The sequence below is a fragment of the Leptidea sinapis genome, chromosome 45 (genome assembly GCF_905404315.1).
Source record: "Leptidea sinapis chromosome 45, ilLepSina1.1, whole genome shotgun sequence".
Classification (NCBI taxonomy): domain Eukaryota; kingdom Metazoa; phylum Arthropoda; class Insecta; order Lepidoptera; family Pieridae; genus Leptidea; species Leptidea sinapis.
The window spans coordinates 2,703,101-2,847,279 of NC_066309.1; the positions used below are offsets into that span (position 1 = coordinate 2,703,101).

Genomic DNA, 144,179 nt, shown 5'->3' on the forward strand with positions numbered 1-144,179 from the left:
CAACTGCCAGGCCTTCCCCCTTGCTTCCAATAGCCGCCGCCCATCTGTGTGTTAGGTATACCAGAAGATCGCCAGTCGACCGACCATGGCGAAAGCCGTACTGCCGGTCGTTGATCAACTGGTGACCCTCAAGGTATACCAAGAGCTGGCGGTTAATTATGCTCTCCATAATTTTGGAGAGTAGGGAGGTAATAGCAATAGGCCTGTAGTTTGCCGGATCCGAACTGTCTCCTTTTTTTGGGATCGGATGGACAAGGGCTGACTTCCATGAATCAGGGACTACGCCTTTTGAATAAGAGTGCCGGAATAAACGCGTTAGCACCGGCGTCAACTCAGGGGCACACGTTCTAAGCACGATTGGAGAAATGCCATCCGGCCCGCTCGACTTCCTGACGTCCAACGAAAACAGAGCTCGCCTAACAGTTTTCTGTCGGAACTGTACTTCAGGCATGGAGCTCTGACACCGCGGGATGGTCGGCGGTGTTTTTCCGTTGTCGTCAAGAGTCGAGTTGGAGGAAAAAAGAGTGCACAGGAGATCGGCTTTCTCTTTTGCCGTATGGGCCAGGGTGTCATTTCTCATGTGCAACGGCGGCATGGACGGCTGGTTGAAGTTACCAAGAGGAGCTTTCGACAACGACCAGAACTTGCGTGTTCCGGTCGGATAACTGGAAAGCTGCTCGCCAATTTTGACGACGTGCTTCGATTTCGCACGGGCGATTTGCCGCTTAAAAAATCTGGAGGCACGGTTATATTTCCTCTTCAGAACTTTGTAGTTCGGATCCTTTGAGCCCAGCGCCGCAACCCAAGTTCGATACGCCTGTTTTTTGCAGTCAGATGCTGCTTTAACTGACGCATCGAACCAGGGCTGTGATCTGCCACCGATCGGTACTACAGAGCTTGGTATAAAAATATCCATGCCCTGCAGTATCACATCGGCTACTGCAACGGCGCAGGCACTAGGATCATCTGAAAGGAAACAAACCCTGCCCCAAGGGTAGGATGCAAAAAAGGAACGCATCCTATCCCAATCTGCTGACTTGTAGTGCCAAACGCGGCGGGTCGCTGGTGGTCTGCGACGTTGGCGTCGGATAGGCACTACACTCCTGACCAGGCAATGGTCGGACGTTCCGAGAGGGGCGTCGACAGAGACCTGGTAACCATCGGGATGTGAAGTCAGCAGAAGATCTAATAAGGACGGCATGTGGCTATCCACATCCGGGAGCCGCGTCGGCGACTCAACCAATTGGGACAGACCATACGCCAATGCAAAATTATGCACAGATCGCCCTGCGTAGTCTGTGGTACGTGATCCAAGCCATTCGGCATTGTGCCCGTTGAAATCACCCAAGACTACGATTTCAGCGGAGGGGATCTGAGCAAGCACGTCATCAAATGCCGCTTGAACGCAGCCCATGAGGTGATCCGTTTCTGCGTTACCACTATGGGACCTGTTGACACACGCATAGATGCGGACGCGGTCCTCTAAATCTACGCGGAGCCAGAGAGTAGACAGGCCCCTACCCTCAAAATTGCCGAGACGGCGACAGCAGATATCCTCCCTAACGTACACACATACCCCGGCATGAGGCATGAAATTATGCTCAATTTTGTACCCGGGGTACGTTAAATATGACGTATCGCTAGGTCGAGATATCTGCGTCTCCGTAAGGAAACACAAGGCCGGCTGCGCCGTCTCAAGGTGGTGGTGGACGGCGTTTAAGTTGGAGTGAATTCCCCGGATGTTACAAAAGTCCACATTAAGCGTGGAGCGGGGTGCCGTGGTGTTGCTGCCCTGTTTGTCCTGTGACATACGCGGTACTGTGCCCTCCCCAGAATACGAGTGGCAGCCCGAGCGCGAATGCTCGGGGAGGGATTCTCCGGCTCTACAAGAGCCGGTACCCACCTGGGGTAATTTATTTTTTAGGACCGCTCTCATATTTTGTTGGGGGGGGGGGGGAGGACGGGGGGGAATGGCCTCCGGTCCTCGTCACTAACCTATGCGAAACATAGCGGCACTAGGCCGCTACTTCACGCCGGTATTCTGTGCGAGTGTGGTAAGTAACCCGGACGATTTGAGATTTGCCATCGTCTGTGACAGTTCAGTTTGCGTCGCAATAAACTATTTTAAAAATGCCGTCGTGCGTTGTGAAAAATTTTAAAAACAATACTATGAAAGTATTTGTGGATATATGATTATTAAAGGGAGAATAAACTGTGTAACTGGTATACCCCGTAACCGCACACACACTAGCATAAAGGTGCTTCACTTGCTAATATCACGGCGCGGAGTCCTTCTTTTTTACTAGTCCGTGTACTAATATTGTAAGATGGTAAAGTTTGTGAGGTTGTGGGGGTAATCTCTGAATATACTGATCCAATTTTGAAAATTCTGTTAACAATAGAAAGCCATAAAAGCGGGTATACCCGAAAAACGTTACGTGCGTTGTTATATATGTCACTGTCTACCAAAATACGTGTCGAAGCCATGTTTAAATTTTTTTTAATAACACCGAAAAAGTTTTGAATTTGGAATAACTTCTCTTCTTAATAATTAATAAATTGATTAGATTATTTATAAAATTGAGTTAATAAATTAATAACAGTCATTTTTAGATTAATATAATTGGAATTAACGCGGACACAGTGATTCAAACAATAATTAAAATTCTTATAACAGAACATACCATGAAAAATAAGTATCTAATATGACAAAACATATCCGTAATAGCTTCGCAGTACTTTATACATAAATTATTTAATCAGATCACTTCTTGAGCGTTTGAGTTACGGATCTTTAGATTGGTACATTGACTATTGGCCAAGCGGATACTTATTAAATTAGTAACGAGGTCACCAACTTACGATCAATCTTTATCAATGATAACGTTATGTATGTAAGTAAGTTGTTTCAATAAATCTGCTTGTGATTATATATGGATGAAACCATTACAGCTATTTGAAAAATCCAGATAATGATTTTTATGACAATAAGGGATGAATCGAGCAGGACGTTCAGCTGATGATAATTGATACGTCTACAGATAACAATGAATCCTGAGCGGAACCTCAGGATTCTAGATAAACAAAGACCCAAATATTCAGAGCGGCACTACAATTGCGCTAGTCAAGGAATAACTGAAAAGTTACTTAATAAAAAAATAACTTTATTCAATAAACCCGGATGCAATGTTTACGGAGCTAAGACTAAACACAGAATACTTTAGTTTTACGGAAACTTACTATTAGCTTTTAGCTTTACTTAAAGCTATATGCATATTCTAACAAAGAGAGTAAATTGGTACATCAGCAATATTGTTTCCAAAATTCTTGGAATTTTATACTTCAATAATAGATAAAATACATAAAAATATGGCTATATAACTCAGTTATGACAAAACTTATTGATATATTTTGTTTCGAGAAAATTACGAACTTTTAAACGTCGGATCGCAGTAAAACTTTGCACACTTATCTACTCGTACCAGCGAGGAATACTTTATGCCTTACTTTTATTACCTTGGCATGTGTGCCTGTTTGTATGTAATAAAATCTTTAATCCCCTGAGATTTTAGAACCCACAAAAGATCGGATTTATTTAAGAATTTGCATACTTAGTATCTGATGAAAATTCTGTCCCATTTTCTTATCAGAAACTTCTTGATTAGCGTTTTTTTATATTGTGTTGGACATAAAAGCCATGCTAGCTGATACATGTGTACACCAAAAAGTCGATTAATCTTTGCTACATAATTATCAACATATAGTGATAAAAAAATAAAAAAAAGTATAGTTAAAACCTAAAAACAGGCTTTTAAAGACATCTGAACTAAAAGGTACAAATAATTAAATAATTTTTAATTAGGATTAGGTTGTTTGATTTTAAGATAGTACATTGATTTTTTGAGAGCCATTCTCCAACGAAGAACCAGCAGCCAGCAACTTTCAATTTCTAAGCAAAGGGGACGCCATTTTAGCAAAACCATCAAAAGGGGTCCCGGCAAAAAGCCATTATTTGTTCAACATCGAAATTCGAAACGAATACTAATCACTAATTATATACAATTTCGGATGATACAAAAGCAATCAAAATGATGCCGAACCAGAAGAGTTTCATCTCAACCAAATTCCATGAAGAAAAAGATGAGATCATTTACATAAGCGCAATCTCAAACAATTAACTGTCATTTTCAAAACTTCGCTTCGTCGAATAAAATTAAGCTATAAAATTTAACGATAGCATCGTACCGAACCAACATCGGCTTCGCATATATTACCATTAAAATTATGTGGTGCAAAAGAAAAGTTGTCGCAAAATCGCGATAGTGACTAAATAAGCATTTACGTTTTCGTACAACCTGTTGGTCTCATTGTGACTGTAATGATTATTATTTTCGACTTTAATTTCGGCACAGCGGCAGCCTGTCTGACCTTTTCACTCAAGCGATATTTTTTATTTCAGATGTATTTATCATCGAAGTTTGATCTGGTAAAGCGGTGGCGTTCTATCGAGGCTGCTACATCCGTTCGCTAAGGTCTCTAGTGACCACGCCCTGCTATATAATACCTACACTACAAAGTAATGACTACTGCGCAATTGAACAAGATTCATTCTAAACTACTCCACAAGGTTTTAACGATACACCTCGATATGTCGTGAGATTTTTTACGATTGCCCTTATATGTGTTTGATGTATCAAAAAACGTGTGTAGAAAATGTATAGCAAGTCGCCGTTTAAAGATTATTGCTTGTTGAGTCACGTACCTAATTATATCAGTAATTATATAATATACAGTAGCAAAAACTAATCATGTTTTGTACATTTCGTTGGCAGAATAGTTATGTTATCATAAATTGATATCTTATACAATCGCGTCTGGAATTCCAAAAACTATGCCCATATAAGTTCAGGACTCTGTTTCATGATTTATATTGCATTAAATTACTTAAATTTTGCAACTATTGTCTATGTGACTGCCTCCTTTATGAAGGCTGGTTATTCTGTCTTATAAACGCGAAGTAAATTTATTCCTAGTTTAAAACTTTTTGTTCTTATCTGACCTTTGTTAGTACAGAATTATATGACAGGGAGAAGTAATTTTAAGCTTGGAATAACTTTACTTCGCGTTTATAAGTAATAGTATATATTTAGTATCTACAATAGTACAATTTGTTCCTCTGTACATCGAGTAAAATTTTGAATAAAGCTGTTTATTTTTTCTCAATGCCAGCGCATTAAGAATTAGTATTCATTGACTCTCCGACAAAAATCTTGCGTTTGAGCAATAGCCTACGACAAACTGTGACGAAACTAAGTTTGTATAAAATAATAAAATTGGTGTACTTCAACAAAAAGGGCGTAATTTTTAGACTCTTAAACAATAGACGGAGCAACAATTTCTTTTAATGAAAAAATTACAGATTCTTTGTATATGCAAGAGCTCCGGGAGCCTACGACCAAGGTCATTGGCATGTATTAACGCCTTAGCTTGTTGCACGTATTTTTTAAGTTACTCTTGTAATTCTGACCCGAATACACCACAGACAAAAATTAATTACGATTTAAATATGTAAATGTTTTAATCACCATTACTATGGCAATAATATTGCCTATCTATCAAAATTATATATTATTAAACTGTCACCAAAAACACTAGTTTAATTCTTTAGTTATAAGTAAAACAATGCATATAACTTTATTGAATATATGTCGTAAAAACCATCACTACTTGGTTGATTGATTGATACCATACTTAATATTGAATCATCATTATTTAATAAGTAAGGTATTATGGTGATACAGAAAAGCAGTACTCAAATAAATTTACTCAAAAAACCGACTTCGAAAACGGAAAAGTATGAATGAACTAAAAATTTAATTTAATAAACCTCTTATGCAAACCTGTACCTTTAATATTAATTAAATACTATTATTAATATTTTCTACCTATTGATAGGTTTTAAGTCGATGCCAAGCCCTAAACAAACTTAATATTATAAACAGCTTACGTACTGTAATTATAAAGGTTGTCTGGCCACGCGTGTCTGTCCGCTTGGGTTGTTTTGTTCTAGACGAAGCTATCCCGTTCAAAGTCACGCGTGGCGAGTGTAGGTACCTACTATTACATTTGGTTTGGGACCGACTTCACAGCTATCAATATGTAGCACATACAAATAATATTATTTTATTAATATTATATGTAAAGATTTGCATAAGAGGTGTATTAAATTAAATTCTTAGTTATTTCATACTTTTCCGTTTTTGAAGTCGGTTGTTTTAAACGTAGTTTTTTTTAATTTTTAGTGACAAAAGTAAGATTAAGACAAACATTTTAAACTTTGAGTAACTTTACGCTGCGTTTATTAAAAAGACAGTATATGTTTAACGGTAGATTTTACTTATGGTAACAATATTATTTAACTGTTAAGTTGTTAACCTAGCTATTGATGTCGTCTCTACATATTTTCATTATAAACCTTGTTGAAGATATTTCATTAAAGAAACAAATCGATTTTTTGTAAGCCCTCCGACCAACCATTTGATTGACAGCTTGTTTAAGTTTAGATGCCACGTCTTTGTAAAATAAAACAAATATTAAATGTGTCAGTATTTGACCTACTAGTTCTGTTTTTGTTTGCGTAGGTAATAGATAGGTTGATATAATGGATTCATTATCATTAGTTTTCAACATAATATTTTCGAATTAAAGGTAATTTAAAAAAAGGCATACATTTGTGTCTTTTATCTAAGCTTATTGGAATAAAGCTTATGTAAGTTTGAATTTGGTACTTAAAAACTTTTTTATATTTCAGTTATTTATTTATGAATAGCTTATCAAATATAATTTTACATTCCTTCTAATATAGGTCCACCTTGTAAGGGTTCACAAATATATATTAATATAACTCTTAGATAATTAGATAGAGCTACTAAAACGTTTAGATAGAGCCTCTTGATGCTAACCAACCGATGAAAACAGATTTATTACTTTGTGTGCGTGTGCGTGCATTGCTCAAAATAGAGGATAACTGTCAACCTCAATTTTTTTTAAACATTTTCACACTCGTCACTGTCTATCTAGGCATATAATTAATGATCTTAAATATAACTATTTATTAAAAAAAAAAAACAATATTGATTCAAGATGGATGGGTGAACCTGAAATAGAGCTTAATTGTGAAATATCAAATCAACCTGTCGATAAAAATGCGGTGTTGATGAAATTAATATATTAACCTTGATTACAGGGAATAACAAATACGATTTAAGGCTAAAACTTGTGATCGGTTCCACACGGCCTCTAGATTTGTGAATGGTGACTCATTGGCTCTATGGAATTTTGTTTATAAAATAACTTGTATAATAAAAATGTGTAAAAAAAGGTGTGTACTTACTTATATATGCACGCGAGAAGTTATTCGTCTTTGGCTAAATAAAACAAAAATGCTTAAAAAATGTTATTCCTCTTCCTAATTTACGTTTGTAGAAAAAACAATATTGTAATTAAGAAGGTATTAAATAAAACTAATCAAAATATTATTATACTGCATAATGTAGAGAAATAGCGTGTCATTTATTTGATTCTCGTTCGTTGGTTGTGGTTCAGTAGACATATGAGTTACAAGAGGCTTGGTAGCTGAAGTATGATACAAATCGTCTAGTTGACAAGCTAACGTCAGGGTGTCGAAGATGCGTGACGGTGTGCGCGCGCATCGTAAAAATTCACTGTGATATTTTTTCCCTAACACGCGAAAATAAATTTAAAAATATGTGGTGTTTCTTACGAAACTTGTACCTACAACATAGTTTTTCAATTGGTTTGTTTGTTTTCGAATTTCGAACTCATATGTATTTTTTATGAGGTTAACTACGCTTTTGCTATATGGGCCACAGAGATCATTAACCATCAAGTGACATATATGTATGCTCTTACATCCTGCTCTTCCTGAAAAAGTTGATAGGCAAATACATATGCTTTGCGACTAACGCGTTTGTCTAACAGAAAGGATGGAAAATGATGCCTTTAAAAACATTTTTTAATAATTTAATGTTTCACCAGTGGGAGGCTACTTTGCACAGGATGCCCGCTAGATTATGGGTACCACAATGGCGCCTATTGCTGCCGTGAAGAAGTAATGTGTAAGCATTATTATGTTTCGGTCTGAAGGGCGCTGTAGCTAGTGTAATTACTGGGCAAATGAGACTTAACATGTTATGTATCAAGGTGACGAGCTATTTGACGAGCAAGGTGACAGATATTTATTGTAGTGCAACTCTATTGAGGTTTTTTTAAGAATCCTGCGCAGCACCGCAAATAAAATATTTGTAATTATTATTCAATTTCCACGCCGTTGTTTTCTTTAGTACAACAAACCAAAAATAAAACCACTAGTGATGCATTAGTTCGGTTGGCATCATATATCTAAAATTGACGAGTGCATTTGTGATTCTCTGAGTTCAATCAAGAATCTTGAGCGGCATTACATTGTCATGGCTAGGGCGTATCACTATAATTAAAATAGTCATTCAAATGCCTAATAAATGTGTGAGTAAATGAAATGATGGTACCGGTTGATTACGGCTTACAAAAATAAGATCATATACTCGTAGCCCAGTAGTTAGTGACCCTGCCCACTGAGCTTGGGGTTCCGGGTTTGAATCCTTTTTATTATGATTATGGATGTTTGCTTTGGAATCATGGATGTTTATGTATGTTTAAGCAAATATATTGCATTAAATATATCGTTGTCTTGCACCCATAGTACAGGCTATGCCTAGTTTGGGGCAAGATAAGTTTCTGTAAAAGTATGTAAGTAATTTAAAAGAACTATTTATAATGATGATTCAACAGCGCTTAGTATAAGCCTAATTGAATAAAGTTTATTTGACTTCGACTTTGACTTTAAGTTAGTGTCAATATTATTATTATTATTTTACAGATACAAGTGAGTTATATTTATGTAACTCAGTTGTAATAGTTAAATTACATGGATGCCTCACTTTATATTAATTTGAGATTTTATTCAATTGTGTTTTTGAATGACAACAAAAAAAAACATACTAAAAATATATATTATATTTAAATAAGGTGTGTAATTTATATCTTGTCAAGAGTACTATATATGATAATCGGGGATTGAATGTTATCATAAGAATTGGCAAATATATAATAGGTTTAATAAAATACTATTTAAAGGATAAAGGAAAACGCCTGTAACTGTAGTTTTACCTGAGATATTTACGTGAGAGTCATTTATTTTTACATTATGTTTATTTAATTACAGTCCCCCTAATAAATTATTTAAATTAATTTTTACTTTATTTAAATGTTACTTAGATCAATCAAAGAAAATACTTTATATAAATAGGTTATTAAATAAAGAATCAATTATGTCACTTCACAAATGGGGAATATACAAACACCAAAAACCTTACGTAAACCCTTCTCATTTTAATAGCACGTTCTAAAACGCTATTGAAGAATATTTATTTATCAAATACCTAACACAATATTGCCTTAAGTTATGTTAGTTTTATTTGTTAATTGATGCTCATAACAAAACTGCTCAATCGATGATAAATATATTAATAGAAAATTTGATTTAATAACATATTTCGTAAGAACGTGTCTAAAGTACTTTATATTAAAATACGTTATAAAATCTGTGTCTACGCTTTTGAAAAAGAGTATAGATAATGTTGAAAAAATTTCAACATTGAAAATCTTAAAGACTTTTTTAAAAAGATAAGAAAACTCATTACTTATTATATTAGTCCAATTTTAAAGCTGACTTCTCTATGCGGCTTTCCACTCCCGTGTTATTTTCAAAGAAATGTCATCGACGTACCTAAAACTAAAGATTGGTGATAGCTACCTACGAAATAACAGTGTATCTACCTTAAGTCTGGCAGTACTCATGTGATTCCTATGCTTAGGCAGCAAGAGAAACTGTGATCGCCTACATATAGTAATTGTAAAGTTACCCTTACGCTTTGATTGATGACTGTTTTGAATCACAAAAAGCTTTGGTATACTGTGTTACAATCGCGAACATATTGTATGTAATGTTTGTAATAAAATCTGTAAGGTGTAGCCTGCGACGCGAGCTACAGCCTCGACCGTTGTCAGAATATATAACAATTTCGTAACCGTCACCTCACGATTAACTCGGACAGGATTTAATTATAAGTGGCTACTTGACGGATATTATCTGTAACGTAGGCCGTTGTGAAACCAGCCGCGATACAAAAGACATCAACGAAGGGACTGCGTGCAGAAAGTAATTGATAAGGATTTTGTAAGCGATTATATAACGGCATAAAAATTGCTCTATTTTATGAATAACATCGTGCAAACTGAACGGAATTTGTGTCATAGTACCGATAATAATTGGAAATCATGAGTGTTGGTTTTAGATGAAATTGTTAAGGACGCAAGTGGCATGAGAATACAATTTTTTGTTGTCTGACAGGCGCACAGGGCGGTGTCGCGATTGCGACTAGCGCTATCGTTCAAACGAGTACCGTTAGAGTGAGAGAGCGAAACGACATAGTTGGCGCGAGCGAGACAGCCGACCGCGCCCCGTCCGAGCCATCCGGAAGGCTTGCTGAAACTGGACCGTTTTCTTTTCTTGTTATTATTGAGATCGGTTCTCAAGTTCTGTTGTTGTCGCGCGGCGCGCCGCTCGCGCTGATAACGCGATGCAATGCCGGCCTGCGCACGCGCATAGCTTTAAGCTCGCTCGCTCCTTCACCCCCAGTGGATTCTAGAGTGCTACTGACTCGGATATTGTGATTGATAAAGTTTCAACGTGATAGCGAAAGTGAAAACAGTTGTGTTATAACTATACCTATATAATTATCGGATTCTTTCGTACTTTATTTGTGTGATTTTTATACATTCAAAAAAGGATAATTCACAATCATCCGTACTAAAGGTATTTTTTATTATTTATTTTTTATTCTACTGTCATTTATTTACTAAAGTGTATCATAATTTCAATCGTTATATTAGTTAATTGTTTATTTATCCCCAGTGATTAAAATACACATAATTCACATGCCGATCACCGCATTGACAGCAGTTTTACATAATAAAAGTATAATTTACTCATTATTTTTCGCGGGATCGTAAACCTGTCTAGCTAAAACGATTTTAATGCATATCTTCACAGCTTCTGTTTTTTTAATATCAAACTAATTAAATAAATATACATAATGACACTTCTTATACTTTATTTACAACAAAATCCGAATTTAATTTAAAACTGTTTTAACTTTGTGAATTTTATCTAGCTCATTATGAGATATAAACAAGATTTATATAAAATTATTGTACCGATACTTACAATAAACATTCTTAAGCGCCTTACGAATAAACAAATTAACGTGAATTGTTCAAATAAACAGCGCACTTAATAAAAAAATAAATAATAAATAAATCTATACACAAGAATATTTCAAAAACTACATTCATAAAAAGATGTCGATACAGCGTATAAGAACAATTCTCTTAAAATTTATTGATGCATTGAGTAAACGTACTATTTCCTCCAATATCATATTATTGTTTGATATTTTATGTTTTTCTAGAATTTCAACATGATAAATGGATTCAATTTTATAAATTGTAATAAGGAAACATAACTAAAAATATTTTTATTAACAGCTTGCATTTAACGACTGCGTGTATTTTCCGCAAAGTCATTGCAACAGAAAATACAACATAAAACGGAAACATAAATAACTCGTGACTTTAAATATAAGTGAACAAAGTTTCACTACGATTTTCATTGTTCACGCGGAGAATAATATAAAAAAAAATAACCTAAACAAGATTATTCGACCCAGTAAACCAGAAAGCCTTGCGTTCGAGACGACGCGAGCCTTTTTACTTTTTATACGTTTACCTAGAATTTTGTAGCAATCAATTTATTTATTATTTTTGAACCAAAGCATATCTATTAGTGTATTTCATTGAATATAATTTCAAGACAGTACATTTAAGGTAGTACAAAAATATTTTATTAATATAATTAACTAATTAAAAAGAGACTTATATGAAAATTTACTACTGAAGATTTTTAGAAAATTTTATGCTCAAACATAAACAAAAATGTTTTCAATTGTTTTAAATACTTAAACATTAAATTAAAAGTGAAACGAAGGCAAATTGATTGAAACAAAATATTCTGTTTGATGATTTTCTTAAATAAAATATATTATATTAATAAGTGACCAATTCGTGTCGAACGGAATATAAGTCAAAGTCAAATAAATATAGTAAAATAAAATATTTAATCGTAATAATTCGTAATTATGACGTTCGTATTATTTTACGAAAATACATTGGAATTATCAGTAATATTTTTAACAATACAGATGAATCGGAAAGCTTATATTCAGGAGAATCAAAGTCAAAGTTAAATAAACATTAATGAATAAGGCTTCTGAAAAATCACTACAAATATTTCTTTTAAAATGCTAAATTAACCATTTCATCGGTAAAAGTAAATCCCGTAAGAAGAACATACAAGAAACTCAACGGTCACTCTTTGAAATCAATAAGTATATTACAATAACAGATGAGTTAATAACTAAATTAAAAAAATAGCAATTTCATGGTTAAATATTTTGATTATCGAATGTTTATTATATTTTATTACGCCAGCACAAAGCTTAAGAGAGAAGAAGAATACCAATCAAGTATTTAAAAGAGATCTTAAAAATGTTCTCGTTTCAAAATGCTTCTACGATTTACACGAATTTTTTAATTACACTAAGTGTGAGAATTAGTTTTAACATAGAAATAAATAGTTATAATAATAGATGTACTATCTGTATTTTTATTATCTGTTTTCTTATGTATAAAACTTATTTATTTTATATAAAACAATATTTTGATTTGATTTGATTTCAGTATTAGGCTTATCTATTCATATATCTATATATATAGTTGTATAATAATAAAGTTTCATAGAATCGGTCGGTCAATTTTTAAAGTTGCAACGTCGACATTCAATAGAAAGCGAATTAACTTGTATTACGTAACTATCATTACGGGTCTAATAGGAGTATTCTTATCAACCATCTCATTTGGACCAATTTAAGTCTGCCAACTTTTTATCAAACAACGTTATCATTTAGCGCCAGCCAATCTTATTTTCAATCATTTCTCACTGGCCGCATGAACATTGCATTCTTCATGATTAAAAAAAAAAGAAAACAGAAGAATCGCTGTGTCATCTTTGTTATTAAAAAATAAAATAAATAATTTTGCTTTCACTGTGCGTAGCATTAGGTAACTCAGTGCAGATCATTTAATTTCGATTTTGTCAGTAACTTTACCGCAGGGGGTATTCTACGCTTCACTGGGCACTTTTCGTATTATGCGTATGCCTTTCAAATTTGACGAATATTGTAGCAACAATAGAAATATTGTGTTATGTGATATACTTATGACGAAAGAATAGTCAATTCAAAAATTCAATTCAAAATATTTTTATTTTCGAAAAAAACGATAGGTAATTAATATCTGTGCTACAATTCACCGAGCCTCTAAAGCACATGGTTTTAATGATAGAAATGATATACAAAAATATATTATAATAAATTTTAATTAAATAAATAAAACTTAATTATATAAAGAAAGTAATTGGTGTTAGTGTGGGTGATGGTAATGTGTATGTATGCGTGTGTGTGGACTTGGTGTATGTGTTGTAGAAAATTTTTACCTTATAATATTATGTAAGTTTTCAGTATCAGTGTAGTCCAAGTGTTTCAGCCATTCAAATAGCAGTTTTTTACTTTTTTGATAGTTAGCTAGTAAGTTTAATTTTAGAACTTTATTTATCTTACTAAACGTTTTTCTCTGAGAAAAACTGCATTTTAAAGAACCCCTCACACAACGACATAACGGAATTTTCAACCCGTCATTTTATTACACAGACCAGTAGTGTTGCCATTATATTTATTATAAAAATAACTTATGCCTTTTTAAAGGAGGATTTTAATTTATTTAGCATAGGGTTGACGATGAAAGCATTTTCCAAATAAATACTGATGGTAAAGATTATTTAAAAAATATAAAGCTTTTCTTACGAATCCCATATAACTTGCCAATGACAGGATATACTATTGAAAAGCTTATTATTAGATATTCATGTAAAATTTATTTTTTAGCAACACACATTCTTTTAAATGTTTTTTTTATAAAATAAACTAAATCTTTCGCTTTTAAATAAATACTTACTGTATAAGTTGAGTTGCAAGTAAGTTATAGTTACTAGAATTAACTTTTATATCTTCAATAACTGCGGATTTGAAAGTTTTGACTGTTTTTATTGAACACAATTTATTACCGCGACCATCGCCTCAATAATAACTCAATTGTAGTTCTCAAACTTTTATTTATGTATTTTGCTTTAAAATTTGCTGTCATGGTTTTTATTGGTCACTTCTATATCATTGAGTGCTGGTAAAAAATGTTATACAGAATTTTATACTGAAACTATCAATTATGAATGATAATGATAGTTTTATTTGATTATAATAGAGCTCAGTAAACAGTAGTTACTATCTAGCACAAGCTATATGCAACGAAGAGTTTACCATTGACAAAATCTTCGTATTTTTTTTTTAATTTGTGTCACTAATTTAGCTTTTGAGTCACTGTGTAAAAGCGGAACCCTGATGACCAGTAATACAGGTATTTTATTAAGTACCACTGGTACCAGCTATCAACACCCAAAACTTTTGTGTCCCTGTATTTTTTATTTAAAAAGAAAAAACAAATTTATCATATCAAACCTTCTGATAGACCGTAGACGTTGGTGTTATTCGTAGACGGAGGTGATCAGGAGCATCAGAAAACACGAAAGGCAAAAAAAAATATTATTGATAATCTTACTCTGTACATACATGTTTTCAAACAGAGAGTCGTTTTATTGTCTTTCTTTTATATCTTGACGTTATTTTATGTGTTGTTTAGGATCTTAACATTACTAATTGTATGAGCTACGCTCGGAAACAAATCTATTACCTATTAAAAGAATTCTATAAAAAAGGACTAAATAAACACAAAATTATTTCGGCCATAACTTTGACTAATTCAAGTTACATTCATGCAGATATTTTTATACATTTCAGCTTTATTTAATCAATCACTTTATTACTGTAGTATTTTTATAAAATGACGTATTGTAAGAAAATTTAAGTTACAAGTCACAAGTTAGAATACGATGTAGTTTTAGGAATAACTTAATGCTGTAAAGGTTTTCACAATCCAAAATCTTCAATCAAGTTGGAACTTCCCGACTTAGTGAGCCGATGACTTTTAGGTGCTTTAACTAAATTTTGTCTCTGATTTCAATCGGTAAGACTAATGTAGTGAACATAAGAAGACCTAAGGCTTCGTCACTGCGTAGGATTACATCGTATTGCCGCGAATGTTTACGTATTAGTGCTGTTTTAATTAAACAAGATTTACGTATTTTTAATTAGAACTTGTTTAAGACAAGCAGTATGCAAGGAGGGAATTTATTGCGCATTACGTAATGATTAAGTATTGCAGCAAGCGATGTCGGTCCATAAAATTAAACTTAAAATTAATGTTTGTATGCATTGTGAAGAAAGCTTTAGTCTTGATAACTGATTAGTGTTTGTTAGTGTTATACGTACTGGGAACTTTTCATATTCTAAGCTATGCGAACAGCTGGGGCTCCAATCGTCGTAAATAAATTTCGAGGGTGCATCGAATCATCGTTCACAATGACTTGTGCCTACTTTCCAACTACTGTCTAACGCAGAGCTGCTCAAAATGTCGGGTATCCACTGCTCTGTGAATGGGTAGATCACTTAGCGTTGCGGAGGGACGTCATTGTGTATTTTCTATCGCATTTATCACCTTCGAATTCTACCTTCGCACGACACGTCACAAATTAGGATATCATCCCCACCATCTGGATGTATGGCGTTTCTCCACAGTGCGGTATTCATGAAACTTTCTTCCAAGTACAACCAAGTATCAATAACGTGTGTCCAGCACAATACGCTATGGGTACCTTCAAAAAAAGCGCAAACACCTTTCCTAAAGGCCAGCAACGCTCCTGTGAATCCTCTGGTGTTGCAGGATATGTGGGCGGTGGTGATCACTTAAGATCCGTACGCTCATTTGTCCTTCTGTTCGAAAAAAAATCTTTCTACGTCGAACTATGAATAGAATTGCCTCAAGTGGTGTTTTCAAGATTTCCTTCATTCATCCGTAGCTTCAGCATTCTGCTTCTAAAAATAAGGTATTCAGTTAGTGTTTTTTACATGAACTGCGTTAACAATGAGGTGCTGATTGAACGATTCTCAAAGAGTCAAAACTCTGAACGGCACCTCGCTTCACTCGTCAGCTAGAGACATGAGATGCTAAGACTTTGTAGCCCCGTTATTTCACTAGATACAGAGACTGCTTACACTCAACTGCTTGTCGATATCGGTGGTATCTTGTTTAATAGAGCCTTCCTCAAGTGTTACAAGTAATCAGACCTACTTTGTTGTAAACAAAACTAGCAAGGCTTACAATCATCATTGTTTTAGCCGGAAGATGTCCACTGCTGAAGAAAGGCCTCCCCAAAGATCTCCACGATGATCCGTCATGCGCTGCCCTCATCCAATCTATTCCGGTGATCTTGACAAAACCATAGGTCAATCTTATGGGGAACCTGCAAACACTGCATCTTCTAGTACGTGGTCGCCATTCGTGAACTTTATTGCCCCAATAGCAATCTGTCCATCGAGCTATGTGCCTTGCCCACTGCCACTTCAGTTTCACAATCATCTGTGCTATGTCGGTGACTTTGGTTCTTCTACGGATCTCCTCATTTCTGATTCTATCTCGCAGGGAAACTTAGCATAGCCCTCTGCATTGCTTAGCAGAGCCATCTCAGAGTGACTATGAGCTTTCTCATCAGGCCCATAGGCTCTTTAGCAGCGTAAGTAAGCTTAAAATGTGTGTTCATAAGTGCTAATAATTGTGACTACAACATGTCTCAAATTAAACGGCATTATCCCAAATAGGTGGGACGTGTTATGGCGAAACAATCTTGCAAACATTTGCATATAAGTGTAACAGACATCTAATTATACATAGATTTAAATACTAACCATCCAGCTTCGGCGCTTATAGTTGTTGCTACACGCCACTTAAGTTTGTCTGTCAACTTTTGTAACCATAAACTTGTGTATAAAAATAAATCTTTACATTTATTTGCTCTTATTAACGCCCTACCGCTTCGTTCACTAAAAAATTATAAGTATTAAAGTCAAAATAATATATTGATTATAAATAGCACTTGAAGTGTATATCAATATATTTAGCTGCTAAGCAAATCATTTTATTATCATAAAAGCGTATATTCAAAACTAAATTTAGGATATTGGTTTTAAAATATGTTTCTTATATAGCGCTATTATAAAACAAAATCACGGTGACTGATGAAAATTACTTCCAAATAATATTTTATTTAAAAAAATATTATATAATTAAAACACAATTACTAACACAAAGTGTCATACAAATCGTGGGTGTAAGAGCTTGACACGCATACTAAACTAATATTCCTGGCCTGTTTTTACCGATTGTCGTATAATTTATCTAAGTGGTAAAGGGTACGTGAACACTTTTTTTGGCCAAATTCATGCCAATAAAGATACTATAAAAGAAATGAATGATTAAAAAACAATGCTATAAAACAATCCTATACTTAATACTCAAACAATATCCACTGATATTGCCACAGGCCCATTCAAATTACTTAAAACATGGAAACAGTAAAGGCTGTGCATTAATTTCACCTGAATCTAGTTATAAGACAACATTACAATTAGATATTCATTCATGATAAATTGCGATCGGTTCTATTACATCTCAGAATTCAATAACTCAATATCTTTTACTAACAATAGACTAAGAGTCCAACTCTAAACAAGATTGATGACCGGGCTACAGGTGTACTCCTTAGTACAAGTATTTGAAGGTAATAAATATAGCATGCTTAATTGGATCTGTACTCTCTCATTGTTGATATGGAGTTACAGCATTCGATTATGGTGTTTCATTGAGTTATATTTACCAGTGTGAGGCTCCTTTGCACAGGATGCCGGCTAGATTATGGGTAACACAACGGCGCCTATTTCTGTCGTGAAGCAGTAATGTGTTAACAATACTGTGTTTCGTTCTGAAGGGCGCCGTAGCTAGTGAAATTACTGGGCAAATGAGACTTAACATCTTATGTCTCAGGGTGACGAGCGCAATTGTAGTGCCACTCAGAATTTTTGGGTTTTTCAAGAATGGCAGGGCGTATCAATAACCATCAGCTGAACGTACTGCTCGTCATGTCCCTTATTTTCATAAAAAAAACTAGTCAAGTGCAAGTTGTATTGACTCACAAAGGATTCCGTACCGTCGTACACAGGACGGAATGTATGTACCTATTAAAAATGGAATGTGTTAAATTTTTACTGGTAGGTTTTGAGACGATAATTTGAATAAAAGCATTTGAATTTGATATTGAATTAACTAGTAAATTGGCAATTGTATAATACACATTCGTTTACATTTTCGGATATTTACCATGCTAGTACGGCTTATGAGAGACAGACAGACGGATGAACAGACCGACCACGGAGCCTTGGTCAAAAATTCGTTGGTGACGGTTACAAAACTCTAACAATGTAGCATTTATTACTTTCCATAATAGTAGAAATTTAATTAAAAATAACACAATAATTCATCTAAAACCACAAGCAAATACGCAAAATTGTGTTTTTGAACTCTGTTTGGGTTAAATTAAATAAGGCTTTGCTTGAAGTACGGTTACCAAAATAGATAAGATGGCTTTCAATTTTTTAATATTTTCTAGAGTTCGTTAACTTGGTGGAATGAAGCATTTTGGCATGTTTTGATCACTAAAGCCCATACATATTATGGTAACCAACACGCAATTTTCGAAACCATAAGTAACAAATCTCTTTAATTTATCTCTATCCTCAATTAAATAATATTTCAAATATTTATTAATGATAAACTATTTTATAACAAATCTTTCAAACGCTTGAAATAATTTAATTCAATAGAACCCGCGCTAAACTTAATTTAATATCACTTAGAGAAAGTAAGATCATAGCAAGATCAGATAAACATAGTTAGAACCGTTTCAGTACATGGAATTAGGACCGATTCAGTGCAGCTAGTAGGCACAATGCCGGTGATTGTATCACTCCCGATACTAAGTACAATTTACCTATTCCAGATGATATTATCGCGAGGAGCTTTACAGTTATTGCTTGTAAAGGATGAAATAGTTTTATGCGGATTACTTTTGTGATAATTAGTGCGAAAATACGAGCACTTTACCATCTTTATTACTGACTAGAATTGTTCACAAATCTGTTAATACAGAATATTTTGGAAATAAATTAAAATCTATAGAATTGGGCATTATTTTTCGGAAATCCATAATTATCCAAATGTTATAAGTTATTTTGAGAGTTAATACCGCTAAGATTTTTTTTAGGCCACGAGGCATCCTCAGGAGATGACTTATAGAGAAGTCATAGCATTTGGAAATAACCTAATAAATTTGATTTTAAAGAAATACTATCTATCAGTTCTACAAATCAATGATTCTTCCTATTTGGATTGACTTCAGACACAGAAATTTTTAAATAGTTCATCGTGGGGCAGAGTTCCGTTGTGTCTCTGTCAATTTTTCGATGATTCAAAAATACTTTATGTTTTCTTTTTTTATGGAAGAAGAGAACAATAACGGGCGTATGAATTACGTGATGCTAAGTAATCACCGCCGCTCACTTTCTCTCGCAACATCACATGAATCACAGGAGCGTTCCCGGCCTTTTAAAAAGGTGTACGCGTTTTGAAGATACCCTTGTCGTAACGTCCAGAAAACACCGCACAAGGAAGCTCATACCACAGCAACGCCATAGGTGGGGGTGATATCTTCATTTGTGGCGTGTCGTGCGAAGGTGGAATTCGGCGGCAGGAATCAGTTGAAACAGCTCTTTGGAACACTCCCCATGTTCATTGTCATTTATTCTAGGTTGTTATATTTTGTCTAGGTGATTATAAATTAAGTAAATACTTTACACTATATAATCGTTACATAAGTTTACATTTTCAGGTTTGTTTTCCGATGAATATGAAAACTTCTTAATAATTTTCAGGCATGGTATTGTTAAAAGAATGACTGAACAGTATAAGTGCAATTATCTGACGAATTCTTGATTAGGTAAAAAATTACAGTAAATTACTATTATTATTGATATTTAAATATATTTAAAAAAGACACAGAAGATAAAACAAGTAATAAATGAAATGTCTCTGTACTCGTATAATATTAAGGTATATATTCGCGAATAGATCACATTATTCGTGCAACAGACACATGAATCAATATGACTGCATCGCATTTTTATTCACTGGGGATGAATTCGCATACCATTAACTTGAAAATACAATCACACGAATGTAATCCTAAAAGACTTGAGTCTGCGCAGTTTCCAAGTCGAAAATCCTCCGCACATCTAACATCTGGTATCGTATTTACTGAAGACTCTTGGACATAGACGGAGACCTCTGATAAAAATTCAAGGAAATTTGAAATATTCTGCACTCAAGTACATTACTCAGATTGTAAAAAATGCACAGACGCTTTAAAACGAGACGAATAATTTTTAGATTCATTTTCATAATGTGCAGTCAAACGGTGAGGTCAGACTTAAACATGTACCTATACGAAACATTTCAGTACATTACTAAAACGAGAAGCTACTTTACTTGGCTTGACTTTCAATTAGATTACTAGAAAGGTCTTTAAGATTAATTATATTAATTGTCAATTTATATGTGCCAATCACAGATTAGTAAAAAAATAAGGACTCCGTGTCACCTTACATAACAGTGTAGCACCAAAGCAAGCCGTTTAACGTGTAAATACATAGCCCCACGCACACACTTACACTACTACAGGCCGATAGGCAGCCATTATGAGTGTTGGTCTGTGACAGATCAGTTTGCGTATCAATAAAATATTTTAAAAATGCCGTTGTGCGTTGTGATATAGTGTAAAAACAATACTATATACTTATTTGTGGCCATATATGATTATTTATGGGAGAAAAAATTGTCTACATAGCTTGCTAATATACCCTACCCTTGCTAATACCACGGCGCGGAGACCTTCTTGTTTTACTCGTCCGTGGTGCCAATATAAAAACTTTTTCATTCATATTGTATTTAATAACATGTAATAACATAACATGTAATTTGGAATAACATTTAAGTAGATTCCATTTTTTTCATGTCTGAAATAATGTTTTCTGGTATCGCTATTAATGTGATGTTGATAATACTATCGTAAAATAATTGAACGTTTATAGTAGTCTTAGTGGTAAGTCGTCACTTTCCTTTTTATTTTTGTATGCGGTACAAAAGATAAATTCAGATTGATAACCTTTTTTAAATAGGTACCAAATATTGGCTGGAATTCATACTGTGTCATTTTGCTGCTAAAGCTGACGTTTCTGGTAGGAATTCTTCATTAATAATTTTCGTCGTGGCATTTGATGGGCGGCGGTAATCACTTTAATTAAATTAGGTATTATAAAATTAAAACTATAATTACGGAGAAGTAAACCAAGAATGTTGAGGTTGATTCGTTCACCGAAATAGCTGCCAGAGCTTGGGTTTTCAGTAGCCCTATCCAAGCGCGCGACGCTGGGCCCCACGGGCCAAGCGTGTCGAAACCAAACCACATAAAGATGTAAGACTAACTGAAATCAATATATTTGCGACGCTTGCTGTCTTCGGCAGTCGAAGCAGCAGCCCCAGCACCAACTGACGTAACTTGGACATGAGAAGGAGCCAGAGTGGCGACGCAAGTCGCGTACCCACACCAGCGCTCTTTCCGTACCCAAACCGCCATCATTCCATCAAGACACTTGCCATCGTATTAAATTATTAAGTTAAATATATCAATACAAAATACTATACATATCAAACAAATAAGAATAAATAACAAAATTTAGACATAAATATCATTGAATGACCCAGTGTAATATATAGTATTAGTGAGGAGCAGTACATACATTAATATGTGGCCTTTACAAATTTGGAGATGAGAACTACAGATTAAGATAGAGAAACGACTGTGCTTGCTCCGAGCGAAGTAGATGAAATGATAACGATATCGTTTCAAACATATTATTTATTACCGAAATATTTAAAACACTCACATAAATTATATAACTCATATCACATTTAGATTTTATAGGTCATAAAAAGCGGGCCTTTGTAATGAAAATTTTATTTGTTATTTGTGTGAGCATTTAAATTAAATAAATTTTTAGTATTCAACTTATAATTACTACCAGCTACAAAACTATTTTGAAGAAAAACTCTGCAACTTCGTAGGTTTGTACTAACTCTGACGTCTTAATAATGATAATATGTATTGATACACTTTTTACACAAAGTATCTTACCCCAAGCTAGACACAGTCTGAGCTATGGGTGCAAGACAATGATATATTTAATACGAAATAATTACTTAAATATACATAAATAGATATAAACATCCATAACTCGGACACGAACATCTATATTCATCATAAAAATGTTTGCACCGGGGTTCGATCCCGGGACCTCTAGCTCAGTAGGCAAGGTCACTAAGCACTTGACTATGTGGATCGTCAAGGTTCCCATAGTTCCTTTTTATGCATGGACAGTGTTAAATCTTGAATACAGATTCACTTTACCCTTTACTAGCGGCAGATGCAATCCACTCTCATCATGATATTTTGACTACAATTATTCTGTTATATCGTATTTTTTCTAGTTCAAACATTTAAATAGCTTCTCTGTCAACATCGTTTCAGTCAACATTATTGTAAAGAATCATGATAAAATTGTACCTTGTGGCGTCCCGATTTATAAAATGTTAACAATTAAACCGTTAACCGTTATATTATATTTTAAGATTGAGCCACAGCAAGCTATTACTCTGCTTATCCACAATATATATGTATAGGGAGTATTTCTAGAATCCTAAATTGTGCCGATTAAATTAAAATGGTACAACGAAACAGAGACGTAAAAAAGAGCAAGTTTTTTGTAAACTCAATCGACTAACGACCGTTATCAATAAAGTATCTCTAGTAACAGTTAGATTCCTATCACTGTTAAATAACAAGATCTTATCTATGCATAGTTATGTCCAATATAGTATGTTATTAGTTATAGTCCAATGCTATCTGTCGATAGGTTATTTAAATGTAAGTAAGCGTAAAAGGATAGATTTGTTTACCTCTAGTAAGTTAAACTAAGGATAGATAGGTTATTGAAAACGGCTGATAGTCATGATTTGACCTTACAAAGATGATTCACCCATAAACCCAATTCCATGTTAAATTCACTTTCATTACTACGCGTGTAATATCATAGTGGCGTAACATCGGCAATCGTATGGGAATCCAATTGTTCACGCAAATCTGGTTCACACATATGAATGCTGGCATTAAGCCTGTATTGCACGCACCTTGCGGTTAACTCGCAGCGTAAAAAATGTTCACACTCATTTCTTTAATTAATTGTTTGACATGAGTTTAACTAGTTCGCCAATTTATCACTAGAGATGTTAAACCATCTATGCTTACAAAGTAATTCGTTTTCTGCCATTTTTTGTAAATGATAATATTTACAATCACAAGAGTAAAGCGTCTCAATATCTGTCACAATTATGATTTGTTATGTTTTAAGGCCCTCACTTCTGGGATTAATTACACAAATACAACAAAAAACAAAATTGTATGAACGATGCTGGACTCGAACCCGTGACCTCTCGCGTTCTGTGCGAGCGCTCTTTCCTTTGCCAATCGTTCGAGTGACGTATGGTCATAAAATGTGTGTTGAACAAAGCATACAAGATTTTATAACGATACCTACATTATTAAATTAAACAATGATTTGACATAATGCTTTCTTATGATCTTCGTGAGTTGTTTTGTCCACTAAAGTAAGTAGTGATTCGGTAAACATTTTCTTGACCCACATACCACAAAGCATAATAACCGTAATAGTAACATCTATTATTTCAACGCGATTGTCCAAAAATTATAACGTTATGAAAGGCACGCCTCCAATATCATAATAGTAAAAATTGCAAAAAGTTGATTGAATAAAAAACCACTCTCGATTTCGTTTCAATGAAATCGTTTCGCTATAGGTATTACCGTGATTTTTAACAATAAACCCGAAAATCTCCCACCGGCGTGCGAAATTGATAAAAATTACTGTTGCATCATCTACAACCGTATAATTGGCGTTGTTTATTGTCGAAAATGTGATCATTTATGGTCATTTTGTAACCTGTCCCTTCTTGTTTTAATTAACTTAGATTTATCAATTTACAAGATGTCATATTTTGTGTGCATGCCTTGTTGTTAATGAAAATTACTGGTCTACTAAGCCTTAACAACTTCAGCAACTTATTTGCTAAAAATATGCATTAAATTAATTTGTATTTTTAGATGTTTTAAAATTAATTTAACATGAATTGTTAATCAACTTCCCAATCGATGTTAGGTAATATATGTAAGTAGTACGTTGATAAATATATATTTATTTGCTAAGATTAACTTCGATCTCTATAAAGTGAAATATTATGCCCATAATAAATTTTATGTTTACAATAAACGTTTAGGGTAATTAAAAACAAAATAAGTAATTGAGTTTTATAATTAACAGGCTGGATATTAACGTTAATAAATTATATTATTTTCAATATATATTCAATGCAGAATTAATTTTAAACGTAGTTGACAATCTATGAGCAAGTCCCAGATTAGTACATAAATTTGCTAATTGAAGTATTACGAGTCGTGCGAACGGAAAGAGCAAAAAGATTTTAATTAGTGATTGGTCAATTATGCCTTTATAGCAATTTCATGCACCATTTCTCAGCTAAATGACAGTTGCGATAATCCAGTGAAGATCTGTTTTTTTTTATGGAATACGAGGACAAACGAGCGTACGGGTCACCTGGTGTTAAGTGATCACCGCCGCCTACATTCCCTTGCAACACCAGAGGAATCACAAGAGCGTTGCCGGCCTTTAAGGAAGGTGTACGCGCTTTTTTTGAAGGTACCCATGTCGTATCGTCCTGGAAACACCGCACAAGGAAGCTCATTCCACAGCTTAGTAGTACGAGGAAGAAAGCTCCTTGAAAACCGCACTGTGGAGGACCGCCACACATCCAGATGGTGGGGATGATATCCTAATTTGTGACGTGTCGTGGTGGTGAATCTGTGATTATATTATGTTCTTAAATCATGTTCCTGAACCATATAGGCAAGGGCGTCTTTGGTATCACTATTTTAAGTAATTGAAATTGGTTCCATTAAAAAGTGTTTACACAAAAAAAAATTACGAATTACCTATTAAATTTGTTTATCTTGGAGTATATTAATTACATGTTTTATACGCAGTTATTCCGAAAATTTATGATCCTTCATAAAGTATCCCTCAGCTAAAAGTACATAGTTGCTTAATGATAACTACTTCAAAGAAATCCGTGAAGCAGTAATGTGTAAGCATTATTGTGTTTCAGTCTGAAGGGTTATGTATCTAGTGAAATTACTGGGCAAATGGGACGTAACATCTTATATCTCAATGTGACGGGTGCAATTGTAGTGCCGCTCAGAATTTTTCGGTTTGTCTAGACAAACAATTCTAAGCACACTGCATTGGTGGGCAGGGCGTATCAATTACTATCAGCTGAACATCCTGCTCGTCACATAATGATCATAAAAAATATATATAACAGGGTTTTTGTTGTCTTAATAAGTCCAAACTTTCAACACTGCATTTTTCGTAGTTACTCTCCATTCGTAACGAATTTAATAGTTTTAACTTACTTTTTAATTCGGCCCCTGCACCTAGTACCCCACTAGCCGGTCTTATGCGCACGAGTGATTCGAAAACAAACGATCGCATCACCGAAACCGATTCCGTTGTTTTTGTGTGACGCGTGAATAATTAAATAAAACATCAAAATATATGCTCGATAACTAAATCATTCGATTATTAGTTGTTCAATCATCGATAAACCGAAGCGTGGCCTATTCTTGTATTTGTATTATTAACATACGAGACAAGAACTCTTATTTAAAATGTGAGATGTAGTATTTATTTCTGACTTCTGCATCAATTATTGATTTTTTTTATGATAATTAGGCACGAGACGAGCAGGACGTTCAGCTGATGGTAATTAATACCCCCTGCCCATTACAATGCATTGCCACTACAATTGCGCTCGTCAGCTTGAGACATAAGATTTTAAGTCTCATTTGCCCAGTAATTTTACTAGCTACGGCGCCCTTCAGACCAAAACACAGTAATGTTTAGACATTACTGTTTCACGTCAGAAATAGGCGCCGTTTTGGTACCCATAATCTAGCCGGCTTCCTGTGCAAAGGAGCCTCCCACTGGTAAAATCATGGAATGCTATTATCATTATCAACACACACTTGTTTGTGGTCAAACTGTAATAGTAATATATACAATAATGTACTGTACTATGGATATAAAGATAGATATATTTAATACTATATACATACTTAAACATACATAAATACATTTATACAATGGCCATGAAACCAATATCCATATTCATCATAATAATGTTTGCACCTACCGGGATTCGAACCCGGGGCCTATAGCTCAGTAGGTAGAGTCACTAACCTCTGATCTATATGGGTCATAAGTTGCAGTGGACAATAAGATTGATAATATCAGCGATTCACAATGGAAATAAAATTACAGCGTAAGAGTTTGCAATTATTGTAAATAAACACCAATTTAAACATGTACATATGACACATATATATACCTATGTATACATACATAGATAGATGCAAATCTATGCATGTATCAAAGTCAAATTTAAAAAAAAATTGAATTTGAATAGCAATCTTAATCATTGAAATAATCTTTCACAGTATAATAGGCTCAGTTGTTAATTAATGTTTTACGTTTAAATTTACGTTTTTGTATTTAATTTTTTTAATTGGTAACATTTTAATGTCATTTGGGAGCTAATTATAAAATATTACATACACATTCCACTTTAAAAGATTTATCAATTTTACGGAGACTAGTAGATGGAATTACGAGTTTATTTTTTTTCGAGAAACGACGTCATCATTTCATATCATACGACATCTATATATGTATCTGGATATATATTTATTCTGACTAATGACTTACTATTACCGACATTATTTCTGAAAGTTGTCTTCAGCTCAAACGATTATGTGTGTATGTTAATATTGACACTTGACAATCAGATTAAGTTCGAAATGAATAAAGCTGGATTAATTAATGTTATTGATGTACTGTTTTGTATCCCTATGATTGCTAGACTATTGAAGTTACCGAAACATCTTAATATATATAAATCTCGTGTCACAATGTTTGTCCTCAATGGACTCCTAAACTAATGAACGGATTTTAATGGTGATTACTCCATGGAGTGCAGTTTGGTCCAACTTTAGAGATAGGGTAGTTTTTATTTCGATTTGGGACCCATAAATATTTTTATTTTCAATATTTGTTTTGTATGGACATATTTTCTATGAGAGAATTTAGTGACGCACGGTTTGACAGTTCCGCTGTGAAACAATTTCATTCTAACAACAGGGAGCATATTTACGAAATAATTTTTGATGTTTTGAAATATAAAACAGTTGTTTTTTTACTATCTACAGAACAACGTCTGTCGGGGCAGCTAGTATTTTTATAAAAAACATTTCCCGTATTCACTTTGAAACTACCAAATTTTTACTATAAGTCGTTTTATATTCTATATATATAATTAAATTGTAAAGGATCGATTTATGTTATTGATATTTTTATACAATTGATAAGTAATAAATTAAAAAACGGCTTTAATGAATTGGGTACGGTTCAGTGATGTATTGAATATGAACCTATGCTTAAATTCAGATTCACAAATAAAAATCTATGTCAATTAAGTAATCACTATTACTTATTACCAGTGGGAGGCTCCTTTGCACAGTATGCCGGCTAGATTATGGGTACTACAACGACGCCTATTTCTGCCGTGAAACAGTAATGTTTGAGAATTACTCTATTTCGTAGCTAGTGAAATAACTGGGCAAATGAGACTTAACATCTTATGTCTCAAGGTGACGAGCGCAGTTGTAGTTTCAAGAATCCTGAGCGGCACTCCATTGTAATGGGCAGGTCGTTACAACTACCATCAGCTGAACGTCCAGTTCGTCTTGTCCCTTATTGTCATAAAAAAACTATTTTTTATTATGTACTTTTGCAAAAGAAACCTAAAAAAAATGAATATTTTCCCTGATGTACAAAGCGTAAAATTGTATAAAAATTAACTGTAGATCACATAAGGAAATACAGATATTTCTTAATCTGAAAACATTAAACGTAGCAAGATTCAAAATTGAAAAAAAAAGCCAAGATTAATCTGCGTTTATGATGGGGCTTCCCCGACCATAAACTTTTTTGAAACCTTTAGACTCCAACCTATAGCTTAAAGGGCGACCAAACGGTCTCAAGTTGCTTAATGAGTCGTACGAAATATAAATCTGCCTTGAAGTTATCAGCATAATGTTTTAATTGGTTGGAATGTCGACAGCGTTCTTATTGGTTCAATCCATTTCCAGCTTATGTCGGTTAGAGATAACGAATTTTTAAGTTTTTTTTATCATCTCGCTACTGTGCAATTTATTAAGGCGCTGATTATAATCACGATGAATTTTTCCAACTATTCCCCGACGCTCGTTAACATAATTTTAAGGATAACTGCTTTAAATAAACCACTGGTGTAGTATCGTATGATTTATGTATGAAATGTTTGATTGAAATAATGTAAATCGGGCTTAATCGATTATAATATTAAACTATCGAGTGCGTAGTTTATGTCTGGTTTTGTAAATTATTAGGTTGTGTTTTAAATGTGCTTGTTAAAATTTTCCTATTGGTGATTACAACCTTACAATTTTTTTATAATAAATACTGAATAGAGTAATTTCTTGTAAATTAGTTTTTTTCTCAAACACTTTCAGAGGAATATCTCTTACTTTCTAGAAGATAGAAATTTCCACATTTATATGATCTGATACGTATTACATTTTTTAAATAAAAAAAGGTTTTATTAATTTTGTCTTTTTTATACTTTAACTGATTGCTATTGTTATATATTACTTTCCTCTCGTTAGCATATTAATAATACAAAAAAATTGTTTAGGTTGAAATATAAACTATTCTTCTCGTTTATCCTTATTCCTTCAATAATCCCTTCCCGTTAGCTGTATTCAAAATTACACAATATAAAAAACAGCAAAACCTTTATCGATGTCTCGGTCGAGTTTCTATTTTATAGATAGTTCGAGAATTCTTACGATACGTTTTATTATAGAATGAAATCTTATCTTAATACATATAAATCCAGTGTCCTGATGTTTGTTTCCTGTGAACTCCTAAACTAATGAACTGGTTAATGCGGATGATTAATTACTTTAGTTTAGTCCAACTTGAGAGATAGGATACTTATTATTTCGATTTATAATTACTTGTATGTATCTATATTCTATAAGAGAATTTATTGACGCACGGCCTGACAGTTCTGATGAAACAATTTCATTATAACAACAGGGAGCATATTTTACGAAATAATTCTTGATGTTATGAAATATTATTAACAAACTCATAAAAAAATGTATTTTTTTATTATGATAACGTCTCTCGGATCAGCTAGTCTTATATAAGCATACTAATAAGACATAGCTAAAAATATAAAAACTTTTTACGATATAAATATATTAGCTATGCCTTGTTCTAGTACAACATAGGATTCTACAACCTATCGAAGCTACCCAATAGACATCCCTGATTGCCTTGTATTTCTTAAAGCTCAATCTTATCCTCGTTTTGATTTGTCCATAGATTGTCCGTAGATATTATACAAACATTATAATTTAGCTGTTGGCTTGTACAAATCTTGATTGACATCGCTATCAAGCGTGATTAAGGCGACACGGTTAACGATAATTTTAATATTCAATCAGCCTCGGTATAATTCTTCATATATTAACATTTATATATACATAGTAATAACGACAAGTGAAATATAACATCTAATACATAGCAAGTTGAATTAAATTTACAAAAATTTTCCGTGTCACCTTGATTTGTCGTCAGTTCTAATTATTGATTTTAATTATCATGTAATTATTTCGATTACAAGGTTTTTATGTAAATTTCTGTCAATCTGGATTTTGGCCAATGTGAGAGCGAACCTCCTTCAAGACAACAAACAAAGCGAATTTAGTTTAACATTTAGTTTTAAATTAGTCTCTACTAAGGAGTAAGAACTTTCAAACTTGTTTACCTGTAAGTGATATACAGCATTAGACAGAAAGTTTCAATTGATTTTGATTAAGAATTTCTTCAGATGTTATTTTGTTGAACAGATTTGTTAAATTGTTGTCAAACAGAAGTTATCATCGTATTAATCTAAGTTAATTTAAAGTTAAAGGGTTCATTTGTTAAATTACTTAATAAATATATTAGGAACGGAGTAATAGAGCACAAAAAATTATTAATTGATTAATGGAATATGCCATAAGCTTAAAAAGTGTGGTGAAAACTTAGGATTATCCCGAATAACAGACTGGCTGACTTCTTCTAAAATTGAAACTATTCATTAGGCGTCCCCTTCGTGTGACTTAAATATTCCCCAGCAGTAACGTAGATATCAGCTTTTAAAATGACGAATTACTTGCTTTACCCAACCCTAAAAACCACAGATATTCAGATACGCATAATGATTAACAATATCAAACGCGTAGTAAAAGTCAAGAGCTCTAGGAATGCTCCTATCCGTATTCCAACAATGGCAACAACAAAAACCTCTCTCACGCCACACAATAATGAATAGTTAACAACGAAAACTAGGTGAATCTTGCAATAGCCTAGAGTCTTTTAAAAGAAATATGATCATTTTCAATTTCAACATTTTTCCCACACGCGTTGTGAGTGGCTTGACAAGGAGTCTGGCAAATTAGTGTAATCAGAATGTGATTTTGTGTTGTTTGATTTGTATTAAAACGGTATTTTCTAGATAATGATATAATTACATAAATATAAGGGTGAATACACAAAAGAAAGCCTCTGAAGATTATTACATCTATAATCATCATCATCAGCTGTAAGACCACTACTGGACAAAAGGCCTCCCCCAAAGACTTCCATGACGATCGGTCCTGCACTGCCATCATCCAACGTATTCCGGCGATCTTGACCAGATCGTTGGTCCATCTTGTGGGGGTCCTACCAACACTGCATCTTCCGGTACGTGGTCGCCATTTGAGGACATTTCTGCCCCAACGGCCATCTGTCCGTCGAACTATGTGCGCTGCCCACTGCCACTTCAATTTCGCGATCATTTGGACTGTATCGGTAACTTTGGTTCTCCTACGGATCTCTTCATTTCTAATTGCACATGTATAATGTTCAGCCTAAAATAAGCGTATCCTTTTTCCTGTTCAAATATATTTCCATTGGAAAGACTGATTTTCTTAGTATTAAAATGTTGAAATTTATATTATGTGTATATTAAAGTCAATTGGCACTAGACAAGACGAAGTTGACGCCCAACCTCAAGTAGTTGCATCGGTAGAAGAATAGCAGCTGGAGGTGAAGCTATATCTGAAAAGTTATTTTTATTTTTTTATAAAAAAAAAGGACGAGATGAGCAGGACGTTCAGCTGATAGTTATTGATACAACCTACCCATTACCCACTGCAGTGCCGTTCAGGATTCTTGAAAAATCCAAAAATTCTGAGCGGCACTACAATTGCGCTCGTCACCTTGAGACATAAGATGTTAAGTTTAATTTGCCCAGTAATTTCACTAGTTACGGCGCAGTTTTTATACATTACTGCTTCACGGCAGAATTAGGCGCCGCTGTGGTACCCAAAATCTAGCTAACATCCTGTGCAAAGGAGCCTCCCACTGGTTAGAATATTATTGTTTTATTTTAATTTGGTTTCGCCACGAGCGCACTAAAATAAAGGAAGCACACAGAAACGCGTTATAGCACGGTGAATCATCAACAGATTTAAAAGTCAAATTCACACAATTCGGCTCTATATTGCACAAAAACGGAACGAAACATTTGCATATTTTACAAGTAATATTATCGTAGGAAACCACTACATCACATCTTGTTAACACGTTCATAATTTGTATTTATTTAATTTATTTTATCTGACGACACGAAGACACGTCTAGCTAACGATAAAATCTGATTACGGTACATTTCTCACGCTGGAAGTTAAAATTCTTTTAGTTTTACTCACCGTACTGCGCCCGTATTGCCCAACTTAACACTCGCATGTGTGACGTAAAAGATGTTGTTATACTTTGGTGACGGTTACGTAAGGACGTAAGTTTTCAACCGACTTAAAAAAAAAGTAGTAAGTTATCTAGTCATGTGTTTTTGTTCTTTATTCTTTGTTTTAAAGATTGCTACTAGTTTTACTAGCAAATCAGATGATGGAATTTATGAAAAATTAAGGCGACCACGTACCAGAAGACGCAGAGTTGGTAGCCCCCCCACAAGATTAACCGACGATCTGGTCAAGATCGCCGGAATACGTTTGATGAGGGCACCGCAGGACCGATCGTCGTGGAAATCTTTGGGGGAGGCCTTTGTCCAGCAGTGAACGTCTTCCGGCTGATGATGATGATGAAGAAGGAAACAGTTCAAACTTTATAGGATTATAATTATAGTATTTTTGGTTTAATCAATAACTTATATTATTAATAAAAGTAATGGGTACAGATGACAAAAACCTTTTATTTCAATAAAAAGATGGAATTAATCTGCATAGGCATAAGAACTCCTTAATCAAAGATATATCTTAAACCGAGTTTATTTTTATCGTGATAGTTATCAGAAGCACTCTTTTTATATATGTATTGCTTTAATAAGTGGGGAAATGTAAAATTATAAATCATTTTTGTTAGAAATAAAACCGCAATTTATGCTAGATAATAAAAATAAGTATTCATAACAAAATGTTTAAGAAACAAATAGATATCTTTAATTTTAATTTGAACTCTTAATTAATCTTTAAATAAACCAAAAAATTTACAAACGTTAAAATCTGTGTACATTACCGCATTCGTGAGCGATCTTGGTACTTATTTATTTATTAAAAATTACATCAGATCAAGCGATACGATTTTTGCACGAGTGGCGAAGTGATACGGGATAAGGGAAGGGATAGATCTGATGAGCATTAACATAACAAAACGACAGCAGTAACCAAAACTGTGAGTGACAAGAAATCTGAAATTTCCTAAAAACAGTATACACACAACTTATGAGCAATAAAACACTAAAATTAGGGTAGCAACGTACGTCTAATGTCAAACTCTAGTAGTATATTTACGTTACGCAACACTGACATTCGTTTTGTCCAAAGATTCTGAGTATGCCGTGTGAAATATTCCCACGTCATATGCGATCTTACCACAGATAATTTGTTCAACCGACTGGCTAAACACTTTTAAGATAAAGATAAAAGCATCTGAAAAACAAGCTCGTCTTAGCTTTTGTTATGTTCAAGGTCAGTCAAGTTTACACCGATAACATTACACAATAATCTTCAATTAAGATTTGTACATCAGAATATCCATGATCAAGTGCTTTTTGTCGCTGTCTTCATAACATAATAGTGACAAAATAGTATTGATCATAGATAACAATAGAAATTTAAATTTGAAGATTACAGAAATATTTAGAAGAAAATAACAGTTTGTTTGAAAAAAGACATCGATAAAATTTTATATTTTGACAGGAGTACTAAGGAATTTTGGTATTATATTATTTAAAAGATTAGAGTTTCCTATTTCTTCTGCCCATGTCAAAGCCTATTATAAACTTTTGTACTTTCATGACGTTTACCAAGTGTCGTTGCAATATGTTATGTTATTATCACTGCGTAAATAACCAGTGGGAGGCTCTTTTGCACAGGATGCTGGCTAGAGTACCACAATTGCGCCTAATTCTGCCGTGAAGCAGAATTGTGTAAACATTACTGTGTTTCGCTCTGAAGGGCGCCGTAGCTAGTGAAATTACCGGGCAAATGAGACTTGACATCTTAAGACTCAAGGTTACGAGGGCAATTGTAGTGCCGCTCGGAATTTTTGGGTTTTTCAAGAACCCTGAGCGGCAGTGCTTTGTAATGGGCAGGGCGTATCAATTATCACCAGCTGAACAGACTGCTTGCTTATTTTCATAAAAAAATCCTAATTTGTAGCACTTATATTCGAATATAAGTGTTTATAAGATGTCACGCCATAATTACAGCTGAATGTATTTAGTAATTGATAATACTATTGATACGATTCCCATCAAAGTGAAACTTAATCTACCGTGAGTGTCCTTGCATCTCGGCACTCTAGCGAAACATGTCAGCGAATCTCTTGCAAGACGTACCTAAGACACGGTTGCCGACATTACCAACATATCTGTTTCACCGACACTGATATATGACACTTGCGACACTTACATCACCAACCTTACTAACCTCCTTCCTCTAGACGTTTCCTGCCCGCGCTTGTCAGTTTGAGAACGTTTAAGCTTGGGAATCTGTTGCCATATTATTAGATTTCCGTTAACCTGTTAATTCCGGTTATATCCGGTGATTAATGATTAATATGAAGATGGTTTTAGGATGCTCTGATTTTGTTAAAGGTTAATATCAAATGATATTTATTGGTTTAATTTTTTTGTCAGGCATCAACTGACAAGCATAGGTTGTCAGATTATAGATATAGATAGAAAGATTCATTCATTCATAAATTAACACTTCACGGATAAATTAAAGGACTTTAAATAGGAAGAGATTTTTAATTTGTTTACGTCTGAGGCAATCTTGATCGCTATAAATATCATCAGACGTATTACCGAAATGTTAATGAACTAATTAAAACTTTGAAATGTAATAATTACTTTCATTAGATAATTATTTGAAATAAATAATTGATACAGATTTACGAGCACTTACTAAAAGCAATCGAAAGAGGCGTGGCTGTCAGTAATTATTTCTTAACACCGCATTACGGAGACGGCTACCGAAATAGTAACATTAGACACTTCCTTTTTATTAATGGCATTAATAGAGATGAAACATGTTATTATATTATTGTATTAATTTAAATCAAATTGACTAACACCTTTTTATTTAGACCGCCAAGAACTTACACCGTCAGTAGTCAACGAGAAGGTTCTGTACTTCCGAAATAACTAGAAGAAAAGTACTGAACGATATAATATAGAAACAAGCTATACACATAGTAATATCCTTATTCGTGCAGTATAATCAAATCAAATCAAATCAAATCAAGTCATTTAATTGCATAGATTGAGTGGGTACATTGGTGTTACATTATAATCATAGGTGCTAACAATCTGCCGGGTAGGCATGCAAAAATAATATTTTACAATTCTTACTCTAAGTTTACCGTGAAAAACATACAACATAAAAACCAAATTATTCATAAAAGTCTATCCACCATAATATTATAAAAATGTGAAAAATAAAAATTTGCTTACTGAAAATGTTAATTTGAAATATCTGAATGAACTTATTCTAATGACTATACATTCATGTCTGTTAAATATTCTTTAACTGAATAATATTTATATAATAATATTTATATATTTATAATGTAGAAATATATGTAGAAATATAATAACATTAATAATTACATTCACAAGTGATGATACTCAAAATAAAACAAAAAATATTAGTTAAGAAAAACACAAGGTCAATACACTAAACACACAAATAGGTTTCGTTATGAAATTAAATACTTAAATTTCAGAATATTTAACATTTTTTGGCGCAGTACCAAAGTCTAAATAATGAAGAGGCATCATAGTTCGAGAAGCTTCTAGTAAATAAAACAACTTGCATTAAAAACATTGTGTACTTAAGGCGGTGAGTTTAATAATTAGGAAAACACCTATTTTTTTGTTCTTTAGTCAAATATAAATAACATTTATAATATAAATACATAGTTGTGTATAAATTAAACTGGTAAAGTTTGTCCTACCTTTACCCAAACCAGCTGCTGAAAAGTATAGTTATGTAAACTATACTTTTCACCGGTCTCCTTTGCACCGGATGCCAGCTAGATGGGTACCACGACGGCGCCTATTTCTGCCGTGAAGCAGTAATGTGTAAGCATTACTGTGATTCGGTCTGAAGGGCGCCGTAGCTAGTGAAATTACTGGGCAAATGAGACTTAACATCTTATGTCTCAAGGTGACGAGCGCAGTTGTGGTGCCGCTCTGAATATTTGGGTTTTTCAATAAACATGAGGGGCATATGCATTATAATGGGCAGGGCGTATCAATTACCATCAGCTGAAAGTCCTGCTCGTCTTGTCCCTTATAAAATAAATAAAGTGTTTTGTGCGCTTAAAGAAGTTCAATTATGAACAAATTAATTACCTTTCTCCCACTGCTCAGACCATAGAAATGTTACGAACAAATTTGTGAGGATATAAGGTTATCAAATACTACCAGTTGAGGTCTCGAACATACAAGTAACCAAACTTTTGTCAGAGATCCAGTGCTCTGTGAACGGCTGGATCACTTGGCATTGCATAGAGACGTCCGCGTCGCTTCATTGTGTGTCTTCTACCGCATTTATCACGGAGAGTGTTCCAAAGAGCTATATATGATATTATTCCTGATTCTTGCCGCCGAATTCCATCTTCGCTCGACACGCCACAAGTAAGGATATCATCTCCACCATCTGGATGTGTGGTGGTCCTCCACAGTGCGGTTTTCAAGGAGCTTATCCCTCGTACTACAAAGCTGTGGAATGAGCTTCCTTGTGAGGTGTTTCCGGGACGATACGACATGGGTACCATCAAAAAGCGCGTATACCTTCCTTAAAGTCCGGCAACGCTCCTGTGATTCCTCTGGTGTTGCAAGAGAATGTGAGCGGCGGTGATCATTTAACACCAGGTGACCCGTAAGCTCGTTTGTCCTCCAATTCCATAAAAACAAAACTAATGTAGCGAAATGTCGTATATGTCACAGTTAAATGGGGAATGCTTTATAGATCGGTTTTATGAGTCTATAAAGGATTCATTATCTATTATGAGTGAACCACAGACGAATGATGTTTATGGTTGCGAACAATAAATCAATATTGTAACTTGATAATGACTTACCTGAGTGTATTAATTTCATTTAGCTGTAACTATTTTGATGTTCATTATTTAATTGTACCGAAGAAAGTAAGGTTCTTATGACGTTTGGTTATGAAATAATGCTTTGAAACAAAGAGAACGATATAAGCTTTCATCACATCAAATAAACATCTACTACAATTATTAACCAAACACACACACATACTGCATACACCCTAAAATACATTACACACAACCTTACACACACTCCTGGAACCTTATTTTGTTAAGTTTATTTTCTAAGTGGTTTGTTAAATCATAAAACGTTACTTCTTTTGCTTAATATCTATATACTGTAATCAGTTTTGGCCTTATTTTTCTACTTTATATTATAATTATAATTTATATAAATTGTGACGCTGTAGATAACATGAAAATAAATAAATAAAATAAATAAATCGCAAATACTTAAGTCTCACTTCTGAATATTGCTGATCGAAAAATATTGAACTAAGATATTTAATCAAAGAGAAATGATTTGATCATTTATACGTCTACGTAGACTGTGACAGCTGTGAAACCGTCGAAAAAAATTGAGGTTGACGGTGAACCTCTATTTTGAGTGAGTCTATCGCGAGTGTGAGACGTAGCTTATCACGCAACTTAATAAACCTGGCCTGTTTTCAGTGGCTGTCTAACAGCAAAAGGCTTTATATAGACGTATAAATTACTATCTAAGGGTAAATGTATTTTATTTAACAACAAAATGAAAATAAAAAAGAAAATGGTGTCTACATCAAATCTACTAACTAATCGAACATACATGCTTTAAACCTGAAAAGAACAAGTGCAAGAAACTCAGCGGTTCTTTGTTCTTAATACAAAATTGCATTGCATTAATATTCATTTCATCAGCCTTATTTTCAAAGACCGCAATCGCAACCCATCGAAACGTCTAAAAGCAGGCCAGTTACTTTATCTTACAAATAATAAAAAAAAGATATTATCCATCAAATTAATCATCAATTTATTTTGTCATCACCGAACGCTATTGTCGCATTTCAATCTGACATCTAGTTTGACAGTACGTCTGACAGTTATCCACAACGTAGAGATAAAGTACTTATACGCCAGATACAAACCCACCGTTATTCAAACCCTGTTTATCTTGTTTCTAATGTCACTTAATACGACCTTGAACATCAACTGCGTCTTGACATTTTTATTAGGCGTTCCAACAAACAATTGTTTTTATTTATTTTATTATTAATTAAATTTATTTTTATAATTATTTGACTTTCTTGATTTCTGATCATTATTCATGTTTCGACATGAATAATAATCACAACAGAACTAAATTTTATTACTATATTTTTTTAAAGTTGGAGCAATATCCTAATTCAACCCAATCTCTTCAATTTGGCAACATAATATCACAACTCTACATTTATTACTTCTCCTGTCTTTAGGGCTACCACTCGTCTATATTTATCCGGACATGTCCGGATTTTGTCAAGTTGTCTTAATTGTCCGGATCTTATTTTTAATCGGATGGAACATAGTAATTAAATTAAATATTACCTAATATGAAACATTCTTTACTAGAAACGAAGTCTAAACGAGATCAATTAAAAAATCTTGACTTTAATTGAAATGTCAGGACTTTTCATATTACCAAATGGTAACCCTACCTATCTTATTAAACTCTCTGCCTTCCACATGTACAGTTTCAAGCCTATCAATATCATATTCATACAGCGTTGTATTTCAAAACCCAAATTGGCCGTCATTAGCAAGACTAAAATGTCACTAAACAATACATGTAAGTACTTGTCGCTTACCTACGTTCGAAGGCCGCACGTGATCATATTACAATGCTAAAATCACGAAGAAACCGATCAAAATACTTCAAGATAATGCCAGCCAATGTCCACCAATTTTTGATTAGCTCTGCATATCTGTAAACTACGCATGGTATGACCAATTTTACGAGTAATTTATGATTGATACAGTGTTGCATCACAACAAGCTACATTATACCTCTTCTTGTACATTGTAGTTTAACGTAACAAGAAAATTATAAGCTCAAAGGTTATTTATCTTCATTCAAATAGGCTTAAAGTAGGTGATTTGGAGACTTTATTACCTTTTTTATTCAATTTACCTTATTTTATTACAATAGGGATGAGACGAGCAGTACGTTCAGCTGATGGTAATTGATCCGCCCTATCTACTATCTATCTATCTATCTACCTTTAAGCAATACTTAAAGCGGTTTAAATATCAATATTTAGATATATTATGAAGATAGTGAGGATGATGAAAATAATGTGGCAAGTAGAATCTGACCTCATACATAGTAAGGCTTTAGGTACGAAAGATCAAAAACAAGATCAAAGTATAATAATTGCGGTGCCGTGAACAAGAACTGCAAACTTATAGTTGGCGTTATTATTAATGCATTAAGGACTATAACAAAACAACGAGTGTTTGTTTTCGTTCAGCCAATCAGAGGCGGCGCACGTGTTGGGTCAAAGGTAAACCCGATTCTAAACTTGAATCACACAACCATTCTTTCCAGCTACCCGACTACATGTTGCTTTTAAATGTATTATGATTTATTTTCATTATAATCTTAATAACATAATAATGAAAATGGTACAACGTTATGAATAAAAAGTAAATTTCATTATGAAATTGATTTGTTCGTTAAATTGCTTTCGATATGAAAGGTTTAACACCATTACTAAATTAAATCGTAATTCTCAAAGTAGCCAACTAAGTCTTTTTTCTTTTATCGGTAGAAACCTCTTGAGTCTGACAAGTTTTATGTTTATATTAAAATGATAGGTTTTTCCGATTATTTGTAGGTAATAGTTGTCCTTGGAAAAAATGCTTTAAGAAAATTATTTTAATTTCAATATAAATGAAAAGAACGATGAAGTTTAATTATTAAATATTATTTTATCAGTGTTCTAAAAGTCAGGAGTACATTATGCCATTGTTGTGTACTCACTGTTGAAATAAGCTCAGCGTGAACTCTATCTGTATTGCGACTGACATTGGTAATCCTTTCATATTTTTCGTGTTTAAACTTATCGTTAGACACACGCGTTGATGTCTTTTGTTTGAGTAATGTTTTCGATTAAATAAATAGATTAATTAAAACTTTCCCTCTGTTAATCAAGATGTTTTATTACAAATATATATATTTATATCAATTTGTAGAGTAGATTAACTTATTGATCTCCACGACAATCGCTCCTACGGTGCCCACATCCAATCTATACCAACGATCTCGACCAGATCGTCGGTCCATCTTGTGGGGGACCTACCAATCTGCGTCTTCCGGTAGGTACTTGAGATATGTGTATATGTATATGACATCTTCCTGTCAGTAGTGGCTGATGATGATGATAACTTATTGGTGGTTTTGCTGATGGAAATAGTTTTCTTTGAGCAATTTTTATGAAAAATTAGATAGTAATTTGATGGTAGGTGATTACCAAGTTCTTATGTAATACCAGAGTTATATAGTAGGTCCGAAGGATGAATGCTTTTATTTAAGGTTTTAATGTCACCTTGGATGCAAGTATATACCATAGTGAGGTTGTAAATGGAAAATGTTCCTAAATAAATTGCACAAAGGGGGAATACCACACTGGATGGTGATAATGCTATTTAAGCTTATATAACGTGTGGTGCAATTCTGGAATTCAGTGGTGGGGCTAAAGAAGCCGAATGAACAAAATATATCTTACGGTATTTTTTCAACTTTATAAAAATGTTGTTTAAATTTACGGAAAATTAAAAAATTAAGTCAACGAGATAAATTGATTTGAATTATTATTAACTTTATTTATTTAAATCACACACAGTGTATGTTGGCACACGCTCTCAGTGTGAGATGGTAGGTACGTTACTGGGAACTCACTTCACTCACACTGATGAAGGATCTTCGAATGGTTCGAAACGTGTGGGTACCAACACCTATTTAATCATGAGTAAAACTGACCTAGATAAATAAAGTTAAAAATGTCCCAAATTAGTCTTAATGATTGAATTACTATGATTAATTTTATTTATATATGCATATCATTATCGGTTTGAAAATTCAATGGTTGTTTTATAATGCAAATGTATTTAAATTAAAGTTTTCACCAGGAAGTGAATAAACTCTTGTTGTTATCGCGACCTTTCTCGATCCGACAAGCACTGTTATCTGCTATGATACTCGAAGGGCCTTAATTCAATCAGGCTATGGGTAGATAGTTGTATCTAGCCTTGTCACAAGAGGGGCGCGTCTAACAATAAATCCGCGAGTGCCGAGAGCCGAGTGCCGGTATAGCGTGAAAGATGAAGTGCCCACTTAACATACAATGACTGTCGCAATAGAACGAACTTAGGACAGTGAGTTTACATACATTCCAGAACTGGCTTGTATATTAACACCGTGCCAGCTTATGATCAAGTGGGAAAAGTTGTTTACGCTTTTTACGATTTAGTTAAAGCAATGTCGTAAGTTTGACACAAATCTTATCATGTATATACCCAAATATTACATGAATATATGTATATTCAAGGCATTATAATCTCGTGAACAATAGGTAGCGTATACATTTGCATTAATTTTTATTCTATCTGGAATAATTGTAACGGAAATAGAATATCTCTTCCTCTCACATCATGCCAGAATCTACTTAAAAGCTTTCATTTACTTTCGTTTGAAGACATCAATATATAAGATATCAATATAATGCATGTGCCTTCGAGTATCTTCTCTCATATCATTTAATCCACACATTTGTAAAAAAATAAAAATAACACAATTCTCAAGCGCTTACATTCCAGGAGACAATAGCAGTTGCTAGCTGTTAACTAGTGATGTGTGGAACAGGCTTAAGTCGGTTATAATAAACATCATTATTTGTTAGTTTTATAAATATTTATATAAATTCGATTATTGTAAGAGATCGTGAAGGTTGTACTTATTAGCTTAGCGCGATAAAATACCAGAAGAATTATTATGCAATAATTGAATAATTTTATATAATTATAAAAAAAAAATAACAAAAAAAACAACCGCCTTCAAAAACACTATTCCAAAACTTACTTGACTTACCTGCATGTTAAGGTAAAGTAATAAACTTGCTTGTCTAGCGAGCATACATTGTAACGGTTTTGTAAAGTTTTAAAACCAAAAAATAAAATAATTATATTGTATGCATTTAACGGTTAAAAAAAAGTTTTAACAAAAAAAAAAACGACTTCAAAAACACTATTCAAAAACAATAGACATAATGTGCACTAAAAAGTATAAAAATAATTGCGTATTTTTATACAATCTAATTAATTAATCTTATTCTAGTTAGTTAGTTAGTTATTTTTGGAATCGGTGTCCTTCCGCCGCAACCCGCTCTCGCCTCCCGCCTCCTCACGACTCAAGCACATCTCACCTATAACTATGTATGTAGTTACAAACCTATCTTGGATGACACCGACTCCAAAAATTACAATAATCGTAACTAGAATAAGATTAATTCATCAGATTGTATAAAAATACGCAATTATTTTTTTATTTTATGATTTTTAGTGAATTTGAAGTACACTAACTAACAATTTGTCTAAATATGTGTAAATATACTAAATTTTTTAATGCAGCAATGAACGTAAGTACTTTGCAATTTGATTACAGACAGTGTTCCGTTACATTGTCATGGATTCCGTAATTAGAACCTAACCAAACTCTCACCAAACTATCATTGAAGTATATCCTTTCCAATAAAAAAAAAGAATCATCGAAATCGGTGGCCGCGATATTACGACGTATGTATAGCAATAATTTAGACTTTTATGGTTTTCTCATGGATTCCACTGTCAGATCTGGACCAAATTACAATGGTACCGCTCGGGAAGCACCAGCTTTCAAATAAAAAAAGAGTTATCAATAATCGGTTCACCCAGTCGAAAGTTTTGAGGTAACAAACATAAAAAAAATACCGACGAATTGAGAACCTCCTCCTTTATTGAAGTCGGTTAAAAAGTACCTAATACGTAATTTAGTTATTAAATATATTTAAACTAAACGATATTATGGTAAATATGTGACACCTTAAAGGAGAATAGTAAGATCCGAAATTTAGAAAAAAAATTATTCACAGACAATGTATAAATGAAAAAATGGGTCTAAATACGTCTGTATATTATAAAACTTATAATTATTAATTGAACTCATAAAATAAGTCTAAGTCTAATAAGTATAAATGTAAGCTAATGTAGTAAAAATATAATCATAACTTACAACAGGGAAGTAATACAAATTCATTTAAATTTCAAACAACGGAGTTGTAAAAATATAGCGTAGTTAGCTGTGAGCCAAACGACTTCCCGTATACTCTAGATCAACAAAAGTCTACTTAAACTCGAGTAATAATCCGCACAATTACACTTAACTATTTAAGCTTACTGCCATGTTAGAATTCCGTTTCAAATGTCTGTCCCAAGCACGAATCAGATTCAAAACGAGTTTAGGAGTGTCCACTAAAACGCGTAATTACTGTAGTAAATAACAAAAGAAAGGAATTTTATACTTATATATAACACAAACACATCTTATTATAATCAATCGCCTGACACAGATTTTTTTTTCTTAAAATGTCACAAATGGATGATTTTCAAAGTTCATTCCGCTAAAATTCACAAACTTATTTCAATGTTTCGATTTTACACAAGATATCTTCGAAAGACAACTCTCTCGACTCTAGATTAAGAAAGTTTTCAATTATAGCATTTTAAATATAATTTTCGTTAAATAACATATAATTCCATTCATTTTCATTAATTTTAATTCGTGTAACGAGATTGTTATATTTTTAGGAGATTTCTGTAAAATAGATGATTTTATACATACTTTAAAAATATATAATATTACTATTTAAATATGTGCTTGTTCACGATTTTTTATTATTATCTGCAATATTTTCTAGAAATACAAACGAACGCACCTGTGAGTGATCACTGCTTTCCTTATTCCCTTAAAAAGCTACTAGATTAAAATATAGGGCACGCCTTTTAGGAAAATGAAAATAAATAATATTACAGAAAAATTAAATTAAAAAAAGTTAAATATATTATGCAAATTTTGTAAAATATTTGTTATTTTGATAAGGATAACAGGAAATTTTGGATTTTAATATCAATTATTATCATAATAATATTATTAGAATAATTATGTATGGCAAAAAGTTTAATAGTTTTGTTGAATATAAGTGGATCCATTCCATAGAGTTTTTAATGTGTGATCAAAATTCTCTCATAAAAAACATACTTGCGTTCAATTTTATATGTATCAAAAATATTAGGTTTCTATATACAAATTTAAGTACATTTAATATAAAGTATGAAATACAAAATTTGCATCTAACGATACCCATAATTGTGAAAAATCATATACAGAAATTTTGTCTTTCTCGTTTATCAAATATATTTTCAGTGAAGGATCTCAAACAATTCTACTCGTATTTATTTTTATAATTGGGTACAAAATGAAACAACTGAAGGTCTAGTTGACATTCATATCTAAGTTGTTTTTTGTTTAATTCGATGTGTAATTGGTTTGTTTACCAATAAGTGTAAGGTATTTATATATCTTAATTGTTACTTACATTTCATAATTTTTTGAATATTATATTATATATATATACAAACAGATCACCATATAATTAGTATTATTGAAAGATATAAAAGATCTAGTTTTAAAACGTGTGAGTGGTTAACGTAATAACCTAAACACATGGTCAGACCATCAGACCAATCCAAACCAGTACACTTTATATGACCGTTGAACAAACTCTTCATAATTAATTATGCATTTGAGTTTGATTTTATATAATGCGTGTTTTTTTTGTTTCTTATTATTCTTTGGTCACTGCAAAAAGATAATACATTCAGTATTACTTAAATAGTTGTTTATTTTTTATTTCACTAAAAAAATATTTGTTTTTTATTACTGCTGTGTTCATGTTATTTTGTTCGAAGCAAATTCAAAAATATATAATCAGTAGTAATTTATTTATATCATTCTTTAAACATAAGATTAACTGCTCAGAAAGCTGCAGGGAAAAGTATGTTTTAGTTTCGGAAAAATACCTCAAAATGGTGTAGACATTATTTTTGCAGTATTTTTTTTCTCAAATTAGACTAAGTTGTTATGCTAGGATATGTAACGCTTGTTCAATGAGAGCAGCATCTACGTGAGGACACAGATTCTTCTACATATAGCATAATATAATTTTTATGTAGATTTATGAACAAATTGTGTTGTTCTAACCATCAGGTTAATATCAAGCATATCTATTTATAATCAAATAATAAAATTAGTTATTATTCACTCTATTCAAATTGACTAAATTATGATTTCTGTATCGGTCATATAAGTCCAAACAATGTCATAAGCATTGATATTTCGCAAACATTCAAAATTAAAACGGTCATATATGGCAGCAGTCTAGTTATTAGGCGAGCCGCACACACAATATTACAGCCTGATACAGTTTGACATTTGAAACCAAACAATATATTGTGCCCCCGCATATTACTCGTAATTGGTTGATAGCATTCATTCATGTTTAATGGTACACTACCATTTTGTATTAGAGTTATAATGTCAATATAATAATATGTTTGTAGTTTATTTAAGAAGAGTTATTAGTTTTTGGCGATGCTTTCGATTGGCATCATAAAAGTAGGGGTGTTTTTTTTTTACATTTATGTCGGTTCGATTCCCAGACGAGGCAAGTAATTTTTAGAAAATCTTTGAATGCAGAATTACTAACTTTTAAAAATAACATAAAGTCTTCTTTCAGTAAAATAGCCTTTCTTCGATATTTAAGGTGATTTCCCTACATGTCCCATAACTTGGGGACACCATGTATACATGTTGGTAGAAAATAAACTTATTTGTATTATATAAACGTATTTGTACCTAAATTAGACCCTACAAAGTGCGTTCAGATGATAACAAAACGTAACCGTCTCGCGTTTGATAGGTTGCAATTTGTCAAACAGCTTACGTCGGAATTGATGAGAAGATAGGCGAGAAGTTTTGAAGGAATGCAGTACACGATACCTCTTATGCAAAGGTATCTAGAATAACTCGTAGATTTAAAGATAGCAGCTCGACTTTATTTAATGTTGTTTCGAAATACTTGCTCTAACTGTTGCATTCCTAACATTGATTGCGTGTCATTCTATCTATGGGCGGACTGTTTAGGGCTCATTTGATGATCCAGCCTGTCTATCATTGTGTAAAATTTGTAATCAACTATGTGCTTGAAGATTTTAAAGAAAAAGGTTCTTAAGTCATGAGGGCTACTATGTAATAATAAAATAAAATGAATATTATTTGCATAATTTAATAATAGATAACTTGTAATGCTCCGACGATCTGGTCAAGATCACCGGAGTATGTTGGATGAGGGCAGCGCAGGACCAATCGTCATGGCGATCTTTGAGGGAGGCCTTTCTGCAGCAGTGGACGTCTCTCGGCTGGAATGGAATGAAAAACTTCCAATGAGCGATTCTCTCCTAACACATAATATATAAATCTACAATAGAACAATTTCATATGTGCTAGTAAATGACTTTATATAAATTAAGAAATGTCGAATTTTTTTAATTAGATTTTTTTAACAAGACTGTAAATAAAGGTCTTTTGGTCATAAACTAACTACAACAAGGCTTTGTAACAAAAGGTGCTCTTTTGGTGACAGCTATGTATGAGTTAGCAAGCCTTTTTAACAAGAAATGGTCATAAGAAAAAGTTTAATTATGACGTGTGAAGATGTTTGTTATAATTGTTTCTTATATATAAACTCCTTTTTTAATATTTGGATATTTAAATATTAAGTAAGTTGGTAAAATTCATTGATACTCGTTTAAATTTTTACGGAACTAAAATTAATAATTATTTATTTAGGAATGTTTTGTATGTAAATTATTATAAGTATATTCCCATCATCAATAAGTTCATTGAATGAAACACAAAATAACACAACAAATATATTTACTTAAACTTACCAGATTTAACTTAAGCCGACGCTTTGTTTGCATACGGCATTTAACTACTTCATTTAAGCTACTTTTACTAAAGTAGTAATACATGAATAGTGTACATAAATTACTTTAAAACGCCCAACATTTATGTCCAAGAATCTAAATTATCTCGTAAACATAAGATACCTATTATTCTTCTGTCAATCAATGTTGTGTATGCTTCGATTTGAATGTAATTTTAATGTCTTCAAATATTAATGGTACTTGTTATAATTTATAACAAATGAGAGTTATTGTAATCCTTTCTATTTGTAATGATCCTACGTCTTATGCAGAAGCTATGTGTTTGATTTCAAATTAAAATTAGTGCCACTTTGAGTTTGTAAACAATATAAGGCAAATGTTTCTAAGATGCACATTTAAAAAGAGCTTCACCGTGTTGTTATACATTTGATTAAAACACTGACCGACAGATAAGTACACGAAAGCGTCAAAATGAAACCTACGTAAGGGCATGTCTTTAAAATTATCTTATGTGTCACTTTGCGTTTGCTATCGATAAATTATTAATCAAAGGTTTCCAAGAAACATTATTAAATGGTGATGTGGAATGAGCTTCCTTATGTGGTGTTTCCGGGACGATACGACATGGGTACCTTCAAAATAAGCGCATACACCTTCCTTAAAGGCCGGCAACGCTCCAGTGATTCCTCTGATGTTGCAAGAGAATGTAGGCGGCGGTGATCACTTAACACCAGGTGTGAGGTAACCCGTACGCTCGTTTGTCCTCCTTTTCCATGAAAAAAAGAAGAGGAAAAAGAGACAGCCATGGCACAAACGTGTCAAAAGGACACCTACGTAAGGGCTTGACCGTAAAATTAACATTAACTTTGTGTTTGCTTCCGATTTATTTGTAGCAAAGGGTATCTTAGACACGCATGAACGCATATAGAACTTTTGAACCAGTATATAGATGGCTTTACCGTGTGATAATCCATTTTACTCCAACACTAGTAAAAAGAGACAGCAATAAAAACGTAAGGACTGTTTCATATATTATTGAATGTTAATAATTAATACTAGTAAAAAAATATTAGAAAAAAGAACACCATATTTTTTTTAAATGAAAATAAGGGATGACACGAGCAGGACGTTCAGCTGATGGTAATTAATACCCGCTCAGGATTCTTGAAAAACCCAAAAATTCTGAGCGGCACTACAATTGCGCTCGTCACCTTGAGACATAAGATGTTAAGTCTCATTTGCCCAGTAATTTCAATAGCAATGGCGCCCTTCAGACTGAAACACAGTAATGTTTACACATAACTGCTTCACGGCAGAAATAGGCGCCGTTGTGGTACCCATAATCTAGCCGGCTTCCTGAGCAAAGGAGCCTCCCACTGGTAAACCAACATATTGTTTGAATAGTGAATGAAATGTATGCAATTTATTCGCATAATTTCAATAACCTTGGTGCCATAAAGAAGAGAAGTACAAACTTCAATTATCAATATATGCCTGGCCTTGACAGTATTTTCGATTTTACTTTTAAGTTATCGATCTTCAATGATAATCTCAACTTTGACAAGCAGTACTCAGAGAGTTCTGTCATTTTATACAATGTCGGAACATTATTGATGTGTTTCCTTTAATGGGAACAATTTAAATCTTATTACAATTAAATTACCTACATTGTACGTTTTTTGTATTTTATGGATATGACTGAGTAATCTGTATGTGAGCTTGTAAAGGTTTTGCAACTCCAATATGGGCTAGCGATCATGTTCATTGATGTATTGAAGTTTTGAACGTATTATTTGGTACTTACATGAAAAAAAAAGAGAAGACTATATGAAGAGTAGTCAGTTTAATATTATATTATAAACAGGAATTATTAGAAATTTTTGGGACGGTTTTGAAAATTCTTTCAACAGTAAAATGGGATTATTGTCATTGGACATACTAATATGTGCGTATTTTATTTTTAAAAATTACAGCAGTGAAAGAATAGGTAAATATTTACCCAGTGTTATCTGGTAGAGATTGTTTGCAACGATAAAACGACCATATTTGTGCCTTTTTTACTAATTAAAGTTAAACCAAAAGATGTGTTTTTTAAGCACGCAAGAACAAAACAAAAATCCCTTAATATTTTATTCCTCGTGCTATTTTTCTTTTGTAGAAAAAACCGCATAGTTTAGTTAAATTATATGTAATTAAATATCATTAAATTATTTCTATACAAATAAAGAGATTTTTTTTTTATTTTAAAACTTGTTTATTTATTGAAATCATATATTGAAGTTTATTTAATTCTCGTCCATTGTGGTTCAGTAGACATATAATTATAATAATATTGACACACTTTTTAAATTATCTTGCCCCAAATTAGGCATATATAGCCTGTGTTATGGGTTGCAAGACAACGATATATTTAATACAATATACTTACTTAAACATATATAAATAAACATAAACATACATAAATACATATAAACATCCATGACTCGGAAACAAACATTCATATTCATCATATAAATGCTTGCACCTACCGGGATTCGAACCCGGGACCTCTAGCTTAGTAGATAGGATCAAGGACATATGAGTTACAAGAGTTGAAGTTGAGCTGAAGTAATGATACAAATGGTCTAGTTGACCAGCTAACGTCAGAGTGTCGAATTTGCGTGACGGTGTGCGCGCATCTTAAAGATTCACTCTAATAATTTTTACCTAACGCGTCAAAAGATATTTTCTTTTGATGTTATAGTAACTTCATAAGTAAATGTCAAATGTACAAATATAATTTCCATCGTTAATAGACACAGTAGCCCTGAATCGTAACTAGGACATTTATGAATGACAGAACTCGATGCATGCATGCATTTATAACAGTAAATATTAAATGCAACTTAACTCGCAAGTTGGCATCGTAATTGCAATTAATGAGATCATTTGTGACTCATCAGCGGGGGTCCGAGCTTCAATCGTTTTCAATAGCGATTCTTCTTATCAGCGAATCGTGTCGAAAGTAAGGTCACAGGGAGCGGTCAAGGGACACCTTCACCTCAATGAATCACAAAGCATTCAGTCGTATCGTTACCAACTAATCCTAACATTGCAACACTGCCGACTAATTATTACTTTGTCTTGTCTGCTCGTAGACCTTATTCATTTTCTGTCAAATGCTTAGATTATATCGCATTGATCATGGTCAATGAAACTTTGTTGGCAAATTTCGATTGGCATCTTAAGTATAGTCTATGCATCTAATTACAGCTCCGACGTGACTTTACTCGACTTTAGACCAGCTGTAACGCATTAAGTAATAATATCTGTGGATTGAGTATTTCAGGATATCATTGAGAAGCCTTTATGCCGTTTTAATGTTCTGAATAGCTTATTTTAGAAAAACTTTAACTTATATGTATTTTAAAAGTGAATGTGAGTTTATTTGTTTTTTTTTTGAAGAATATAAGACACGAGACGAGCAGGACCTTCAGCTGATGGCAGCGCCGCTCAAATTCTGAGCGGCGCTACAACTGCGCTCGTCACCTTGAGACATAAGATGCTAAGTCTCATTTCCCCAGTAAATTCACTAGCTACGGCGCCCTTCAGACCGAAACACTGTAATTCTTACACATTACTGCTTCACGGCAGAAATAGGCGCCGTTGTGGTACCCATAATTTAGCCGGCATCCTGTGCAAAGGAGCCTCTTGCTGCTGCCTTAACTATTAAATGATTTATTCATTTAATGAAAAATGAACATAATGAAATGTTAAGAGATAATGTAGTAAAAGTAAAATCATAAAAACCACCACTTCGTTTGATAATATTCGTTTATTGAGTGAAAACAATATTTTTTAATAGTGCTAATAATTTAAATTTAAATCTATTTAACACTGTCCCTTTGTTACTTGTTAACTTAGTTACTTGATAACTGGGTGCACATATGAAGAATCACAATTCTAGCGAGTTATTGCTTTTCATGTCTACTACACAAACTTCAATCACATGTCAAAGAGTATGACAGTTCGCAGAAATCTTGTTCGCTAAAGACGAATGTTCATTGCTACTATCTGATCTAACTATTTCGTAATTGACTTCTATGTTATTCACGCATTTAATACATTGCGTCGGCCTTGTTCTAGATAGCTGAACACCTGATAACAAATAATCATTAATTTCTATTAAATTCTTTTATTGTAATACTTCTTGTGAGTCATCTAATAATCTTCCATCTTATATCTATGGGTTATCATCATTATCTTAATTTGAATATCGACATACGAATTATTATTTTGCTTTTAAGCTTCTAATTCTTACCTTGTCTAATTTTATATCTTTTTCTCTTTTAGGTACGCAATTTGTTCTTGATCTTCGCGGCAGATTTATATTGAAGTGGTAAGTTACTTATAAATCTAATTGTTTATCATTCAAGACTTTTAAAGTAGTTTTTATGCAAGGCAACTTGCGTAGAACTAATTCAATATTATTCATAAATAAGAATTAAGCATTCCGTCTATTCCATACATAATATGGTAAACGCTTCTTGAATAAGTACTTATAATATTAGTATAAATAGTTTTTACTATATATATTTGATAAATATTTACTAAAATGAATTTAGAGATTAATTTGAATTGAACTAAGCAAGGCAGATTGCTTACAAATCAACTCATCACTATGTGGCACTCGTCGCTGTTACGATATTAAGGATTCTAAAATGCCTAATGTCTCTCTTCATAAACAACCCCACTGATGGGCACTGTATTAAAGGGATACCATGATAAGTCCACCATACTTGTGACTTGGTCAAATTCACTTATAACCTTTGAATTTCTTCGAGGTTTATAATTTTTCTTACAATGTTTCCTTCCACCACAAGAATCGTCGAATGATCGTTCAGTACATGAATTCTAAACTCGAAATTACCAAAACGCGGTTAGTATCTTACCAGCACAGCTCGAATTACCGCCTAATGCGTAATGTCTTTGCGCTATAAGGATAACTTTATTCAATATTATGTTTTATATCTAAGCTATTTTATTAAATATTAATAAAACATGAATGGCGAATTCTTTATACATACTTTGTGTTGGAAGTAGTATAGATTTAAAAGCGGAAATTAAATGTCTTTACAGAGTTCTCTTGCAGATAACTTAGACAATATCATTTACCAAATATAGCAATGCATTTATTATAGATTGTAGGTCGATAAAGGGCATACGATAATATAAATATGACTGTTTTTTATTTTAACAACAATTTTATAGAAATCTTATATTACTCGTGTTCAATGAACTGCTTTTAACTTAAAACTGTACAAATAAGCTTTTCAATTCTGCTTATATAAAGCTTATATTATTTTTACAAAAAAATAATATAAATCTTACAGAATATGAGAAAAAAAAATATTTCTATTTTTAAAGACATAAACACCTAAGTACCCAAGTTTAACAGTTGAAGCCATATTAATCATTTAATTTAGACAAAAATTCACGAAATTTACTAACTGTTTTTATATATGATATTATATATATATATATATATATATATATATTGTTACGTTGGCTTCATCCCAAGCCTCAATAAACTGCGGGATTCGTTATGTAGTGTTCAAAAATGATAATTTTTTCATAATAGGATTTTTATTAATCATTCATCAAATGAATTTGGGTTCCAACGTTATAACTTAAAATTCTAAAAACTAATGTTATAACAACATTATTATAAATTTAGTCATGCCTTAATATCCGTCGTTTGATCTAAAATTATGATTTCTTTCATTACTTTGTAACTATTAAACAATTCTAAAGCATTTTTATCAGGCAATTAGAGGACTTGTGTCGTCCTAGAACATGAATACAGTATTCCGTTGGTTGTTTAACTAGATTGAGGCTTCACACTTCATCAGTATTCTCTCGTTATATTCAGAGAAACGACCACCCAGCTATAACGAGTTTCTGGAGTATCAAATAACACGATACGAGCTCTAACACGACTTCAATATAGTAATTTTCGTCTACCATCTTCATAATCAATGTGATGCTTATTGTTTTACGACTATCTTAAGTTTTATGTATACACAAATCATTGGAACGTAAATAGAGTCATTTTTGTTCCATCTCTAGAATAGCTATTATACGTTAAGTTTGTAGCTCTTTCGGAATAATTAGGCAAAATGGTTTCGTACCTCAAAAGGAATAAACATTCGTCTGTCTGTCAAGACACTTTATCTCAGGAACTCGAGGAGATATCGCGTTGAATTTAAAACGATACACTCAAGTCTACATACAGTCTCTTGTGTGAAAAAATTAATCTTCTTAATTAACGTACAAAAGAGATACTTTTGCTATTTATGCCGCAATAAAAGATATTCGACACTCTCACCAAGGGAATCAAAATTTATGGGGTATTATTATGGGGTATATTCTACAAGTATAGGAAAAAGTCTAAAATGAAATCATAGGGACCTTATGGAATTAACGGAAGTCTAAATTTTGAATGAAAAGGCTTCATTGGCACAAGTATAAACAGATTTTTAAGTATTTTTGTGTTATAAATTAAGTTTATTTTTTTATCGAAAAGGAGGACAAATAAGCGTACGGGCCCATATTCTCTTGCAACACCAGAGGAATCACAGGAGCGTTGCTGGCCTTTAAGGAAGGTGTACACGCTTTTTTTAAAGTACCCATGTCGTATCGTCCCTCAAACACCGCACAAGGACGCTCATTCCACAGCTTTATAGAACGTGGAAGAAGGTTCCTTGAAAACCGCACATCTGGAAAGTGGGGATGATATCCATATTTTTGGTGTGTCTAACGAAGTTAGAATTCAGCGACAGGAATCGGGTAAAACAGCTCTTCGAAACGCTCCCCGTGATAAATGCGTTACAAGATGGAAAATGAAGCGACGTCTCTACGCAACGCCAAGTGATCCAGCCGTTCACAGAGCACTGGGTCCCCAACAATTCGAGCTGCTCTGCGTTGTACGCGGTAAATTGGATCAAACTGATACGGGGTGCGCCAGACAAGATATGACAGCAATACACCATGTACAAAGTGCTAGAATGTAGGCCGGCTTGAAGTATTGCCGTGCTCTATTTATGACGCCCATTTTCTTCGAAGTCAATTTGGCTTTGCCCTCCAGATGGCCACGGTCTAATCTGTTCCAAAACGCGTTGATACTATTAGAAAAAAATTAAATTGGGCAGACGTAAATAGGTCTATCCGAAATATATATACAATTTTTATTTCTGAGTAAAAATTCTTAGTGCTCTTGTCTTGACCTAGCTCAATATTATATTTATTCCTGATTCAAGTTTCGATCAACCTAGACAACTACAAAAAAAGGGTGTGTGTCCTTATGTATGCACGTAAGAAGTTATACCCCTTTGGCCTAACGAAGTAAAAATCCTTAAAATTATTTATTCCTCGTGCTATTCTAGGTTACTTTGTAGAAAGAACAATATTGTAAATATCTTTCAAAGATGGCTTTGGCAATTAATTATTAAATAACGAATACGGCTGTACGGGCTTGAACCCTTTGCCTATCCGAATGGACGAAGAAACCAAAAAAACAATAACGAATGTCGCAAACGTCAGAAAATTTAAGGAACCAACTTCACCCTGTTACTTTTGTGTAACAGTGATGCGTGCGCATCTTAATATTTCACTCTCATCATTTTTTCATAAAGCGCCTAAAGAAGTATAACTTTAATAATATGCTCAACATATTTAGTAAGCCAATATCCTTTCTTCCATCCACATGACACGACCAAACTACATAATATTATGTACTAATTAATAATATAAATTATGTGTAACGATATAACATTTACGATATTTTTGTTACAAATTTTACAAGGGTTAATAAAAGTAATATGTTTTATTTAACGACTGTTGTAAAAGTATTAATGTTTTACTATAGTTACGGTAGTAATTACCGGCTTATTGGGGATCCTAATTGAGTATCTCATGCTAAAAGGTGTTCCGTTAGTAATACAAATTATATTAATTAATAACTAATTAGACGATACAAATATTTCGATAAACTTATATAATTAGGCGTTTTTTGATATTAAAATTTTACACTTCAACATGTCTTTCGGTTCTACTCGAGGCAACTTCAGCAGCTGTTGACTCACCATGTTCCTATTCATCATACGTTGCTAAATAAGTCATTAAGGTACGGGACAAGCAGGACTTTCAGCTAATGCTAATTGATACGCCCTGCCCATTACTACGAGTGCCACTCAGGATTCTTGAAAAATCAAAAAATTTAAAGCGGCACTACAATTGCGCTCGTCACGAAATAAGATGTTAAGTCTCATTTTCCCAGTAATTTCATTAGCTACGGCGCCCTTTAAAACAAAACACAGTAATGCTTACACATTACTGCTAAATAAAAATTAACATAAAAAGAATTAGTATTAGTATTGAACAAAACATCCGTTACTCGAGAAAAAGGGCTTATGTCTCTGGAATACTGGATTTATTCCTCCATTAATAAACCAATTGTGGTGAACTGACGGTGAATTGATTCCGTTACTCAGACTACATTCAATTAGGCCCCGTATCTTATACGGATATGCAGATCATCTCGTTAAAACAGACTTTGTCACTTTTTCTTCAATGACTGGTGGCAAAAAACAGAACTAATAGACCGCATCCAAGTTTCTTCATCTATAAGAATAAGATTTGTTTAACTTAGATACCTATTAAGTTATTTTTTCGAAAAGAAAGTAAAAAAGTATCAACTGCAAAATAGACAAAAAAAAAATACTAGAACGAATTTAAAACAGTTTCTGACTGGAAATCTTGACATAGCTTTAAATTAAAAAAAGGATTGTGTGGTTTTATGATTTTTATTATTTTTTCATATTATAGACATTTAACTTAAAAATTTTGGAATAATATTCCATTAAGGGTATAAAAATCACTTTTTCAATTTTAATTTTATACTTGGAAAATTGGAATGATAATGGGAAATATTAAAAGTAGACTAAGTGTCCAACTAATATTTTTATTGAACTCTGTGTCTTAGCCCTGGTTAAAAATATTGATTGAAAAGGATTACATTAAACACTGATAAAAACAAACAAAATAGCGTGGAGCACTGGCACAAATGAGTAACAGTCAGCTGCTACGAACTATAGCCGCCCGACCGTCACGCGACATGCAACACACAGACGAAAAAGTTTGAGACGATGTAATAAAAGTTTCACTTTAAAAGCTTTTTTTATGGAATAGAACAAACGAGCGTATGGTTCAGGAGTTGTAAAGTAATCACTGCCACCCACATTCTCTTGCAACACCAGAGGAATCACAGGAGCGTTGCCGGCCTTTTAGAAAAGCTTTTTTTGAAGGTTACCATCTCGTATCGTCCTTGGAAACAATGTTATTCACGAACATATTTAAAACAATAAATATACCTATACTTTTATTATAAAATTGGTAAAAATACCAAAAATTTTGAACCAAAATAACTTTATAGGAATAATTCACTTTGTAATATCAACAATATTTATATCTATAATTTTAATTTATAAATTAAGAGCTTATTAGCTCTTCTGTAAGGTCGATTAAAAAGGCATTTATTTTCTCAAAATTGATTCCTTCAGAATTCTTTTTGATATCATTTCTAATATACTTGACAATACTACCGCTTCGGAAATAAATGGCACTCTGAGCGAGAAGAAGCGACGCAAGAAACTCTCCCAGCTTTTTATTTTTTGAAGAATACAATATTGTACTGTTATTGCCACAAAATAATCGAATCTAATGATAATTTACAAAAACATGTAAATAATATATATCTATAAACCAAATAATATATAATAGTGTAAGATCTATTAATTGGATTACTAATTAAACTAACTAATTAAAACCTTTAAATAGACGAATAAAGTACATAATATAAAAATACTATATTTATGGGTTTGATAAATTAAAATTGAAGACCTCTAGTATTGCAGATACCCATGACTTTTTCACTTAAGACCAGATCACTTCACTGTTTGCGCCATCTAGTATAATAAAAAATAAACAAATATAAAAAAAAAAACAATATTTATGCATCTTCTGCACTCGTTATTAATTTGAAGGTTTTTTATGATTTAATTACTTCTTTTTTTAAGCTTGCACTAGTAACTTTAAGAGAATTTTTGTTTGCATGTATCGTTTAATGTAAATCGCTGTAAATTATAGATTAATTAGCAATCAATTTTTCTTCTCATCAAAGTTCAACTTTTTCAAAGTGTGTCATTTCTTGGCCTAAGTGAATAAATTATTTTAGTTGTATCTATAATCTAGTGGACTGGACTTGTTGACCAGAAGAATAGCCGTTGGCCATGCATTAAGTAAATTTTACTCTTTAAATTGATAATTACCAACTACTCTGTTCTCCAGTACGATAATTAATCAAGATACAAACGAGTTACGGAAGTTTTGATGTCACATGTCGGCCAATTAATATTTATTTGGTACACATATTGAAGTCGTTAGATCTTCTGTTTTGATTATTCATTTTCAATTAACTTTAAGTCATTAACTCCTCTGCTAAGAGCTAACAAACAGGGATATATTTAGTCAGAGTAAAACTCAAAATGTTGTATTTTCTTTAATTAACATTACACATTTAAATAAAGGATTAAAACGCATTTAATTGTAACTGTGATTTTACATAGGTACATTTTTCAGAGCACTCAGTCCCACTGAAAACGTGCTCTGAAAAGGTCACGAATCGTCGGGTTCAATAATATAATAAAAATATTTATTTATATAACGATAAATATTAATAAAAACATTAACATTTCCGCAAAAACGAATCTAAAAATAAAGATACAATACACACGATATAATCCTTTTAAAAGTGTTTTATTTAAATCTCAATGTTACTATGGGACAGTAAAGTAGCTTTTGTAAATTGTATACTTTAAATACAGTTTATGTATTTCTCAATCATATGAACCATATTTTTTTTTATTATCATATTTTTTTTATATACTATATAAGTCTTTGTGTTATATATAAGTGCCCAATAGAAATGATTCTCATTTATATTGTGTGCACCTGTAATTATCATACACTGCAACTACTTTTGTGCAATATTTAAGTTTAAGAGTGTGTGTATGTGTTGTTGGAGCACCTTTAAATAAATAAATATGAAAAAAAAAGCGTCAGTGGCGCAATAATAGGTATCTTTGCTTCTCACAAAGGAGCTTTAGGTTCGATTCGATGGTATGTGGTCATCGCGGCCCTAACTCTTGTGAAAGACCAGAGATCCCAAGAACGTTGCTGGTCTTATGGAGCGTTGAATAGACCTACAGCAAATTGGTAACTGAGCGAGGATCGAACGGGGACATCGAGTGATGGTCAACGGTTCTACCTTCTGCGTCATCGACACTTTTAGAGTAATACTTTGATAACAGGATTTTAGGAAACTTACTTAATAATTATATGCTACTAATTCTTAATAGACTAAGTGATACTACGACTTGGAAATTGGGGTGTCGCCACACAGCTTCTTCATGAGTTTATTTTAAATGAATATTAACGAAATTTCAAAATTGAAAAACCTTTATTTTAGTTGCAAAAATGGTACAATCATTGTTGTGGATGTGACCTTATATTTAGTGAGGAATACATGTGCCAGAAGGCCACGCTCTCCCATATCAATTAATATTAGCACTACCAAAAATCTTTTGTTCACAATTTAATTAAGCTTATAAAAATATTTAACAACACTAAACATATTATAGGATATCTGTGTGTGTGTGTATGTAAATGTATACACTTCAACAATAAAGTCCCAGCCACTGTTCAGGCATTATCTATAAATAAATTTAAATTTTTTATAAAAAAATGGCTCAGTCGTAAATCCTATTACTCCACTGCTGAATATCTAAATGATCGGACAGCCTGGGACTAGATTGTGATTACTTTATAGCGATAGAAATGACTGTACAATAATGTATATTTTTATTGAAAAGAGCGCAAAAAAAAAGAATGCTGAGAGAGTTTCTTGCGCCGCTTCTTCTCTCTCAGAGCGCAATTTGTTTCCGAAGCGGTAGTAGTATCTAGTAGTATAAGAAATGACATCAAAAAGAATTCTAAAGGAATCAATTTTTAGAAAATAAATGCCTTTTATGCCTTTTTATGTGTATAATGTGTATATGGAATGCAATCACATCTTTGAAAATCAAGGCCGCTTTCTTATGTTCGTTCAACAGGTCTGGGGGCGTATCTTTTCTAATAAATGCTAGATTATATCTATCAATACAAAAAAATAGAACACAAATATAAAATATTAACCACTTGTTAGTCCTCTCTTTTAACAAATAACAAACAAAAGTTAAACTTCGTGGTGTAAAACCACAGCTATTATTAACATTTTAAGTATTATTAATAAGATACTCACACTCACTCACACCCACCCTCACACACACACACACACACACATACACACACACCCAAAGACACACGTGTACACACACACATATATAGAGTGCACTTTTTGACCTTTCGGTTCATATTGTTAACCTTAGGATGTAAATTGGTTGTCTACAGGACAGGCTACGCCTAGTGTAGGGACCAAATATAATGTAATATTATGTGATAAAGTGTCTGTATATAATAAATAAATAAATAAAAAAATTAAAATCATTTAAATGCAATAAATCCAAATTATATTGTTCAATGAAAGACACATTCATATAATTTCTCACGCATTGAGCACTTAAGATGCTACAGTTGATTCGACCTGTTCTGATTGAAGCTGATCTTTAGCTTCATCTTCATTACACAAAAATAAACGCTAATACTTCTACATTGAGTTTAAAATTGAACAACGCACCTAAATGTATAGCGTGTGACGAATAAGTTGTCATTTCTTACAAAGATCAGGACGAACGGCTTATAAATGTCACCTATGCAAATGTTTAAATTTAAACAACGCTACAGATATGAATCAAAATGGCGGACAATTGTGTTTGTTCTCGATCAAATTTATTGTAATTATGTATATTAACGGTGTATATATGTATGTACCTATATATTGCTGTGGGGCAGCGCTGCCGATATTAATACAATATTTGTGCTGCAGAAGAGGGCTATTCGCGCTATTTATAACCTAGACCCTAAGGAATCATTGAGAGCAAAATTCAAAGAAATTAACAGCTTGACTGTTGCTTCTCAATATATTCTTGATAATGTAATGTATGTTCATAGGCACATAAGTGAATTTGCCAGAAACTGTCATAACCATAATGTTGACACCAGGAACAGACATAAGCTTATAATGCCTGCTACTCGGCTAAGTCGAGTTAACAAGTCTTTTGTGGGGCGATGTATATGCTTTTACAACAGGATCCCAGAGAATGTTCAAAACAAAAGTATTACGTTATTCAAAAGAATTGTTAAAAAACGTTTGTGTGGTAAAGGTTACTATAACATAAATGACTTTCTTAATGATACCACAGATTGGGAATGGAGCGACCGCCCTCAGGCTATTAAATAATAAGTTTAATTGTACAATGTTACTTTGTAAATGTTACTTTAATTGTAAAACATATTTTTGATGAAAAAAAAGCCCGCTGAGTTTGTTGCGCCCATTCTCCTCAAGCCTGAGGCATTCATTTTGGAATGGGTGGTAGTTTTTTTTTGACTTTCAATAATTGATTTAACATCCTATTTTGAATAAAAATATTTGAATTTGAATGTATAATATTTTTTATCATTGAATTACATCATAATGAAAAACAATGAACTGTTATGTTTTTAAAAGTGGGACCCTCCCAGATTCTGGGATTAATTACACAAATTAAATTTGAAAACAAAATTTGATAATTGTTTAGATTTGAATGAGCGACATCTTAAGTCAATTTCCTAATATGCAAATATTGGGGTTGACCAGGTTATCAACTGTAATGTAGATCCTGTTGGTGAAGCCAACACCCTGATAGATGAACAAGACATACAAGATTTATCAACGATACGTCACTCGAACGGTTGGCTCAGTGGAAGAGCGCTCAAGAGCGCTCGACACGGAACGTGAGAGGGATTCAGTCCCGCATCGTTCAATAATTTGATTTTCAAATTAAATTTGTGAACTACAACAACTTAATTTTCAACCATTTATTAAAAGTTACACTTCTTTTGCCGCGTTAGGAAAAATTTTACCTAATCGCGGGCGCACACCGTCACGCAAATTTGACACCTTGACTGACGTTAGCTAGTCAATTAGACCATTTGTATCATACTTCAGCTACCGCCTAGTAACTCTCAAGTTAACTGAACTTTAACCAATGGACGAGAATTAAATAAATTTCAACTTATAAATAAAACTATATAATTTCTCTCTAATTGTATAAAAATAATTTAATGACATTTGATAACACGTTATTTAACTAAATTATGCGATATAATAATATTTTCAATGGTTGTATTTAATAACTTTATTATAACAATATTGTTTTTTCTACAAAACGTAAAATGGCACGAGGATATTTTTTTAAAGGATTTTTGTTTTATTACGCATCAGAAAAATAACTTCTTGCGTATCTACATACTTAAGTCCACACCGGTTGCTTTTAAGCGTTAGATATAATCATTATATTAAAGAGGATTAAATACCATTATAATAATAATACCAGTCAAATGGCTTGAGGACGGTCCAATTTTGAATGACTCAGTCACAAACAATGTTATATGAGTCATCATCAATTTCGCCAATAACCAGAACAATCTTATTATCATGGTCAGATATCGTTACTGGCTATGATACCAGGCATGTATATGGAAGGCTTCGTTACACAGGATGCCAACTAGATTATGTGTACTACAGCGGCGCCTGTTTCTACCGTGGAACAGTAATTTGTAAGCATTTATGTGTTTCGGTGATCTTATGTCTTAAGGTGACTAGCGCAATTGTACTGCCGCTCAGAATTTTAAGGGGTTTTCAAGAATACAGAGCGACACAGCATTGTAATGGGCAGGGCGTATCAAATAGCAACAGCTGAACGCTCTGTTGATCTCGTCCCTTATTATCATAAATCAAAAATAACAAAAAAACTTGAGACTATCATGTCATTGGCAAAATTTAGTCCGAATTATGTGCTCAACTTGTTCATTCGTATATCTTTTTGGAGGTCATTTAAACGATGTTAAAAAATCACATGGTTGTCATTCTAAAATTAAAAGATTTTCAATACCTCGAAAAATACTTATTGCTTATTTTATCTACTTGTCAAAATACATCCTATCAATTGTTCGCAATATAGTTTTAGTTCGAGTTCACGAAACTGTTTAAGATATTTAAGCTGTTATTTTATTAGTATGATATCACAAAATCAATATTTAAATAAAAAGAATTCAGACTAAATTCAATGCTTAATCATACTTATGCCTAAAACATTTGATAACGATGTTATTAATAGAGTTTTTCGTTTTTTGTGAGACGGATGTATGAATGGTGTTTATTAATTAATATTAGTTTACTAAGGTACCAATAACATTATTTACTCTTGTTTGTGTAAGAATTAAGTTGTTAGTTTTTAATTAATAAATTGCTTTAATATTGTAATTGTCTTACGTCGTTATTTTAAAGTATGGTAAAAGGTAAAAGAAATGGATGAAGTAAGCACTTTACCACCTACTGAACTTTTACCTGAAAAAGGGTTGAAGATTATTTAAAATACATTAACAATAAGTTTAAAACAATTTGAAAAATTACATATCAATCCCATCTCATTGTATATACCATGTTGACTAGCAAATACCAGCCTAGCGAAACTCTCTAAGAAAAAAGCGATTCATTCGATTGTATGAAACGTGCAGTCATTGATATATTGACAGATGACGGCTATAATCTTGTAAAAAACGGAGATAGCCGATATCCACTACGTTTTAAGCAACTGTTCGCTTTCAAACTTAGCTGGATTATACTTTGTCGCCAATTGTCATACTGTAAATACTACTATTTCAAAACAATTTGTTATGTTTTTAAAGTGATAACCCTCACTTCTAGGATTAATACACAAATAAATAGGGTTAAAGTCCCGCATCGATCATTAAATTTTGTTTTCAAATTTTATTTGTGTACTATTTCAAACTCATGTCAAAACACTGCTTCACATATTTTCATACTCAACTAAATTTCAATTTTTACTTAGGCAATCCCGCCTCTTATTACGTAGTATTTACATCCTCTTTGGCAAATACAATCTTAAAGAATTCTCCATTAATTTAATAATAACAGATTAGGCGTGAATAACATTGAAATAATACGTTGTGTAAACTAGGATTATTTCAATAAACGCGTGTTATTCGCCAATTGTATTTTGACGCTCTGGGAGTGTTTATAGTAAGGCTATTTGATGTTTATTACTTGGGATTTAACACTTAAAGTAAGTGTAATAATTATTCTTCCTTATGTCGTTCTTCCTTAATAGTTTTAAATTTATTGAATTAAAACGATCGAATAACAAACATGCTCGCTTCCTCAGTCGATGTGGAATTTTATCGCAAATTTATTGATTATAAAGTTTACACGAATGTATCGCATTTATCAAATAAGTGATATATAATTAGTTTGGAACCGTATTTCTTTAAATGTGTCTTTTTCTTAAAATGTAAATAGAATGAAAAAGATGATGAATTTTTTAAATTTAAATTAAGGTAATTAAAAAATAATTGCTAAGAATTTGCGTTTTCAAAGTGCTAAAATATTTCTTGATAATGAAACGCCCGATAACATGTTATGGGAAATGTTACAATTTAACTTAATTAGTACCCAATTACAAATATTTTACTCACTCTACGTTTAAAGAATAGACGAATCTAATAATCGAAACTTATGAAAACAGATGTTACAAGAGACATCATTAATTATAAATCATTTTATGTCAAAGATTGAATTGTAAGCTTTCTTTTCCGAATTCAATTTTATGTTTTTACGAGATCACAATTTTTCAACAATTACGTAGAAAGAGTTTATCAGTTTTAAGTGTTAAGGGTATAAAAGAACGGATAGATTTTTTTGTATGACTAGTTTCGAAAACACAGAAATTCACACGTTAATGTAAATTGTTGATATTTTCAGTATTTAGAATAGTTTCCCTTCCCGTGCGTTCAAAAATAACGGCCTGTATAATAGAAAGCCCTAACCAATCACCGTTCTACTTTCGATTAACTACTCATCGTAAATCTTATAATTAAATAAAACTTACCAATTAAAGGTCGTCATAATTAATGAATAATTATGCTATAATAACTCAGAAGGACCAAGAACTTTAACAAGCGTATCATGGGCGGTGGGTATACAAAAAGTAAACATTGAAAATGAACAATTCTGATGAACCCTTTAACTAACGTTACGTTTTTCGTGAGTGCGATAATGTTCCCACTTAATTGGGTGCCCAAATGAGCGAGGCTCGTGAAATTAACTGAGGCGGCAACATCAAAGAACGTGTTTATTTATTGTGCCTGACAGCTCGCTAAGGGCTATTGTCCACTAATATAGCGTTCTTAGCAGGCTTTACTCACATAAAACTTAGCTGAGTGTAAGCTGTGCATAATCTTTGATTAACCGACTTCAAAAAGGAGGAGGTTCTCAATTCAATCGGTATTTTTTTATGAGATTTATGATCCGATTTATGTAATTCTTCTTCCCTTTAATTCGGTGCGGAATAGATTCCATTTAATCATATAAAAATTTTACATAGTTTGGCCCAGTAGTTTTCATTTTATGAAAATTTTTGTTTACGTGGATAATCTAATTGTAGTTTGTGTACGATTATTTAGGAGATTTCGTTCAGGTTGATGATATTGTTATTATTAACTCACACTCAAAAGTAAAAAAAACCGACTTCAAAAACTAAAAAGTTTAAAATAACTAAATAAAATTTTAATTTAATACACATCTTATGCAAACCTTTACCTTTATTATTAATAAAATAGTATTAATTGTATGAGCTACATATTGATAGATTTTTAGTCTGTGTCAATCTTTGTTTTCGTTTTTACTGTCATTTGACAGGTGAAAGTCTGAGCTAATCAAGTACGCTTTATAGATCTCAGTCTTAGAAATATGGGTTCTTATTCAAAAACTAGTCTTTAATAATTATTAATATAATAATCTCAAACGATTTTTTGAACCCAGATATATTGATAAATTTTTATACTCTCACTAGCGGACCCAACAGACGTTGTCCTGTACATACTCGCACGTCTTAAATTTAAAAAATCGGTCCAGCCGTTAGGAGGAGTTCACTACCATACACATGGGTAGGAGAATTATATAGGGGCTGAATTGAGGATCTAAACCTATCTCAAATTCACTGGAACACACAAAAATATCATCTTAATCGGTCCAGCCATTTTGGAGGTAGTTCAATTGTAAATCTAAACAATCCTCGAATCCACTTGAACACACGTACAGAAGAATTATATATATAAAGATAAAGTTTTGTATAAATGAAATGTATAATAATTCATTTAGCTTTTTACATATTAGTTATTTTGTCGTATATTACATGAACAATGTTCATATCTTTGAATTAACTATCCAACACGAAGCCTAGCTTATTAAGTTAAATAATAGATTTTTTGCTATCGAGATACAGTGAGGAAATATAGGAATAAGTCCTGTATGTATAAAGTAAATAAACATTTTTTACAAGGCTTTTTTTAAGATTGGTGCCAAGTACATTAAAACACGTAATTAACACACAGGCTATATATGCTTAATTTGGGGCTAGATAATTTGTGTAAAAAGTGTATCAATATTATTATAATTATTATTAATTTAAAATTCAGTCAAGTGCAAGTTGGGCCCGTACACAAAGGGTTCCGTAATATGGTACGTAGTATAAATATATTTGTCTCAGTAGTTAGGTAGCAAATATAATAGTACGCAATTTAACATGAGATTCATCCTCCTCTTTTAATGTCAAACTACCATAAATAATAAATAAATAAATAGCCTCATTTATTCATTATTAAACACATTCAGGTTTAGTACTACAGACTACCATAGTAATACACAAAAAAATTGTGAAAGCGCAATTTTTAAAATAATATAAACAAATTTATTTATAGAATCGACTGTACATTGAAGCCAGTGGCAATGTTTTGTCAACAAGTAGATGTAAATAAAAAACAACGAATTTTTATGTAATTTTCCTTGAAACTTATAACTTGTTCTTCGCCTCGCACTCGCAGTAGTAAACAGGTATAAAATATCAAACAGATTAGAGTTGACGTGGTCGCGAAGATAATTTTAATGGTTCGGCTGGTACCGAGGTCCGAATGCTGGCAGATTCACGCTTCATGTACGATCATTTCAGGCTTTCACTGCCATGTAGAAAGTTAATTGATCAGAATTACTTACGAGTATTTCGCAATTGATCAATATGTTATATTGAATTGATAGGTTTGATACAATAAGTCGCATCCTAGAGACCTACATATTCTGTTGACTTTAAAGTAAAATTTTTAAAATGTTATTTCTCACTGGGATAAATTATACAAATTAGATTTCAGACCAAAAATTATGAACGATGCGGGACTCGAACGGTTCGCTCATTTGGTAAGAGCGCTAGGACAGAATCCGAAAGGTCGCGGGTTCGGCGAGACGAGGCGAGAGATTCCCGCATAGTTCATAAATCTTGGTAACAAATTTAATTTGTATAACTACTGTTCACTTAAATGTTTCTAACTTTTCTCCACTCTTTTATCCATACAGTGTCCAATCTTTGATACCCTCACTTGAATTTCAACTCGATCAATGGTGGTGATTGATAAGAAAACAGCTATTCAAATATTTTCTCAACTCTCATAATGATCGATCCGTTCTCAGTAATACCTTTTCAATTTAACTCAGAGACTAACAAACTACTTGTTCATGATTAATTTTAACTGTAAACTTAATTAACAAAAGGTATTGGTTAGATTTAATGTTTATTGAGGCCTCTGTACAAGCTTGTCTTGTCTTATTAACATTAAACAACATCTTAAACCCACTTTGGTCTGATTAGACAGCGTGATTAAAAGTGAAGTGCGTTGAAGTCTTTTCTATGAATACTTTGTCGAATGTACCGATAACTATGTAAAGATAATAATTAAAACTATAATATTGCATTTATTAAAGCCTCATATAATGGATAAATTTTAGATTATTTATACGTCTAGATAGAGTCTCTTGCTTTTAGACAATCGATAAAAACAGGCCAGGAATATTAGTTTAGTGTGCGTGACAAGCTACGTCTTACACTAGCGATTTGTATGATACTTTGTGTTAGTGTGCGTCAATTGCTTAAAATAGAGGTCAGTTCTAAAGTCAGTTTTTCTTCGATATTCTCAGAGCTGTCATAGTCTATCTAGACGTTTTTCTGTATTTGAAATGGATGCTATGAAAATGGATTAAACCGCATGTATAACAGTTTACTTTATCACTGCGTCTCATGAAATAATGAATGAAGTTAAAATTCCTTTATAATTACGCACATTTTTATGAGTTTCAAAATATTTTGTAAAATACTCTCGTTAGTTGTGGAAAATATAATTTTGATAAACAACAACATTACTGTTTATTCTTGTTTTCAAGAGAGTACCGCTGTAGTTGCAAAAATCACAAGATTATTTTTCAGAAACATCAAAATATTATAATGATGTTTACTTGTTATTCACATTCTGTATTTTTTTACCTTTACTTCATTTAATTGATATTTTATTACATTAATATTTTAATGTAGAAGTTATTTTTATTATTGTTGATTCTTCTCAATAAAAGCTTTACGGCTCACTAGTCGTGTTAAAAATATAACTGACAATTCCAATATGTTTTCCTGAAATAAAACTTAATATTATTTAAATAGAGTAAATTGCTGTAACTGTAATAATCCTTCATTTTCATTTCATTAAAGTCACCTATCAAAACCTTTAGACCATAATTTTTTGGGTTTAAATTTCGAAACGAGCAGATATGAAACAATAATAGAAAAGTATACTCATTAGTGTATCATTATGCGGTTCAACCCCGATAATATCACTCTGTAACCGTCAGCCGAAAATTTCAAATGGAATTTGATATAAAAACACAAATAACCATTTACCAGTGGGAGGTTCCTTTGCACAGCATGCCGGCTAGATTATAGCTACCACACGGTGCCTATTTCTGCCGTGAAGCAGTAATATATAATGATTATTGTGTTTCGGTCTGAAGGGCGCCGTAGCTTGTGAAATTACTGGGCAAATGAGACTTAACATCTTGTCTCAAGGTGACGAGCGCATTTTTAGTGCCGCTCAGAATATTTGGGTTTTTCAAGAATCCTGAATGGCACTGCATGGTAACTAAATCCCTCATTTTCATAAAAAAAAATTATATTACAATTACACTGGAACCCACAGTTTTCTAACCAGAATACAGAAGTGCACTATTATCACAAAATAGTAATAGAACAACACTTTAAATTCATTCTAGAGCGCCCTAACTGACGCACGCACACATACGCAAGATTTACACGGCCGCTAAACAATCTTGGGAAGACAAATCTATTGAGTGCCACGCAGTTTGCGCGTACGTCAGCGAGACTGATCTATGTCCGAGTTGAAATTGGCTGCCCGGCACTATAAAGTAACTTAATATTAGACAACTGAATAGCACAAAAACTACGAAATAAAGAAATTTTTAATATATCAGAAACTTTTTATTCTGCTGTGAATACAGTAGTTCTTAACTCTTGTTTATCTTATACAAATATTTCTATTGAAAATAGGATATGATATCATTTAATGAAAGCCAAATATTACCACCCATTCGAAGCAGTATACCTCAGACCTGAGAAGAACGGGCGCAAGAAACTCAGCGGGCTTCTTTTTTTTTTGTAAAAAATATGGTTACAATTTAATATCGTGCTATAAAACTTATTGTTTAAAGCATGAGGGTGGTCATTCCCAATCTGTGGTATCATTAAGAAAGTCATTTTAACAATTCTTTTGAATTTCGTGTTTGTTTTGAACATTTTCTGGTATCTTGTTGTAAACGCCTATATACATCAGCCCACAAAAGACTTACTAACTCGACTAAGCCGAGTAGTAAGGATACCATGCCACTAGTTAGGATATCATCCCCACCATCTGGATGTGTGGCGGTCCTCCATAGTGCGGTTTTCAAGGAGCTTTCTTCCACGTACTACAAAGCTGTGGAATGAGCTTCCTTGTGCGGTGTTTCCGGGACGATACAACATGGGTCGTTCAAAAAAAGCGCGTACACCTTCCTTAAAGGCCAGCAACGCTCTTGTGATTCCTCGGGTGTTGCAAGAGAATGTGGGCGGCGGTGATCACTTAACACCAGGTGACCCGTACGCTCGTTTGTCCTCCTATTCCATGAAAAAAAAATCACTCGATTAAGCCGAGTAGTAAGCATATGTCATAGTATCGTCATCAATATTGTATATTATATAATAGTAGCTACATGATCATAAAACTATGATAATAATTTCAACACACGCCGTACAGCCATAAACGATATCTCATTCACGCATGCGTCATCTTATCTCTAATATCAGCTTTCGATCACGCTTGATCCCGTGACCCTTGATTTTGGCTACTGGTAACACGTTTTTACAACCATGCTAGTCAAATTTCAACTTTGCAACTCCGGAATATAGTTCTGTTTTTATCGAATTTCTTTTATCAGCGGAACCTTTGAAACATCTTATGCTAACAATATAAGTCTACTAGTTAAATGTACTGTACAATAATTGTGTAACATAATTCAGACTCTATACTATAATTAAAATATTATTTTCCTAATATAGTATACATATATAGAAATCAAAATCAAAACTTATTTTAAGCGCTTCTTCTACTTGAACAATTAAGCCTAAAAAGTAAATCATTGTCCACAAATAAGATACATAAAATATACAAATTTAATTGATAGCCAAATTTATGAACGATGCGGGACTCGAATCCTCGCCTCTCGGGTTCCATCCGAGCGCTCTTATTGAGCCAAACGTCCGAATGACGCATCCATCGTAAATCCTGGTGTGTCTTGTTCAACTCTCAGTTTGTAATTCCATCTACAAGATCTACTTTACAGTTGATAATCTGCTCAACCCCAATAATTGAACATTAGAAAATTTACTTGAGATGTCGCTGTTTCAAATCTAAACAGTACGCGTCCCGCATCGTTCATAAATATTGGTACAAATTAAATTTGTATATTTAATTCCAGAAATGCGACATATCACTTAGAATAATAAACTGTTAAGGTACGTAACCTTAAAAGACATCGCCTCAATGCAACATGTACTTCAAACAATTATCAAACTTCCGAAATGATATTCACACAACAGCGTTAAATTTTGCAATATTTGTATTTTTCTCTTGTGAATAAAGATTGAAATGCAATAAAAATTGTCAGCATTTATGTATATGGAGCAACATCCTCGATACGTAGGAAGCCAGACCAGTTTCTGAATAAGAACGGATGAGCTGTGCCTTGCTCGTATTAAAATTAATCCTTCAGAAAGATGACAAACACGTACAAGGTGACATTAATGCAATCCCGCGCTTTACAACTAAGGTCAGACAAATGCAGTATGCATGTTATTTCATCAGTAAATAGCGAACTTTACAACTCGAAATTTTTCGCACTCTTCGCACGCAAGTTCACCCATTAAGTATTGTAATCGCCGTTATTATGTGCAAATTATGCACTTATGCAAATTATCTGTGAGTCTTATCAATTCCGAATGTCATTTTAATGTGAAATAATTTTATATTTTTACTATATATATAAGTATTTACGATTTTCCTATGCATTAAGTTATACAGGTTTATCACAATTATTTGAACATACTAAACAAGCAGGTGTTAAAAAAAGCAATAATGAAAAGCCTTTATTCACTCCAATTAAAGTACAATAAAAATAAAAACCTCCGCCAAACTGCATAGCAGTTTGTTGGCAGAGAAGTAGCTCCCAAAGCTATAAAGATATAACAATAACCTACGGCTTTCTTTTCAGTTTTTTAGCAAATGAGCTAAAATGTTCCTTTTATAATTACTTTTGGTATTGGGCTTATTTCTGATATGCCTAGGCATACTGTTTAACAGTTTTAGTACATGAAGCCTTCTAGCTCGTTCACCATAATAATTCTGCGTTCTTGGTAGAGACAGCATATACATTTCTTTGCTACGACTATTGTATTTATATGCAATAGGATTTTTGTAACAATTTTTTTCATACTGTTCCGATATTAACAAAAATTTAACCTTCTCATGTTCTAATAAGGCTTAATACTTATTAACCGGTTAATTTTGGTTAAACAGCGAGAGTAGAATCAAGATGAGCGTACGCTAGTTGTTAGTAAATATCACTTAAAATTATAACTTTGCTCTGTCAAAAGACTCGGCGATGAAAAGGGATAAAAAACTGAAGTTTCAACTGTTTAGTTGAAATAAACTTTATAATTAACTAAAAAACCTAACCAAAAACCGTTAAATATTGGTTAAGGGTAAAACAAAATCAAATATAAAGTTCACTAGTTACTTAAACTTAATCCAGTGTGTTTTATTTTTCGGTTTTTAAGCCTTCTCTTATGTCCATGTACTTTCTAAGAAAAGAGGTTGTAAGTACTACGGAATAATGTTCAAGCCTTTGTTTATCGAGAGTTATGATAGTCGTGAATTTATCATAAATAAATCATTTTACTAACAAATTATTCATGCGCATAGTAAGGAGTTATCGATCGTGAGTGCCTTCTATTTCTTAAATATTTAGGTAGTGCATTTATTATTAAGGAGAATCTTAAATAATGTAAATTTATTATCTCGTATATTCTCTACCTTTTATGTTATGCTTGATCTATCTGTTCGCTATTTTCTTCATTATATCTAACGCTATTATTGAGTGAATTTTTTCATATTTAAATTTATAAATGTCGTTTATTTCAAAGATTGCATATACATTTTAGAGGTTGATACTTCCCATTAAGTTGTCTTAGGACACTTGTATTGGGAATATCTCGTAACTTTAGCGGACACATAATATTTGATAAACAATATATAAATAAACAGAAATTATTAAAAACCAAAATTTACAATTATCGCACAATTAAAACAAGTCTGAAATCTGTGTGTGTATTTGAGTGTGTGTGTGCACATGCACACACACACTCAAATACACTTACACTACAGGTTTGAGTTTAGACTTTTCTTTAATTGAGTTTCATCTATAGACTGTGATTTTAAAACGATAATTTTGATTGATAAAATTTTGAACAATCACGATACCATCTCATGACATTTTAATTGCCAAACTAAACTTATTAGCTTTAATATTAATAAGATGGTGGTGCCATTTGCAATAAATAAAATGAGTTTGATAAACATTTTGACGTAACTAACACTGTGATAAAATTTACATGTTCTTTTCTTTCGGCTTGGATTAAAATCAAAAATGGATTTAAGTCTTTTATATTCTTTTTTAATTATCTTGATGGTTTAAATAGTATACCAAATGTTATCTAAAACTCAATACTTATGTGTTTAGGGACTTTTGTTTGGAAATTTCATATAACCTATGTAATATAGATTGATTTGAATTAAGGTCATCACTTAAATATGCCTTAATTTATTTTAAATTTAAAAAGATCTTTAGGTTTAGCTTTACGTTGGTCAAATTAAATGTAGCAAGCAGTATTTATTGATTGTGTTAGGTTATGAGAAACCACTGAAATATTTGAATGTCTGTTAAGACGAAACATGTGCCTACTTTTAAATTTGCAACAACTTTACTTGTGAATATTTCTGACAGATAAAGAACTTTGAATTTGAACTATACGTCTACTATACTCGTAACATCACTGCAACATTTCAAAAAATGAGACAGTACACTTAAAATTAAAAATTACACTGTACAATAAGACTTACTTGCGAAAAAACAATTACATAGAGCAATTTATTATAGCAATTATAATCCCTACCAAATTTACATAATAAAAACACTTTCGAAAGTAATAAAAAAACTCTGTAAGAGAGCTTTCAACAGTCGTAAACGTTACAAGACATTTCGCAATCCGTGATATATAGATCCGTTAATTTTGTTCATTTTATTACTTTTTATCAATTACGAGTTTATTGGACTTTAAAATATTGTAAAGCGAGACACAAAATGAGTTAAGTAAGGTGACTTTCATCGGATTGCTTCAAACGGTTTTTATAAAAACTAACCGTATTCAATAAGATAACTTAGTAAAGTTAGCAACTCAAATTTGAGGTACGAATCTAAATCTTATTTTTTTGTCAAATTTCATTCTGATCAGTTCATTCGTTTAGGCGTTAAAACGAATTAAACAAACTCGGATTCTCGTATAATGCTATCTTGATGCAGACGTGCCTAAAAATAGATGCTCTAAGCTAATAGTTATATAACTTTTTCATGTATATCACAAACATATTACTTAACATCACCTTAACCCACTTGTAAATCAATAAAGGTGTAATGTCACATCAATCTTCAATGACAATTAATAATCTTGACTCCCATGGTTCTGTATCGAAATCATCGCCTATTGTGTCCTACACCAATATGTAACATTATGTTGCGAGACACACAGATCTGTAGATTGGTGAGCAGAGCTTTCATCATGACACATATTTAAGCAGGGTCTAATTTCATATAGAATTGTAAATTGTCAATATGTGATATGAAAAAGATACAAAACCACCGCCAAAGTAAGCTAGCTAAAATAATATTCATTTTTCTCATATCAATGTATCTTCTGATAAAGATTACTCAATCTGGAAAACATGGTATACGCATTTTAGTTAAATTTAACAGGCAGATTAAATTCTTAATTAACACATTGCATACTTTAACCATTGTAAACTAATTGACTTAGAAACTGTCACCAGTCATTCAGAAATAAAATTAGGTGATGTATCAAGCAGAAGCAATTACATATACAATACAAGCGTGTGCCCGCGACTTTGCCCACATAGATTTAGTTTATGTGGAAATCTGACCACTAAATCGACAATTTAATTGACAATCTCAGAACTCTTACTTATTTTCTAAAATAAAGACAGGCCTTATAACATCAATTTTTAACATAACTTTCAGCCAGTTAGAGTCCCATCAAAATTAGCCATGTTGGAAGTAAATCGAAACAGACTAACATACAGATAAAAAAAAATAAAAAAAATATCATAAGTCTTGTGTAAACGTATACGCAATGTTAAGAAATATTTTCATAATACAGTCACTTTCAATGTATTTAAATATAAATATTATATTTTAGATTGCCGTTTAGGCGAGCAGTGTAACATAAGAAACCAAATACCAGTTTTTCAATAAGACAGCGTCTAATGGTCGCTGCAAATTGGTTGTGCTATTGTTTCGGTACATCTAAACCATATTCATTCATACACGTACAAAAATATTCATCTTATTAGGCAACCGTCGTATCAACATTCGTTATGAAATAACAGATGAAACTGATTTGTTCTATGACGTGATGTGCTGTTCAATTGCTTGTTATTCTTTATACATATAAAATTGAAGAAGCTGTTTGTCACACATCATTTAAATGAACATAATATGTTTGTTATATTGTTAACAGAAAACAATCAAATAAAATTTGAAAACAAAACTTTATGAACGATGCGCGATTCGAACCCACGACCTCCGGAGTTCCGTGCCGGTGCTCTAACCAACTGAGCTAACCGTTCGAGTACCGCCTCGTTATAAAATTCTTTTTGCTTTGTTCAACTCTCAGGCTGTGGCTTCACCGGCACGGAACGCCGGAGGTCGTGGGTTCGAAACCCGCATCGTTCATAAAGTTTTGTTTTTCAAATTTTATTTGTTATCACTTTAAAAACATAACATATTGTAGATACAGAAAACCATGTCATTCCTTTTCTTGTATATGTATATCTTTAGGTTTTGTAAAAAGAGACTTAAGTAACTTTTATTTAAGAAAATTTAATAATATTAATTATTATGAATAAATTTCTCCAAAAATAATTAACATTGCTAAGCCTACGGATACAGAATCATGGGCGGTCGCTTGTATTCTGACCTAGATTGATTATATTAATAATTGACAAAAATCTGTATTACTATTTTAGAACCGATAAAATTAAAAGAAGCGCAGATAGCTAAAATTTATATTTAGAATATCAACGATTATGTTTTTTGATGAATTTTTCCCCATTTTTGGTAGTAAATATTATTTTTTTCATGTGCCAAATTGTACGAACCATTATCAGAACCTGCGCCTCTTAATGCTGCCAGATAATTATTATTTTAAACTAACGTACGATTAGTTAAGCATTCCATCGATTACTTAGAGAGTGGTAGAGGTCTTTTTAGGTTCAGATTAACAAAAATTTCATTATACATAATTTTTGGCACAAATATAAATTTTGATATATAAAACGTGCCATAAATTAAATTAAATGTTTGCGTAAGTATTTGACACTTGTTAGACTCTCAAAATGCGTGTTACTGATCGATCCTATAGGACTTCTATTTTATTGAGTTATAATATAAGATATGTGTAATATACCAGTGGGAGGCTCTTTTGCATAGGAAGCCGGCTAGATTATGGGTATCACAACGGCGCCTATTTCTGCCGTGAAGCAGTTATGTGTAAACATTACTGTGTTTCTGTCTGAAGGGTGCCGTAGCTAGTGAAATTACTGGGCAAATGAGACTTAACATATTATGTCTCAAGGTGACGAGCTCAATTGTAGTGCCGCTCAGAATTTTTGGGTTTTTCAAGAATCCTGGGCGGCACTGCATTGTTATGGGTAGGGCTATTACTATAAGCTGAACGTTCAGCTTGTCTCGTCCCTTATTTTCATTAAAAAAAAACGTGTATCGTTGCCTAACTATCAAAATTGCAGTAAACCAAATCTCAAGTAATAATTACCCAATATATTTACGAGCACAATAAACTCTTTTAACAATAAGATGTTTCATAATGTCCACTTAATTTATATTCTCGTAAATTTGTCGTTAACTAAAAAGTTATTATATCGTAACTGAAGCTTTAAAAGTTCGGATAATCTCGATTATTCATTGAAGTTACGTCGATTCCGGATTCGATAGCGTTTATTATAAGATAAAACTGTTTCGTTTCATTAATCAAGATATAAATTGTGTATGGCTATTTAGTTCATTATATTTAGAAATTATATTATTATTTTTTCTATTTATTCAGTTATTTATTTAGGGTACATTTTTCGACGGACAGGTGGCCGTTTGGGGGTAAAGTCCTCGAATGGCGATCACGTACCGGAAGACACAGTGTTGTTAGACTGACAGGACCGATCGTCGTGGAAATCTTTGGGGGAGGCCTTTGTCCAGCAGTGGACGTCTTCCGGCTGATGATATGATAATGATGAAGATAGCTATATATTTCAACTTATACGAAAGATTTAGAAAAATCATAATATTGAATAATTGTTATTATACTTATAACTTACTTGAAGGACTTAAATTAAAAATGTTTAAACTTTCGAGCCTCGAGATAAAAAACTGAATGCTTTAAATCACCTAGTTCATGGTCCATCTGTCTGTTTATATGGCAAGGTTCTTTACTCCGAAATGCTGGGAGTTATCAAGTGAGCTTAATATCAAATAAGTATAATGATAGTTTCTTTAAGACGAAACTGTGATGGAACGCCATACATTCTGATAGTGTGGTTTATATCCAAGTTTGAGGATTGAAATAATGTCAAGCTCAATGTAGCGACGTGTTAAGGAAACGCCAAGCTATCAAGCTGTTCACAGAGCACTAAACCCTCAACATATATAAAGTTTCCCCTTTTTTAGGTATAGAAAGAGGAAAAAGCATGTAGGTCACCTAATAAGCGATAACCACAACCCAAGAATCACCTGAGCAATCTCATAAGCATTTCCGGCCTATTGTTAGAATATCATAAATGTATCCCGTGAAATAAAAATTGCATAACTAAATAATATATATGGTCCAATTTGATAAGAAGGGGCATATCGAGGTATACCACGCCTTGGCTAGTAGTGCTGCGGTATGACTTGAATACGACAACTGTCACTGTTGTGTGATATTCCTCGTTATGCTTATCCCATTATTTAATATTATATGGTTCATCATACACACTGAGTGGCATTACTTGCGGCGGCATCGTGTGCCGGATCGTCTCCCCTCAAATATGTGCGAAGGGAACGACACCTGGTCCGACATCAACTCGTGAACGGGTTCTGCTTGTGGTGCCAGGTCGAGCTAAAGATTTTCCAAAGATCAACACTTAACCATATTTCATAAATATTTACGGATATTTATTCATTTAATGTTTTTTATATGCCCATTGTAAAGCAAAACGACAACAGCAATAATTTAAAATGATTTCTGGCTTTACGGTCTTCGTTAAATATTCTTTCACTACGCCAAAACTCAAACTACCAAGTGAACACATTCTTAAAAAGGGACAGATAACACAAATTTGAGTAAATATTGAAATAACTTTTGACAAACAAATACAAAATTACCTAAAGATATTGAAACATAATTATATTGTTGCAACAAAGAAGTTTTGGGAAAGGTTGTGAAACTTCAAATCAATTTTATTGCCGATTGAATTAAAACTCAGCGAGACTTCGTTACTATATAATAAGCACATAATAACTGTTATTAAGGCGCTCATCAAATTTACTATCGACCGAAAACTTTGTTTATACTTTAACATGACGATAATATAAGCTTGCTGTTTTGTTTACTAACTAGGCAACATCTAACTATTATAATTATGATTTCATTGCTATTATTCTATTAATAGTTTATATGTTTTCATCATGGAACAAGAACTGTCATATCATGTTCATTATAAAGAATATGTTATGTTTTTAAAGTGATAACCCTCATTTCTGGGATTAATACACAAATAAAATTTGAAAAACAAAATTTTATGAACGATGCGGGACTCGAACGCACGACCTCTGGCGTTCCGTGCCGGTGCTCTAACCAACTGAGCAAACCGTTCGAGTAACGTCTCGTTATAAAATCTCGTTTGCTTTGTTCAAGTCTCAGGTTGTGGCTTAGAGCACCGGCACGGAACGCCGGAGGTCGTGCGTTCGAGTCCCGCATCGTTCATAAAGTGTTGTTTTTCAAATTTTATTCATGTTCATTATGTTATACTATTTATTGGTTGTACAATTCAAATACATATATCGAAGTAAATGATGAGTTTCATATTATTATATTTTTATGGGCTAAGGACAAATATCCTTTTTATGGGATTCTGGGAGCTCACCTAACACCTGATGGTTTGTGATTACTGCTGCATATACTCTTTTGATAGATGAGGTTGGATGAGGGCAGACCAGGACCGATCGACCTTTAGGGAAGGCATTTGTCCTGCAGTGGATGTCTTTCGGCTGAAATGTTGATGATGATGATACTCTTATGAAACACCAGTGGAATCACAAATCGACCATCTTTTACATATTTTAATTGCCCATGTCAAATCGAACTGGAAATACCACATAAGGAAGCTTAGCACAGTTCAGTCCTGCGTGTAGGAAAGACCGAACTGTGGAGGGATGTCAGATAAACAGAAGAGAAGAATATACTTTGAGCTATATAGCTACAAAAAAAACTACAAAATACTACAAGGACCACGTTTACATACGCCATTCCTAAACTGCGTGTTTAGCTAGAAATTTCTTGACTTGCTCAATCACTTCATGGAATCAATAACCAGCTGCTGTTTTCCCGGACCGATACGACTAAGGGACCTTCAAGAAAAGAGCATACTGACACCTAAAGGCCAGCAACGCATCTCTTGACTCCTGGTGTCCATGAGCGGTTGCCTCACTATTCTCCATCACGAAAGCTTCTTGCTCCTTTGCTTCATGTTGATGAATAAATCCTGTACAAGATAGCAATATTTAAGTTAATATAACGGCACAATATTCCATGTCTACAAATACACTAAATACTAAAACTAATTCTTAATTGTTTCAGTGCAAAAATTGCCGCCAAACTGACTACCGCAAATGAGATTATACCCAAATATCACATCGAAGCGCTAATAGGTAAGTTATCTTAGCTAATTATACTTAAGGTAAGCGATATCATAGAACGCGGAACACTTCAACTTATATGTATAGGTAGATCTATAAGTATACAGCGCGTGCTATTGGCCATTAGTACTCTTTATGAAGTATTAATTTAATTACTTTGCCATATTAACTTATAACACAACTGAATGAAAATCTACTCGATAACCGTAAATCTTACGATGGAGGCAGACTCGTAGACAAAGAAGGAGTTAATTTGATCCTAGGAGTTCCAATGTTATGTTTGTGTTATTTGGTTGTTGACTTCATGCATTAATTATCTGCGTCATATATACAGAAAATAAATATTTGGCGAACTGACATTAATTAAAGAGAAGCTTTCATTACATTGTACCAAATGTTTTCGTCCATCTATCGCATATCGCATTACAGCCGGCTGCGGAATGGGGTTAAGTTGAACATTAATTTCAACTACTGCTTTCAAGTCTTAGCCGAATAGTCTAAGTCGCCATTTAAGCTATGGTTCCAGAGAGAGCGTCGGTTCAAATCCACCTGAGAAAGGTTTATATATTACAATATTTTTTTATTTTGTAATTTGTGTTTTTTGAAGTGAAACTTCTTATTATTATTATGGACGATTGAGAAAAATTTTATAGCAATGTCGTCACGATTTTTGGTTACGCGCCATGTTGTTTTTTTTACAAATGTCAGTATAGTAACGTTAAGAATAATATATTAGTTTAAAAGTGATAAAATAAAAAGACTTATTTACATGCACAAAAATTAAAATAGCTTTAATTTAATACGAAAAAAAAATTTCTTAAGCCTTTCTTATCTACCCAATTTCTGTGAAGTTATTAATTAGAAAAATTAGATGTTATTCAGAAGTTTCACTTCTTACAGTGTACACAGACTCTGGTACACACACACATACATTTTTTCTATATGCTGTTTTGTGAAAAAATGTTTCACTTGTATCATGTTTTATAAGACCTTACAACTGCTTTTTTCCACTTTTAATTAGGCCTGGATGATTTAGGCAACTAAATTTGTTTCATCACATATTTGGATTCCAACGCCCACTTAAACTATTAACCAAACGATTTCGAAATGTAAACACCGAAAAGCATTATGCGGTTTGCAAGTGGTTCTAGATAAACATTATAATAGCAAGGCTTATTATAATAGGAGGTCGGGTCTGGGCACCTACACGGTTGACCTCCGCTGAGATTAGCGGCTACAGTTGCTTACCAAAGAAGCTCATATAAAAACATGCTTTACCGAATATAAATTGATCGTATTCTCTTTTAATTTTCCATGTTAGGAAGCCTTTAATAGTATTCTGCAAAGTTGTCAATGATTCTGTGACTTTTTATTATTTTATATATTAATTATAAAAAGAATATAATATTTTAATTAATACTTAGACATAAAACTGAAGTATCAACTCTTTACTTACTGTATATGAACTTTTGCACGTTTTCAAAATTCGTATACCAGATATTCCAGCTATTTTTAAAAACTTCCCAGAACATTGGCCAATAAAATCAGCCAAATTTGAATTTTAGCTTTGGATGTCAACTTTCCGGCCACCCAGTATAATAGTTTATAATTTTTATGCTTCATGTAATTCGACACGAGACTGTCTCGTGCCAGATTTTGGCGAGACAACACGTCCTGAGGATGCCTCGTGTAGAGGCGAAACACGTGTCGAATTGTTTTTAAAAACAAATATTGGCGGAATTAACACTAAAGAAAAATTAAATCATTTGTATAATTATGAATTTCCGCAAAGTAACGCCTAATTCAATAAATTTGCTTCATGTATAGTCAAACTTATGGGATTATTAGAGAATAGATTGATACATATACGTTGTTGGTAGATCAACTCTGTTAATCAAAGCGCACAAGTAAACATTGGGTCTTATTAGCGGAGGGGAGTGCGCGGAACATATTGATGCATTATACTGCGACCAGCAAATCAAGATACGCTGTAACTAAAAGTTCTATCGGCCTGAAACTATTTTGATATTACGTTTTTATGCTATTTATGGATGTGGAAAAACGTAAGGATCACATGATGTAAGGTGATCAAAACCCATATTTAACACCAGAAGAATCAGAGGAGCGTTGCCGGGCTTTTAGAAAGGTGCATTTAGGACAGTATTAATATCTCGTTCAATAATTTTTGTTCTAATTTGCTCAGAAAGTAATTATTAGAAACATACTTGAGCCATTTTGTCTGTCCGAATCGAAGTTTTTTTTATGTTATCATTATTTTTATGAATCTTAGATAAGTGAATTAAATGGATTTAGTGAAAAGTTCAATGTGTATATACTGTGCATTGTTGAAATAGTGTTTTTGTTTGATAAATATATTATTAAAAACAAGTTTTGAAAATAAATTTAAATTAATAATTTAATGTTGTTAAACATTTAAATTTCAAGTTTTAATACTAAAAGTTCGAAGTATACACTTCTATCGGCAGTCTCTACAACGGCCATTTTGTTGTATTTATTTATAACTTATATATAACCAACTTCAACCAAATATTCTAGTTTAGTTGCGTACATAAAGAGCGTATCTTAGAAGCGCCTTGGTAATTCGAAACATTTGCTACCTTAAACGAACGCAAATATCGGTAATTTATACAACATTCTCACTTGTCGATTACAGCTTCTTAGGCAGCCTAAAAGGAAGATACTATGCCGTTAACTATCAACCCTAAATTGCTCGGATATTTCCTACAGTGTTAGATACATTAAGCCTAAAATGTTTCTGAACACTGCCGAATGACATTTGAAAAATTCTTTATAATAATAATAGTAATATTGACACTCTTTTACACATATTATCTTGCCCCAAACTAGACATAGCCTGTACCATGGGCACAAAACAACGATAAAAGCATACACTTTTATTATAAAGTCCGTGCCACTGTTCAGGCATAATCTACAAATAAATTTAAATCTTTTAAAAAAATGGCTCTGTCGTAAATCCTACTACTTCACAGCTGTATATCTAAGTGATCGGACAGCCTGGGACTCGATTATAATTATTTTATAGAAATAGCAATGGCAGTACAATATTGTATATTTTATTAAGAAGAGCGCAAAAAATAATGCTGGGAGAGTTTCTTGCGCCGCTTCTTCTTACTCAGAGTGCCATTTGAAGCGGTGGTAGTGTTAGAAATAACATCAAAAATAATTCTAAAGGAATCAATTTTGAGAAAATAAATGCCTTTTTTGCCTTTTGATATATTGAATACAATATACTTAAACATACATAAATACTTATGAACATCCATGACTCGGCACCAAACATCCATATACATCATTATAAATGTTTGCACCTACCTTCTTTAAATATAATGTAAATCATCAATTAAGGGCCTACATAAATCGTTAAATTATCACTATTTCTCATTATGAAATCTATTACTTAAACTGCGCTGTCGGTCCGTCCATCTGTGAGCAATTCTTTTTTGCCGGAACTGGAACATTCAAATTTATCCGTCATGCAAAAATTAATGTTTAATTGACAAATGTATTTAAGAGTTAAAGTGCTAATATTTATATCTTTTACAATTTTGATCGGTTAAAAATAGGGAGTGCTTAAAGATCAAACGATAAACGTGAGTACTTCATCATGAAAATTTTAATACTTTTAAATACAATTAGAGTCTATGTCGATTCAGCCGACTTTGCCAGTACTAGCGTTACATAGTTGAGCGTAACGGCTCATTCTCATTCATTACCCGGAAGTGCATATATAAATAAGGCATAATAATATAATCATTTATATGAAATGACTATGATGGTTGAATATGTGAAGCTGATATATGAAGTCTCATTTGCCCAGTAATTTCACTAGCTACGGCGCCCTTCAGACTGAAACACAGTAATGTTTACACATTACTACTTCACATTCGGCATCCTGTGCAAAGGAGCCTCCCACTGGTTGGCAGTTAGCCTCTATTTTGAGCAATTCATTACACTTACACAAAGTGTCATACGGATCGCGAATGTAAGACGTAACCATGCACCTAAACTGATATTCCTGTCCTGTTTTTATCGCTTGTCTAACAGCAAGAAAGTCTATTTAGACGTATTACGTACGTACGTACGACGTAAGGATTATACATTGGCTAATACTCAATCATAAAGTAAGCTTAAAAACAGGATTTCACAACCGAAAGAGTCGATTAGAAAGATTCGATTTTTATTGTGTACGTTCAGTCTTAATACCATATTCTTACAGTACATAAAAATTAATATTGATATCTGTCTCATACTGGGCTTCCAGAAATGGTGACTATATGTTTTTAATAAATAGACATTTAAAATAAATAAATCAATAAGAAAAACCGCATTCCAACTCTAGTATTCAATGCGATCATTGAGAAAATACTTTGACCATAAAGTAGTCTTGAAATAGGGATGTCAGTCGAAAATTTTTGTTATTAATCTATATTAAAAATAATGTACCAACCCACGATTAGGTCATAATTATTAGAACAATATTTGATTAAGCAATTAAAAAAAAATGTATTGGGAATAAAACACAAAAAATATACTATCCAAGCCAATAAATAAAGACGATATATTATGCTTCATATTATTAGTATGTTAAACAAATTATTAAAATTCGTTGAAATATCAAATATTTGTGCGTTCATAACTTGAATGTCAGCATAATCAAGTCAGTCATAATAAAAAAAAAAATATGAAAATGTTTATAAATAATAATTTAAGTCGATGGTGTTGACAGCCCTATCTCGGACTAACAGTATCAGAGCATTTCACTTTTCCGCGCGGGTGTATAAAGGGCCTCACTTAACACGCGACCAGTTTATCAAACTACATTACAGACAAACCGACTTTCGCGAACCGATCATATATATTATGTCGTAGTCAAACACAGAAACCGTACTTTGTATCGAGCACCCGTTTTATGTTAGCATGTTTATTTTTCGGCCGTATCTCTATATCGAAATCTTTTTGCATGTTTTAAATGTCGGAAGGGTTATCACAAAAAAGTCAACAGCGATAAATGAATTTTCAAAATGATGTTTATTTTAGAGTTGAGTTTGTTTTGAAGCAAACAAAGTAATTGCTTATCAAATTAGTGTTTGTAGTGATTTTTGATTTATAATACGATTATTACAAGACAAATAAATTATTACCCTAAACTTATTTCTAACTTATTTGCTAGATTATAAAATATTATGGTAACGTCCTTTATAAGCGTTCTTCTCAGGTCTGAGGCATACCTTTTCGAATGGGTGGTAGATTTTGCCGTTCAAGTGATATCATATCCTATTTCGAATAAAAATATATGATCTTGAATTTGAATTTGAACCCCTAAAAATAGTGGGAGTTTTAATCTAGCAAATAAAATGGACTTTCAATCTACTAAAGAATACATGTCATTTATAACCGTTCTTCTCAGGTCTGAGACATACCTTTTCAAATGGATGGTAGTGTTTGACTTTCAATCAGTGATATCTTATCCTATTTGAACAAGAATATTTGAATTTGAATTTGAACCCACAAAAATAATGGGAGCTATAATCTAGCAAATAAAATTGACTTTCAAACTACTAAAGAGTACATTCTTATTGATTTATTTAACTTTAATATTTTAAGCTTTAAATATAACACCATCCTTACAGGAGAAATTTCTTGTCGTCTCAGATTACTTTAACACGAGTATTATAATATCTCAGCAACATATCGAAAGCAACGGCACTCAAAATGTGGTTTTATACAATTGAATAGTTTGCGGTCAGCCTACAACCTTCAATGTTAGTTTTACACCGCCTTGGTTTTGTTTTCTTTGTGTATTACTGTGTGGTATGAAGAAAGTTGTTTTTAGCACGATTTACTGTAACGATGCTTGCAAAATATAAAAATTTATATAAGCAACTCGTTTTAAATAATATTGTGTTGTTTTTTATATTACTGACAACGTGTATGTGTTTTATCTGGTTGTAAAATAAATATTGGGCTGTAGAAAACACCCAGAAACAAACAGAAATCACCGACAGAGATACCTACTTTTTTTATGTTAATAAGGAACGAGACGAGCAGGACGTTCAGCTGATGGTAATTGATGCGCCCTACCCATTACAATGTAGTGCCGCTCAGGATTCTTGAAAATCCCCAATAATTCTGAGCGGCACTACAGATGCGCTCGTCACATTCAGACATAAGATGTAAAGTCTTATTGCCCAGTAATTTCACTAGCTACGGTGCCCTTCACACCGAAACACAGTAATGCTTACACATTACTGCTTCAAGGCAGAAAAAGGCGCCGTTGTGGTACCCATAATCTAGCCGGCATTACGTGCAAAGGAGCCTCCCACTGTGAAAACTTAATGCTAGACTGAAAGTAAATGTTAATTATTTGATATTAATAATATACTCGAATTATATTGTGAATAACACCTATTTTGTCAATCAGTCTTTGAATGAGTAGTAAAGCTGTGAATGCGTAATAAGTAAAGATATTATATAGAAATTAAAATTACTATAAACTTTAATTGATAAATAACAATCCAGGAAAGTAATGAAAAGATTCCATAAAACACTGAAATAGTTTAATATACCAGTCGTTAGCACTAAGTTAGTCCAGTTCCTTATGAAGTCATCTATAGCGTCAAAATGCGACTGGTTTAAAATATGTGAATATGCAAATTGCGAGATAGAGTGCATAGTAACATAGTTAAGCTAATGACTTAGATATAGATATAGTGGGTCTAATCGGTATAAAACTTTAATTGAACAGATTACGAATGAATATCTCTTCATTGATCAAGAATTAAGTACGATTTTTACAAATGTTAGTGTCAATATATATATTACTAGCTGACCGAGCAAACGTTGTATTGCCGATATTAAAATCGCAATACATAAGTAACTGATGATCGTAGATGGGTCAAAATTTGAAGTTGTATTTGTAATGCTGACTCATAATCAAACAAATTTAAAAAAAAATGGCGCGGACCACCCTTAACAGTTAGGGGGATGAAAAATAGATGTTTTCCGATTCTCTGACCTACGCAATATGCATTCAAAATTTCATGAGAATCCGTCAAGCCGTTTCGAAGGATTTTAACTATAAACACCGCGACATGACAATTTTATATATTAGATAATTCAAGGAAGATATTTCCGATACAGACCGATTTATAAAGAAAAATATAAAATTGTCTATCGAATGAGTTGTTAAAAATTATACATTTTTATAACATAATATTACATAATGTAACAATTGCAAAAGTAACCAATCATGTTCATTTTGTTTATCGTTGGTTCATAGAATAAAAGTGAAGCGGTGATTTACTCAAAGTAATTGCAATGATTTTTAGCGAAGACGGATATCCACAATTAAATTGAAAACTGATAGATTGAATGACTCATCCACACTATAGACTCAAGTTACTTCTGAGGGCTCACTAAGGGCAAATAAATAAGAAAATTTTCAAAAGTATTCCTTAAATGACGAAATTGAAAATGAAAAAGTGATTCTCGGGAATTTAGAAAAGAATAATAATAAATTTATTAGCAAAGAAACACCTAACACCTTAATAATGTAGACAATATTAATTTAAATCATAAAATCTAAATTAAATTAAATCTATATATATGTATATATATAATAGAATGTATGTTTGTATGTTCCTTAATAACTCCTAAACTATTCGACCGCTCTCAATGAAATCTTTTGTAATAGATTCGTTGAAGCTCAAGGAAGGTTTACATATATAAATTATTATATTATATTTATAGGTCAGCTAGTTATTGATAAAAATTAAAATGATCTATGATTATCTACTAAAAGGAGCTGACTATTTATTTCCGAAGTGATTAAATATTGGTTATAATGTTAATTTGAGCAGTTTGTCGAGTGTGAAGGTAGAGGCCACAAATGATGTCTCTAGTTAGTTAAACACTTAATAAAATGTACAAATAATTATTATAAATAAGAGAGCATAAAGTGAGTGTACTTTAGTGTGACACGGGAGTTGAAAATAACCATAACAACATAAGTTATATGCGAAACGAGATAATCAAGACTTGGATATTGTAACATAAATATAGATCAACATTAACTTATGTAAATACAGAGATAATAAAGGGTGTCCAGCGGAAAATTTTGTTTTTTAAACTTAAATAAAAAACATATTATTAAACTCAAAATATTTATTATATTTTTAAAACAAAGCACGTTTCTGCGGATTTTATTTTTTAAAAATAATGTCCTCCAAGTGACGTCCATTTCGCGTAACACACTCTTGTAAGCGAACCCTCATATTGGCGAATACGCGCGAACACAGTGCTTGGGGGATTGCATCAATTTCACGCCGGATATTTTCTTGTAGGGCAGATATGGTGCGGGGATTATTACAGTAAACTTTGGACTTGAGGTATCCCCACAAGAAAAAATCACAGGGCGTCAAGTCAGGCGATCGTGGTGGCCAGGCTATGTCTCCGTACTTGCTTATTAATTTTCCAGGGAAAATGTCCCTTAACTTCGACATGGACACCCTGGAAGTGTGCGGGGTTGCCCCATCTTGCTGGAAATGTGTCCTATTGTTGCGTCCTGGAAAAACTTGCAATTGCGGCACTAAAAACTCATCAATCATGCGGCAGTATACAGAGGTATCCACAGTTTCCCCCTGATTAAAAAAATACGGTCCGATTATTCCTTGAGCTGAGATGGCGCACCATACTGTGGTTTTCGGGCAGTGCAAACTTTTCTGATGACGTTCTCTTGGGTTGTTGGGATTCCAGTAACGCATATTTTGCTTGTTTACGTAACCCCCGATGTGAAAATGTGCCTCATCGCTGAACAATATGTTTCCAAGTGTTCTGGGGGTTCGAAATCGTTGCAAAGCCGTTCTGGCGTACCTTTCTCTTGAAACATAATCGTTCTCATTCAATTTTTGGACAATTTGCATTTTATAGGGATGAAACTTTAGTTTTTTTTTCAAAATCGTATGCACAGTTGACTTCTTAATGCCTGTAGAGGCGGCAATCTTTCTTACTGATTTCCTTGGATTTCTAAGAATTTCTTGACGCACCTGTGCCACTCGTTCTGGTGTTGCTGCCGACGTAGACGGTCCTGGTGGCGGCCTATTGATCATTGTCCCTTCTTCTCGAAATCTTTGCACCCACGTTCTGATAAGCTGCGTACTCGGACCATCGCTTAATCGCCGAATGTTGTAATGCAAACAAAAAGCACGACGCGCTCGAATAGGCGAATTGCCGTTCAACAAATATTGTTCCACCGCATACGCGCGGTGCGCGCCCGACCAATGACTCATGGCGACTGACAAATCCGCAGAAACGTCGCTTCTAACGTCACCCCCTCCGCAGCCCTAACCCCGCTAACAAATGAGTAACGTTTATTTAAAGTTGAAAAATTCCCGCTGGACACCCTTTATGTTGCATTCTAATAAGATATTGCTAGGTATATTCTAAGGGGTTTTTTGTATAAATTCTTCTTTAAAGCTGTTATGTAACGGCCAATCTCAATTTTAGGACAAACTAGTTTTTCCTAGTCCATATCTGTTATCTTTTAGGCGATAAGATAAACCGGTACAGACTAGGTTAAACTAGTTTTTTCTTAAACTCCTATCGGTCTTTGGACAAACTCGTTTAACCTAGTCTATACTAGTTCTGCCTCGCTTAAGAATAATATTAAATATTCTTAGAATTGCCCTAGCGTTGCAATAGAGTTCGATGCTATGAAAAAATTTTGGCAGATCATTACTGGTGCTTCACAACATTCATTCTTCATAACGCATAAATCTATCCAAATATTAAATACTGCTGTAAAATTTTGTTCATGCTTAGTGCCATTTTAAAAAGATATGCCACGTGCAACAAGCTGTTGAATATAGTCAGTTGTGTGATTTTGTCTTTCCCTTTCCTTCTCAACGCTGGTCCAATATGGTCAAAGTTAGGCATATAAATCATCCAACCATCTCATCTTTGGTCACGTCTGGATTCTGATACCATCTCTATTACGGTATTCAATACCAAATCGTAAATTCCTTGGTCCATTTGTCTGTTGTGACACTTAGCATGTGTCCAGTCCAGAAAGTGGTCAAAGAATTATGCATATGCAAATTTAATATTAATTTTAATACAGTCTTAAAAAGAATCGTGGATAGGTTTGTCCGTCTCATTTAAATACCAAAACATTTAATTTCCGCAGTATTATTAAGTAAAAACAATAAAAGCCTATGTAAATAATTTAATGTCTAGATTGATTTTACTATCTAATAATAGAAAACAGAGCAATCTTCCATTGAAATAGTAATCACAACTACTTTAATGAGTGTATAAGCTTTATTTTAATTTCAATATTCTATTTTATATCCAAAGATTATCGTGATTAAACTGGAGAACAGTTTCATTATAGCGTATTGTTTATATTATGATTGGAAATTATATAGTTTTCCGAGTGAAGTCAGCGGATGTGTTTTCAATTACAGAGCGGATGTCTTTATTCTTGTTCACTTTTACTCGCATTCCATTCCTAGATACGACAATTTTTCTATTTTATTAATAATATAAATTATTTACAATTGGATTTATAATACACGATACGACTTAATTATTACGCTTCCAATACGGGTTCTCTACCTCTCTGATTATGTAAATATTTTGTTTATATACTAGCTCACCCAACCCTGACAAACGCTGTTCTGTCAAAAGAAAAAAATGATAATGGATTTATTATTTTTCACATCTCCAGCACGAAAAGGGCGCTATTGCTACGTGAAAACTCGCAGCGAAAATGCTTTTTGCTGCATGCAAAAATACATCATGCAGCGTGAGGCAAAGTGCTTTAAATTCTGAACCCCACGTATATCCGGGAATTACTCCGCGTTAAAGAAATAAACAATGCGATCCGGTGCGTTCCGAAACTCATTTTAGCCTAGCGTATTATCTCATTGTCACAAAAATTTATGTTACTTATCGACATTTAGATTTATAACTTTTGCTAATGCCTATTTAAAGACTTTATATTTAAAATAAATACTAGTAATATTATCTTAATTATATACTTAACCTATAACACTTTTCTCGCTAGTCGAGGTGAAAAGTTGTATGTTTCACACGAGAGCAAATTTTTTTTTTGTCTCGTGCCTTTAAATCACTCACTACCTCAGTAGTCTATATTAGAATCACTCGCTACGCTCGTGATTCAATTCCAGACTACTTCGCCAATTCGTGATTTAAAATCAGCACTTGCAGCAAAAAATAACTTTGCTCACTTGTTGAACAAATAACTATTATCCTTAAGAAATAGACATAATATGCAATCACGGACTTAAGGCGACACTAAATGCCGGCGACCTTGAGCGATATGAGTTCACGGCTCCTATGTAACAAAGCCAATATTAAAAAAAAAATCTTGCGTTGAAAATTTAACATTTTAACAAACAACATTTTAGCAAACAGTTTAATTACTTACAATCCTCATTATTGATTACTAATCTTAATATATGTACCAACACAAAAAAGTAAAAGCTATAAGAACAACTTTTATGAGAGCAGTATACTAAACAAATGCATCATGCCGAGAAAAAACTTGTTTAAATGCAAACAAAACTGGTAATTTATAATAGCTCTGGAGTGTTAAGTTTAACTAACAGCAAGCATTAGCAACCTACAAGTAAGACTTCAGGGTATGTGTAACAGGATAAAGTAGTGTTCATAGCTCCAAGTGCTATATTTTCACCACAAAACTTGTCTAAAAACACCTTGTTTGCGTGTTTTCCGCTTACTCTTCGCCTTAAGATCTGTGTGGGTTTGAAATAGAGGATAGCTAAGAATTCAATTTTGATTATACTTGGTACAAAAATAGAACACTTATAAGTTTCAGGAATACTACTACTAGAAAAGTATGTTTTCACATTGGAAACTATAGTAATAATATGTTGTGCTTACGAATATCAAAAATGCAAAATGTTCTAGCAAGGGATGGAAAAAATAAAGTAGTTAATAAAAGTGTATTAAAATGAGCAATTTTATAGTAAACCGCAGGAGTTTGTATGTGTATTATTGGCAAAGTATTTTAAAAAAATAAAAAAGCTGCTCAAAGTAACAATTCCAAGCGGACGATGTCGCGGGTAAAAGCTAGTATATTTATATGCAGGACATATGTTTATTTTATACAAATACTGCAAATACAAATAGCTGTCCCGACAGACGTTGTTCTGTAGATATTAAAAAAAAAATACTGTTTTATAGAAATTTCCCAATAATATTTCAAAACATCAAAAATTATTTCGTAAATATGCTCCCTGTTGTTAGAATGAAATTGTTTCACAGCGGAACTGTCAAACCGTGCGTCACTAAATTCTCTCATAGACAATATGTCCATACAAAACAAATATTGAAAATAAAAATATTTATGGGTCCCAAATCGAAATAAAAACTACCCTATCTCTCAAGTTGGACCAAACTGCACTCCATGAAGTAATCACCATTAAAATCCGTTCATTAGTTTAGGAGTCCATTGAGGACAAACATTGTGACACGAGATTTATATATATTAAGATAATACACAGCTTTAATGTGTCAACGCACTGACTTGAACTATTAATGAAAAAACAAAATCAGTGTTGTTAAAGACAAGGTTTTCTTATAGGTCTTATTAAAGTGTTCAACTTATAGTTTATTACTGAAGTTGTTTGTTTTTTTTTAATACTAGCTTAAGGATTAACCTTGAACAGGATACCGGTGTGCCTGCCGGACCGCGGGTGTGTTTCGGTTTGAAGAAAACGAAGTTGAAAAGAATTACACAAATAAAATTTGAAAAACAAAATTATATGAACAATGCGGGACTCGAACCCGCGTCCTCTCGCGTTCCGTGCGAGGGCGTGTAATAATTTATCCCGGAAGTGAGGGTTTGTGTGGTAAAGGTTACTATGACATAAATGACTTTGACAACGATACCACAGAGTGGGATTTTAGAGACCTTAGGCTATTTAATTATAAATTTTACTAAACGATATATGCAATTGTAATGAGATTAAAAATGCCCGCTGAGTTTCTTGCGCCCGTTTTTCTCAGGTCTGAGGCATACTATTTCGAATGGGTAGTTTTTGGTGTTAAACAAGTTATTTGAAATTATTTTTTGAATAAAGATATTTGGAGGACACCGTAGCTAGTAAAACGACTCGGCTAATGACATTTATTATCTAACGTCTCAAAGTGACGAGTGCAATTACAAGGCTGGTCAGAATTTTGGTTCAGTCTAGAATCCTGAGCAGTCCTACATTATTTGTGGCAGAGCTTATCACGACCTGACGTCACATCGTCGCTATGTTATGGTGGGCAAATAAATCACCACTAGGATTTTATTATTAACTAGTTGACCCGGCAAACGTTGTTTTGCCACATAAAGTATAATTCACGCGATTGTTTTATAAATAATAGCCTATGTGTTATTCTGGTGTGTCAGCTATAGTAGTTTTTGCGTTAAGGAAGTACAAACATACATCCAGACATACAAACTTTCACATTTATAATATTAATAGGATAAATACGATACGATACGATTTATTTTTCCAGTATTAGGTATAGATTGATGTAAAGGTGTTGTGTTTTGATACTGATTATTATTTTTATTATTATATGATGATCAATGAAAGAATCTGGATTAAGTAAAAAAAGTATTTATTTTTCTGAAATTTCTTACAGAAACTTAAAAAATTAACAACAAATTTTGAAATTGTCGAAACGTAGCAATGAAAACTTCAAAAACAATGAATGTGTAGCACGAAAATATCACATATACCTAATGATTATGAAACTGCAAGCCGTACTGACACAACAGGATGTGTACGAGGGTGTGAAAGGGGTATGGAGGGAGCTTCATGTTCCAGCACGGCCCAGAGATAATGCGGTTAAGTAGTAGGTAACAGGAACGTCTTGCTAATCTAGCTACTTTTTCTCTTATGATACAGTACTAGAAGTATCTAGTAAGCATGAAATTGAATCTAAAATGCAACATAAATACAATGATTTGCAATATATTAATAAAATATAAGAAACTCACATATTATTTACAATGCTATTAATGCAGTTGTAAACCGATTCGCGGTATAGAAATCGAAAATCCAAAAATGACGAGGCACTCGCGCGTAAATTGGTCGAAAGGCTTCAACGGATTTCGTTTTTATTGATTTCTTTAGCACAATTTACGGAAGTAGCACTTTTACCTTCCAATTGGTTGAAAGTAGATAATGCGGATGATCTACAAAGGAGCGATAAGTGCTTGCTTAAACTAACTTTAACTGCTTACTTTTGAGGCCATCACTTACTTTTAACATGAATATAACTTTGTGCATTCTTTAGCTAACTCTCGGAAAGAGCACTTAAATAAATTGATTGTTAATCTTATCCCCAATATTATTACTATACTTCTATCACTGTTATTTGAAGGTACGAGGTATGAATGAATGGAAGGTATGGCTAACACATACGTATCAACGAGAAAAGTTGTATGGTGCTTAGGTATAGGTTCTCTAATCTATATTACGGAACTTCATCCTCAAGAAAATTTCTTCTATCTTAAATTCAAATTATTTAACAAATTTAATGTATTTATTTTCATGCAAAAGTGAGAAGTGATAAAACCTTATGAGAGTGGACTAAGCCAGAAAAGCATCTTTGACTCTCCGGGACACATGGTTGCGCCAGGGAATTTTAAGTGTACCTACTCTATTATTAAACTCAGGTAACAGAACAGGAAGCATAGGAATAATGAGGGAGAGAGACGGTACTCATCTCTTCTCCAAGATAATGGGTCTTTTTTGCATTAGAATGCTGGCAAATCAACAGGAATACGGGGATTTCCTAGGTTTTTTATTAAAAATTCGCGTCGGTTCGCGTGCGGTTACTTGACAGATTGCTGGAAGCTTAAATAACCTTATTTTACTTCCTCTAGTCCGTCTTCATCATTGCTGAAGATCATGTCAGTAAAAGACATGCTCTCATGCAAAAAAGATAGAATAGTTCTTGGTCTTGACAGGTTGCGAAACATAATAACAAAAATTTGTTAATAATAAAATACAAAATTTTTGACCTTTTTACCATTTACATCAAAGCTATGCAATATATGAAGTTATAGTTAAGTTTCATAGATTTATAGACTATTTCACTAAAACTTTACACTGAAGTGATTAATGACGCTTTTGTGTACAAGATATATATGTAAGTATTGAGGTGAATATAATCACGTGCTTAAACCACGCCCACAACGTATCATTATTTCTTGCATGTATTCCATTAAGGCCAAATAGTGCCGTGACTTTATCACACCGGGGGTAGATTAGCCCGCAAGATCTCGTTCGTCCCTTCGATTTAGCACAAGATAACTAACTTTTCTGTATTATCTGATTATCGGCGATCAATGTCACCAAATGTCTCACGAATTCTCCGTCAAAATATTGTAAACTAGCTGAACCGGCAAACGTTGTTTTGCCATATAAATTGTATTGATCTTTTCCTTGCTACTTGATAAGAGATGGCGCTAGTTGTATTCATTAGTAACAATCACACTTCTTTTATATTTTGTATAATTCACACTATATTTTTATAAATTATAGCCTATTTGTTATTCTGGTGTATAAGCTATATTACTGTAAAGTTTCATCAAAATCTATTCAGTAGATTTTGCGTTAAAGAAGTTCAAACATACATCCAGACATACAAACTTTCACATTGATAATATTAGTAGGATTATCCGGTAGTAAAACAGAACAAAATAAAACTTTAATGTCATTACATTGTCTATGATGAGTTATATATCTAAGAACGTACTCTCATAACGGTACAGGTATCCGCGAAACACGCGCCACAAAAGCATCAATTATTGTTCGTGATGACTCCTACTCTAGAAGCTAAAACATAATGCCAGCATTATTTCAACGCTATTGTTGTTGAACAGGAACTTGTATGAAATACAGTAAGACATTCGTTTAGTAATACAGATCTCATATTTTTATTATATATTGACTTGTATAATATCTATTTTGTATCTGTTTTGTATGAAAATCAACTGTTTGTTAATTCAATTAACAAAAAGCTTGAAAATTCATCATTTGAACATAATAAATCTTTAAATTTTAATCTTGTTCAATAGGGTTTTACATATAGTATTTTCAAAATAAATTCGTCTTTTGTATATTTAGTGATACGTTACGGTTGTTGAGCAGTGGCATTGAATTTGCAAAAATTATATAAGTCCTCAATGGCTAAAATCACGTAGTTGCAGCATTAAAGAATCGCGTCAATATTAGATCAGCAATTCTTCTCTCTTGGCAAAACAAATGTCGCTCTCAGATTCTCTCTCAGAGCGCCATTTGTTTCCGAAGCGGTAGAAGTATCTAGTATTTTAGAAATGATATCAAAAATAATTCTAAAGGAATCAATTTTGAGAAAATAAATGCCTTATATTCCTTTTTTATTCCTTTTAATGCAATGTCAATATACAAGTCTGTAAAAAGTGCAATTGTTTCGCTCACGCCTCAAGATTTGTGCCGAAGATAATGTTTTGTTGTCAATGGGACTTATTTTAAGTGGTTATCATCTATCCATTACAGTGAGAAGTTGAACAAGACAAACCAAGACTTACGATCGACGCGTCACTCGGACGGTTGGCTCAGTTACTATGAGCTTTTGGATGGAATCCGATAGGGTTGGGTTCGAGTCCCGCATTGTGTATAAATTATGGTACAAAAATAAATTTTGTATATATAACCTCAGTCGTAACACGTCACAAAATGACCTAAATCGTAGCAGATTGTGATATCCACAGTGTGGTCACACTGCACCTGTCATCCTGATACTTAAAAAGGAATGTACTGGAACTGCTGGAACCATTAACAATAGCACTGGCCACAAACAAAGACGGCGTTGACAATTTTATTCCTCAGCAACTACAACAGGTGTGTACGTCCATAATATATCGTTCGAAAAGTCAAAATAAGACAAGCTCAAAATCGTTACGTTTGGGTTTCTAGGTGGTCTAAACATTTCCCATAGCGTTACATTGAAAATGAGTTTTCACGCGGAACAGGAGCACAAATAGCGCACGAAAATAAAGAAAACCATTTCAAGTTTCCATCTCACTAATTTATTATGAGTAGTAAAGTTGAAGTTGTAAAGTAAGTTGAAGTCTTACAGCCTTTCAAAATAGTACCTCTTTACTAAAATACCAACAAAATTATTGTAAGTTTAAAGTGACAAGTTGAAAAAGAGCACGACCACGCAGATAGTAATTGAATAAAACGTACCATTACAAAGATAATGTTAGCAAATAGACGCTTAATCCATTTGAAGTTAGTAAGCGGTTGAAAATGCTCCTAAACGTTTTATGCATGGCTGGCACAGTCGTGACCAGGCTGTGTAGTAAGCACGCGACCAACTCGGTTAATGATATTAGATACTATTTAGAAACCTTTTTAAAAGGATCTTAACTTGTAAGTTAATGATAAAACTTAAAATGTTTCAACACTTGCAAACGTAGAAATAAAGTAGATACGTCATATGAAAATGAGAGCGTACTTATTTTGGAAATGATTTTAAATAACGAGTTCACAAAAATCGTCACTAAATAATGAGTTCACAAAAATCGTCACCTTTTTGCTCTTAATAGTGATTTTCATTATTATAACACTAGAAATAAGGGATTGCTTGTAACTAATTCTAGTAGGCTTCATAAGATACATAATAGCTTTAAGGGTAAATGTATACACTTCTACAATAAAGTCCCAGCCACTGTTCAGGCATTATCTATAAATAAATTTAAATGTTTTATAAAAAAATGGCTCTGTCGTAAATCCTATTCCTCTACTGCTGAATATCTAAATGATCGGACAGCCTGGGACTAGATTGTGATTATTTTATAGCGATAGAAATGACAGTACAATATTGTATATTTTTATTGAAAAGAGCACAAAAAAAGAATGCTGGGAGAGTTTCTTGCGCTGCTTCTTGTCAGAGCGCCATTTGTTTCCGAAGCGGGAGTAGTATCTAGTAGTATTAGAAATGACATCAAAAAGAATTCTAAAGGAATCAATTTTGAGAAAATAAATGCCTTTTAATATTTTTTTAAATTTGGTAATGATAATTTAAATTTATGTATTCGTAAAGTATTTAATAGTACAATAATACATTCATGGAATAATCAAAAAACAAATAGCACCAAAACAAATAATCAAAATCACTTTATTTAGGTCACGGAAATGACACTTATGAATGTCAAAAAATATTTTTTCTTATTGAATCTACCGCTACTTCGTAAAGTGTTGAGCTAATGAGAAGAAGTAGCAAGAAACTCATTGCCACTCTTTTATATCATGATTTACATTTTCTTCGATTTACAAATCATTTCAATTACAATATAATATAAAATGTAAAGTGATGCAACAAACATACTCAAACGTCAAATAGTCAATGCCTTACAAGAGTAAGCCAAAAAAGTAAATGTAAATTAATACAAAAGTTAAGTGCTTTCAGAGTTAATAAAATTCATTTAAAATATTATCTAATAAAAAATTATTGCAAAAAGAGATAGTTTGTAGCTCCTTTGCACAGGATGCCGGCTAGATTATGGGAAACACAACTGCACCTATTTCTGCCGTGAAGCAGTAATGTGTAAGGATTACTGTGTTTCGGTCTAAAGGGCGCCGTAGCTATAGAAACAACTGAAGACTTTTCAAGAATACTGAGTGGCACTGGATTCTTATGGGCAGGGCGTATCAATTACCATCCGCTGAACGTCCAGCTCCGTTCCTTATTGTCATAAAAAAAAGTTGATAGAAAAATGAGATTTAATATTTACTTTAACATATACGTTTATTTTTAATCTAATTATTATATTTGAGTCACATATCGTGCTTAAAATCGATGATTTTAAAAGGAAAATCATTAGTAATAATTGACCCAATTTTCATTTTTTTTTGTATGTTTTTCTCTTTGCCAACAATAGCCTTGGTCACGGAAACTTAGTTTTCGATCCGCTTTCGTTTCCCGATGTCGATACTCACCACGCTGACTGTTGAATGACGACACCAGACCCTTGTGGTTGTGGTTTGTGATGTGAAGTAATTTTGATTTCACTATTGTTTCTCCTTCAATGAAAAACATAACGAATTCTTACGCAGGAATACTTTGCGGCTGATTCGATAACAATTAAGTGAACAAAAAATGTACGCAACAGTTCCACGTCACTGATTTTGTAAAGTTATACTTCCTCATGCGCGTTATGAAAAAAAAATAAGAGTGAAATTTTAAGATGCGCGCGCATCACTGTAACACAAAAGTGGTTCGTTCAATCGTTTTTTTTTTTTTTGGTTTCTTCGTCCATTATTAGGACAGGCAAAGGGTTCAAGCCCATATAGCCGTATTCATTATTAAATAATTAATTGACAAAGCCATCTTTGCAAGATTTTCACAAAATTATTCTTTCTAAGAACGTAGAATAGCACGAGGAATAAATCAATTTAATGATTTTTATTTCGTTAGGCCAAAGAAGTATAACTTGTTGCGTGCATACGTACACACACATATTTTTTTCTTATAGTTAAAACATTAAGGGAAAAATCACATTAAAATCTTGTAGGCTCTATGAGTGTCACATTATCTTAAGAATCGTAATGGAGGAAGAGCAGTGTTCTCTTAAACAGGGATTTATTGCTTACCAAAGGGCATTAGCCCAAATTATGTCAATGTCTGTTTATATCTATACATCTGTTTATATCTAAAATAACTATCTTTTTGAGATTTGAGTAAAAAATGAATATTATAGAGAGAGAGATGAGATTTCAAAGCATTATATATAAAATAATTTTAGTAATTAAAGGTAATTTATACGGGACACTGCAGACTAAAGACGACAGTCGAGATTCTGTATGTTCTGTAATAGTGCAGATACAACCCCTTTCTATATTTTTGCGAATATGGTCTTTATTGTGTTAACGTAACGTTACATAGGGCAGACCTTCTTCAACCGTTTAAAATACATGAGTTCACTGTCAAAGATACATTTGGATTCTCTAAATGAATAGCATTTACGATTAGTACGCATCATATTAGTAAGCTTTAGTGAATATATATGATATATTATATTATTCGCACAATAGATTATATTGGTCAAAGTGAAACAGGGGTAAAAAAAAGCAGCCACATTACAAACCATAATTAACCATATACATGGATGACATACATAAATAAAATATGGATAAAAGACAATTCAGGAATATATTCACAGTGACGCTAGTTTAGAAGAACTTACCTGCCACCTATCTTCCACTAACAATAAATGCAAATCCCACTGATCTTGCCATGTACGCCATGGCTAACGATTCCCAATACTTTTACCAAAATAAGCTCTATAAGGTTAGTCAATCTTCTTCAATCCATCTTCTTGATAAAATATCTCAATCTTCCTTCTCCAATAACCATACCTATATCTTCTTTAAAATTTAAATAGTGCCCTAATTTCTAAAATATAAAAAGAAACATGAAATTTTATTAACTATTAAACAAATGTGGTAATGGGCTGGCCACATTGCCCGCTCCACAGACAGAAGGTGGACAATTTAGACCACCAAATGGAAAGGACCACCAGGTAAAAGATACACTGGTAGACCAAAGCAGCGATGGGCAGATGACATCGCGTACAGGCGGTGGGGAGCAACTGGATCGATCAGGGCAAGGATAGGGAAAAAGGGAAAAAGTTGGGGGAGGCCTATACCCAAAATGGTCCATAAACAAAATTATATAAGAATAAATAATTAAATTAGTCACGTTTAATAAAACTAACTCTAGATTTTAAGAACTTTAAATTACTAATTTGATTGTAAAACAAGGATTATGGAATAAATGGCTTATTATTATTAAACAAAAAGTTGTGGTTACTTATAGGTAACTTAAAGAACCAAAAGTTATTTAGCCACAAATTTAAGAGTTCTTAATAGTTCCAATATGTGCATCTTTTACTGTCTGTTATATAATGGAGCCGCAGGTCGTTCAGAAACAATCAGCGTACTTGTAGCCAACGGCAATATCTTTTTATCGGCTCCAAGCCTCGAAACAAACAAATTCAATTAGGATTAAGAAATTAAACTTTAAGTCAAAGATGCCGCAGCCGATGTACCGAAAGAGGTTAACGTACTTGCTATCAAATTACGCATAAAAATACTTCGAACAGTTTCTTTTAAGATTTCATCTTTATATGTATATTTGCGGACCTAAGTTTGTATTTTTATATATATTATTATGTGCAAATAATATAGTTATTAAGGTAGTAAAATTAATATAATAATTGAAATATTGTCATTAATTTTGGATGAATGTTATGTAGTTAATGTAATAATTTATATACTTCAATTTGTAGATTGATTTTAAGTTCATAAAATTTGCTTTTTTCTCTTCTTTTTTATTTTATTTAAATAATATTACAGTTTTTTTTTTGTTTGGTTTGATTTCTTTTTCTTATATTATTAAGTCTTTTGCATTATGTATACCTACTGTAACGTTACAAATAAACAATTTTCTTTATTTCTTTCTTTCTTTCTTTCTTCACTAAATCTAAATTATTTGACACGACGCAATTTAATTGCAAGTATATAATTGTAATAATTGTTTATTATCTCTTAATTGAGATAAAAATCGTTGACTTTTATATCCCAATAAACTTAACGACGGTAACTCACCTTATCCGTACACGCTGTCTGTCAATGGGACGACGTATAGCTTACCAGCGATAGAAGTTTGTATGGAAATTGCAATTCACGCGTCCCAATATAAGGCGATAAGAACGACTAATCGTTTATATTGGGACAGCTTCAGATTATTGACAGCTAATTACTTACAGTAGAAGGTAGTAATTTATCTCTATCTGTAGATAGTATATTGGGAACGGCCGTAAGTAATCGAATTGCTTGCCCTAATAAGTCATTAAAAATATTTTTATATAAATAGAGCCAAAATAAAGCGAATCTGCTTTGCAATTCCATAGAGGTTGCGCAATTTGATCGCATGTTTCTATTGTTGCTTTTTTGTGATTTTCGTTCGCATAAACAAATATAAATCTTCCGAGATTGTTATATTCCTACCAATACAAGCAGCCATGTGCTATAAGCACGTTCTGTGCTCAGTTTAATATTCCTTGTAAATGACTAAAGTGCTCATAATGTGTGACGGTAGGAAGGTTTTTCGTAGAACATTGTCAACATTACAAAACCTTTGAACCGCATAGGTTGTTTGGATGACGTGGCAATTACACTCCATATGTTATCTCTATCTTCTCGGCTTAATGTTGAGATTCTCACGTTTTTATAAACATTAACATACGATCTTTATGATACAACGGTTTTGGAAGCCCCGACATAGTGCTGTATACTTTCACTGCTATGTTTAATGTACGAAAAATATCAAGGCTCAATGCAAATGAGGTTTATCGTTGTAAACGTAATGGATCGTCAGTGCTTTTTATTTTTTATCATGCTGTATACATTAATATTTTATTCCAATAAATTACTTTCTCAGTGTATATTTTATTAGTGATTTTAATGATTTACTTTCACGCGTACTACAGTTTTTTGATTCATTTAATGTATAGTATCAGTGGGAGGCTCCATTGCACAGCATGCCGGCTAGATCATGGGTCACAACGTTGCCTATTTCTGCCGTGAAACAGGAATGTGTAAAAATAACTGTGTTTGTGAAGGGCGCCGTAGCTAGTGAAATTACTGGGCAAATGAGACTTAACATCTTATGTCTCAAGCTGACGAGCGCAATTGTAGAGCCGCTCAGAATTTTTGGGTTTTTCAATAATCCTGAGCGGCATTGTATTACAATGGCAGTATCAATTACTATCAGCTGAACGTCCTGCTCGTTTCATCTCTTATTATCATCAAAAAAAATTATAACATAATATTGACTTTCACTCAAAGAACCGAGCCCCAAACTATGAACAAATTGTCACCAAAACATTACAATCTTCTAAGAAGAAATAGCTTGACAAGGGACTTGTTCACAAATCAAAAACGCAATAGAATCACAAATACAGATATCGAACGGCTACAAACCATATTTGGACCGATCTGATAACATATCAACGCCCCTGTTGCAACATGACATAAACAGAATCTAAACGGGCTCTGGCAACTTTCCTACGATCGAGTTTTCTCGGGCACTTCAACGGAAACTGTCGTTTTCAATAAGTTGCGATGATTCTTCTTATCAAATTACGGGTTAGTGAGTGAAAATGTGGGAATTTCTCATCGTCACACTGATCATAGGAATCAGGGTGAAATTGAGCCCGGAGCGCATAATAGTTGCTTATTTGTATGTTTTCACTTGGCGATAGTTGGACGCCGTTGCGTGCAGCTCCGTCTTAACTTTATCAGCTGTGGAATGGAAACTTTGTAATGACAGCGTGTCCGAACGTCCGCCATAGGATGTCTTGACACTTCCAAATTGACGCCTTATTGAGAGAAAGCTGCAATATGCCCTGTCCAATTTAATTGGGTATCGTGAAACAAACAAATGATTCACTGTAAATAATAATCTAATAATATATTTAATTATAAAACTACAATTTTTAACGTTATCTTTCATATATTTTACCTTTAAGGCCTTACTCAAAGGTATTCTGAAGATACGACATCAGAGCGCCAGAAGCGCCCCCATTTATTGATGTTTATTAGGTGTATCAAAAAGTACTGCTTTTTAGTGGCATTTGAGGTGTATTTATAGGATTAAATATGTAAAGAACTTTTTCTCACTACACTTGAAATGTAAAACAGCGTTTTTTTCATTTAAAATGAAAAATATATAAATATAATATTCTAAGTGTTGAATTAGAAAGGTATTCAATGCAAGCCCTAGAATATAAGTATCAAAATTACTCAAGATTCAAGATTTTCCACGCAGCTATTTAGCGATATAATCCGGAGTATGCAGCTGCATACGTCCTCTAATGTATTCAATTCTTCATTCAAAAATAGAACAAAGTTTTCGATTTAACTTATCTAGGCAATCGAGATGAGATCGGTGAACCCATTACGAGGAGGCACGAGTGGCGTGCACCCCAGGCGCCGTGCGACGACCAACTGAGGAAGTGACACGATCACCGCTCTGAGCACGCGCCCGTCTTGAATAGGGCTGTGCACCCGAATGTATAATAGTATAGTTAATTATTCTATGAAAAAAAAATATTTATGCTATCACTGTGGTACAATCTTCATGCATAATAAATTCTTAATGGGATCTCCATTTCCTGTCGTCCGAGACGAAATAGTTTGATATGATATACTCGTAATATCAATTGATTGCCTACTGGTTAAAGAGGTAGGTAGAGGTACCTTCAAAGTAAAGTGGCAAAGCTTTATGGAAAGAAAGAGAGACATATTTTTTGCCTTCAAAAACAATGTGTAGTAAATTTTATCAAAATCGTCGTTTTTCTGAGATACCACGGTGAAAACTACATAAAAACAAGATCAAAAATAGGAAATACAACATTTTTCGTTTTATATTTATGAAATATTAATAACTTTGTATAACTAACAGTTTATTTTTACTTTTAAATAAAGTACAGTTATTTTTTTAAATCATAAAGCGATTTTTTAATACTAGCGGTTCATAATATCCTTCTTTTCCTGAAAATTTTTGGAAAATTTTGGAGAATAAATAAACTCAACTAACCGTGTAACACACAAAAGTGTAATTAAGTTATCATCAAATGAATCTTATCTATGTATTAATAACTAACAATTAATAATATGGATATTGGCAGCCCTAACAAAAAGTCCCTAAGCCGAGCCACGAACTCTGTATTTACTCAAAGCTAAACCGCACCGCCTTAAGACATAAACCTTCATTCCAAAACTCAACATAAGTCTCATCAGTTACTGTGGCAGGCTCTGAACGAACAGATATCTTTACCGTAATTGGGAATAATAGGGCGTGTTTCTACTAATGGATCTAGATGTACCAAGATTATTGTTGGTTATGCAGTATTGCCATACTTGCGATTCTCAAGATGACCCTAACTGAGAAAACTGCGCCAAATACCAGTAACATTTTATCTTAGACATACTTATTTTGATTTAAACACAAAATTTTACAGTTTGTCTATATTATTGCAAATTTTGATGCAAATAGGAAAGCAAAAAATAAATCATTATGAGTTTTAACATGCTTGTCTGTAAAAATACAAAATACTTACTGATGATATGTGATCCCACTGTCTTACTTATTTCTTGTAGTATTATTTATACAAAGTTTTACTACGACCCTGGCATTTCAGTATCCCTCATCCAACGTATTCTGACGATCTTGACCAGATCACCGCTCCATACGATATTCTACGTCTTTCGGTACGTGGTCGCCATTCTAGGACTTTTCTGCCCTACCGTCTGTTCACAATCATTTGAGCTGTGTCGGTGTCTTTGGATCTCCTACGGATATCTCATTTCTGATTCGATCTCGCAGGGAAACTCCGAGTATAGCCCTCTCCATTGCCCTCTAAACGACCACGAGCTTTAGGCCTAGTATCAATACAAATATCCTATTTAACAGTTTATGATCTTTATAAGGAAGAATAATCTATGCAGTGAACGATGCTTTAAGGTAGTTTATGTTTAACAATTCAGTCTCATTACGAGGAAGAGAAGAGCTCAGAATGTGGTATATTTATGGGAGCCTTACCTGTGTAACAATCCAAGCAATGCAGTCGGCCTATATCTATCGACATTCTCAAATTGCCGTCAAATAGTTAACGATCTAGATGGCCGATACGATCTGAGTAAAGGCAGCCTCAATTGATCGTTCCCCGGCTTCATGGCGCTGCTTCGCCTTAGAATACTAACTTGTTTACAAATGCCAGGAATAAATCCTTTAAAGAAGTAATATATATTAAACATTATCAACTTCATAATTAACTAATATTATTAACAGAATGTTAAATGTTAAATTTAACATTATATAAAACGATAGAATTGAAAGCTCATCAAAGCGAGATTAATATTACGAAATGCAAACATTTTTTTAAAAATGCTAATTCGAAATGCAAACGAGCATGATAACTTGTTTTTAAAAAGTTTTCACAGCAGCAATATTTCATTCTTTTTTAAATACGCTGAGCTGTTTCTATTAAGCCTACAATAAATACGTAATAATAAAATTACAGACAGATGTTATTCGCAAAATAGCGTGTGTACAATGGAGTGAAAAAGTATAAGGCTGCTAAAAACTTACTACCAAAATCAATATTTATACTAGTTTAATTTACCTATACTTATCAATAGTGGCAATATTTTACTGGGTAAAATTGTGTTTCAATCGTACCACGACCTAACGCGTGGCCGTGCTATGATCCCGATCACTATACGCCTTAAAATATAATGCTCATCTACTTTTATGCAAGAAACAATCGAGCAAAGATACGGTTAACCTGATGGTGGTCATCAAATAGATTCATTCATCATCATTCATTCTCTTTTGCAACAGAGGAATCACAAGATCGTTACCAACCCTATAAAGCGTCGAATAAATGTTTTTGAAATTCGAAAATTGAAAACCCACGCGCGTAGAGTTTTAGAATATCTGTCGGGCGAGAATTGAACAGGGGGCAACATAAAGAGAACCCACGGTTATACCTATTGTGCTACCCACGCTTACAGTACTGTCGTATGTAATTATAGCATACATAGACTGCACTGGTTACAACTATGAACGAACGAACATGACTGAGAAGCACCAGTCCAATTTACATCAAACTCTAACAATCTTACTAATATCTTCCCTTTTTTTGCGTGCGTCCGTGGGAGAATGGGATGTCGCTATGCCAGCTTCCTTACTTCAAATCCCTACTTAAACAATTTATTGAGACAAACCCTTTAGTTTCGAATGCAACGCGCAACTTGTGATTAATAATGTCCAAAACTCTCAGAAACAATCCCAGAGTGTGTGACGTCACAAGGTCATCTATACCAATAAATAGAGAGACGTTTTTTTCCTTCGGTTATACTGCGAAAACTACTGAACTGTTCGGAATAATACTTATACCATAAGATGCAGTCTTTCGGAGAAACTTATAGTATTTAAATTATAGTGATTTCTAATCCAGAACCTATATTTTTTGACTTAGAAATACCTATATATTCTCAATATAAATAATTCAGTCAATGATAAACAGATAATTTCAAAACAAATGACAATGACAATTTATATGGCAAAATCACGATTGCCGGGTGAGATGATATAAATATCATAACAGTACATCTACCCCTAGATCACCGAAAATTATATATATAACTAGCTGACCCGATAGGCGTTGTTCTGTAGATAATAAAAAAATACTATTTTATATGAATTTGCCAATAATATTTACAAACATCAAGAATTATTTCGTAAAAAATGCTCCCTGTTGTTATAATGAGGAACTGTCAAACCGTGCGTCACTAAATTATTTCATAGAAAATATGTCCATACAAATCAAATATTGAAAATAAAAATAATTATGGGTCCCAAATCGATATAAAAACTATCCTATCTCTCAAGTTGGACTAAACTGAACTCCATGAAGTAATCCCCATTAAAATCCGTTCATTAGTTTAGTCCATCGCGGACAAACAACGTGTCACGTAATTTAAATATATTAAGACTAGTATATAATATATAAAGGACCTTTTCTTATATTCCTCATATTTATTCAACCTACATTTACACACAGAACACAATATCACATCATTATTGTTATCTCAATAAAGCCTAGTTCAATGTACACTTAGAAATCGCCACACATTATTTAGTATGACTTTAAATAAATCCGTATCTAGGCGTGCACCAATGCATAACTGCATTAATACGACGCGTGGGCGGCTACGTCCACATTTCTATGATGAATCGGTCTCCGATGCAGACATATTACGAAAATTCGCCTTAATTTACATACAGACACTAACCCACGACGCTCCGATAGAGGTTAGGCCATCGACATTTCACAGCATTGTATCTTAACGCGATATTTATTGGCCGCGTATTAACTATAAAAGGAAAGGTAGCATTTATAACTCAACTAGGTTCCATTTCATGCCTTAATCAAGGGCCACAAAACCATAAACAATATGACTCGAATGAAATTGAATGTTCCGATCATAAAGCGTATAGGGCACAATTGAATTCGTTACGCGTTTATTATGCAATGCGGGTAGCGAATTCGACCGACGAAAACAAAGACGTATCGAAAAATTTAAAGATCATCGTAACAAGTATGTCAAATGTTAACCCTGCATTGCAAAATAGAACGCATTACTATGTCATGTGATAAAGAATGGCACACTGGGTGATTGATGTCGAACGAATACGTGGGCGGCTTTGGCGCGAAGTCTTACTGAAACATTTGCTAAACTACTCTGTGCCGTGTCAGTTATGACTGGATAATTCGAGACTGCGCGCCATCGAGTTCATCGCTATTGTCTCAACCGCATCATTACTTACAGCGCAATACACGACGGTCATTTATAATGAAACCGAAAACATTGCTCAATTAAACGAATTGGTTTCATAAACAAATGAAGGTGTAGCGATAGATCTACCGGCCGCGGCGGCTAATGCTTGTACTGTTTTGAATTTAATAGCGCATCGAGGAGAACGCACGCGCTGCGCACGCGCCGCTAATGATCCACGGGCCATTCCACTATTTAGTTACGCCACTGTATTTTAAATTGTTTATACCTTTACTAACAGGTGAATACTTCATTAAGCTATTTTACACATGTTGTATATGGAGGTGACAGTTTATTCCACCAATCTGCTCTACATGTTCTAGGATTTTCTTTTATTCTGTTAGGACTTTCTGTAATCCATGATTTATTGCTATCTGCGCTGTCGATCAAATAAGTGTATAATTTGAAAGAAAACGTAACTTTTAATAATAAATGTCGTAACAGATTATTTTTTGTTTGTTTTTCCACATTCAAATAAAAAAAGAGTAGTAATAAAAGTACTTGTTATTTTGTATATTTTTGGGAGCTCTAACACGACTAAACGCATCTCTAAAAATCAATAAAAGTAGTTCAGAATACTATAGTGACAGATGTTATTAAAAGATTGTCAAAACAGATTAGATCGATTCATGCTCTTGTTTACCAGACAATGAGCTTTAAGTAATATTACACTTTTGGCATTTAGTTTTATGAAACACCAGCACTTGTCAACTTCGTACGCTTCACTGTGGCCTATTTCTCTAAAATTGACAAATTGTCTATTGAAAATTTCATCCCCTTCCATTATATATCTAAGAATCCCTTCTTCTACGTCTTTTTTTTATTTATTTTTTGTTGTCAGAACACAGAACCGAAATTTCTGTTGATTGAAATCTTTGGGGAGCCATTTATATACCATTTTTAATATTTTAATTCACTTTTGCTTCACAACAATTTATTTATAATCGATGCACCAGCAAACACATACAATTTAACGGATTATAATATAATCGAGATACTGAAGGTAGTTGTAATTATAAGCAACCGTTTAAATGAGTTTAGCTCCTGCCTAGATGTTGATTACGATCTGTTCAGAACTGGTCTAGAGCGGTTAATAAATTCTGCTAATACGAACAAGTGAAGAAGCTATGTAATTAAGAACTTGCCTCGAGGCGTAGAGCTCGCGTGACTCAGTAATGGAATGGTACTTCATTTTGACTGCATCAATCACAACGAAACGGACATTTGTGGTTGAATAATAGACAGTTATTTTAAAGTGATATCCCTCAATTCTGGGATTAAATATACAAATTTAATTTAACCACAACCTGAGAGTTGAACAAGACATTAAGATTTACGGTAAAATCCGAGAGGCGCGAATTCATCGTCCATCAATTTTGGTACAAATTTAATTTGAATAAATAAAAGTTTACTATTATTTTGAGTTTCCCTTTGTTATTTGTTTTTTTATTGAAAAGTTTTGCAGCTTTTATTTGAAGCAACAGATTACAAATCATACTGTATTCTCACTATTCCTGATTCTGTTCCACAGATTGTGAAAAAAGGTGATCTATTTAACCACAACCTGAGAGTTGAAAAAGACACCAAAATTTACGGTCGATGCGTCACTCGGACGGTTGGTTCAGTTGGTAAGAGCGCTCGGATGAAACCCGGGAGGCGAGGATTCATCGTCCATTAATTTTGAAACAAATTAAATTTGAATAAATAAAAGATTATTATTATTTTTAGTTTCCTTTGCTTAGTTTGTTGTATGAAGCAAAACATTACAATTCGTACTGTATTCTCATTGTTCCTTATTCTGTTCTATAACTTGTAAAAAAAATGATAGCTGTAAATTGTGGGTATTTCCCTATTAAGCTCATCTAACACGAGTTGTGTATGATAGCATCAGCCCACTTTATAAACGCTACAAGATCATATTTAACAGGCGAGCACGCAACGAAATGCAAGAGGCCAATAAAGCGAGCGTGCCAGTGGACACTAAGACGTTTACCGCATTGATGTAGAGCCGCATCAGTTTCAGCTTAGACCGCGAGCAAGATTTACTGTTCTGTTAGTCATGCGGCCGAGTTCGAGTTTGGTGTAAGTGATGAAAATATAGCGGGTTGAAAATATTAACCGAGTAAAATTATTAAAATGAATGAAAGAAAATAACTTTTTTAACATTATACGTAATAAAAGTAACAATGTTTAAATTGAAAAAGATTTCTTACTAAATAACCATTGGAATTGCCTTTCTTCCCAAGCAATAATCTTATTTTGGATGGTCTGGTCTGAAAAGTTAAAGGTGTGGGGATAATGTAAATAAATGTATTTGTGTTATTAAAATACATTAAAATCTTATCTTCGTAGTAAATACGTGATTTTTTATGGTAGATGTTACGACACATGCGTTATAAAAATTTAATAAGATTATAAGTTAAATAGAAATGAGACTACATATTAGCAGTTTAAATTATCACAATTTTAGGCATTCATGCTAATGCACTTTTGCATTTTTAGAACAAACGGAAGGTTTCTCCGTGTTAGTACTTAGTTTTACATAAATGTAAAAGTATGTTAGTTGTCATTTCAAAAATTTCTGTTAAAAAGTCGCTACTACTACTATTTATTTCCGAGAGTATTAAGTTTACGTGCAAATTTATCTTCGACATTTCAACTTGCCTTTGAAAATATATTAAAATAATATACATTTCAACCTAATATGATGTTGGTTTACCACACTTTCATTTTTTTATGAAAATAAGGGACGAGACGAGCAGGACGATTAGCTGATGCTAATTGATACGCCCTGCCCATTACAATGCAGTGCCGCTCAGGATTCTTGAAAAACACAAAAATTCTGAACGGCACTACGGCGCATTCGTCACCTTGAGACATAAGATGTTAAGTCTCATTTGCCCAGTAATTTCACTAACTACGGTGCCCTTAAGATCGAAAGACAGTAATGTTTACACATTATTGCTTCACGGCAGAAATAGGTGCCATTGTGGTACCCTTGATCTAGCCGGCATACTGTGCAAGGGAGCCTCCCACTGATAGTCAATAATTAATAATAATGATAAATTAATAGTTAAAACCGCTAATCGCGTTTGCCTTACTCCACACCTAAATACGTTTGTGACGATTCTAAAGAGTACTTGTACTACGTCGTTGATTGTGATGCATGATAGGATCGTGCAGATAATAACCATCCAAGTTTCGATTGAGAGTTATGTAAATCTCATTCTCTGAGCTTAAACCTGAACACGTAATACTGAATAGGCTTGTACGTACTATTAGAGTACCTTAGAGAATCTAGAACCGTTTTTCATGATTATTTACCAATATATTTGAATCTATTTAAAGTATTAATTTTATAAATACGTAATACCTTATTAAATCTTACAGCATGTAAGTTAATTTCAGAATAAGCAGTAATAAATAATTTGTTATTTTTTAAAGTGACAACCCTCACTTCTGGGATTAATTACACAAATTAAATTTAAAACAATATCTATGCGGGACTCGAAACCGCGACCTCTCGCGTTCTGTGCAAGCGCTCTTCCATTGTTCGAATGACGTTCATAAATCGTGTTCGTATTGTTATCAATTTAAAAAATAACAAATTGTTTAGCTTTGAAAGAGCGACATCTCAAGGCAATTTCTTAAAATGCAAATTTTGGGGTTGAGCGGGTTATCAACTGTAAAGTAGATCCTGTAGATGAAGCCACAACGTGAGAGTTGAACAAGACTTACCAAGATTTACGATCGATGCGTCACTCGGACGTATGGCTCAGTTTGTAAAAGCGCTCGGATGAAACCCCAGAGGCGCGGGTTCAAGTCACGCATCGTTTATTTTTGTTTACAAATTTAATTTGTATAATTTATCCCAGAAGTGAGTGATTTCATTGTTGCTTTGCTTTCAAATTGTTTGCTTTTTAAAGCTATTATTAGATACGTGTAATCTATTACATATTTGATTTCTAAATGCATAATGAGCATGAAAATATAATAGCTAGTACTAAAGCACTACTACGCAAAACACAGACAATAGTATTTATAGTACCGAAACGCAACGTGGGTGTTAGAGTCGTCGCGAAGGCATAAATATTATGACCCGGTCACTACTATCGTGAATACCAAAGATGTATATGTCATTTGATATCAATTTATGTGTGTACTGAAAGTTGAATTGGTTTATGTTAGATATTAAGCTGCATTTTATTAGATACGGCCTGTTTAGTGCCGTTGGTCGTTTAAATTCACTAATAAACATGAGTTAACAGGATCTTATTACCAAGTATTATGCGATATATAGCTTTCGTTCAACAGAATGACTCTAAAATTCATAACAGTAAACTTTGATTAAGGTTTGGTCTCAGCCACTCTCGAACAATGTGTGACGTTGACGTGCCACATGTTTGTTAAACTTTGCTTATGATTGAAACTAAATTGCTGAAATAAAAACGCAACCGTAGTAAAACTTTGTAAAAAGAATACTACAAGAATAGAGAAAGACAGTGGGATCACATATCATCAGTAAATAGTTTGTATTTTATTAATTTCAATGTAAAATAACACGAAGCATATGTTACAAAATTTGCAATCTTGTTGGAGCGCAGCGAATCCCAATTTTAATCTAAGTCTATAAATAAATTTTTTGAGGCAATGTCACATCTGAGCTTCTTTATTCTCAATTCTAAAACGGAATAGTCCCAGTGGAAGTTGAACTCTTCGTCCATTGAAACACCAAGTTTAAAAGCTTTTTTATAGTCAGGTTAGGTTTACCACATACCACCACCTTTTTTATGAAAATAAGAGACGAGACGAGCAGGACGTTCAGAGTTAATCAACAAGCTAACTCACAACCAATGCTTAAAACAAATATAATTGAATAAAAGCAGTATGTATAAATTATTTTAATAAAAATATGAACAGTATTTTATCAACAGCCATAATTCTCTTCAATTACTTTTAAAAATCTCATTAACAGCCACTAAAGAGTTATTGTACGATAATGACAAGCAGATACGGTAAAAAATGTATATTCCATCGTCCCAAATGTGTCACCGAATAATTGATGTGGATGTAATGGTGGCATTTTATGATGCCTCCGGCGTAGGCGCAGATGCCATGAATATGAGCAATGACGTCTTAATTTGATTGACCGATTTAGGGCTGCCACGCTAATGCACAGATATTTCTATTACTAAATCAAAATAAACTACTTCAACGGAGATAGCATGTTAGCAATTTTCAACACCAAGATCTTTCAGATTATTATATTTTATTTCTGTTTGAAAAAAATTTCAATTGTTTGCTTAAAAGACGGCATCAACAAAGGTTTTAGCTACCTACTGCTTCGCCGGTGTGGTGTTTCACGTTGGTATTTTCAAAATGCGCAAAGCACATAATATTATATTCCTATTGCCTAGTTGCTGATGTACATACTGACATGGTAGTTTTTTTCGTTCCCAGCACATCTTCAGTTTGTTTTTGAGAGGCCCTCAATAACTGTATTACAATAATATTTTATGTACAATCGATACATGTTAACGAAAGCTGCTTATAAAAATATAAAACAGAGAACCTAACTTCAAGTCAAGTGATTTTCCAAGCAATAGCTGTTATTTCTTGATAAATCCAAATACTATATAATATAATAGAATCGAATAATATCGCATGAAACGGCTTCGAAATAGCGGCAAATTAATAAAAATCAAATTGTAATCTACAAAACAATAATACGTATTTTTAATGCTAACTCTCCAGACACAGCCCTAAAAAATATGATTAAACATGAAGGAATACAAGATTACCGAAACCATAAATGGACAATATTTCAACTAGGCAGATTTATACCGCGATACCGTCCGATGATTAATTACAGTATTGAATACATCTTCATTGGGGCTTCAGGCGGCTCGTGACCCGTGGGAGTTGTCGACCCGAAATATACAAAAGGGAATACCGATAGTAATAAATCATATTCTTTGTAACTTAATATAAAGTAGTTCCTTCGAGGTACTTTCATCTGCAAGATTGCTGTTATTAATAACTGTTATTTTTAACTTATGTTAAAATTATTTAATTAAATTATGTTAAATGTTAAATTATGTTATACTTAACGCTTCTGTGATTAATGAATATCGGGTCACCTAGACTGTCTTTTGTCCTTCTAAATCCTAGTATGTTTGTCGCCTGTTCTAAAAAAAGAACATAAAGAATAAATAGTGAGATTACAGAGAGTAAGAGAGTAGAAGTGAAAACTTGAAAATTAATTTTGTGCATTTTTGAATATTTTGGAATAGTTAGGGAATAATTTCAGACGAATTGCTTTATTTATTAATTAATTAAATTATCACTTCAGACTTATTACAATTATTTTACATTAAAAACTTTATCTCTCAGAAAAACAACTTTCATCCATCATTTCAACGACTGTCTTACGAATTTTTTATCAGGCCACATGTCCTGACGCGAGCTTAAGATTTTATACCCATTCCAAGAAAAGTGCTCAACGCCGCAAATAAATTTTCACTTTAAAAAAAACGGAGAATGCTTAAACCATATAAAAAGGAACCATAAAGTGATAACTTTATATAATAATTATAAGTGTGTTAATAACTTTAACAAATTTTCTGACTGAATGCGATCCCTTGGTTGGCTTGAGAGGATTTTATCTGAACAATAGTTAATTAAAAATGAATTAATTAGGGTACTTCGCAAAAAAAGCTTTTTCCGTATTGATAATATTTAGGACAGAGAGATGTTCGGAAAGTTCCCAAAAAGGAAAACTAAACATATAAAAATGTTTAAGTGGTCAACATATATTATTATATATAAAGGTAGGTACAATACAGCAAATATCGCCCTGCCCATTACAATATATTGTAATGGGCAGGTCGTCCTAGCTCGTCTCGTCCCTTATTGTCATAAAAAAAAATTAACAGAAAATTGATCGCTTGGTAAAAATTAAATACAAGTAGAATTAAGAAATAACATATGACCATTTCAATTCTGGCGGTCTGCACTTAGGTTATTACAAGCTAAATTGTTTGAATGACTCTTGAATATCTTAAGCATCGGATGCGAATCTGCCTTGCATAAAAACTTTATACTGCACGTAAACTTCGAGTTTTATCTTGGCCTCTTCACTTATAACGGCTTTTAACTGTTTACTTGTGTTATGTATATAATTAAGTTTTGTGGCTTGATCCAGATCGAAAATGTTACAAGATCGGTGCAGCTTCCGAGAAGAGTGAAACTTTAAGATCGAATTCGAAAATCAAGATAAATTTATTTTTTATTCGGTCCGATGCTTTAGTTTTTAATGCGGACTTGTAAAATATATCCATGGGTTAATGGTATGAAAAAGGTGTAAACGTATACATCGTTACTTGAGTTGTAACTGGAAAATATAGTCAAGATCAGTGGAAATAAATATCATTCATGTATATACTCAAGCTATAACATAAAATGGATGAAAAAAAATTTTTTTTTTAAATTTTGGAACAAAATATTTGGAAAAAGCAGAATTGCATGAAATTTTTGGAAAATGTAATAATGACTTCTGGTATGACTACCTACCAGAAGCCACAACACAGCCTTCTGTTCACAACTTATCAGAGAGGTTAGGGGACGAACGCGCTAAAATCTGTATACATTTATTTGTCTCGCCGTTTGCATTAAGGTAATACTGCAAAGAAGATTTTATAAAAAAAACCCTTTTTCGGTAATCCTAATTCGATAGTCATTTATATGACATTTTGAATGTTTCACAATGCAAAACACAACTTAAATAATAATTCAATAATTCATTTTAATTTATTTATTCGTAGTACAATTTGCAATGTTATTCGTTTTAGTATTTGTATCTCTTCTACCGTACCAAAACATACGACAAGCCTGATTTTCTTATAGGGATCATTTATTGAAGTAGGCGTCATTTTGCGGATATCCATAATGTTCCAAATGTTTTAAGATTTCTTGGGTGTTAACTCCGCCAATATTCGTCTTCAAACAATTCGACACGAGTTTCGCCTCGCCGAGACTGCAGTCTCGTGCCAGAGTTTGGCGAGTCAACATCTCCTGAGGACGCCTCGTGTAGAAGCAAAACACAATTAACACTTAAGAAAACTCAAAACATTTGAATTTTTAATAAAGGTAAATGTAGTAAGCTACATTTACTAATTATTACATTAATTTAAAGTATAAAGACTTTGTCTCTGGTTGCTTCTGCCTCGCATCGACTTTCAAATTTCTATAACAATGCAAAAGAGCCGTACTATAGAACAATACTAGGAAGTGGTCTGCTTTCGAAACTGGACATAGGGCAGTGTCGCCTCCGTTCGTTTACATACTTTCACCAATCGCTTCCCCATATAATGTTGGATTTAATTTAGAACGACATATTATACGTCTTTATCCGGAATATTAATCTATTACTTTTAGATAGAAAAATGAATCTAGGCTAGAGTTACAGTCTTATACAGACAGTATACTGGTTAGATTATGGGAACCACAACGGCATCTCTCTCTACCATGATCCAGTAATGTGTAAACATTATTGTGTTTCGGTCAGAGTAGCTAGTGAAATTATTGGGCAAATGAGAGTTAACATCTTATGTCTCTAGGTGACGAATGGCGATAATTTTTGGGTTTCCCATCAGCTGAACGTCCTGATACCCTCGTTCCTTATTGTCATTAAAAAATCAAATCAAAATGACTTCAATTGTCTTGGCTAAAGAGTTGAAACTTATGAATTTCAGAAGTTTTGTTTTCATTTTTATATTTACCATCACTTCGGAAACGGTTGAGCTTTAATGAGAAGTGGCAAATGACTCATTGCCACTCTTTTAAACCAACATTTACAGCTTCATAGTCTTAAAAATAATGTTATAATAATAATTAAGTCAAAAAAAAATGTTAATTAATAAACGAAAACACAAGAGTAATGGATTACAGTAGTTTCATCAGTCCACACACTGTAAATAAATAAAGGAATTCTACATGAATTTTATAAGCAACGACAGGGTCATCCAGCCACATGTAACACTCGACCCTTATTAAAAGGGATGCACAAAAACACACGCATATTTTTACTCACTTAAGAAATTCGAAAATAGAAAAGTACATAAAAAACCTCAAAAGACTTATGAGTAATGTTAAAGTCACAATAATCTTCATAAACTGCCAAACTGTTATTTCTTAGTTACCTTGGCTTCATGTTGTTGTGTATTGACATCGTTACTAACAAAAAACAAAAGAGTGCAGTAGTGATAGTATTATTACTATTTCTGTTTTCTGTTCGCCTGGTGTCAATTACACGCTGCTGCGTTAGTAAACATGTTATTTTCTCTCTTTCTCTTATGTAGAGGGAGATAGATGATATACCAACTTTGGCCACAACATGCCATTATGAACTTTTTTCAAATTCTGATATAAATAGTTCAGTGCCACGTACAAAGTAAGCAGCAAGAATCTAGTTTATCCTGGTGAGTATCTATGTGTTGTGTAAACACTCTATCAAGCTGTACACCGACAGCCCAAGTGCTTGTTACACATTAGTTTAAGAACATTTCTCCTTCGAAGCATTACAAGTCCCCAGGGTATCTTTATTTTCTCTCATTTTATACCGACAAGTATCCAATTTACTAAAACAAGCTTGCAAATTTGTAAAGATTGCAAGATGTATTTACTCCATTAGTTTTTGATTACTTCTACACAACATTGTAGCTATTTCAACCGACTGTACAAAAGGAGGAGGTTTTTAAATTCCATTGGTCCCGTCCTGCTCTTGTCCGTGGTATATCATTTAGGAATGGATTGTAGATTCTCACTTTCAATATTCAATTACTAAAAACAATTTTGAAAAAAAATGTATTTTAATATTTGTGAAAATAATTACAATCTGAAATATATTTGGCATCATCATACAATGTTATAAAACTGAATGTCGTAATTTTTATGCTAAAATTTGCAGCAACTATATTATTGCAGAAAATATATCTTAGAAGGTGAAATATAAATGAACAGAGTAAAATAAACCTTGTTTTTGTCTCACGATCGAAGCCATTACGGCTTCGTTATTTAATTACTAAACCTTAAGACCAAACCTGTATCAAAAAAAAATATTTATCATATTAACTGTTCATTAATAGTTTTCACAGCACACGCCCAATGTAAAGACATATGTTTCATGCATTGTTTACATATTTAAAAAAAATAAAATACCAAGCATTTCACTGTGTATCTATATACATATAGTAAAAATGGTCTTTGTTTGAGGCTCTTTCACTCCTAAACCACTGATCGTATCGACATAAAAAACTACCACCATACTATGCGAAATTTATCCTAGATGGTTCATGGCTACTGGTTGAAATGGTCTATTTTTTATTGTATTTCTATTAAGATGGATAAAATTTTATTTATTTTATTTTAAGATTCGCCCAGCGAAGCGGGCGGGATCGGCTAGTCATATATATATTTGTTATAACTTTTTTGAGTTTATCGGGAACTACTTTTTATAATATTAGTACAAATTTGGATCTCCGCACAGCGAACCAAAAGTTTGTAACAAAACGGAGTTTGTAAGTGATCCATCTAATTATCATTTAGCACTAGTACGAGATGCAATCTGTCAGAGCCTGGACACGTTAAATGACGCAACGCAGAGACAGTTTCAACACAAAACGCTCAAAATCCCCGCACGAATATAAACCGCCCACTTTACGCGACTCACTTTTATGTATTCACTTTTATTAAGTTTATGACGCGATAAAAATGTTCGCGACTTCTGAGTCGGTGTCGACTTGTAACTGTGAGTATGTCACCGAAAGGAGATGCTATAATCATTTAGCAGAGATTGTGTCACAATTTAAGGATACAGACAAGACACTTACGCAATCGCAAACTTAGGACCATGACATTACTGATATACAAACTAAACCTTACATTATGTACAGCTAAATGCAACTTTTGATTTTCGCAATTAAATTTAGAAAATCAAATAGGTATGTGTTTTTCTACCAGTTTTTTTATTCACACATCGAATCAGCTATTATATAGATACACATAAAATTAACGCACAATTAAATAGTTACTGATATAAAAAAAATTGACTGTTTGATGAGTATATGATGTGTAGAAGGATATGATAGAAAACCCATTACCATCTCCAATTGGTTGTTACTCCAATGTTTGTAAGTGCATTAATTTGTTTATCTGCCAGATATGGTAACATGGATTGCATCGACGCATGTAGTCGACTTGATCTGCTTGTTGTTCGTTCTCTTTGTTCAACATTGATGAAGTAATCGGACCAAATAGGTGATTTTGAGTCAAAACCTGGAAATAAATTAAATGAATCGAAGCTTAAATTTAAAGATTAAATAATTTCTGTATTTTTTTTTCCTTTTAAAAAAGTATCCTTTCCCTTTTAATGCACTACCTGACATTCAGATGATAGCGACAGTATTATTCATAAAAGAAGCGGGGAATACCGCTTTTGTGTATAACATAACGATAAAATAACAGTTATAAAATATTCCTTATAAATCACGATATAGTAATAAAACAGAATAAGCTACCATTTGCTAAAAATGTTGATGTAACCGTTAAAAGCATTTAATTGTTAACAACGATTTTAAAATAACCAATAATTAGTTTATACAGACAGTAATGACTCTCTTTTGAGATTATCTTTTGATAATAAAAAATTATGCAACGAAAATAAAAAAAATTGACAGATTTCCATCAATTCACAATTTCAGTAATACATCACAATTTTAATAATTCCTCACCCCACTCTTCGTTTCATTATACCATTATGTTCATCATATTAGGCAAAAAAATGTTTTTTTTTAAGAAAAAGTACCGTAAGATCTAACGTTAACTTAGCTAATAACGTAACTTCATTAGCGTAATTCAAACTTGACTGATTTTTTTAGTATGTTCTCATGTAATCAAGGTTTGTCACCCCTGAACGAAATTTTATCTTTTTTAATATAATTACAAATAAAAAACTTATCAGTCGTTAAGCCTCTTCATACGGACGTTAACATTTGCTTTCATTATTATATTTATTTCAGTTGACATTTTCGAATCGATAATTATTTTACTTGCTTTTGGCATCTCAAAGTACTCTTGATATTAGTAAAATAAAAATGATAATAAACTTTTATCGTCGCCTTATAGAATGAAGTTATAAAATTTATTGAATGTAAAGGCTCGATTACACGAGGCGACGAAAGACGAATTTAAGCTTCTTGCTGACGAATTCTCTAGCTGCAAGTAAACTCTTCCGTGTCATAATTAGCAGCTTGTAAATTATTTGGGAGTAATATATAATACCTAGGCTAGATTGCCGCCTAGGGTGTGGTAATCTTAGCTGGTAAACAAGGCGTGGTATGGGGCATCAGCCGGAAGACGTCCACTGCTCGATCATTGGTCCAGCACTGTTGTAATGTATTTCGGCGATCTTGACCAGACCGTCGGTGCATCTTGCTATGTTGGGGGGCCTACCAACACTGCGTCTTCCAGTACGTGGTCATCATTCGAGGACTTAGGAGGTGGGCAAATCCATAGGTGTCAGTTATTTGGATGTTCCAGGTTTCAGAAATAAATTCCACATTATTATTTACATTCTACTTCAATTTAACGCTAAAGCAATGAGAAAAATAAAAATAAATAACAAAATGTTCAGTTAATAAAAGAAAATAAAAAACACAACACATTGTTTACTCACTATCTTTTTGTCTACTGAGCCAGTGGAAAGTTTTCTGGGTCATCGTCATTATTGCAGTAGCCGACTGTTCGCTCTTAAGTTCACCAACTTGTAAACTTGCCCCGTGTAATCGAGCCCTAAGATGAAAACAATCGTGATTTTTTGTTTAAGTTCTTCACTAAGCTTACTTTTTGGTTGGTGCATGGTGAATTAAATTAATTTTTATACTTTATTTTATATTTTTTGTTTTGGTTTTTGTTGTTTTTTTTTTAACTTTTTTTTAATATGATATACAGACAGCGAAGTCTTAGTAACGGGGCTCCTGTTTGTAAGTCTCTGATTAAAAAACATAAATTGATCTTCAAGTGTCGAATCTCGATTGAAATGTACTAAAAATTATTACTAATAACAAAAAAATATATATAAATATACACAGTTTTTATGAAGCTTTTTCGCAAAATAAAATTCACCGACTCATAAATTACGCATCAAAACGAGATTGCTATACCCACAATATACGTCAATATCATTACTTAATGATTTATAGCTTGCTTAAATAGAAAACCGACATGGGATCCGGTGTGTATACAAATAATTAAAATCAGAATACTTTAATGCGCGCTCGTTAAGTTTAATTGCGTTAATGATTTCCATTATCTGTTTTAAATGTTTGCTTTGATGAATTAGTAATGCGGACCAATTTCTTGTGTTGTTAGTTTGAATGACTCTGTGTTTCGCGTTGCTATAGTATACTTTTATATATAAGAAATATTCACTTAGCTTAATAGTAATACGGAACGCAGACGTAGTCGCTATGTATGGGCTTTATGAGGAAGCTCACTGTCGCTCAGAGGGCCATTGAGAGGGCTATGCTCGGAGTTTCCCTGCGAGATCGAATCAGAAATGAGGAAATCAGTAGGAGAACCAAAGTTGCCGCTAGCCGAGATGGTTGCGAAACTAAAGTGACGGACAGATGGCCTTTGTGGCAGTAAAGTCCTCGAATGGCGACAACGTACCGGAAGACGCAGTATTGGTAGGCCCCCCACAAGATAGACCGACGAATTGATCAAGATCGCTGGAATAGGTTGGATGAGGGCAGCGCAGGACCGTTCGTCATGGCGATCTCAAATAAGAAAAATAATGTGGAATTAGAAAATATGTCTATCCAAAACAAATATTGGAAATAATAATAATTATGGGTCCCAAATCGAAAAAAAGCTATCCTATCTATCAAGTTGGACTTAACTGCACTCCATGGAGTAATCCCCATTAAAATCCATTGATTAGTTTAGGAGTTCTCTGGAAACAAACATCAGGATACTGGATCTAATATTCAAGGTGGTTTTTTGAGTCAGAATTCGATTTATAAGAAACCAATAACTGCATATTTAGTTTTTTAAAATATCTTGAACTTTTAACGAATATCAACCTGATCAATTTTTAAAAAATAAAATACATCCTGTGTTATTGATCCAATGGATTCTGTTGTTGATTAATTAAGGATTAAAGTTTACAAAGAAATGTATTACTTTCCTCTCAGTCTCGTAGTTTCCGACTTGTCCATCACCGCTCTTCTCAAAAAACCACCCTGTATAGAGATTCTTGCCGTTGACCAAATTTTACCGTATAACGTAAATAAAAGTTACAAAATGCGAGTCCATTCGAAGGGAATCAAAACCAAAATTATATATACCGAAAAAAGTAACTGTACCGTTTCAGTGAACAAGATTGATGATAAATTGATTCAATGCCTCTTTATTGAACTGGAAATAAACGGTTAAAGATCGTACGTCATTTACTAATTAATTGTCAGATGCATTGCGCCAGGGTGAACATTAAATTAAATTTTGATTATCTTACGTTGCCGGTGTATATGTTGTGTTAAACGATTACTGTTGATTAATTCTATAATAATTTACAACTCGTACGAGCGGAAGCGATTTGAAATCATATGAGTGTTGATAGTATGAAACACTTTTATTACGTGCTAGTTTAATTGTGTGGGTTTTTATATCAACTTCTTTTCGATTGCTTGAAATATAGTTTAGTAAAAAAATACCCTGTTTTTACACATTATTTCTGAGAATTTATTATTGCTTATTAAATTTGTATTTATTAATTTATTAGATTTGTATTGAAAAGTCATCTTGGGGCAACTAAATCTACCATCTTGGGGCAATTTATCCCATCCGTGAATTAGACGTCGAGGTAATTAATTAATTTCCTAATGTGGATCGATTGCAAAAAGTTACCTTTGTTTAATTTATTTTTTGAACGTTTTTAACTGTGCTGATTAGTAAATTTTGCGGGTATTATCATGATTCCGACCTGTTACGCTCGGCTATGTAACGTTCGTGTTACATCAGCTCGAGAAAAGAAATTGTAGTTAATTAATATTTAAATAGTTAACTTGGAGTAGTAAAAGTATATAGAAAATTATAAACACAGATAATACAAATGTATTATTTAGTACGTCTTATTTCGTATTATTACTCTTAGAATTTTTCACTTATGTCGTCTTGTTTTAAGCACGTTTATCATAATATATAGATATTGGTCTTTGTTTGAGGCTCTTTCACGCCTAAACCACTGATCGTATCGACATGAAACTATCACTATTCGATGCGAAATTTATTCTAGATGGTATGGCTTATTTTTCGAATTCCAATGTTCCTTCTATTTAAAATACGCCCAACGAAGCGAGCGGGAACGGCTAGGTATTTATAAGATAAAGATTACTTTTCTACTGATTACAAGAAAGCCTAGCTCATGGTTATGACGTCACGAAGCTGCGGCAGTCAACCTCTTCACCGGATGCTGTGGTATTGATGGGACCAGTCCAGATCGCAGCCGCATTTCACCTCCGCACCGCAACCTGTTTTAATTGCGCTGTATTATGCACCTAGACATAATTGCCCTTTTAAATCACCTCTCCCTTTCAATCAACATGCAAAGCGAAGAAAGCGAGAACAGATTTACTGTGATGGTTGGTCGTTCGTCTTGTTTGATCCTATTTTGTTTTGAATACATTATATTGTAGTATATGTTAAGAGCGTACGGAAATATTTACCCTTTTTTGTTGGCTTAGCTACAAATATCAAATTTGTATACTTATTATTATATCTACATTGAATATATAAATAGATTGTCTGGACCCTTTTTCTCAGAAATTCTAGGTTAAATACAAATATATAAATATAAATTGATGTCACCTATAGGATAATTGTTATTCTACAGCTGACATCAATTTATATATATTATTAAATACAACAAAACAAATTAAAAAATTAAAAATTATTGAATTAGGCATTATTTTACGCAAATCAGCGGAATTTCCACTCAAGATAACTCAAAAAATTTGGATCAAATACAACTTCAAAGGTTCTGTTTTATTTATATCTATACTAATATACAAAGCTGCAGTGTTTGTTTGTTTGTTTGTTTGAACGCGCTAATCTCTGGTACTACTGGTCCGATTTGAATGATTCTTTCAGTGTTGGGTAGTCCATTTATCGAGGAAGGCTATAGGCTATGTTTTTTTTTTTCAAAATTAGGGATCCGTAATAAAATTGCTTTTTTGTAACACAAGGTGTAAAGTCGAAAACCTATTTTTGCGTGCGCTGCAAAAACTATTGACAATAGAACAAAATGATGTATATGTATGTATAGGCTATAATATAGGCAATATTCTATTACTTATAAAACTATCGCATGAATTATACTTTATATGGCAAAACAACGTTTGCAGGGTCAGCTAGTCTAATTATAAATTTGTTCTAGTGTTTAGTGTCGGAAGCTTCACTTTTTTTATATTACTGTTACTTTTAATTTTTTTATTACTGTAAATAATTACCGATTAGCCTGCATGATTTTGTATATGTTGTATTTATATATTATATGTTTGTTAAAATTGTTATTATTTGAACTTCCATTTTGTTAATTGAGTATTAATTCCATTTAAAAAACGTGGATAAACCTAAGTAAAAAAAATATATAACGGTTCCAAGTCAAATCATTCATTTGAAACAAAATGTGAAAGTACCCTCAAACTATCAATATGGACGATTTCTCGTTAAAGTACCGAAAGTATTGATTGGCTATCGAGGGTGTGTGACTGTAACGAGACAGGTGATGAGGGAACAATGGACTACATACAGTTACTCCAAAAAAACATTAAACAAACAATCATAACGAGGAATAACTTGCTTCTGATATCGAAGTGACCGCCTACAAGTGTTATATTGTTGCAATAAAATTTCAAAAATTTTATTCTTTCCGAGATTCAAACTAGGAAATACTCTCAAAATACCTTTATTTATTTGCAGTGTGTGAAAATTGATGCATCTACTGTACTCTATAAGAGTATATCGTTTTAGTTTCAACTCGATACCTTCTCGTATTACCAAGATAAAGGGTAAATATATTTGGAAACTTGTGCATGTTTAAGCTTAGAAATTAATTAAAATCTCCGGATTTGAGAATTTTTATACAAATTAGTATTGCGACTCTTTCGATTTCTATTCTAATCATAAAATACTAGCTGACCCGGCAAACGTTGTTTTGCCATATAAATTGTATTGATCTTTTGCTTGCTAGTTGATAAGAGATGGCGCTAGTTGTATTCATTAGTAACAATCACACTTCTTTTATATTCTGTATAATTCACACTATAGTTTTATAAATTATAGCCTATTTGTTAATCTGGTGTGTAAGCTATATTATTGTAAAGTTTCATCAAAATCTATTCAGTAGATTTTGCGTTAAAGAAGTTCAAACGTACATCCAGACATACAAACTTTCACATTTATAATATTAGTAGGATAAGTCGTATTCATGCCAAACTTTAAATAATGCCAAAGAAAATATAGAATATCATTTCAATATAATCATTAGATAGTGCGTAATAAAAAGTATAACTGCCTCGAAATGATAACTTAATAACCGTAATTCTTGGTGAATTAACTGAGTATAAATATCTTTGGAGTGGAGCTAGTAGCTAAGTGTAATTACGTTGTTAGATAAAAATCACATTTGACTTCATTTATAATCTCATTATGAGAGAACAGCGGCAACTAAAACATTACAATTACTAGGCAAATGAGACTTAACAAATGTCTCAATGTGACGAGCGCAGTTGTAGTGCCGTTCAGATTTTATGGGTTTTTCGAGAATCCTGAGGGCCATCAGGGCAGGGCGTATCAATTACCATCTGCTGAACGTCCTGCTCATCAATCATAAAAAAAACACTGAATTGTACTTGTCAGTCTATAAACTTGACAAAAGTAAGTTTTGAACAAGCGACACTGTTATATTTCTTACATTTATTAATTTCATTTTGCGACTCTTTAGCTTCTCAATCTAAACATATAAATAAAATTGAAGTGACTCATTTCTATTTGCACAACTACTATATAATAAAAATCAATAGATTTCACGGTTTATTTTTCTTCGTTTGATTTGTCTATATTTCATCAATAACGGTAACATAAACTTTCAAATGGCTCTTGATTATTTTTTAAGAAGGAAATTAAATTATGAAAGCCAACAATCACAAATATAAGTGGAGTTCATAGTATCTCTTACAGCCTCAGGCCTCAAAAATAAATTTAAATTATCGCATGAAGTGCGGGTATAAGTGAAAAGAAATTCTTTTGGCACGAAAATTCCATTTTATGTACCCATTTCAATGTATTTGACTAACAAACATACAAAAAGACTAAAGCCTTTAAGGTTGGCAGTTTACGATTGTCATTATTATTATTTTAACCATTTTAGAACAAACATAAAAAAGGCATAAAAAGACTGCCAGAAAATCAATGAAACTTCGATTTAATGATTGATGTTAATTTAATGAAATAAATTTTGATTAAATTAAGTTTTAATCCATTCAATAGTACATGCTTCGCGTCTTTTACCCCATAATATACTGCTTTGCATAATATGCATATAAAATCGCTAGTAAGCAAGCACATATTGTGAAAGGAATCGACTTGGAGCATTAAATAGGTTTATTTTCTGTTTATGAACCGCAATGATTATAGTAAGTTAATATAGTTATAAATCTGACAACGTCTTACAGAGAGTTCGCTGGAAAATTATGGTATTAAGTAAAGTAATATAATAAACTATAAAACCCACTATGGCAATAGATTTTATAAAAGTCTTAATGTTACAAAGCATTCACAATAAGTTTATCTAATAAAATGTTCAATGTAGAGTTTATTGATGAAAACACAACGTTATACTTTGAAAAGTTGCTTAGGTTGTTAGATGTTAGGCTTGTTGGGTAATCATTTAAACTCCCTAAATAAAAAAAATAGATTGTGGACAAAATATGTCACCACAATAAATAGTATTCGAATTTAAATATGTTCTCGTTTCACTAAAAACTCAGTTATATCGCACTAGCTCGGGAAACAAATAATTTACTTGCCATAATGCTTTTCAAGAACCAAAAATCTGAAAACGACAACCTGATTATATACGAATTAAATATAAAATCAACTAAACAATTTAAACTCATATCAGTTACTAAAAATATCGATAATGTAGCGGCAATCACTACAAAATCACTATAAAAGAAAGGATTCGAGACTACTTCCACTTGAAAAGTTTGTAAAGCGAACGTAGTGGCGTTATAATGATAATGGTAATACTCCCGTACAAAAACGAATTGTTCTGATTCTAATGAATTTATCTAGGTAATGAAAAATAATTTTTTTGTCTCGTGGATTTTATAATTCCTTTCTGTATGTGATATTATGCTTGGTTTCGTAGAATATGCAGTGCATTTGAAAAAAAAATTTATTGAAGTAGGCGTTTCTTTGCGGAAATTCATAATTATACAAATGATTTAAGTTTTCGTTAGTATTAATTCCGCCAATATTTGTTTTTAAACAATTCGACACGTATTTCGCCTCTACACGAGGCATCCTCAGGACGTGTTGTCTCGCCAAAATCTGTCACGAGACTGAGAAATCAGTCTCAACACGTGTCGAATTGTTTAAAAACAAATATTGGCGGAATCAACACTAACGAAAACTTAAATCATTTGCAGTGCATTTGTAAAAATAGTACTACATTTAAACTATAAAGATCAATAAATTAGGTATCTATATTATGAAGTATTTTACCAAACGCTTTAAGCAATTTTATCATTACAAAAAACACAAAATTAAATATATCGATAACATAGCACCCAACACTACAAACGAGAGTATCGTATTCGAGCTGAGTTGAAGTTGCGATGAGTATGTAAAGCAAGTGAGTTGCCGTGTAAGGCGTAATGGTGTCTCGAGGCATTTCAGGAGTGCTCTCTTTATAAGAGAAAGTCTGCCGCTCGAATTGCCCGCTTAATTAAGTACCGGCCTGTTTTGGTTATGTTATGAAACGCTATTGAATTGTAGATGCTTCTTAATGTTTGTTTAGTGGACGGTAATTTAGTCGTGGTGGTCGAGTTAGTACGTACTTACAACATAGTAGTTATGTGCTTACAGTTTAGATTTAGCTCTTGTTTTGTACCGAGTAATTTCAAAAATATTATATTTTGTAAAGAAAGCTGTAAAGTTATTTTAAGCTTAAATTCAAAAATGCGTATTCACTTGACGATAGTACCTGTACCTTCTGACAATTAAAGAATTACTAAATAACAAATAAAATAGACAAACATACAAATTGCTTAATAATAGAGATAATTGGCTTTGAATAATATTCCAAGCTTTGCTAATTTTACAACAGACTCCATTTAAGTATAATTATTATCAATCAATACAGTTTTCAAATAATAAAAATTAATGACAGTTTTATGGTTGAAATACTTACTTCCTTGAATGCATTTTATGCAAAGATTCACAACGGTACTATGGGGCAACTCGGGTTGGTTGTGACTTAAATAAATATATGAATTTTTTTTTCAGTTATTATACTGTCTGGTTTTGCGTATGTACTTATGAAGTCTGCGTCTTTTAAGTGATCTTTCTTCATCTAGTCGAATTTATAACAATTTATGTTACAAAATATTTTATCAACAATTACGTATTGTAATGATATGAACCGATAGAATTAACAGGAAATTTTTAAGTGATAAATGATAAATGTACAGTTTCTAAGGATTCTGAAAAAATTTAGTAATTTTAACTTAAGACTCCGATACGATATTAACAAATGTAATCGAAGAAAAAAAACACAATAAAGCTCTGACAGTAATATATATGGAAATCGTTCTGCCCAAAGGATCTTTGTATGTATCAAGTAATAGGTATATAATATAAGTATTATATTTCCACATCCTCTAAAGGGCAGTTCCAAAGAAACTTTCATGCACGTACGTGTGGAATGAACTACCTTGTAATTCCAAGTTGAGGTTATATGATTCCTCAGGAGAAACAAAAGAGCATGTGTGATGGCTATCATATACTACTAGAAAAACAGTGCGCTCGTTTGTCCAAGTAATAATAATAATATATATAATATTGACACACTTTTACACAAATTATCATGCCCCAAACTAGGCATAGCCCGAACTATGGGTACAATACAACGATATATTTATTTATTTATTTTATATTTATTTACTACTAATAGTCTCTAAGAGACGGGAAACGAAGGAAAGGTTAGAAGGTGGGAGGACGATTTTAAAAGGATAGCAGGACCGGACTGGATGATAGTAGCCATAGACCGAATAAGGTGGAAGTCTTTAGAGGAGGCCTTTGACGAGAGACAAATTACTAGTTAAGATAATTTAAGTTTTATTTATAAGAAAAATTAAGTCACTAGTAATAATAAAGGCTATTATATTTTATTTTATTGTATTTATAATAAAATATACTTTCTTAAACATACATAAATACATATAAACATCCATGACTCGGAAACAAACATCTATATTCATCATATAAATGATTGCACCTACCGGGATTCAAACCCGGGACCTCTAGCTTAGTAGTCAGGGTCACAAACCATTCGGCTATATGGGTCGTCTAAATAAAAATTATCGTCCAGAAAAAAATTATTATAATATTAAGTGAAAATATATTATATTATGAAATTAACAAAATTTACCATCGACGATCTGAATGACCTTTGTAAACACTACCTCAAAAAACACACCTTTTTAACACATAAGCTGTTTGAACATCTTACTGAGGTAAAGTTATGCACTAAGCTTAGAGTCTTATTAATAGAGCAGTACAGGAAACCGGCTGGTCTAACATGAATCAATATTTAATACCATTCGTGATCAAAAAGCGGAAATTATTGATTATAAACTGTGTCTAACTGTTTTACCACCGACATTAACAGAAACGATTTAATTTTATTTCCATAACATGTGATTAGCAGCTGTATTGAAAACAATAAAAAATAATTGTTCGAGAACGAATGGTTTCTAATCATTGTCACTTTTGTATCTGTGGAATTTTATAGACCCATTACGTATTAAAACATTAAACTTGGATTTCTAGCTGTTACAACTCATTAAAATGATAATATTATATAGTATTTGCTATCAACGGGATATTTGCGTGCATTTTTGAGCTATTACGATAAAATAAAGCTATAAAACTAATTCCTTTCGAATTATTCTGTTTCAAAATCATGTCACTACCGCTACAGCCGTAGCTTATATATTAGATGCATATAACCCCATTCTCCCCAAATTCTTACGTGTGACTTATAGTCGATTTCAATCACTAATTAATTTACGGCCGTTCCCAATATTCAGTCTATCTTTTACTTGAGATAAAAATCATAACTATCGATGACTTTTCTGTCCCAATAAACTTATCGACGGTACCTCACCTTATCCGTACACGCTGTCTGTCAATGGGACGACGAATAGCTTACCAGCGATAGAAGTTTGTATGGAAATAGCAATTCACGCGTCCCAATATAAGGCGAAGAGAACGACTAATCGTTTATATTGGGACAGCTTCAGATTATTGACAGCTAATTACTGACAGTAGAAGGTAGTAATTTATCTCTATATGTAGATAGTATATTGGGAACGGCCGTTAGAGTCCAAATTTTATGTATATAAATCCTGATTTCGCATATGAATATGTCTTAATTTCCAAATCCACGTGCAATTAAATAATAACCCTTAAATTTATAGATCACCATAGACAGATTGACAAAAGAGTTCACGAAAATATGCAATAGATTTGTGAATGAAATGTCAAAAGCGAAAATCCGAATAAAATATCAATCTCGGATTGCCAATTTAGGATTGAATTGCAAAAGTCGGCTGATAGAGTACTATTTTACTTTCAATAAAGTATTGATATAAGCAATTCTTAAATAGATCATTCTAAATCTCAACAAAATAATTATAATATGATGTAAAATTTCGTAGAATAATCAGCATTAAATTAAAAAAAATAACTAAAATATATATTTAATACGTGAAAAGTTGACATAAAATTACTAAATTTATAAGATAGGGTAATCTTGTAGCACCACCTTTTAGATAGGTGTATGCATTTTTTTACAAGGTACTGCGTCCTGGAAACACTACTCAAGGAAAACACAATACAAAAAACGTGAAAAAAATGCAACATTTCCAGCGGCTAAAGAACGTTATGCACAACTTTAAGAATGAATTACACGTTTTTTGAATTGAAAACATTTTAAATACAGTTGTGGGTATTAAAACGGTTAATAGCCGTTTTCAACAACGTATCTCTAGTTACAAGTACTAGTTAGTTTAATGACAAGATCGTATCTATCCATAATTATGTTCAATATAGTTATAGTCCAATGCTTTATGTCAATAGGTTATTGAAATGTAAGTAAGCGTTAAAGGATAGATTTGTCCACCTCTATTAAGTTAAACTAAGGATAGGTAGGTTATTGAAAACGGCCGTAGGACGGTGGTAAAACTGATCGCTCGCACACAATGCTCGTTCGGGTAAAGTCGGTCCGAGTCGACTAAGGGAGGGAAGTAAATCGACAATCGTAATTATTAATATATATTTATTATAAGTTTTATTGCTTTATGAATAAAGAACAAGTAATTATATTATTACCTCACCTTAATGACGTTTTCATTTCTATCCACGCACTGTTTTATGTCATGTTAGCCTGGTACCATCATCGAAGTAATGTTATAACTGTATCAAAAGAAACATTTAATATAAACGTTGATAAACTCGAAATTTCGATTCGCGATGTAACTATAATTTTAGCGAAACCGATAATTTTGATAATATGTTGATTTTGAATTATTCACGTAATAACAGTTCACCTTGCATGAATTTACTTTGGCCGAAGGTAATTTTAACTCGATTATCGCGAATTTCGAAACTGGTTCGGTCATCACGTAATATATCTTACATGTAACAAGAATGACACCAATCGTATTTATTAATTAAAACACATTCTCATACGTCCTCCGAGACCTCCATTTACTTTTTATATATCTTTAATGAAGACCATATTGGTAAGCAACTGCCGCTCCAGTATTTGCATTGATCAGTAATTGTTGCGTCCAAAACAGCTTCACCCTTGATTCTCGATTTGCCAAAAATCATTTTCGATGTGAACATACCGGCAGTAGCATTACGTCAGTTTTATTTCATGTCAATTTATTTGTTTTTATATTATTCGCGAGACATAAATGAATCATTTATTTTACTCGCTTATCTCAAGTTCTTTTTTTAAAAGATGTGACGGTTAATGATCTGTATGACGGGGGAAGGGCATAGTTGTCCATTGTTATTGTTACAAACACGTGGTATATATCAATAGCAGATGTTACATTCGTAGAAGTAGGTACACCTCACATACATAGCAATTACGATTACGTAATAATAACGTAATGTTCCCTGTATGCTCGAGCGACACAACCACCTCGCTCCGTAGTTCTTCCCTAACTGCCCACTCGGCGCTCGCCCGGCGCCTGGTCTCGCCGGCACTTGCACCGCATGCTGATGACAAATAAAGAATCTTCGTACTCGCTTCTTCTGCTCGACGTTCTTGACTACGACATAACATATAACATGCGTCCCAACACAGAACGATCAAAATATTCTTCTATTTATTTAAAAATGCCATAGATAATCTCTTCTACAGAGTAAAGTGTATTCTACACAAATTTGTAAAGCTAATATATATGGAGTTGTAACTAAAGGTCGACCTAGACGACCTTCATTTGACGAATTAACTCGGGGGTATTAAAAAGAACAACATCAACCCTATCATACGTCTGCTGTTGCAATTGAAAGCAATTGGGAGAAGCTAGGGAAGTATTACCAGACTGTCGCAAATGAAAGTCCGTTATTTCTGCTAATCTCGCTTAAGAGTTCTGTATCTGTGTATCAATAATGGTGAACGATAATAAAGGTAGAAGAAGGAAACTACACACATGATAGTGTGATACAACTTTCGCTTATGTAAACATGTAGGTTATGGTAATACTTAATTAAGGGTTCAAGTTACATGTTTATTTTTATCCTGTTGGCAAGAAATTGGATGGCATTTAAATATGTTAACAATAAGACGTCGCGTTAAATGCTTACGTAAACCGAAAACTATTTATAGGTGATTTTTCTTCAAATATAAACAATATTATATTCAAACTTTTTTAGTTTTCATAATTTGTAAACTAGTAAATACAATAGCTTTAATATATTGTCACACTGTTTTGGGCGTGATGCCGTAGGCGATGCATACTAATTGAAAAAAATGTCATCAAAATGAATTCTAAAGGAATCAATTTTGAGAAAATTAATGCCTTTTATGCCTTTTCTAAGTAAGAGGGATTATTCACTATCGGATTACACTTGTAGGTGCTAATCCTCATAAGAATACACTCCAATTCAGCAGGATTCGAGTGTATTCATACATCCGAATTAAGATTTTTTCCTAATACGATCAATGACTACACAATATGATTTGTTACTGCCAGAGGAAGATAATTTTATTTTAATATAAACATGAACTCTTTAATACCACCAAAAATACAGAAAGCATATACATATTTGCGGAGCAATAACTGCTAAAGCCAAACTTCTAATAATATTAACAGAAATATTAGTTAGTTGCTCTAAGATGACGCTATTTTGATTTTAAATCCTGATCCAATTGAAATCATGTGAATAAAACCGCATCAAAGTTTACTCGGACAGTGAATAACCCTCTTAAGGAAATATTGAATCATTTGAGTGTGCTACCCTATTACATATCTGCTATTAAAAATTCATTTAATATTGATAAATCTACTAAAACTATGGATATAAAATGATGTAAAATCGTACAGATGAAATAAAAATAAACAACAATATTTCGACCGAGAAATGAATGTAATTCATGTTACGATAAACAATATTATCTCATATTATTAGTGATATCGTTCTTGGCTCACTGAAAGTAATGTTCAATCACACAACTGGTTTATTTTTTATGACAAGTGAATATTGTGTAAGAAATTTTATTAAACTTTTAAATCGGCTTACTTTTATGCGACGAAATATTCTCATGTTTAACATAAATAAAACGGCTCAGCCAGCGTTGTGAAATAACTTAAGTTGACAGCGCACAGATTTTGCTTCGGTTTTTTTCCTTTATGTATCAAGTTTAATTATCATTTTGTATGAAACAGTAGCACAATTATCGCGAGGAAAATTTTAACTTCAACATAGCCTCGAAACACTTTTGAGGTTATAATTCTCTTGCGCGTTACGGAAAAATACACATCAACACCCAAATTCGATACCCTGACGCAAGTTGGTATTTGCCATAATACTTCAGACTAAATTAACTTACTTATGCGGTAGGTATATTGCTAAAGAGTGGCAATGAGTATCTTGCTACTTCATCTCATTAGCTCAACCCTTTACGAAGTAGCGGTACATTCAATAAGAAAAAAACTTTTTCATTTTTTAGAGAATCTTTTGACATTTATACGTGTCATTTCCGTGACCTACATGAATAAAGTGATTTTGATTTGATTTATTAATATTTTCATTGGTTGTATTTAGATTTTTTATTTTTTTATTTTGGTAAATGTATTAGTAAAAATATTATTTAATATTATCAGCCAATGAATGAAATGACGATACGACATGGGTAGCTTCAAAAAAAGAAAAAAATTTTCATTTCATTTCATTTCATTACATTTCATTTTCATTACATTTCATTTTCATTTCATTTCATTTCGTTTCGTTTCGTTTCGTTTCGTTTCGTTTCGTTTCGTTTCGTTTCGTTTCGTTTCGTTTCGTTTCATTTCATTTCAATTCATTTCATTTCATCAGCAAAAATTCCAAAAGCACTTCAACGTCGCGGTAGCCCCAACAGCCTCCAAAAAGCATTATTATATGTGTATACCTTCTTAGTTACAATATTGTTCTTTGAATATTTTTTTAATGACTTACTCCAAAGAAGTATAACTTGCACTTGCGCTAAGTATGACATGAAGTAAATAAAAAGTTCGATTTTTTAAGTAATGAATTTTTTTCTAATAATTTACTCGACTTCACAAAAAACTAGGACGTTATAAAGAAGCGCGTATTTTTTATGTTTGTTCGGTTTAAGAAGAAGAAGGTTTCAATTTTCGTATAAAAAAGTATACTTCCAGATTTAACCACTCCTTTACAAATATGTATACATCTCATATGAAAAGTAATTTAGAGAAATATTAAAATTTACAATTTCGAATACCTATCCCAACAAAATTCTATAAATAAAGAATATAATATTTTTTTATTTCTTGTAACCTTGTAAAGTATTTCATTTGATCATCTTAGTTACTATACTTAAAAATTTAATATTTTGTCTCGCTCTAGCATTTTCTGAGTATCAATTACCAACTTCCGGGATGAAAGCCAATACTGGGACATGCCTCACAGCATCTTACGTTTAAATATTTTCAAATAAATTATATTTATTATCGGCAGTTACAGTTTGTAGAGACGACTAATAGAAGTGAAAACTCAGAACTTGAGTATTAAAATTTGAAAATTATGTTTAAAAATAATTAAGATATTAATTTCAATTTATTTTTAAAACTTATTTTTTTAAATATATCAAACACAGTATTTTCACTAAATCCATTCAAATTCACTTATAAGATACAAACAGCACTTTGTTGCACAATACGTCAGCTGTATAGCTACAGATATACTGCTATAAGCCTTGCGGTGACGCGAACTCACAAGGTTTCATCCATCCAAAATGTGTGTAACTATAAATATTTATATATTTTTTTTAATTATTTATTTATTAAAAAAAATGCCGGTGATGCGAACCCATAAGGTTTTCTTCTATCAAAAAGTGCCCAACATGGCTAGAGAAGTTTTCACTTCAAAAAATCATTCCCATTGATATTCTAATACATTATACAGTCACTTGTAACACTCTAAGCCCCACTGAACGTCGAGGCACTAAATATATAATTAAGGTGCCAAGAATAAGCAATGACATGAAATGGATAATTTGCATACACGGTCAATTAGCTTCGCTCGCTATCAGCTGTTATTTTCCTATCCACTTTATTGATACAAGGTAATGAGAAGCTTAATAAACATATACTAGTTTATTGGATATTTGCTTGGCACGTGCATCGATAAATAATAATTATTGTTATGTCGCTCAATCTGAAAATAACTTCTTAATTTTAGGCCATTATTGAATCATAGGATTACAGGACAGTGAAAGCTTCTTACTCGGGCTTCCATTAAGCGCGTTTTCAATAAATGTGACATTGGGTCACATCATCATTCGTGGATCTAATTGGTACATCGGTAGATACATATTTAAAAAAAGGATTCCATAAAAGAAATTCTAAAGTAAAAAATTGGTTGTCCACCAATTGAAGGAGGTTTAAAAACTACCGAGCAAGAAAAAATTACAAAATTCTTAAAACCATTACTTTAGCCTGAAGATAATAAAGCAATATAGTCGATAATTCAATAAATTTTTTTGTTTTTTATTTATTTGTCACCTAAGAACGTATTCTCTATAATCCCATATAAAAACAATTAGATATTCACGGCATGCTTAGGGAACGTATACTCCACGAATAAAGAGCTTTTCTGTAAAATATTGGCGCACTTTACACAATTTGCTTACCCCAAACTAGGCATAGCCTGGTGATGGGTGCAAGACAACGATATGTTTAAACACATTTAATTTATTCCATGACTCGGAAACAAACATCCATTTTTATCATATAAAGGTTTACAACCAGGATTTCAGCAGTTTGACCTTCAAAGTGAGCGGGTAGGGTCACTAACCATTTGGCTTTATTTTCTCAAGCAATTTTGTTCGTTTTACATTGGATAGTAAGTTTTATTAGCCCTGTAATTTCCCTAGCTACGTCACCCTTGTAACCGAAAGAGTAATGCTTACACCTTCACCGCCATCCTGTGCAAGGAAGCCTCGTTTGGATGGAATGGTATCTCTATGGATGCCTTGAGATACCATGATAATAATAGAAAATACATGTGTATTACTTCTCCTCATTATCATAATTACAGCTGGAAGACGTCCACTGCTGTAAAAGGCCTAAAAACCATCCAAAAATCTCCACGATCCTGTGCTCCCCTCATCCAACATATTCCAAAGATCTTGACCAGATCATCAGTCTAACTTGTAGGGGGCCTACCAACACTGCGTCTTCCTGTACGTGGTTGCAATTCGAGGACTTTACTGCCCCAACTATGAGTGTGGTGTCCCTCCAGAATAGCACCACCTAGCGACTAAAGGATACAAAGAATGGAGGATGGGAAACAGCATCTTTCTGAGGGAGCACCACCATCAACTGCAGCCGCCAACCCACCTGCCAAGCGTGGCAAATTATGACCAAAACCCCAAATCATACATGTATTAATCTTGTCTATTTATAACCCTTTTTAGAAGACAACAGATTTTATGTCTTGTTTCAATGTTGAGTTTAGGTTCATTAACGTGGGATACATATCAATACATAAGACAATTATTAATAACAGTACGGAAAGTGCATTAATTTAATTACAGATAAGACCTTGTAAACGTACAAAGAAAGGCGCCGAATTAAAGCCAGCGAACACGAGCGAGAAGGAAGACTACTTCTCTCTCACTCATCTTCGGTCAACCGTGCCAACACACACTCTTTCTATTTTGTTTTCGACAAGAGTTAAGGATCTCACTTTAAAATACGACAATACCATTTGGATGACTTTATCAAGTAATGATAATGGATCGATTCATCTCTTCTATTACTTTTGTTTCCATATCTATATGCCACCATGCCAGAGACTTTTTCTTAATGAAAATAAGGAACAAGACAAGCAAGACGTTCAGCTGATGGTAATTGATACGCCCTGTGCATTACAATGCAGTGCCGCTCAGGATTATTTAATTAATAATATAAAGTTCTGAATGGCACTACAACTGCGCTCGTCACCTTGAGACATCAGATGTTAAGTCTCATTTTCGCAGTAATTTCACTAGCTACGGCGCCCTTCATACCGAAACACAGTAATGCTTACACATAACTGTTTCACGGCAGAAATGTCATCCTGACATCCTGTGCAAAGGAGCCTCCCGCTGGTAAAACTGCACATTTGAGCATTGCTCGTAAAAAGCCAATCGAGATTAAAAATAGTATCGTCTTGCAGTGCTTTTTTGCGACTGACATCTCACTGACGTAATGCAAATGAAGTCTCTCTGACGTATCTATTAATTACTCCGTCGCTACCGTTGATATAACAGATCAATAGCGCATAGACAGGGTCAGACAACATCCTTCGAAACAATGCTAACCTGTCTATTAACATAACATCTTAACAATTAGAAGTCTGATATGAAATCGAGCCACAATCGATAAAAACTCTGGATTCAATATTATACTGACGATAACTTGATTTCCTTCAAAGATTTAATTTTTTACTGAACGATATATTTGCGAGCCTTATAAGGTTTTATTGGTCTTCGAGGAAAAATTGTATCTGCCATCGGGAGTGAGGTATTAATTTTTTAAATGTTCTCTTTATGGTTCGATCAATTATTAAATCATCGGTATTTAGTAACAGATGTTTATGTTCATAACGGCTCTTCTAATACGGCTGTTCAGTCTCATTTATATCCCATAATAAAGATCTTATTTAAACTGAACGAATATGATATATGAATATATGAAGACATGAAGACATACTCAGTCTTAAGGTACTTGAATTTCTTGATGTCACAAATATTGGTAAAAGAAGAGGCATTATGAAGATATCTTTAAATACACCCCAGGGTTTTACCAGTAAAATGCATTTTTTTGTTACTTAATCACACTATTCGTAGTTATTAACAAATCAAGAAACAATAATGCTTACACATTACTGCTTCACGGCAGAAAAACACACGGGTACCGACTATCTAGCTGGCTGATGGTAGAAAGGCTAATTTTTCAATTCATATTAAAATCGATGAACTTACTGTTCACCATGTAAAAGTCCGTAAAATCAGTTGGTGAACTACCTCAGGGCATGAATGATCATAAATACTTTAACAGCGGTTGTAAATGAAGGAATGATTAGCCACAGTTAAACTATTTTTCTTGTATCATGAGTACCTCATGACTTTTTGTGCCCAAGTCAGCCTCATACTTATATGCTTCTTTTTTTATCTTTCTTAGATGGGATTTGAAAGGGGGCCGACAATAATGAAGAGCCGGATATTAGATAGATTTCTGTACGGAGTATGGTACTAATCCGATCGAATCAGGTCAGGTCTGTCTGTCTGGTATTAGACGGCAACGTAACTCCCTCCATCGAAAAACCTTTACTCAGCCTCTGCACAAACATGTAGTGTTCCTTTTTCCCTTTTAAAATGATACCTGGTGTAGCTGTTGCAATAAAAACACATAAAGATGGCGCGGTTTATGTTCCGTAAATATGCCGCCAATACAGAAACCTAAAATATCGAATGGTAATTTATATGGGCCCATAGGGGGATCTTATATGACTAAAATAAATGTCATATACTTACATTAAAAAACAATTTAATTGATATTTTTGCAAATTTTGATTAATAATTGATTTTTATGCTTAGGAAATGGTCTAAGGAATTTTGTCATTTTCCTTGCTTGGCAGTTTTTAAAAGCTCCTTCAGATGGTTGTAATAAGGTTTATTTTACTTTTTTAGGTCCATTTGATGACGCGTTTACAAAGGATATTGGGTTGGATACCTTTTGGAATCCTTTTTATTAACATAACTTTCTACTGATTAGATATGCGAATAAAGATAACTAGGAATTGGGTCACATTTTTTGATCCGCGATAGTGAAAACGCGAATCAAGTGACAACTTACTCTATATAAAATCAATCTAATTTAATACTATGGGAATATATCATGGTATTCCTTCATTCTTGATCACATCGTTGTTAGCACGTCATTATCACAAAATCATTTGATAGATCTTTAACACCCAAGTAATTTAATGTGAAACATTGAATCAATGTGACAGCCGCTCACTTTCACCCATCAAACTGTATAATAATTATTACTATGTACTATAATTTATTATTTAATCAATTGAGTAATTTAGATCACAACACTTTACGTTATTATGCTTAGCGAAAATCGTATTTGAATATACTTGCTCTAGGTTTAAATTACTGTGCGTGGTACCGGATGTGGGGACGGTTGTACATTGTCTGTTTGGTTTAGAAGATATTATGTGATAATGTGGTACAACAGCCACATCCGGCCGCCTAAGGCTTAAGGGAACTGGTATGTTTTAATATTAATTCATTCGTTAAACATAGATTACGCAATATGAGCTTGTTAGAAACAATTTTTGAGTTATTCATTACAAGTTTTAAACTTAAATGTTGTATTTCTTATTTTATTTTATGAAATTATGGGACAAGACGAGCAAGACGTTCACGCCACTCAAGATTCTTGAAAAAACCTAAAAATTCTGAGTGGCACTACTACTGCGCTCGTCACCTTGAGACATAAGATATCAAGTCACATTTTCCCAGTAATTTCACTAGCTACGGCGCCCTTCAGGCAGAAACACAGTAATGCTCACACATTACTGCTTCATGGCAGAAATAGGCGCCGGTGTGGTACCCATTATCAAGCTGGCATCCGGTGCCAAGTAGCCCCCCTGGTAAGTCATCCTTAAGTAACTCAAAAGTCAGTAACTCAAAAAAAAACGTACTTGTCAAACTTCATTCTCAACTTTGGCAAAACCGAATTAAGAGATAATCATTATTGATGTCATTGTAAATAAAATCTTAAAATTAATTTAAATTCTGTAGAAAATATCAACTTTCAAAATATGCAACTAATCTGCATAAGAATATTTAAGTCGATACATACACACTAACATATCACCATCCTGTTTTAAGTCCTATTAGCTTTAAAGATACGAATAATTTAAATAATCATGGAAACTTTGATTTGAAGAACGGACCACGTGGAAGTCCACCCACACAGATGAATAACAATGAATTGAAAGAGATGGTGATCCGAGCCAAACTACCCAGGAATTAGCGGCATGGTTTAACGTTACCTTACCAACAATATTGACTCATATACGTCCAATCAATAAAATACCGAAATATGAAAAATGGGTGCCTCATGTTGAAACTTGTGTTGCCTTGTTGAATCGATACAGAAATGAAGGAATATTGGATCTAATTGTGACATGCGAGGAAAAGTGGAATAATGCAATGCAACATTGTCCCATAAAGGCAAAGCTTACAAATAAAAAGGTAATGGTAACTGTTTGGTGGTCTCAGCATGGTGTTATTCACTATAGCTTTCGCCGATCTGGTCAAGCAATAACAGCAGATGTCTACTGTGTCGAACTCCGAACAATGATAGCAAAACTACCAGTGAAACAGCACCGACTCATGAATCGATCTTCACCATTATTGCTCCATGATAACGCGAGACCTCATACAGCATGAGAAACTGTTTTAACTCTACAGGAACTGCAATTAGAAACCATTCGTCACCCTCCGTATTCGCCAGACCTTGCTCCAACGGACTACCATTTTTTTCATTCGATTGGACAATTTTCTATGTGATAAAAAGTTTTCTTCTCAGGAGGCAGTACAAAATGCAGCCGATACAGTTTATCGAATCTAGATCACCACAGTTCTTTCGGTAGGCATAAATAACCTTCCTATAAGATTGCAGCAATGTATAAATAATAATATTGATTATTTTGCTTAAATAAATATGTTAAATTACAAACAAAAACCAATTTAAATTTTTCTTATATTATCATTTAAAAATCTATGCATTGGGCTTCCTTTAAACATACTAATAATATAAACATTGAAATAATATTTAGTTATTGACAATCAAACATGCTGTTCGTTCCCTGAGCGCATTCACAATATCCTGAACATATCCCATTATTTATTAAATGTATTAATAGTTAAGTTTACGAAGCAAGTTTAGTGACAAAGACCTGACCACCTACATAAGAATCACGTGGGCGATTTCGTGCTTAGATTTTCACAAGCCAGCACTATCTTGTTTTTATGTTGTTAGTATTTGTCGCTTTTATAGTCTAGTAAATTCTTAACAAAACAGTTAATCTTAGTAGCAGCGAACGTGAATTAATCTGTTGATGTTATTTCGTACTTTAATTAGTTTAACTGTTATTAGATTTTACCGCCGTTTTCAATAACCTATCTATACTTAGTTTAACTTACGGATACATTGCTGTCACCGTTATTAATATCAATATCTTAACTATCCGTAGTTATGTCTAATATAGTTATAGTCCAATTCTATCTGTCAATAGGTTATTGGAATGTAAGTAAGCGTAAAGGGATTGATTTGTCTATCTCTAGTAAGTTAAACTAAGGATAGATAGGTTATTGAAAACGGACGTTAATGTATCTTAATGAAAATTATAAGGGTTTGAAAAGGACATGTAGATCTGCATAATGTTAGATAATATAAAAAAAAATTGAGCGATGCTTTAGATATTATAATATAATATAAGGTATATGCATTCATTTTAATCAGATTTTTAATAAAATATTTTGAGTTTTCATAACTGACTCTAAAGAAAACAAGTCATATTGACAAACTACAAGGAAAAAATTGTTACAAACATTACCTAGTTATTATATTATAGTATATTAGCATATGAATTTAGGGCATTAATAGTTAGTTGTTCAACAAGTGAGCAAAGTTATTTTTTGCTGCGAGTGAGCGATTCTTATATAGACTACTGAGGTAGTGAGTGATTTAAAGGCACGAGACAAAAAAAATTTTGCTCTGGTGTGAAACATACAACTTTTCACCTCGACTAGCGAGAAAAGTGTTATAGTAAGAGAAACAATTAAGATAATATTTTTTTTTAACAATGAGATAATACGCTAGGCTAAGATGAGTTTCGGAACGCACCGGATCGTATTGTTTATTATTTTAACGTGGAGTAATTCCCGGATGTATGGTCGCGTGGGGTTCGAAGTTTAAATCATTTTGTCTCACGCTCGCAGCAAAAACCGTTTTTGCTGCGTATTTTTACGTAGCCATAGCCCTTTTCGTGCTGAAGAGTTGAAAATAAATTTGATAACATTGTAACACAGGCAAGACTTTTAATTATTATAAGTCGTATTTGTTAGTTTAAGTAATCACTGGATTAACTTTAACGTTCCAAATTGGATTGTAAACATACACTTAATTACTTACGAAGTTACAAAATTATAAAATATCTAACCTAACACATATTACTGCCAAATACCACAGGCTTATTATTCTTTATTGGAAATAATGAACTAAAAGATAATTAAGCGCATGGCTGATACGATTTCACATCTAAAATCTCCAAACAAAAACTAAGAATGCAATGCATTATATGGCCCAACATACATATGGCCTCACGTACACAAAAACAGCTGATTTCTGCCTGTTCACACGACAAACGCTCCGATTCCCACATTCAGTGCATTTCATAGCCTTTTATCGTATTGCGCCTGCGCGGCAGCCCACTCTCTATTGGTCAGGATTTGAATCCATGTCGAATATACGTCATTCTTTACAAATTGCTCTATAAAACCGTAAGTCTCATTTTGCAATGACGGTTTTTCGTAGAAATATATTGAGGCGATGTCTTTTTCATCTTTCGATCTATAGTAGTTATATTTTGAAATCATTTTCCGAATTGGGCGTTTAGTCTAAAATTAGATGGAGTAGGATCACTTTTCATATAACTATGTGGGTATATATATTTCGTCCCAACATACTATCTAAGCTAATATAGTCTAGTTGGTGTGCTAAAATTATTTTGGAAAAATGTAAACTTAAGGAGTTATATATTCTGTAGAGAAAATATTTTTATAAGTGTCGTTTTTAAATATGAGAATTTATTATTTGTATATTTATTAGTCAATTTATATTTTCCCGGGTAGAAAAATGTTTAATTAATAAAATCAATGGAAATAAGTTGCAAGATCAGGCTAAATTGACTGCTTAATTTTCTACAATATTCAAAGTTAAAAAGAACTATTAATGCGAT

The 144,179-nt window shown here is 32.9% G+C and overlaps 1 long non-coding RNA gene across 1 annotated transcript; it reads left to right on the forward strand.

Annotated features, from left to right (window-relative positions):
* The first annotated feature begins 10,674 nt into the window (after positions 1-10,674).
* On the forward strand, positions 10,675-79,461 carry LOC126977555 (uncharacterized). Its single transcript, XR_007732231.1, has 3 exons — positions 10,675-10,936; positions 51,735-51,780; positions 79,397-79,461. It is a non-coding gene; the product is annotated as an uncharacterized LOC126977555 (long non-coding RNA).
* The last annotated feature ends 64,718 nt before the right edge of the window (positions 79,462-144,179 follow it).